Source organism: Manacus candei, unplaced genomic scaffold (genome assembly GCF_025592945.1).
Source record: "Manacus candei isolate 608988 ecotype Guabito, Panama unplaced genomic scaffold, ASM2559294v1 h1tg000033l, whole genome shotgun sequence".
Taxonomy (NCBI): Eukaryota; Metazoa; Chordata; class Aves; order Passeriformes; family Pipridae; genus Manacus; species Manacus candei.
Genome location: NW_026138081.1, coordinates 2,149,252 through 2,262,956, shown reverse-complemented (window position 1 = coordinate 2,262,956; position 113,705 = coordinate 2,149,252). Strand labels below are relative to the sequence as shown.

Below are 113,705 nucleotides of genomic sequence, written 5' to 3'. Positions count from 1 at the left end.
ATAGATGCATGTACTTTTACTTATGTATGTATTCCTCTGGCCCACACAGTAAAAAAAATCCATAGAGAACAGTATGGGGTTGTGAAACTGAATAAAATCTCTTTTAGAATCCTGTTATTAACTATGCCAGTATGGGACCTTTCCTTGCCTTCCTTTGCCTTGCCTTTGCCTTTGCCTTTGCCTTGCCTCGCCTTGCCTTTGCCTTCCCAAGCCTTCCCAAACCTTCCCTTCCCAAACCTTCCCTTCCCAAACCTTACCTTCCCTTCCCAAACCTTCCCTTCCCAAACCTTCCCAAACCTTCCAAAACCTTCCCTTCCCTAACCTTCCCAAACCTTCCCTTCCCTTTTCCTTCCTTTTCCCTTCCCTTTCCCTTTTCCCTTTCCCTTTTCCCTTTCCCTTTTCCCTTTCCCTTTTCCCTTTCCCCTTTCCTTTTTCTTTCTTCTTCCTCAAAAGTTTTTTGAGTTCTGGGAACTTTTGGAGGATGGAAAACAATGCTGTTGGCATGGCATCTTTGCTTTGGCCATCAGTTTCTAGAAGTACCTTTCTCAGGAGGTACACTGCAGTTGAATTCCCTGAGCCAAGATTGCCCCAGGGACTCCTGGAAGGGAGACTGCAAAATAGTGTCAATTGCCATAGATTTTCAAGAGGGAAAGAGATCATAGCCGTATTTCCAGATTAAGGTAAAAGCTAGCACACAAAATAGCAATTTTGTACAGTTGTCTGTGTCCTTCATTTAGGTTCCACAGATTTCAGAAATGCTGCAGTCATATATATGAGCATCATTCTGTGCCTGTGTTCTGGTATTTATTGCTTGTATGATTGTTTAATAGGAACAGAATCGCTTATATATTCTTACTCTTCTATTGTACTGTGACTACCAAAGTGTTGACTGCAAAAACTGTTGAAAGAGTGATCCATCATCAGAGTCTGGACAGACAGATTTTCCAGTGTTGTCCTGACAGGAACATTCTTATTTTGCTAGAGGTAAGGTGAGTTTAGCTGTCATGCCATCTGCATTCTCAACCATTCCTAATCATAAACAAATACTTGTAGCATAGGGCCAAATGACGGGGCCAAATTCAATCGTCATTGATAACTATTGTCTTCACTACAATTAAAAGTTAATTGGGGCACAGATAAAGATATCAGGTGGGATGTTTTTGTGATAGCCATTAAACTGTTATATATTTGGTAAGCTCAAAGATCTGAAGAGTTTGAGTCTGTGATTCACGTATTATATTGATACTGACAGACAGCATCCTTATAGGTTAAGCTCAAGTGACTTTAGAAAGAGGAGCTGTAATATCTCCTCACTGGTTGATAGTGTTTCTTTGGTTTTTTTTCTAACTTCCACCAGATGATTTCGTCAGTCTCTGAATTATGCATTTGAATACTTTAAATGGTACATTTTCTCCCTGACTTCTCCCAGAGAGATCAAACTTGTAGTTCAGTACTTTTACCTTTTCATTTTACATGCTGTAAATATATTCCAGTGTAATTGAACGAATGGTCATCCTGAGTAACTATTCACAAACCATATTATAGAAACTGCAGAAACGGAGTAGTGATCAAAGACCATAGCACTGTTTCCTACAGCTTGGAGCATCAATAGTCAGCAAATAACATATATATTGTATAATGCCTGATACTTACTTCTTAGTTGTAAAGTAGTTTTAGGGATGTATTGCCATTAGCAGCTAATCACTATAAACTGGATAAAAGCCATGTTCTCCTTCTTATAATTCTTTTTTTCTATCTACTGGAATTATTTTTTGTGGTGTGGGTATCTTCTAGGTTTTATGAGGGAGGATACCATTTTGTAATGAATCAAAACAGAACAAGCTCTGAGTTCGATTCCAGACTTCTTTCTTATCTGCAGGAAGATGAACAAATAAAATTGATTTCATTCCACATAAAAATAATACTTTTTTCTCATTTCTTTTTATTCAGTTGTACTACTACAGCCCATTGTGTTTAGAAGGGCTGTAAAGAAACAAGAAGGTCTATGTGTGAATCTCATTGCTTCAAGATTCCCTGTAATATTCAAATTCAGCCAACTGGCAGGAATTTGCTTCTCACCATTTTTACTCAGCAATTCATCTAATTTCCCTCTGTTTCTTTTAATAAAAGCAAAGTCACATGGCTCCTAAACATCCAAGAAAAAAAATCAACTATTGGATGAGGTCAGTTAAATTCCAAACCAAAATAAAGACTTGAATGCTTTACTGCGCAGGAGTTAAACCTTCATAATTCACCTAGGTTGAACACAACTCCATCTAATGGAGTTAGACAATCAATACAGTGTTTTCCTGCATTTCTGTAGCTTACCATTTTACATCAAGAAAACCCATCTCTCTGAGTTGGGGACAGAACTTATTTAGTAACATAATCAACTTCTGCTTGATTCAAGCCCAGATGTGTTATGTGGGAGATGTATCTGAGTGTTTAAGCATTAAGTTTCACACATACTTTCCATCACTTATGCAGGGGCCAAGTAAAGAGACTCAGAAACATACCTAGAATGAAAATGTTGGTAAAAAGTACCACTGCAACAATATAAAGCTCACTATATCTTCCTCGTGGGTTTTCTTTTGGGGAAGTCCATCCTCATGTAACTTCCTATTGAAGTCTTTGATTGGGTTTGTTTGAGGTTTTTTAATAAAAAGATGATACTATATTAGACAAGCCAGCTTGATCTTGGACAAGTTTCTGTGGAGGCCTGAGTGCTATGCTAGTCAAGCAAAATAATCTGTGTGCATGCTTGTCAGGCATGTAGCCTGAACAACACACTTTCATTTCCATATAGCTCAGAAAAGGGAAATACTTGAGAGGGAAATTTCACAGATTTTTAGGTGTCAAGTTCAGAAAAGCTGTGTCAAATTAAATGCATTCTTGTCACGTTGCACTGGTTTTGAAATGCCAGTGATAACTGATGCAAAGGAAAACTCATGCTCCATGTCAGATGGGACTGGATAAGGACTTTTGACAGTTGATAAAAGCACTGTTTCTTGTAGGTGCTTTCTGCAAAGCTGTGAATGCCCAGCTGATGACTGACATGCTGCTCAGGAATAATGGAATTATTTTTATATTTTTTGAAAACATAGTTGTATTATAGCGACACTGTATTTTTGGGGGGTATATCTGCCTCAAGAAGAAAAGCTGTGCTCAGCTATTCTTCTCTGTACTAAAAGCTTCGCCATATTCAGAAGTTATAGGAAGCAAAAATTGAGAAATATTTTTTTGTGGTGAATCAGACTTGACCACTAGACAGTGTTTTTAGTAAGATTATAGTATGATTTTCAACCTTCATTTAGTGATTTTAATTTTTTCTTCCATTTCAGTCATTTTTATTTGAATAGTTGCACTTTTGAACATTATTTTTTTTGGTACTCTTTCCTCTCTTCTCTCCATATGACTCAAAATCATCAAAATAAAGCCCTCTTTGGCTGGTTAACTTCTCTTTGAAGATGTAGCAAAATGGTAAATTCTCTCACAATGCTATTAATGTTCTCTGTGTACCGAGCAAGTTTCAGAGACATAATAGTATTTAAGACTTTCATGTCCATATGGTATTTGCTTTGGTAAATTCATAGCTTTACTTGAATGTTCGCACATACACTCAACAGTTATATATTTGCTGCCCTTTGAATTGAAAAATTGCATTTTTCATCCTACAATATATAAAGCAGAACTAATGGAATATTAGTATGGTTTAGGGTTTTTTGCTTTTCAGGAATTAAACTCATTTGGGTAGTTCTTGACTAAATATGTTATAAATGTCTTAAAAGAATAAGCTCAATAGATTCAGGTACTTTTTTCCCCCTTCACATTGTAACTGTGTGTGTGTGTTTACGTCTGTATGTGTTTCTACTATGTATGTGAAAGTTTAATTTTCTCAAAAACCAAGATGTGCATATGATTAATTTTGTAAAAGTTACTGTTGTGGAATGGAGTATTTATTTTTAAACTAAATTCTTAAGGAGACATTGACTGTAAATAAAAGACTATATTTTCCTCCTCAGTACTTTTGATCATTGTATCAGTTGTCTTTTTTGTATGCGAAATACATTGTTGAGATACTGTAGGTTTCTCTGTTTGAAAAATTTTGTCTAAATAACTTTTTATTTCCACTGTTTTACTGATACGTGTAATATGCCAGGTTCAGTGTGCTTGTTAAAAAGACACACAATATTTCACAGATCTGCAAGGAATTCAAATACCTGGCTTACTGATGTCAATGTCTTGAAGGTGTTTTTTGGTGGGTGCATCTGAAATGATTTGCACAGCTATGAAGATGTAGATTTCCTTTAGTTCTCATCCCTCTTTTTGCAACTTGTCACATTTCCAGATGCATAATATGGAAAAACTTTTCAGTAACTTGGAGCATGCTGCCCACAAAATTATAATAAAATGGCATCTCAGAGGTATGTGTTATCTGTGTGTCCAGACATTTGGGCTCTATTTTCTAAGGGGGGGAAAAAGATCTATAAATTGAATTATAATTTTATATGTATTTTACCATTACTTATATATTGATAGTGTAAGAAACCTTAATGTCATGAGTGTATTTTTTTCCTGTTTTCCTATAGTCAGAATAGAAAACAATTACAATTTAAGTATAAAATTGTGTTGTGATTTCATCTAGCAGCTGACCATTTTGGGGAGTACAGAAACTGGAAGCATCTTCACCAGGATGCTCAACAACGCTCCGAAGATAGCTGGCTATATTTTAACCAGTTTTGAGGGGGATTTTAGCATCACACATCACAAATTTAAAACTGAAAGACTGTGATTTGGTTTTAGATGTTTCTGAGAACATTATTAGTGTGTTTGCTTGAAAAATCATTATCCTTAGCCAAGAGAAGCTGGAGTGATCATGTCAACAGAGAGTAAGAGCAAATGCATACTATGAAGGACCTTGAATATCATAACTACTCAGGTTAAAAGAGGGAGAAACCCAACAAATCTACAGAAGCATGATCAAGCCAATGGATTTTGGTTTGAAAGGCTGCATTTCTCCTCACAGAAGAGACTAATGCATTGAGGCTGGAGAAAACAAGAACCTGAGCAAGATTTCAGCTACGTAAATTAATTGGAGATATATTGTCACATAGAAATAATCACCAAGATGTAAACATTAACCAAATATGAAGTGTTTGCAATCAATTTTCTGTAGAAGGGAGGGAGACACAGATATTGGGACCAGCCTGGTCTAATGGAAGGTGTCTGCACCCATGGCAGGGGGGTTGGAATGAGATGGTCTTCACAGGGTCCCTTCCAACCCAAACCATTCTAAGATTCCATAAAGACATACTACATGCTTAAGTACCACAATGCTGAGCATGTTAGAAATATCTAGATAGACACTGAACAGCTACACAAGGATGTAATTAGTTACATCATCCTAATTAAAAATACTTGAGCAAATCAATCCAACTTGCAGACATTTGCTCTCTGTTCCTCATATTTACTGTCTAGTTTCTTGATACTCTGACACAAAAAAATGGTGTGCTTCTGAAAAGATGGACATTATAAACTTTTTTCTTGGAATTCTATTGATATGCCAAGACATCAGATGACAGATTGTTTATCCACATTAACAATTGATTTACTGTTCATTAAGAACCTAAATTTGACCCTTCTGTCCAAAAGGAGTGCTGGACTCCTGTAGTTCATGAACTGTCCTTATGCTTCTTGGAATGCAACACACAGGATCTAGCCAAAGAGCAGTATTTGCTATAGTGCTGTGCCTCTGTTATTCTGAGAGAGAAATGCCACATGCAGGGAAGCAAGTACAACAGATAAAATTATTTTACTTTCTAGAATAAGGCTACATGATAACATCATGTTGAAAAGAAATCCAAAATTGAGAGACCAATTCTGAAGGTGAAAAATAAATCCTACTCTTCTGAACATACAAAACACTCATCAGACACAAAGCCTGTTTTCTGTAACGTGGAATTCTTTATTATTTCTTAATGTATTTCAGCTCTGGGGTTATTGAAAAGTGTTATTTCATAAATACAGAGCGAATTTACGATATACTGATTTTAAATACTATAATACAACTGTCTGCTTCTAATTAATAGGCATATTAGATCTATACAATTAAATAATTTCAGAGATGCACTGGTTCATTTCTGTAAATATCACAACTATTTATTCAGGGGTTAAAGCTGGAGATAAAAGCAGACAGTTGTTAAGTTACTTTATTTATAAATATGCAGATACATATGTATGCATACATATATTTTTAAAAATATGTGTGCCTACATCTGTAATACAAGCTATGCTATTGATATGGCAAAAGAAATTGATCCATTCATAGATCTGTTATCTATTTCAGTAATATATATAATGAAATTTTCATATATTCATTAGTTCAGGAAATGATAGTTCGTGCAAAATCAGTAGTAAAAGCTGGAATACTGTACTTACTGAAATAATTTAAAAGCAAATGAGCATTTGAGACGCATTTGTCAGAAAACTTTATTCAAAGCAGACTGGGGATTTCTATGTGTAACCTCTTTCATGAGACAAATCCCAAGGTCCTTTACAAAATAATGAAATTAGCAATACAAATATTGATAAATACACTAGGTCAAACAAAGCAGTCTTGAAAGGGCTACTACCGTGAGTCAATAAACCAAGGGATTCCAGTGCAAAAAAAATAGAAGCCCCTAAGACAGCCTAACTGGGAGATCTGCCTTTCAAGGCACGCTGGGTTCTTGGGAGGGATGAAAAAAAAAAGTGCAGAACAGTTTGTACGTCCTGTCCTGTTTTTGTTTTCTACATAATTGTTACGTTTCATTGTGTCTAGTTGCTCTGGGTTTCTTGCATCTTACAAGCAATCTTTGATGCATTCATGAATATGCCAGATCTTTTCTGTAGGATGGTGGATGAACAGATATATGGGCTTCAGAAGTTCCTAGTTTGCATATAGGTCATCTACTGTATGGACTGGGGCTGGAAGAAATACTGTTCTTATATATGTTCTTATATTTCCCAGACACTTCGGAAAAGTTAAGGGTTTTCAAGTTTGGTCTTATAGTACTGTTTTATCTACCCTTGACAAGAGAAGCTAAAGCTCCACAGATCACAGCTGAAGACAGGCTCAAAAGAAATGAGTGGTGATTTAACTTTTACAACTTATTCTTTCTGAGTGAAACTTGTTTAGGCATGCTGAGCCTTCATGAAAACCCTCTGCAGCTTTGTAAAAAGAATGTGAGGGGTGAGTGAGGAATAATATTTTCAGTCACAGTGTGTTATAAGACTTCTAAGACTTCTTTCGTTTTTTTTCCTTTTGCATTGTTTCCTCTTTGTAAATTTTTCTGTCTTCCTCTTTCTCCTCCCTGTTTAAGAAACCATTGCTAGCTTCATGTGCATTTATCCAGCTCCAGCATTTGTTCATTGCTAATAATGAAATTTATTCCAACTGCAAATTCCAGGACTGCAATGATTAAGCTATTTGAAATAGCTCCAGTAATTGATCCCTAAATTTCTCAGCCAAATTGTTGGACATACTTGTAAGTATTTGTATTAATATTTACAAGTTTTCATTTCAGATTCAATTAGTCACAGAGTCAGGCCCAAAAACCTACCATACCATTTATAACTAATCAAGATAGTGTCAATAAACACTTTGATTCAATTGAGAATTCTCCAATTATGTAATTAGCTGAGCAGTAATATTTGAAATTAACTTGTTATGAAAAGCTTAACCCACAAATGGCCATATAAAATGAGCTGCAAGGGACCATGCATGTGAGTTAAGAGGAAAATTTTAAATTTTGATGTCTATGTTTTTTATCTTTTGCTTCTCTTATTAACCTCAAAAATGGAAACATGATGATGTTTTGAAGCTTTCTTTGCTAATCTCGCAGCGTCTATAGCAGTATTTTGGGCTGTTGACTGGCTGTGAATATGACAGAAGTGTGTTATGCCCTTTTTTTTTTCACTTTGAGCATCTTTGATTTCTATTAAAGTGTTGATGAAGGCTGACAATGCTAGTTTTATATGTGATAATGCTGGTTTTATATATGATTCAGAGTAGCCATAACAATCCTGTCTTTCAGAGGTGCAATGGTACAGGGCAAATGTTCTCAGGAGGCTATGCGTTCATGATAGGGTTTTAATTACAGATCGCATTGCTACCGTTAGGTTCTGAATTTCAGTGATATTAAAGATTTGAAAGATTTTTAATGACCTCAGAATTTTAAAGGAAAGCACAATGTGAGATGGATTCTCTGATTACAGGAATTGTTTTCTATAGGATGAATAAGAGACAAGGCTGGGGCAGGGGGAGGAGAAGGTGTTCCACCATTTAAATTTTGCCCTCTCTTCCAAATTTGAAATCATCATCAGAAACTCTCATATAATGATTTTTCCTACCATACCCCTTGAATGATACATTCCAACACTCCAAAATGGTGATGCAGATCCAAGATGGTTTTCTGCTTCATGCACACACTATTGAAATTGTCATCTTAATTGCTTACATACAGTAGTATCTTTTTGGAAGTTTTCACAATATCACAAGAATACTTCTTTCTACTCATTACTCTCTAGTGGCACTGACACAGAAAGCAAGTTGTGGGACCCAACACTATGTCCCAGCAAAAAGAACACCTTGAGATTTTAAAAGAAGTTTCCCATCTCTTCTGGTCTTAAGTGTCTTCTAAAATATCAAACCAAATTGACCTGCAAGCCTATTGTGAAACTAATATATTAAGAAAAAACGTGAAGGGAATACAGTTTCCAGAAGCTGAGAAAAGAGTTTAGATTCTTAAAAAGAGAGCAACTTACATATGAATCTAAAGATCCTATTCGCAGTCAGGCAGATAATCAGGATATTTTCCAAAAGCAAGAGTCTATGTAAACTTGCATCACACTGATGCTAGTGTGTCCTTTCCTTAAAGCAGCATTGAACAGCTAAGAAGTATTCACCTTACTTTAGCAGATTTTTTTAGAGAACAGAGGCAAAGTATATTAATTTTAAGTAGTGTGAGCACAAGAAACCTGATGCCAAACTGCCCTTTTTGCTCCTGGGATTTTGTAGAGCTAATTCCCAAGGCATCTTTCTGAAAATGTATCCTTTGGACTGAAAAAACAAAAAGGGAAAACCCACCCTCTTGGACCCTAGTATTTTAGTTCCCTGTATGAGTCTTCTGGTTTGATTTAGGAATGTGCTGCTTGGTTCCCATGTGCATTGTTGTTGTAGTATTTACTTTGGAAGGAAAAGTGAGCATACGGTTCACGCCTTAACCTTGTCAAGCATTCCCCTTACCAGCTTGAACTGACACCATACAAATTCTGAAAGGAAAGGCCACAGCCAAAATTAATCATAAACATTATCCATAAAATATTACTCTTGACCCTACCAAGGGGCAGACCTCTAGGAATAACATCCTGCTCCTTAAGAAAATAACATCCCTCTCCAACCGAGAGGTGCAGACGGTCTCATCTATGCATGACGGACATGCTGACCTGTGCCTCAGGGTGTAACATCCGATTCCAACTCAGAGGGAATGTGCACTCCAGGTCTTACATTGTGAAAGTCAAACACAGCCCTAGGTATAAGCTTTGGCAGCTTGCATCCTCTGCATAAAACTAGTCCTGTCTGAGGTTGCGCTGTAAGGTTAGGGTTTTGTGCAAAGCCAAACAGACTAAGGCTGAAGCTGGAACATTTAGAGCTGCCACCCCAGCTTCCAGGCTATTTTGACCTGAATGAATACTGTAGATATAGTTCACATCATTGTACCAACAATGAGTCCTGAGGAAAGGCTGCAGTCTTTAGCTGCTATGTAGCATTTCACTTGAATGGACTCTATGATTAGTTTATTCTTAGAGGCACAATCCACAGACTGGAGATCCTATTTCCATAGCTATCAGGCAGTATGTTGTTCAGCAGTAAATTGAATTAATTAAACCTTTGAAATCTGAAAAATCCAGAACTGAAACTAATCAGTATTGCTCAATACTAGTTTCATTTGGAAAAGAAATAATAAATCAAAGAAAAACGTACTTACTGCAAATCACTGATGAAACATAGGAGTTTAAATCAAGCAAGACCTGCAACATCAAATGAAGCATTCCTTAAGCATCACAAAAAAATCTTGCATGTAGCAATAAACCAGATTGCTTCCCAGGAGACGTTGGTTGTACTGGCATTGATAGTGAGACATTTCACCAGCAAGCTGTTGACCGTGTGTCAAGGGTGCCCTGCAGACATATCTCTGATATTGCATGCCTCTCTGAATCCATTCTCTTGCAAGCAAGATGCAAGTAGCACCAAACCTCACTTTGCAGGGGTTCCCCTGAGCATAAACTCTCTCCTCAGTGTCACCTCACCAAGTAATTTTGGTCTTCCTTTCCCCAATGTACCAGCCCCAGATGGAAGCTAAGCTGCTGTTGGGACTGACAGGTTAAGTGGAAGAGAACCGGGGAAAGAATAGGACATCATCCTCAGTGTTGGTGTGCTTAGCAATGATGTGGTATAATTGTTACAGAAGATTGAAAGATTTCCCTGGTAACTGTTTTTCCCTGTGGGAGAAAGCAGAGTTTGTTTCACCCATCGACTGATGCTAATTAAAGGATAAACTTCCAGCTTTTGAAATTAAATTATTACTTGTAAAAAAGTTCATGAGGTTAAAACTTCTCTGGGATTTCTATGTCATGCTGATGTACAGCTATGCCCCCCTGTAAGTGAATGTAACAGATTTGATAATGATAGTAGAGATTACTGCAGTGTCATCTGCTGGATAAATGCCTTGAAGTAAGTGAATATTTTTACAAGAATTGATCTGTGCTGGATTTCTACTGATGTAGTCTATTTATATCTAACAAATATAAACTGTACTCTACCCAGATGGCTTACTTCTGACAATGCAATACAAACTGACTACACTTCTTTCACACTAATGCCAATACATCTCTCCTGTTATTAATAAGCTATTTATATACATTCTGACAGCAGACTAGACCTCATCTTTGAGATCAGTACTTGATGCTCATATTTCTTTCCCCTTGCCCTCTATTTCTTTCCACCATCCATCACACTGACTGTTACTTCCTATCCTCTCCTGTGAAATAGACACTACCTTCTTTTTTCACCAACAGTAAAACAGATCAAGGGGGTTCCGTGTGTTGGTAAAGATAAATGTTGAGGCTAAAATCTTTCCTTGTATGGCTTCCATTAAATTTCATTGGGTAGCATTTGTACACTTTTCAACTATGATGCACAAAAGCTAGTGTTGCAAAAGATTTTCAGTCCCAAAACATCACACCTTTTTAGGAAACCAGTGCCTTTTTAGGAAATCACTGCTTCTGCAATGATTTGAAATCAAATCAAATTTGGAATTATGCAAACAGTATTCCAATGTAATAGTGATAAACAAAGATGTTTTTACTCTGGAGATATAGCAAAGATAAGGAAGAAAAGATGTGAAGATGCATTTGAACAATTCTCATGGGAAGAGTCTTTTGCTTTACCCAGCTTCTCTCTTGAGGTGAAGTGATTGCAAGTCTTCTCACTTATCATGCTTATGTGATAGAAAGAGAATATTTACTTCTATGCATGTGTGCATAATATTTTGTCCCTGGTAATAAACTAAAATATTTGGCTCTGAAGGAAGGAATTTTTCTTTTGGTTTGCAAAGGAGTTTGTTGAAAGAACTAAACTTGGTGGTACAGGAGTAAGGAGGCTGCCAACTTCTGATAGTCCATCAATGCTGACTGTTTAAGAAGACCTGTCAGAGTAGCTCTTCTCTCAGTTGGCTGAGTGATGGGAGTTTCATCACCAGATAAAATTCAGAGTTTCCTTCAGAGGAAAACTGACTCTGACTTTTTGAACTTTCAGACTACTGGGCTGAGCAGAATAAAAGCAATTGTTCAGACATCATGTTGGATCTAAGGGACAGATGGCTCCGAACTGTGCCAGAGAATCATGATAAGACATTCAGGGTGTACACCAGGATTTTTTTATTTGTTTCTTTTTAATCATTGTTCTTGCTCTACTGTTTGTTCTGTCTCACTTGCTTTTCATCATTTCTCAGTAATAGTGAATATACAAGATACTCTGCTAGAAACCTGACACCACTTAAAAAACAGCTGTAAGATGAGTTCAGTACACATTCACAGAGCAATGGCCTCCTTGAATGTGAAGATGCAAACTGAAGGCAAGTTGAACACCTCTTGGATGTTATGATTTCTCAGAGGCTTTTACTAGTGTCTTCAGCAGCAGCTCTCCTTTTAAAAAGCATATTCTGTACAATAGAATCCTAAAAGCAACTCAATGGTGAAATTAGAGATCCACACAGATTATACTCCCAGTGCAAAGGAATGGATTAGCTTAGCTTTCAACTCCTGCTGCTTAATGTTGATTTAATATATTGTCTTGACTTTTAATAAGGTTATTGAAAGATAAAAGCATAAGGAGCTGTGGCACAGATGCGACAGTCAGAACATCATATGCAAAATAAAAAGAGACATTATAATAAAATGAAAATTGAATGTTGCTTGTATAAAATCTGGCTTTGTTTTGATGCATAAAACAGCAAACACTGTTCCATACTGAGGTTTTCAAGAATGTCTTAAGTATACAGTGCTTCTGATGCCACCCGAGTTGCCTATATATAGATCTGTCTTGTGTAAAGAATTTAAAAAGCATTAGAATGAAGAAATCAAAGAGACAATAAATTTTAAACCAATCTTATTGTCTGCAGCCTAAAGTGTTATTAAGATCAAAGTGGAGCAAACATCTGGCATTTGCCTTTCTGCAAAAATTAGATCAAATTACCTACCATAGGATTTAGATCCATTCAATAAGTCCGTTCCATTGTACACATAGTTTTCTTTCTCCTTTTTATTTGCTAAATCTAATTTAACACCCGAATTCTAGCTGCTTCATTCATTTGAAGTTGAAACAAATTAACAACAAAAATAGAAATCATGTTCCTCTTGAACATCTGTTTCCGAAGGAACATTCAAGGTCCTTCAGGTCTTAAAGAAAGAAGTTCAGCAAGACTTTATCTTTGCCATTAAGTGTAATTCTCTAGAAATAAACTTTACCAAGTACACACAACTCTGTCTCCATCCTTGAAAAATAAATTCTTCTTGACTACTATTGTAACTAGTGTCATTGTTGGCTTTATTCCATATTAATCACTCTTAAAGTGTGTAGTTAAGAAGCTTGGCTCAGTGGCCAATACTTTTATGTATAATCTTATCCAATATACATTTTTCAGACTTTTAAATATATCTAATGTGAACCTAGGGTTTTGATACCTTTGTTTAAAGAGATAAATACATTTATGTTACATCTATTTAGCACAATTTTTTAATTGTCTCTATATAAGTATACATTAATACAGAGCTAAGATTGAGAATATGTCTTTTTTCTTAAATACAGAAAATACAAAAGTTGAATTTAAAGAAAAACAATATTAAGGTCTGCAAATTCGTCATTATATGAATCAAACAATCTCAACAGTGCTCAGTAGTGATGCCCTGCAATAACTATAAAATTATGATTAATGAATTGGGGTGTTCTGTCCCAGATGAGCTGTAACCGACACATTAATTTTTCCAATTGCTTTATTGCTGGAAACTTTATGGATATTACTAGGCAGAAGGATAAGATATAGCTCTCAAATATTCTAGAGAGAGATATTTTTTAACCATTTTTCTTTTGCTCTCTTGTAATATGAATTAGAATATGACTTTTTCCACGAGGCATTCTTTAAAAAAGAAATGCAAACATAGGAATTCAAATTTTCTTTGCAGAACATTAATTGTGAGTCAGTGTAATTTCTCTATTTGATCCATCCCCAAGCTATGTGATTTACTTTTGTATCACAGCAAGAAGTTATTACTTATCACAACCTAGAAGTTTGGGGGGTTTTAATGTGATCTCAAACAAGCATATTTTATGTCAGTATAGAATTTAATCCTTGTATCTTTCTCTTTGATCATTCAAAAAAAACCAATTATAAATTTTATTTTCAAGACTCTTAGAAAATATTAAGAAAGGGAGCAAGTGACAGTTAAAATTTCTGTACTCCTCCATCCAGACCCACGAAAGCTAGAGAAGGAATTCAGGTAGCCAGAAGTCACACATTGTCAAAGAGCACCTTAGAGTCATCAGCTACATTTTCAGGCAGGCAGTGAAGACAGGCTTCAGATGTTTTTCTGAAGCTACATTACAAGGTAGTATCAAAAATCTGCGCTGGGATGCCTTGTGATATCTGTGCATTGCTGTGAAGTTCTGGTTTTGGTCTCAGCTGATTAAAAAAATAAAACAAGGTGTCTGAATCTTATTATGATTAATATTTTTGATACCTTAAGGCCAAGAGCTGATGGGTATTAAAAATATCTTAATTGTTTTGCCTAAATCCAAATACACATTAATTTTTCACTCCATGAAATTTTAAATGATGCAACTATCACCTTCAGAAGTATTCAGAACTTTAGTTAGTGCAACCATCCAAGCAAGCAGCATGACTCAGAAAAAATATTGGGCCTTCTTCTGCCGATATTGACTGTTGTATCTCAGTAATTAATGAAGTAATTTCTAAGGCAGGTTTGAGTTATTTGGAGTGAATAGGATCTAAGTGTTTTAAAATGCAAAGGAAGAGTGTGCAAAGGCATAATTTTGTTAAGCAAACAGGACTTCTCAGTCTTCTGCCACTGACTTGGTTGTTCTCCTTCAGGAAACCTTTTGAAACTAAAAACTCTGTTTACTCCTGTACGCTGGAAAAGGAACATCAGTCCCCAAGGGTGCAATTCTAATTGCTCTCATTTTTTTATTTTTTTCCTCTACTCAGAAGAAGGTAAATTACAAGGTGAAGTTACCACGTTGTTTTTGCAAATGCAATGTCCCTCTTCCCAGCCAGGCACCACTGCTGACAGGCAGCTGGAGCAGAGCCACGATGCCATCTGTCCCACTGACCCATCCAGGCCACACTATACCTACTGTGTGCATCTGCTGCTCAGATGTGCACACGTGCTTAGCAAATCTAACATTCTCCTGATGCCTCAGTCCTACAACGCATGTGTGAATCAACTGCATGGCACACACAGAAATCTAGCCTATCTCACTGGGGAGAGAGAGAAGAATAGTCATTTCTATCTGCATCCCTAGAAGCAGATTAAGGTGTGTGAATTCTCTCTCTGTTATCTTCTTTGGATCAGCGTAATTATCTGTAAAGCCCATGGGACTTCACAGTGGAAGTATCATTAATTCAAAGCTGGTATGTAGGACAAATATGAAATTTAATGAATGTCTGAGCTTGTTAGCGTGTAAATAATAAGACCATGGTACTACAGAGTACTACAAAGGTAAGGCCACAAGGTTTTTCTCTGTTTAAAATATTCAGATAAAGATATATATGCACATCTTTTCAAGGAAACATTCTACTCAGCTGTGCCTATATCTCAACCAGAAAAAGTCAATCACCTTCTAAAAATAATGAGTATTAGCTAATGTTATTATCTTTTCAGTAAGTTTTAGAAGCACAAAAATACTAGAAGAGAAGGAAGACTAAACTAAAAAACCTTTAGAAGTCCCCAGACAAGCAGTACTACTGGACTGTTCAGCTCCTTTGTTGTGTCAGGGAAGAACACACTGGATCTTACCAGCACCCAGCTTTTCAGAGCTGGAAATGGGGCATCTGACCTTTTTTCTCTAGTTGTTGCTTTTTGTGTCACAGGAAAACACTGCATGTTGTTCCCCCATATAACTGTGTATCTGACTATGTCACTCATTTTTTTGAACTAAAAGGTGTAAGTCTGAAAATTACTAGGCCTGTATCACTGCTCAGAGGTTCACATGAAATCAGAGGAGGTTCTCAGCCTGGTTCAACAGGATGGCAGTCCCTAGCAAAGCAGCTGGCATCACAAGGGCAGCCAATGCCACCGCTACTGGAGATGGCAGCACTGCATCGAGCTCTGCCCTGCCCCAACCCAGTCCATCACAGGTCTGGCAAGGTGGCAGGCTGGAGAGTTAAAATTTATATCACTACTGCCTGTTTCCCACCGGTGATATAGAAAGTTTGAAGAAACCTGTTCTCTCTAGTTGCAGTCCTTCCTCAACCCTGGCCTTGTGCCAATGCTGCCAGCAGGGGCAAATCTTCCTGTTCTCTTTTATAATTGTTTTTCATCTCCTCTGTCCCTATTTGCAACTTGTAACGTGCTGTATTGTAAAGGTGTTCCTTACTCTTTTTCCTAAAGGTAGGACTAAACTGCTAGCTAGACATAAAACTGAGATGTGGTGTAAGGCAGGCATGCCGACTCCAACTTACACTCCAACAATTCAAGACTGATTTATATTTTGAACTGTCACTATATGGTTTACAAGGGGGAAAGTGTGAGTTAAGATTGAGATTTTCCTTCTATAAACTGTGGAAGGGTGAGGGGGAAGTGACAGATCTCATTTAAAAACCTCATTGAAGTAGCCATATTGAATGATGGTGCCATTGCTTGTCTCTGTGTCTCGCTGTCATAATGTAAACCCCTTTATAATTAGAAGAAACCACAGAAGTCAGAGTAAAGTACAACAGATCCAGAAAGAGCTGGAAACTTAAGGAAGAAAGAAAAAAAACAAAACAACAATAGACACGGGCTAGAGAAGATATTTTATTTATTTGTTACTAGTAGTTAAAATGACGTACAAAATGCTGGGAAAAAAACCCTCCAATTCTATTCAGTTACAAAATAATTAAAACTTCATTTAAACCAAGTTTTGCTTTGTGAGACTGAGCATGAAAATACTCCAGCCTTAGGTTATATAGTCCATTGTTTTTAGAATAAAGCAGACATTTAAATACATATTGTGGTTGATATTAAATATCTAGTATAATTGTAAGTTAGCAGAACTTTCTTACTCTCAGGCAATAACTAACAATTCATAAAAGTTCTTTGTATAAAATTTACATGGGGGAGGGAAGGATCTGCCTCAAGGGGAGTTCTGTCATGATCTATGCACAGGCGGTTTTGGAGCATAAGGATTTTGAATACTTTTATCAATTTTCCTTCAGAATGCTAGCCTAATCTTAAATAAAGGAGACAATAATGTTTGAAGCTTTGCTTAACAGCTAAGAGTATAGGGACATAGCCGTCCCTGTCAAAGACAATGGGAATTCTGCTGTCAAATTTACATGAAGAAAAAATTCATTCTTAAGGTGTTCCCATTTCTTGGACAGAAACCTAAGCTACTCCAAAACTTTCAGCCATGACTGAGGTTGGCCCTTTCCTCTGAAAAAAAATAAAAATCAAACAAGTAATTTAAAGGAAAACAATCCCTGCCTATTATCAGTGAAAGAGAATTTGTATTAATAATAACATTAAATATCTGTATCTTTCTGTTTAACTATTCACATTCCACACAGTGGAAATCTACCTCCTATAATTCCAGATTTTAAAATTGGATTCTAAAATCCATGAAGAAATGTGTCAAACCTGCTGAGTGAGAGTACACCGAATGAAATGCATTTTTATAATATCAATCAGTGAGTTGCAATCTCTTCATCTTACAAACGCAGCCTACACAGCAGTGGATTTTAAAGTAAAAATAGATTAATTCTAGAGATGCAGGATATCACCAATAAATGCCTGATGCACTGTATAACAGGTGGGACAACTAATATAATGAGTCCAAACAGGATGAATCTGTGACTTGTGACTCATTGTATATTTTTCCCTTTGGACATGTTACTAAGGGTGGAATTGTCTTCCTCAGCATTCAATGGCAAGAAATGGTGTCAAAATAATCACCTTGTGGCTGAGAGAGAGGCATCTGATGTGAGAGAGAACAGTTATGCAGATAGTGGATACTGGAAAATGTTGCTACTGGGTGGGGAAACCTAGTTCTGAACTATCAATGACTCTTCATACAGTAAGTGAGGACCTAACTCCCATTTCACTCATATCAGTGAGGTCAGGGTTGCTTTCAGGCCCGGTGCTGACTCTCACACAGGAACACTCCTTTACTTCGGCACCCACTGGACAGGATCAGCTGCCGAGGCCCTGCAGGCACAGGCACAGGGACAGGCACAGCACAGGCAGGGAGGTTGCAGCACCCTGTAAGCTCTTCAGCACCTGGCCTGAAAGTGCCCTTGCAAAGGCAGCACCCAGGACAGCAGGAGCAGTCTGCACACCATGTGATGTGAGATGCTGCCAGGGAGACAACTGCCAGGCTTCCCATTAAGCACATGGGAAAGCAAGGGCTACATGCATGGAAGGGCTGCCTTTCTGGTCCAATGGCCCAGAACACACCCCGCTAAACCAACTTCTTTTGCAGGGCCTTCTGTGCTCTTACAAAACCCCCTGATCAAGTTTAAGCTTCTAATCCTGAAGGAAAGAAAAGGCAGGATAACCTCACAGGTGAGAGTCATCGAGCTGTCGGAAGCAGTGCATCCCCTTCTATGTTTTCTTTCCCCCAAATGAGAGGGTCAGTTAGCCCTCAATTTTCAGGAAATTTTCTGTACTTACTCCAAATCCAGTTTAAATGCAAGTCTGTGGCAAAAGATATAAAAAGAAAATTATTGCTGGCAAAGTTCTGCATCTCTGTTTCAACAAACTGCATGCCTGTGGCAAAGCTAAAATAACAATAACAATGCAATGTTTACTAGTCATGAATGTCGTGTCTTTTGTCTCTTGTGTGGTTATTGCATTTGAAGTCACATGATGCTTGTTTTAATTTTTGCTTTGCTCTTTATGTACTAAATTACTGCCATTCTGTACTTGATCTGGGTTAGCAAGATTTTTGTGCTGTGGTTATGTGTTTTTTATGTCTGTGTGTGAAAAAGAGAAGGAGTTTGGATACACACACTGAAGTATGCATACTCATTGCATGTATGTATAGATATCACTGACTAAAAGATACTGCATATACATATATATGTAGATATGAAGAATAACTGATATCAGAAATACAAGACATCAAATGAATCTAGTAGCATAAGAGTGGGGTTTGATTGGTTTAGAGAACTATTAGAATTCAGAAGTATATTTATAGCCTTGTATATAGTTTCTTTTTAATTTATGTAATATATGACTAGGTATATAAATTAAAGCAAAACATAAACAGAAGACAATATCTCTTCCTCTGTGTCTTCCTATTTGTGTATCTTTCCTTTTTCTACTCCCTTTTGTACTCTCCCTGACTACTTGCTTTGGCCTTTTTCTTTCTAAGCTGATGTAGCTCTGTTTTCCATCCACCTATAGTGACTTTTCAACACTACCACATCCCCCCATTGTTCCCCAGACATGGCTTTTGGATTACAGCTATTTTTCTGAAGAAGCATGTTACAAACTCTTGACATGGCTGCTATTTTCAGTGATGGCTTTGCTACACTTTAAACTGCATTTTGTCTATTTTGTATATAAGAATAGATTCATGCTTTCAAACGTATTGTCCTCTCACTTTGATGTTTCATGTAATACAGTAAAAGCAAATAGCACAAAAGGTGAACATTCACAAAACCCACAGCTCCACTTTCCCAGCAAGCCACAAAAATGTGGATATACGCTAGGAACCCTAATTCATGATTGTGAGTAAATAGCATTTTTTCAATATTTCATACCCCTGTTAATTTTTTTTTTTTTTTAGTGAACATTGAGATATTTGCTTATACATATCCATTTTCTCCCTTACACACACACACATGCATGCCCTTTCCTTACATCAATTTTTTCTTTCTCTTTGGAGGGTTTTTGCTGGTTTTAGGTAATTCACTAGGTCCCTTTCAGTTTTGTCCAGCCTTGAAGGTATGCTAGTTCATGCCACTCACTCTCACGCTGGCAATGATTGAGTACAGTTAGAGTGCAATTGCAACTTTTGTCTCAGTTTAGTCCAGGTCAATAGATATACACCGGCATTCCTTGACTCGGGTGATTCTTTTCTTCTTTCTTGGGGGCTGAAGCTCAGGGCAATTGAGTGTAACAGTCATGGTGGTGAATTTCTTGGGCTTACAGAAGGAACAAGACTGGAAGGAGCCTTCTTCTTTACGGACATGCCTGGGGATGTAGAAGGAATTGCACTGGCCATAGCAGAACCTGTTGATAATGGTACGACTGTTGCAGCCTTCCTCGTGGATAGTTTGTTTGAGGGGTTGAGTTTTACACCAATCCCGCTTTAAGTATTTGCGCTCAGTGATGTGCAAAGCCTCCTGACTGGATTCCAGCACCTCTTCAGCAGGCATTGAGGTGCCTTTTCCTCGTTCTCGATGCCTGGAACCTGACTGCTGTTGTGTCTGCATTTGCTCTGAATCATTGGGCTGATCTTTGTCAGGAGGAGGGATAGCACCTTGAGATCCACGATTCCTCTTTCTCCCTTCCACTGCTGGAAGCAGAAATCCCATCAAAAGAAACAAGGCACCGATGGCATACAGTGTGCGGACCATCCTGTATGAAGGAAGTTGAGGAAATAAAGCACAGTTGTGGATTTCATATATCAACAGAAGCCAGATATGCAGTAAATTTTCAGTTCCATAAAAGAACTGTGTGTACACACACACTTATAAAAAGATAAGCATTCAGACTCAACCAGCTGGACAGATGTTTCCAAATTACCAAGTGATAAAAGCTTTCAAATAGTGATTAAAAGTCAGAGGCTAAAGTAAGTCCAAACATAATTTTATTTTGTGTACCCTCCATCTTTTTCCAGATCTTTTCCCCATGTATATTACCCTAGTTCTCTTTCCCTTCTTATAGCTCACTGACATTAGGAAGATTGCTCCTGACTTATAATGGTGGAAGAATAAATTTTACATTACACAAGGATTTATTATTATGACACAGCTATCTACTATATCAGAGGACTAAAGTTTTTGACTCAGCAGACCTAGTCTAGCTATGTGTTCCTTAGTTGGACTTGCTTTGTACAGCTTCTTGCATAGTATACATCCAGTATATAATGTGTATGCTGTATCCACATGTTGCCTGAATTACACCATCCCAAGGTCTGTCACTCTGCACCTCTAAAGGGGACCGATGCACCTGCGTGTAATAATGCTTAAGCTGAGATATGCAATAAGTGAGGTAACTAAAATGAAAGAATATTTAGGTATAGTTTAAAACAGATGCATCAATAATTTCAAACTACACCTTCTCGCACATTACCCTGAATCCTTGACAGAAGTAATACAGATGCAATCCAAGTGTTAAGAATTTTTAAGACCTCTGAGTTTTATTCATTATATGCAGGATGATATTGAAAGGACATAGGATGACAGAGTTTCATATATGAGCTTAAATATCATAGAGTTTGTGCACACAATAAAAAGACCACTTCAAGAAGTGCTGTTAAGTGGAGATGATCAGATCCTTCAAAGCTGCATGCCTGCTCCAACCTAATTAATAGCATAGCAACAACCTTTTTTACCTCCCTTATTCCACTTTTGTCCTCTTCCCAAAGCTCTGAGTTCTTTAGGCTGTTCAGTCAGCTCAAGACAGCAGTCAGCCCAGCAGAAACTCATCAGCTGTTACACTTCCCCCTTCAAAATGTATTGTGGTCTCTGAGTTTTTCTGAAAGCCAGGGATATGGTAGCAAGACAGACAGATGAAGGAATCTCTGAGGGACCCTCCCCATGGGAGCTTGGAAAAAGCCACTAGAAAAGAGCAACTACTTACAAAAACACCCCAACCTGTAAAACTCTAAAACTGTGAAGGAGTACAGGCATTAAAAAGGCGAAGAACTGTGGAAAAAACCCTGAGGGAGTCAGTGTCTTCTACCTGCTTGGAATGCTGCAGTTGTATCCCTTATTAGACTCATTTTATCTGTATGGAAAAAATTAGTTTTTGAGCTGAAGAATCCTGCTTGTGTTACTACCCAGGAAACATACAAAACCAAGGGCACTGTCCTGGACGGCTTTATCCGCTCTGCCTGAGACCACACAACTAGGCAGGAAAGCAGCCAAATGCCAGTGCTGTGAGGGCCACCTAGAGACTCAGCAGAGGCTCAGGGTCAGTACCATTTGCTATAAAAGATAACCGCTAATTTCTCATTTACTAGATCTTTCCAGTCGCATGGAGAAAATAAATGTTATGCTGTTCGAAAAGCATTTCTCATCAAATGGATTGGGAAAGGAATTTCTGAAGTGGAAATGTATCATAGGGGTGTTCCATTATACTCAGGGAGTTGCTTTTAAGTCTTTGTCTACAGATTTTTAGAGCTCCTAGAGCTCACAATATGTATCATAAATATATGCATTCATTTTATTCATTTATATTTATGTACCAGCATGTCCTATGCTTGTCAGAAGCTTCAGGCTTCAAGCAAGGGGTGTAAGAATGACACTATTGCTGACTCCAACAGACAATTTGGAAGGGTTGCTTTTAATATCTAAATGAAATATGATATGGAACACACAATTTTAATAACCAGACTTCACAAATGTCTGCCCAGACTTCACATTTGCTGCTTTTTCCTCATTTCTATTACAGCCTGAATGTTATTTAAACATGTTTCATTTTAATTTTGCTTTAAAAATATTTTTTAAAAAGGCTTATAAACCAGTGCTTATTTTCTCAGGAGACTAGAATGATTTCTTTCAAAACTATTCCTACTTCTCTGGTGACTGTATACCCATGCTCTATTATACGGTATTATAATATGTACTTATTTGCTCAACATGGTGCCAGAGCCATAAAAGAAAAAAAGAAAGTAATTGCATGCAAATGAAAATAAATTGCTAGTTAATAAGCAGTGCCAGAAAACTTCAGGTGTTTGTTTAGTGTCCCACAACTTAGTTGAGGTTTCATGAGCATGCATATTCCTGGACTACTTTTACTTTTAAAACTGATGAGGTGCACGATGCTTCACCTTTTTTTCCCCCATAGATGTGCAATTGATGGCACAAGTAAGGTCTAGTCATATGAAAATGAAGTGTACTTTGGGATGGGAATTTGGGGAGAATTTCATGATAATATTTACAACTGAAAGGTCTGTATCCCAGATTCATGCATCTTTATTAACCACGTGCTTAACCCTAAGGAAACACAAGCATGTGTTTCAATGTAATCCTAAACTGGGGGGGGTGAAAGTAATTTTTCACTGATTTGATTTCCAGCCTGAAAGGAAGCTACATTACATTCTCATAAAAGAAGTTGTGATTCAAATGAAAATTAGCCACTCAGCAGAAACATTTGTTATGGTCACTTCCAAAAAACACTTCTAAAAGTAAAATTAATCCAGTCATTTAGGGATAAATACAGGTTAAATACAGAAGAGGCTGTGTGAACTTCAAGATCCCCACAGCAGTTCAAGCTTTTCTAATAATAAGCTATTAAACATTTATTAAAAGCTTAAAGGATAGGGTTTTAAATGCAAAATACAAAGGAACATGAGGTGGTATGCCTCAGGAAGGAAAGCAGTCAAAATGCAATGCAAGCACCCTACATCACCTTTGGTCCCAGGGCAATGCATTCGCTTATGAGAGAAGATGACACCTTTGCTTACATTAGGAAGTGAAGTGGTTCATCTATCTATGAGTTAGAAGTTGTGAATGTTTCTTAAACAAGGTCTTTTTATTACTGAAAAAAAAAAAGGAGCACAGAAGAGGACAGTAGAAGTAACTAAAATCAACGTCACCATACACGAAGTTTTACTGAAGAGAAATCTCTCTGAAGTAAATGTTTTTTCTCCTCACTACTGTCATAATTCTGCAGAAATAATAGCCCTAGAGCTTGGGTAGAAGCTGTGAGAATCAGGCTGTAAAAGCTTATATTCCAAATTTCTGCAAAATTTTTATTACTTGACACTGTACTGGATGTTACACTGGCATAACCAGAAATCCTTTTGACAATTCATTTGAGAATCCTTTGAACAAACAGATGACCACAACCAACATAGTCAATTCCCACTTATTTCATTCAGTTCCAGAGAGATACAATAGAATTAATATTTTTTTTAATAGTATCTCAATACTCAAAAAATCTATTCTTTCCATATTTCACTGCTGAGTTCCACTTTTCATCATCTGTAAAGTCTTAATCACAAAGCCAAAAGAAATTTTATTTTTGACTTCAAATAGGAGCAGAATTGTGCCCTAACATTGATATCACTTCATATGGGGATTATCTAGAGCTGAGATCTCATCATCTAAAACAGATTAAGAAATTTGTGGATCAGTATTAGCAACCATTGATAGGGAAATGTATATGCTTTCAAGTTTATTATTTCATACAAATAAGATGTAATTTTTAATTTATACATTTTCTGCTGCAAATTAAGGACCTCCACATGTCAGTTCATAGACAGAATTTCCCTGTGAGTTCCCAGACAGAGTCAGAAAGTTACTACTGAAATTTTTAGCACAAAGCAACTTGTTTAAAACAACTAGATGGAAACCTGGTTCTGTTGAAATATACAGCAAAATTCTCACAGACCTCAGCAGGCCTATAATTTCATCTGTGAACCATATTTACTAGGATAATATCATGATGAGCCATGGGCTCCTGTGCTTCACAGAAAACATGAAAGATAATCTGATGAAGACCTAAAAGAAAAATGTATTTGGCGGGTTTCAAATACTAGCCAAAGAAAGAGGAAAAACACAGTCCCTCTGACTATTTAGAAAATTGAAGTGGTTTATGTCCCAAAGGATCAGAATAATTTTATGGCTCACTTATTGCATATGAATTACAGAAATAGTCTTATGTAATGTTTTTATAGTTCATAGATCTGTATTTTTAAATATAAAAAAAGGCATGGTAACTGCAGTTCCCAGAGAACTGCAATTTTTTTTTCTGAGATCAAGACAGTTTGGTAGAATTTGGATACATTTACATTTCAGATAATTTCTTCTTGAGGGTCATAGAGATGGCCCTTTTTGAGACATGTAATGAGTATAGGCAGCAATTTAAAAACAAAGAAACCAAAATAAACAAAAAAAAAAACCTTGAAACTTTGAGAATTCCCCCTTTAAGTGAGCATTTTTCTGCAGGACGTCCTACAAGACTCCAGGGAAGCTGAAGATCATGGTGGGCATGGCTGGCACCAAACCCGAATTAGCCTTGCCTGAAGACGTCCACGCAGCCCGACAGCTCCATTTCCCAGCACAAAACTCCCTTCCGACAGATTTGCTCACGGAGCCCTAAAACAACCGGAATAGCCTTGCTCCCGTGCACAGCCACGCGTGCTGAAAAGGAGAGAGTATTCAGCAGAGGTTACGCACTTCTGGGTGGCATTGGCAACAGAAAAAGAAAATGCTTTAGGACAGCTTGGCATTGGATGCTAAATAGAAGCAGAGAGCTACGGGCATCAGTGCTCCTTATAATTCATATACAGCCTCACCGCACGCTGCTTGGTTACTGTGGGGCCTGTCGGGGCAGCGAGAGTGGGGCAGGAGCGGAGCGCTTCTCCAGCTCCCGGCTCACCGGGCTGGGCTCAGGGGCAGCTGGGGTTGGGGGCCAACTGGCGCTGCACCCGAAAGTCGCCGCTCACAAAACAGATGACCAAACCCTGTGTCCTGTCAGCAGCAGGGAGAGCCAAACGCACACTGGTGTTTCAGAACCTCCGTCTATGGAAAAGGAAGTTTTCCCAACGCTGGAATCTCAGCCCTGATGACCGAAACGGGCTTCGCTTGCGATCCTGTCACCGAAAGGAGCCACAAGCGGGACACTAGGAGCGAGGCCGTAGCTGATGGCCGGAGAGGGACGCTGCGGCTCAGAACAGCGGGCCGGGGGCCGCACACCTTCCCGGGACGCGGGGACAGCACACCCTCCCAGCCCACTGCCGCCGCGGCGCTCCCCGCGTCGGACAGAACGGCCCCGGCCGGGGCAGGACAGCCCCGCCGCACCGCCCAAGCCGACGAGGTAAGACGTAGCTGTGGCTGAGCACAGCCTGGCTGCGGCGCCGGGACTGTCGGCGGCCTTCAGAGGGGAGAGGCCGCAGGCTTGCTTGGCTTGGCTTGTCCGGGAGCGGCTCGGCCCGATACCCCGCGGGTGCGGGTGCTCCTCACGGCGGCTGGGAACACCGCCCCGCTCGTTCCCCGGGCCGCCGTCTAGGTTTACCTCACGGAGGACGAACTCCCTAAGGTGACTGCTGACCCCCCGGGGGCGGTCGCAGTGGAAAGGACAGGGCAAGTAAGAAGCCTCCTCCGGGAGGGAAAAGCCCTGCTCCAAGTCGCGCCACTAGCCCGGGGCCGAGAGGGGAGCGGCACGTCCGCGTCGGCGGGGCCGGCTGCGGTCACTCTGGCCTGGCTGAGAGGCCTGTCAGGGCAGGGAAGGGGAGCGGTGGTCGACAGATACATAGAACCGTCGGGCGATAAAAAGCCCTTGGCTCCGACTCAGGTGGGAGGGCAGGGCGAGGAGGCAGCGGGAGGCGCCGAGCGCAGCGGTGAGCCGCGTCCCGTCCCGCCCGACGGCGCCCGAGGCCGCGCGATGACGAACGCGCGGCGCTGCCCACGGTCACTGCCGGTGCAGACCCTTCCCTTCAAGGCCCCCGATCCCGCTGACACACACCGAGTCTCCCGGACGGTACGGTCCCCTGCACCCGGGAGCTCCTGGGGCACCAGGGGGACTCTTCTCCGAGGAGCAGAGGTTTGCAAAGGCGGGTCAGGGGCTGAGCGACCTCGTAGTGGGCCGCTCGACGGGACGAGACGGGGCTGGCACCTGGGGATCTGCCCCCGCCCCACTCCGTACAGAGGCCGGGCCGGGATTTTTCCGTGTCTCGGGTGGGCGCCGAATCCAATTTGTCGGGAGTGATGCTGTAGGCGGAGATGAGAGGCAGAGCTAACGGGGCTTTTGCAGTCCCTGTGCTTGTCAGGGGAAAGAGATGTAACAGCACCCTAACCCCCAGCACTGCAGCAGAAGGGTCGGGCCGCCTCACTCTCGCTGACGGGAGGGACGGGTGTCACCCCCTGCAAAACTGAGTCGCCCTGGAGTTTTGCTAGAAACCAGTGAACGACTCCTCCCCTTCCCTCTCCCTGAAGGTAGGATAAAGAACTTAAAATTTTGCCTCCTACAGAGACTGACCGACCTCCACAGCTGCCGGACCCATCTGCGCCCCCGCTGTGCGCGCAGCGCGCCCCGTCCCGTCCCGGCTCACCTGCGCGGCGGCGGCTCCTCGGCGGGACCCGGCTCGTCGGCGGCGGCTCCTCGGCGGGGCTTTGGGTTCTGCGGGGCTCTGCCCGGCGGGTCACTCGGTGGAGAGGGTGGCGTGGGAGCCCGGAGCTGCCCGGGAGTCCATAGAGAGAGAGAGTCTCGAATCCTGACTACAAATTGCAGCAGCGCCGAGCTGTCTCCCATTTAAATGTCTGCCAGCTGAGATCTGCTCTCCAAGCCCCTCCAGATCATTGGACAAGCGCCTCCAAAGCCCGTGTTATCCGCCCCTTTTAACACTTCCATAAACTTCCACCAGGGAAAGCTTTCAGTCATCCAGATAAACACTCTACTACTTTCCTCTCATAAGAGAATCGGTGCTAAAGGTCACTACCCCAAGGAATTGTTCCTGGAATGCACAGAAAATTCACATTTTCCATCCCCATTAAAGTATGACATTTAAGAAGAGTTAAATCCTACTCCGCCCCGCCTCCACTGCCCTTCCGTGCACGCTGCTCTGGCCGCAGGCTGGGCTGCCGGGGCGCTGCGCTGCCCATGAGCCGGACGAGTGAGGCCGCCGCGGGGAGCCGCTGACCAGCCTACCTTTGCAGTCCTCCTTCTTACAAGTTGGATTTGCTGAGGTTCTGCAATATGCCGGGAGTAACGCAGCTTTGGCAAAAAAAAACAAACAACAACACAACAAACACAAACAACAAACCACCACAAACCCTGCGGTTATGTCTGCGTGCAGAGGGTATTCAACCGTGGCTCCCATCCGCAGACCCGCGCTCATAGCTCTGTATGACAGAGGGTTGGTTGTTTGGCTGTTTTGACTTTTTTTCTTCCTTTTTTTTTTTTTTTTTTTTTTTTTTTTTTTGTCCCGCAAGAGGCGGGACACCTCGAGTGTCCCGTCACTGCGTCTCTTGGACAGCTACGGGATCCTCAGGCATCCCGCGGGGGGCAGGGACGGCGGAGGAGCGCCGCGTCCTGCCGAGGCTGAGCGCGGAGGTGGCCGGAGCCGCCCGATCGTCGGGGCGGCCGTGGGGGCAGCGCGGAGGCCTAAGGCAGGGCGGCGGCGATGCCCGAGCCAGCCCCACGGAGTCCCAGGTGTCCCTCGAAATTAGGCAAAAAACAGCGGGAGCTTAGCGTTTTACGGACCGAACCCTTCGCAGCCGTAACCCTGCGGCTGCCCGAAGCATATCCCGAATCTGAAGCCAGCGTGGGGCTAGGGGCATCGAAGGACAGAGCCTTGGAGAGGGGAGGAACTCCACTGCTCCGCAGTGAAACCTGCACTTCCTGCGGTGCCAGCCGGCTAACCCGTCCTCCAGGCGCTCCAGCACCGGCACTCGTCTACTGCGGACTTTTTACCACGGAGAGATGCAATGCAGCTGATGGTCACTACGGACAGGAGCAGCCTCTGAAACAGGGACTGACTTTTGGGCTTCCTAATTAAACGGAGATGTTTGTCAGCTGCTGCTTCAAGCTGTGGGCATCACCCAGGTGAAAGCAAAGCTGAGAGAAGCTCTGCAAGGGACTTCGGCGCTGCAGGTGGTGCTGCAACGGTCTGTGCTTTCCTTACTGTCAGGCACAAGTTACTGCCCGTGAACCAAACCAGCCCTGCTCCTCAGTCACCCAACGGTCAGCATCCACCTTGAGCCACAGAGAGGCCCGGATCTCACCTGACAAAGAGATAGTTTTATTGTGCCTGGTTTTGCAGAGGGGGAAGACAAATTAAAATGAAAGAATCTGCTTTATTAGGGATGCCAGGGCAAGTTTTCCACAGTAGTTTTCATAGGACTTAGCAATAGCTTGTTCTTTGCTAAGGCCAAAGCATGGTTCCCCGTAGTACTAGTTTCGTAGATGAGTGCTTAGCAACAGCTTGTTAAAAAAGAATCACTTCAGTCACCGAGCAAGTGGACGTAGTGCAGTGGTAGGTGGCAGCATCAGAGAGAAAATGATCTGATGTGCAGGAGCCATTGAAAGTCAAACACATTTATTGGGGGAAGGATTACTTGCAAAGAACTACAGCAAATGGTACCTAGATGGATAGAAGGAGAGGCCCAGGGAATTTTTAGGATTTTTTGTTATTTTACTCATAGAAGTGCTATAAAATTAATACATGTTTTTAATTAATTGGGGTACTTTCTTTGTGAATTCAAAGAAAAAGTCACAGTTCCCTCCTCTCTGTATGTTGACAGACTATATGTTCCTTTTTTCTTTCTCTTCTCTTAAGTAGTTGTACTGAAAGGGAAGGGTCTATTCACCTCTCATCTGCTCTTTCTCACTCTGATTACCAGCCCTGGAGACAGGCTGGGGAGCTGCTCTGTGCTGCACCTTCCCCAGGGCCATGGTCTGACCACTTGACTGGTGCTGGAGGAAGTGTTTTCTGCAGTTGCCCTGAGCTCCTTGTGGTGCCTGATGATGGTCCTGGCTCTGCATGTGCTTCCAGGCAGGCAACCTGCCTCTCTGCTGTATTTTTCTGGGATGTCATTTACATGCCACTCTGGTATTGACTTTCCTAGATGATACTTCTGGGCATCTATTGCAGAGCAGGTATGTCCACTTAATGCCTTACTGTCATCTAGCCAGAGCTGGTGATCTGGAGTAGATGTCACTCTGAATTAAAGCAAACTAAGAAACACTAAGAAGCAGCTCCTGGTGTAAAGTTGTGACCCCTCCTCAAGAACCATCTCATCTTTCTCTCAGTTTAATCCACACAGTGTTTCAAGTAAACACGAGCTGCTTGGATCCAGCAAGACAAGTGTTCAAATTTCTTTGACAGTTGGAAAGTAGAATTATTCCTGCAAGCACTTCTCTGCTCATTCACAAAAATAAACCATTTGGGTACCAACAAGGTAAACAATTGCAGCTGCAGCTGCTTTCTTGGATTGAATGAAGGTATAAATAAATAAATAAATAAATAAATAGACTTGTCAAAAAAGAAGAAACATTTGTGTCTATTTTTATTTTTTTGTGATTGAGGGAGGCAGGGAAAAGACATCATTTTCTTCATTGTTCTTTCTTTAACATCAGGTATCCAGATAATTTCCAGCTTGGAAGATTGTATTCTTTATTTCTGCTGAAGTCTTTAAAAAAACATTCCCTGTGGTTACTCCGAAAGTTCAGCTGTGCTGGTCAGATCCCAACCAAAGACTGGTTAAAAAAGGACCAGGGCTTAAAGGGAAATACTTCTTCCTTATTCACACTTGAAATTCTTTTGAAGCTCACCAGTGCTGCTAATTGGAGCTGCAATACTGATGAAGAAATGTTGTGTAATTATTTAGTATTAAAGAGGCCTATGGGAATCTGCATGTTTTTGTGAGAAAGATTTAGATGAAGAGCTTCCATGTCATGGAGTAGTAGCAGTGTGTACTGTACTGTGAACCTGACTGATTTCAACCACCCGCTTGCTATTGTTTTATTGGGCTTTTTTTTTAATTTCCTCTCCCATTTCTTGCTGGTATTCACTGTGTGAGTTGTTCTTTGTTTTAGTGGAACAGTAAGAATTGTGTAAGCTTAAAAGAAGTGCTGTACTTAATTCTTGCAGAGAAAAATATTGTTGGGCTGAGCTCCTGTCTGCTACTGCTAACTTCGAGTGCTACTCAATATATCCTCACTGCCAGGACAGCTGGCACATCATTAAAAGCCTTTGCCGAGAAGTCAAAGACTCACAGGGGCCAGATCCTCTTCTTTAGTAAATTGAAATAGTTTATAATGACTTCAGGGAGATGTAACTGCTCTGTGACAGCTGAGAGCTGGCCCTAATATACCTAGAAAGCCAATATCTCTCACTTCTAGATGTGTCCTCCAGGTCAGAAATAAGGCAAGCTGTCCGATAGAGACAGGGCACATCTGAACTGCCTTACTTGTTATTTTGAACTGTACTGCTAAAGAGAAAAAGGACCTTGGTATTCAGGGCTATGAATCTGGCACTAATTTACAGAGAAAAACCTAAGGGTGTACATAATACTCAACCATTGATGAAAAAATCTCTAATGTTTTAAGTGCTTTTTCTATGGCAGTCACTTGAGATGTTTCCTTTCTATTGGTAACATTCAAGAAGAGTATTGCCAAGCCACTCTATTCATGCACTTTAAAGGAGAAAATATGAATGTATGCACCTACATACCAACCTACCAGCATGCCTCAGTTTCTTTTTAATACAGAGATAGTGATGTTTTGCTGTGCTTTTTGCCCTTTAAAATTCCAGTGGTGCCTGTGAAAAACATGTGAAAATAAAGGAATGAAATGTTAAGGAAGAATTTATCTCACCAACACAACAGTAACTTTTCTGATTGAGCTAGTAACAAGGCTAGAAGCAAACACTGACTTCCACTACAGTCTGCTGCTTGCCACCTGCCATCCTCGGGGTGTTTGAAGCTGTCCAATGGAGGTGTGAGGCTATAAAGTTTGTTATCTGATGTGACAAAAGATGTGTGCAGAGATGTCTGGTTTCAGAAACAAATTTTGTGGTACATTTTCTTTCTCAGAGATGAAGGATATCTTTACATTGTGGGATATTGTTGAGCTTCTGGTGGTGTACACTGCTATCCTCCTGACTTGATGGGAAAGAGGAGCAGCGTCTCAGAAGTTATTCATGACTTGGGGTATAAGCAAGATAATACGTAGTGTGTGTTGGATGGGCCATGCATGGAATTCTTGCCCAGGTGTTTGAGCTTCTTTGCTATCCAGGGGAAGAAGACTACATACTTTGTCATACAAAAGAATTGATACTCGAAGAATCCAGTTCCCTGTGGCTCATTTAAGTAGCACTGAACTTCATATCAAGCCACATGAGATAGTACCAGAAAAAAAGACTGAGGCTAGTCTGAATTGAGTTACATTTCTCATAAAATCTACTAGAGAATCAAGCTTGAGATTGTGCTTAACTTTGGCAAAATTCTGTTTAATTAAGGATTTTTAATCTTATTTTTGTTTTAGAATTAATGTCTGAGTGATGGAGGCTCCACCATACAGGCTGACAAGAAAGATTTTGATAATATTGTACTTACTGAAAAAAACAATATTTTAGATTTATATTGACAGAACATCAACATTGTAATGTATAGATTTCCATAAACTGAATGAGAGAAAATTAAGTATGGAAAAATGCTTATTTTAGGGCTGGGGGGTTTTTTTGAGAATGAAATATTTTCATTTTTTTATTTTCAAAATATTGCTTGCTCTAGAAGTAATTTGCAAATCTTCAGGAATAAGATACTGGACATCAAAAGGTTAAATGAGTTAGAGAGAAAAGCTTGATGTCTGGGATTCTGCTCTGAAAAGTATGATATCCTGGTATGCTTGAAAAGCTTTCTTGTTTAGCATATAATGCGTGTAGAGTCAGGTTGTAGGCTTGTAGTCATCTCCACACCTAGGAGACATGGTCACCCACCAGCATTCCACTCTGCTGTGTGCTGCAGACATAGAACAAAAATTATGTTTTGTGGCCTCAAAATACCTACTGACATAATCGAATCCATATGTGACTATTTTTTCAGAAGTGATTTACAAAAGCTTATTTTATTAGGATGAAGTTTGACTGCTGGATAAATATAAACTTTCATGCCAAATGAAGAAATATCATTTGTCAAGCTAACCTTTTTATAACTCTTCTCACAATTTTTTTTTTTGGTGCATCTTATGTATTTGATGACTATAAAAGAATTTACCAAGAAAATGAAAGCCATAAAATACCCATGAAAAATTCCTCTACCCTCATACCTTTGTTTTTCTTTTTCTTCTCTCTCCTGAAGCTGTAGGAGGTGTTTGCTGACACTTTGCTTTCATGGCACCTCTGGAGCAAAATGATACAAGTGACTTAGCTAAGCAAACTGAGGTTGTATGAACATAAGAAGCCTGTACAGTCTGAAGTTATAACTGGGAATTATGAAAAGAGGCATCTAAAGAGCTCAATGTATTATTTACATAAATATTTCCCTCCAAGGATATGACAACTATGAAATACAGTTTCCAGTTTTGCTGCAAAAGTAAAAGACTACCTTCTCACACCTTACTGCATCCCAACATCTTAGACAAATTACACTTTCTGACATACTTAGATGTCTTGTACACAGTTCTGGCAAGGTAGGCCCTTTTACTCCTTTCTTGCTGTGATGGAAGGCAGTTTGTTGCTGTGTGACCACCTGTACCTCGGAGTGTTACCTGTGGGGGCTTCTGTGCAACACCTACAGGGCATACAATGACAGTCTAGCAGGTAAGGTAAATAGCAGGTACTCAAGAGGTCGAGGCTTTTCTCCTGACTGTGCCACTTATGTCTGTAGTGAAACAAAAAAAGAGTTAGAGAGGCAAGAGAGCTATTTTATTATGTAAGAAGATTTGCAAGGCTTTTATTTTTGTTTCGTTGAGGGTTGGGGGTTTTTTGGGGGTTGTTTTGTTTTTTGTTTTTTTGTTTTTTTTTAATATCCCATTGTCCTCCTTTCAAAATGGAAATCTTATCTGTTCTTTTCGCTTTTCCTGGCAATATCCATGTAAAACAGAATACCAGATAAAAAAGTAGCTTTGCAGGAATGAAAGAGCTGAAGCCCTTTTTTTTGTCTGAGACAACAACTTCCTTAGACTGTGTAGAATTTTATACTTGAAATGCACTGTCACCAAAAATGACTGCTGTGTTACAGGAAGGAAGGAACTCTGTTAAACAGTTGTACTGCTTCAGCATCAGTTACTTCACTTCTCAGAATAAATACTAATGCAGGTGGGAAGAAAACAAAGTCTTCTCACTGACATTTTTTATTTAGATGGTCTCTACAGCAAAAAGAAGAGGTATAAGAGGCACAAGTGCATTCTCCCTTCATCCTTTACCTTGTTTCACTCCTGCTGATTTTCTCTTGACTCCATTTTCCCACCTATAAAACTGCTGTAAGGAACAGAGTTTTCAATGGAGACAGAATAATTTTGGCCTAAATCCTTAAAGCTAATTGGGTACCTAACTTTCCATGAAATAAGCAATTTATAAGAGAAATTGAGAGTTCCACTTAATCTGGGAAGATGAAACATACTTTTTTTTAACTTTCATCTCTTTTCTGTCTACATGCTTAAATGCATCCATTTTGAAATTTCTAAATGCTTTTAATAAGGAAGAAGGCCTTTTAACTTCTGTAATTCTCCCCAATTAAAAAAAAAAGGATATTTCCAGTGAATAAGCCAAGTTTTCACTGTTCTGGACAAAAAAAAAATCTAAAGGCAGACAAAGAAGTGTTTAACCAGTTGTCATTACCTAAAAAGAACTGCTGGTTGTCTTATATACCATTTTAACTATATACATAAGTGCAAACAGATAGTTAAGTGCCTTGGTAAGAAAGGTGGATTTGTGCACATACTTCATTTTTCTGCTAAACTTAGATTTGGACCCGAATCCTGCAGGGACTTTGTTTGGCCAGATGCTTGACTTTGTTTTCAGTGGGACTATTCAGAGTGTATAAAGCACACACAACAATCCAAGAGACTGGAGTCAGGCGAGCCTTTCTAAAAGACCTAAAAATAATTTATATATACTTCTTTCCCCTGTTAAAGGACTTTCTAGTTGACGTGCATATTAGAATGCTAAACTTTACGAACTCAAGAATTAAAAATACAATAATAATAAAATACAAAAATAGTCTACTTTTTATCTGTATTGTTACCAAAAATTTACTCTTTTAAAAATTGCCAAAAAAAAATCACTTCTGGGAAACCATACAGGCAAGCCTGGGGCCAAACCTCTTTTCTTGATGCTTCCAACAACTACTCTGTTTTACTTCTTCTGTTTCCTTGTCAAAAGTATCCTGTTTAGCCTATTTGGCTAAGGACAGTTAGATATTATTCATTGATCTTTCCCTTTCTTTCATTATCTTGAATTCTAATTAGGATTTTTCAAGTCCTTTTACTTTACTCTCCAAACAAGCTACAACAGATGTCAGTCTTCCCTTTCTGTAGAGATGTTCAGAGCTGTCATCTTAAATTCTGGGACTAACCACACTGCCCAGCAATTCTGCGCTAGCTGCTTTCATTGGCAGTTTGATTAAATGATTTCCCCCCCCCCAAAGAACATACGATTCAAAGTGCCTGGGAAAGTGTTAAGTCACTTGATGTTAGGAGGGATTCTGTAAATAGGACTGCGAGCAGTCCTTTAGGTGTTTGTAATTAATCAGGCACCAAACACTTGGAGCTTTTGGATGCACTTGTAAAAAGTCTAAAAATGTAAACAGTTTTCCTTCCCCTCCCCAGGAAGTCTTAATGCACTAAAGACGTAAGTGAAGAAGTTAAATTGCAAGTGATCAAATCAATTACACTCCAGATCAGACTGTGGCAAGGCTGTTTGGTTCTCAACCAGATGGAACTAGACTCCTTGTGAAGGAGGTATTATTATTTCTTACCAGGGTTTCAAAATGAGCATATGAATTCATACTAAAAAAAATAATTTTTTCTTTTGAAAAATATACTAGAACACTTAAGAGGAAAGAGTCTTTGGAAGCTGGCATCACCAAAAGTTATCAGACACATTTTTAGAAAAAAAAAAGAAAAAAATCATCGTAGCCATTTCTTGTTCTTCTGATCTGACCAAAGAGAAAATAGAAATGAACGGGATATTCTCTTGCACTGCAAGGCAAAGAAGGAACCCTCCTTTTTAATATAGTAAATTCTTGGATTCAGAATTTATGAGTTCTTTTGACTATGCCTTTACTTTAGGCTGAAGGTTTTACATTGAGAAAGCTATTATGAAGTAAAAGCATAGAAGAAACAAAATGCAGTGGGTTTTATCTTGATGTAATTAGTTGAAATTAATCCAGCTGAGGGCACAGGCTATCTGGAGGCAAAAAGCATTTTTTTATCCAGTGGAGATAGGACAATTTGTTTCAAAAGCCTCTGTGCATTAGAGGGGAGTGTCTACTGCAGTCAGGTCTAACAAAACCTTCTTCCCAAGTAGAAAAAAAGCCACCATGGTGAAATGTGATTTCTTTGTTTCTAATTTGGAGAAGTACTTTTATGTTTTAGTCTTTCTAGTCAAATTGTTTGTTTGATTTGGGGTCCAGATCCCTCTTAGCTTTGACTGTACTGCCACCAGCTTCTGGAAAAGCTTTGGAACCCCCTTCAGTATTTGGCCCTGTGTGTTTTAATAGGGCAAATTCCACTTGAAAGCACATTGAACAGATTTATTTGTGATGGAGTGGAGAAAAAGATTATATCTTAGCTTTGGTGCTGAAAATACTTACAATAAGACACGACTTGCTATAAGGAGCTGTGTTAGCAACGCTAACAGGATCCCTTAGGCTCACTGGAGCTCTTTGTCAGCAAATCCCATATATGACAATGATAGCAAGATCAAATTTGTCACTGGAACGCTAATAGTGAGTAAGGAAGTGGGGTTTTTAAGTGCTTCCTTTTCAATGGATGCAAAATGATCTATAAGATATTTTTAAAGTTACTAGAATAAAGAATGCACAGTCAAGCAAATTAACTCTTGCTAGTTTCCAAGTCTTGCTAAATGTAACATTCTTCCAATAATTTGGATAGCAACTAAATACATCTAACTTTCCTGGAAAAAACAATACATTAAAAGTGAGTGAAAGAAAGCTGGTGTTGTTTAAGGAATCAGAAAAGAAATGGTTGTTGTGTCTATCTATTCATTGGAGGTGTGCAAACCTGCACCTCCAGAGGTGCAGCCTCTTAGCCCTGAGTCTGGAGCCTATTTGTATGAGAGGGCTCTGTACCTTCCCTGCTGAGGCTGTTCAACAATTCAGGAAACAATTAAGACAGGGAGCCAAAATTAGCCATCTACTGGAAAGGATAGGGGTGCGTGGTTGGCTTGTTTTTGCCATGCTCTCAGACTACTTTTGTGTTTTCATCAAGTGTCTGCCCAGCTACCAAAACACTCTTTGAGGAGTAGCTAGAGCCCAGGTGTTACTCTGTCCTTCCTTGTGTTCAGCCTGCCGTCTGAACCACTAGATGACAAATTTGTGTTTATTCTTGATCTCCCTCTCTGGTGTCATTAGAGCTTTGATTCTTATGCCATAACCCTTACAGGCACCGTTTTTTTTAATTAAATTGTCTATGTCTGCTGCAGTATTTTGTTCAATGCCTGCTCCTATAGACATGTGTGAGGTGACTCATTGCCAGGCTGGTTCCCCAGGGAATATAGGGCAGGAATTGCCAAGTTTGTGGGTTCAGGCTGGGTTTAGGACTGAGAGAGATGTAGAGCTATGCAGGTTCACCAAGTTTCAAACAGTCCTAGGCATGCACAGAAGTTCAGGCCCCTGAGGTACATGATTACAAGAAAACATAGTGTATATAGCCTATAGCTATAGGAAAGGGAGTCACAGTTTGAGGAGCATGTGCTTGGACTTTGATATTTGCATTGGACACAAGTCCAGCTGTGGGTACTCTGGCCTTTAGTGGAGTCAGCCCTCAACCTCTTTGCAACTGTTCACCCATCTTTTAATTGGAAATAATTCCCAGTTTTGTAAACCTCCAGATCAAGAACCTCCAGATACACAACTAAATAGACACAAAGTGTTTTTTAACAAGCAACTGGTATTTTATGGGAGGTCTATGAAGGTCTTATCTTGAAGTTTGTGGATAATTCTTGTTCTTTTAAAGGCTTATAGGTTGCTGTTGAGAACGTAAAAACACAGCAGAAAATGGCCAATATGGTTAGAAATCAGAAAATAACCTCAACTACTAAAGCAGAAAATAATTAACGTATTTTAAACCAAAAGAAATGTGTAACATTCTGGCACCTACTGCTTGCATGCTGAAAGACTTTGCATTCGTCAAAGTCCCTGAAAACAAATATTCCAAGACACCATAGCTTCAGACCAGTAACCACCAGAAAGGCTGAAGCAAAGCTGGAGACACTGTGGGAGTAGCAAGAGAAAGCTATAAGGAATCAGAAGCAGGACATACTTTTCTGCTTTTTTAACTGTGCACATGTACATTACCCACACATGCACAGACTCCTGTGGCAGCTGAGTAGTAGAGTTGTTTGGGAATTTAACCAATAGCCAGAGTCTGTGCACAAACTATGACAGCCATGCTTATCATAACACTGACTTTTACTTACTTAAATCAGTTATGACTATTTTTTAATTTGATCATTTGAGCATTAAAAACAGGTTTCTTACTTCAACTGTAATAATGCAACTTTCAAGCCCATAAATCTTACAGCCATTGCACCACCTGTTGGAATCAAAGTTTTGCAATTGAGTTAGTGACTGTTTGCAATGTTGTTCAAAGAAAGGGAAAAAACTAACCAGTGGTGAAGTACGAGTGTTTCTCTGGATGGCCTGACGTGTTCTTTCATAAGTCTGTTTTGTCCATTTAGAAATACAAAATGTCACAGTGTGGTATTTTATTTCCCAGTGTAGAAAGGTGTTCTCTACTGTGTTGAGGAATCAGGACCATATTTCCCCATATGAAATCCCACTTGAATTTCAGCCACTTTTAGAGGACTTTGGGGCATTAGAATGCATATATTGCACTGAAGAACTGCTAGGATTTTGGGGGGTTTTTTTCATTTTACAGAATAAAGAACTAATTAAAAGAGGCTAAGATTCAATTCAGCATTGAAGTCGTATGCACCTTCTGTGATCTAACAAATATGTCCAGACCTAAAAACACTTACCATCTCTAATGGAGATCTTTGGTGGCTCTAAATAAATGACGCTGGTTAGGGAATGAGGGAGAGTTTAAGACTAGTAGCACATTATTTTTCTCTGTGCTTTCTTTCTCCTTTGCCTCACTCAGTTTACAGTGAAATTTAGCCACTGACTCCCACCACTGTTTTTCTTGGAGAGAAGAGTAGGATGAAGAAACATAGTGATTAAATGTAAAAGACCATACATTGCATTAGGAGCTGCATTCCATGTGTTTTGGTAACAGGAACCACAGGAAAGAATAAAAAGAAGTGATTAGAGCTACCTAAAGTCTGAAGCCATTCTCAATTCCTACCATCTCTACCTCTGCTGCACATAAAAATACAGACCTTGATAGTCAAACAGGATTTTTTTTAAGCTCTTTTAGTTCCAACTGGTAACACTACTGCCATGACACTCTTATTTAACATTTGTTATGCTCCCATGTGTTGAACACATGGCTAGAGGCTCTTCCAACCATCAGAATTCATGTAATCGCAGCAAAGCAGTTGGCATCCTAAATAAAGCGAACATAAGAACTGAAAGTACATGCTTCCTTCTCATGGCAAATTAGGATGATGAACTGGAGTTCAGTGCCACTCTTCACCTAACAGCTAAAGGCTCGAGTGGGGTAGATGTGGACCATGAGTGTACTTGGAAAATGGTTCATTTGAGCATTTCGCTCTCTTGTATATGAAAATCTTGGCTTAGGACCCAATCCTGTGCTAGTCAGCTACATTTGTGATTCATGAGGCCCTTCATGATGGCAATTCCACTTCCTTCACCTACATTTCCTTATAGTTTTTATGTAGTCTGCATGTAAGCCACTCACTGTCAGTGGCTGAACCCTTCAAGAGAACTTGTCTTTGCTCATGCTTGGAATCTGTCATTGACTCTAGGCACCACAAACAGGCAGACCTTTTAAGGGACACAATAATTCTTAATTTAAAAAGAAGACTTCTTATTTGAGATAATTCCTGAATATGATTATTTTTTAACTGTATTGAAGGTAATTGCATGTCTTCAAACAAAACTAAATTTTTAAGTGTATGCATATGTATCCATGTGGCAATGGAGTCAATATGTTCTTTTTGGTTTTTATTGTTGATGTCTTTCATTTAGGGCATATTAGATTGCCCTCTTATTTGTATCAAGTATGGCAGAAATATAGTTCAATCTAATTGTCAATTCCATTAGCCTGAAACCTTGGATTTAGGTGTCTCAAAATGGGAGATAATGTCCTCTCTTTCCCTGATGGCCCTGACAGTTCCTGACTTGGATGGAGAGGTACCTTAAATCTTACCTCTAGCACACTTAGCTAATAAAATAGTGAACATATTCATTTCCCCGGTGGATTATGTGAAATTGTACTTTCCTTAGACATTTCCAATTTTTATGGGGTTGTGGTATCATCTGAATCCTCCTACCTTCCCCTTCTCCTTCCATAAGTCTGTGTGACTTTGACTGAAAAGTTATCTTTGAACTCTTTGTCCTACAGATCCAGACATTGCTGATTTGTGTATATATAAAAAAGAAGCAATTGCATAAAACTTCTATCACATTGTAAGTGTAAACAGCATTACAAATAAGGTTAGAGTTGGTTTAGTGAGCTTACCAGCAAACAGGCCAGAAGATTTGTTTTGGGTTGATGTTATTACTGGCTTTTTCCAACAAATGTAAATGTTCAAAAATTAGTTGAAAATGAAAACGACGTTTTTCAACACTTCCACAAAGCTACTGGTTAGAGAGCTGGTTTGAGGGCATGGACTCAAGTCTCCTCTTCATCATCAAAAAAATACCTGTCTTCATCCTCAGCTATTGACATTTTGAAACAAAGGGGCTTGAGTGATACTTTTTCCACAACAAAGCCAAAAACTTAATTGACTTAGTAGTCATCTTTCTGCCTGTGCCTTTCTTCAGTTTAACGGATGAAGAACTTTTCATCATATTTTCATAAAATAAGCTTCAGATCAGCTTTACTTGCAACCCTGTGACTCTTGGGACTCTGACATCAGATTCCTGGAACTATTTCCAAGTTTCTTTGGATTGCTCATGAGTTGCTGAATAGATCAGCAACACAATTTTGTTAGGTGAATGCAAATGTGCCAATATATAGAAGCATATCACTATTTCCCCTCCTTAGTAATTCACTAAGCATTTTTATATTACTTTCTTCTGTGGGTTAACATATTTATATTCTTCACTACTGAGTTTATTATCAGACTATATTATCTTTTAAAAAGTGCATGTTAGTGTGTGTGCGTGTGTGTGTGTGTGTGTGTGTGTGCGCATACACACATTGCACTCCCAGAGTAAATTTTGTGTCACAAATCAAATACTATAATATGATCAGTTACATGGTGCTTTTTTTAAAGCCAGGGTAATAAATATTTCTTTACTAGACAAAATCAATGTTGCATGGCAATACACTTTATTTTGTATGGATTCTTTCAAGGACATTGTGTCTCAAATACGTCAGAGGTAATTAACACAGTTGCGAGTTTTAAAATACTCTAAAAAGGTTTTAATTTAATGAAAATTCTAAACAACAGTATCAACAGACATGCTTCTTAATTCACATGCATCATAAATGTAAAAGGGCAATGACACCTGCAAGAGCTGTGCAGCTATTCAGATTCTTTTATCTATTGGTTTGGTGAAGTGAGCTCTTAGTGAGGGGGATAGTTGGTATTTTTACTCAGTGACTCTGAAAGATGATTCTAATAAAAATTCCATACACGTTAGGACTCTTGTTGGAGAAGCAGAAGGGACAAGGTTTTTTTTTTTTCTTGTTTTTTCTTTTTTTTTTTTAAATCAACATGGGACTACCAATCCCAGTACAGTAAGACAGCTCTAGTATGAAACTGAAATTAGAATAATGAATCTCATTATCACGGTGTAAGAGCTATATTTTATTAAAATTTCACAATAGTGCTATTGAGTCTTCTTGGTGAAACACTCAAGCTGCCCGATGGACTCAGCAGACAGCTGCTCACCACCATGCATTTGACTTCTTCCAGCACACAATTCCTCTAAGACACATCGTTTTGTGTAGTCTAAAGGTTTTTGCATTTTTTTTTGTTTGCATTTAAAGACAAAAATCACCTCTGAATTGTGATATTTTTCCTTTGCCTGTGCTGTGCAGACCTATCATACACAGGAGGACAGCTCCTCTGGCCCCACCCAGGTCACAGGCAGAATCCAAAGACTCCTGTTCTGGCCAGTTTGCTGTTCTGGATTATCACATCATCCCCAGAAAGGGTGTAGTGGCCTAAAGTACTTCAAGAAATTAGATGTGAGATCACTGATACTATTAAGCAAACAATGTTTCTTTGCCCCTCTGTTTTTAAGCCCCCTATTTACCATAAATACCTCCTTTTACTATGTACTGGTCCTTACTAAGAGCTTAAAAAATGGAATTAATTGCCATTATGGTTCCTTCACTTTTGTGATTAAAATGGATTTTATTGGAGCTAATAAGGACAGATATATATATATAGTTATATATACAGCTATATATATATAGTTATATATTTTTATATATATACAGCATATATATACTTTTTGCTGATTTTGGAGACAACCTTTGCAAGTTTGCAACTCTCAAAACCTGGGTGAAGACTAAGCAGGAGTGCAGATAAAAACAGTAGGCTTAAGGAGCAGAGATTTCAAGTTCTGTCACATGAATTGCTCCCATCGTATTCCAGCCAGTAGGAGGCAGCTCTGTGATTCATAGAAATTCCTCAATTTTGTGTCATGTGCGAGTATAAACCCCACTGCATTACATACTATTTAGTCTTCCAGATTTTTTAAAAAAATGATCTATGATGAAAGACATGATAGTTCATCCTAAAATATCACACAGTTTTACAATCTACCCATAGATGACATGAGAGGGCCAACTCTCTACATACATAATTTATTACCAAGTGGTGGGACAAAAAAAGCAAATGCTATTGACAGTCATATATGTGCCATCCTGTTAACTTTAATCTTGTGTAGCTAGGAACTTTAGTTCCTTATCTGTTTGTTTTCTAAGGTGTCATCATTATTTTACTGTGTTTTTCTGTAGGATGGGAAAGGAAACTACTTCTTTTTCCACAGATTTCAAGTTCAAAGCTGTAAATTAAGGTTCTTTTCCGTAATTCCAATGCTTCGTGCACATGGCTTTAAATATTCAGATGTATTCTAAAAATAAAAAATTTTAGGTAATTTTATATTCTCCTCTTTCAGAAAGGGAGAACTCTGGAATACAAAGTTCTTCAACCTCCTAGGGGCAAAAGGGCAATTTAAGCTTCCTGGAACAACTTTAAGAGCAATGATAGCTACCAGTGTTATTAGAGTAGCATAATTTTTCAGAAGATCAACTGTAATGACCTTCATAGCCTGGATTTAGATGCAGAGGTTGTTGATACAACCTTATTAACACAGACAAATGTCTCCATCTTCATTTATAATATCCCCTGGAAGCATAATTTAAGAACACTATAATGCACAAATGCTGCTGTTACTCAGACAAAGAACTGTGGGGGAGATTCAACATAACAGTTTCATTGATAAAGAAGAAAGATGTGCAAGTGTTCAGGAAAGTTAAGGAATGATTAAAACTAACAGAAAAATATTCCAGTGAATAGAGTCAAAAAACAGTTCTTTAATTTTTAAATTTGCACAGAAATAACAGAGACAAATGAGCCTCTGAAATATTTTGGAAACGTCACTTTGCAAACCTTGTAGATTGCTTAAATGTTTATTAAAATGACCAAAAGCCAAAATTCTCTGGTAAAATAAATACTTTGTCTTTGCTAAGTAACAATATTTGCGAACAAAACATAAAACTGAAATTTTCATGTGTCAAACATAGTAACATTTAAGATTAAATGCTGGAGTCAGATTGGGCATTTTTTCATCTTTCTATTTACAAGCTGCTCATTAGGACCATTTACCTCACGTTAGCTATTAAAATGACTAACATTTTTAAAGTTTGCTCCATGACTAAAATAAAAACAACAGAAATGTCCTTTTACCGTAACTTAACAAAAAGCAGAACCATATTTTTCTTATCTAGAACATACTGTTATAAATACAGCTGTTTTTCATCTACAGTCGTATAAATAATAAGCATGCTGCCATTCACAAGGATTTTCATAGATGATTATATATAAGCAATATTACAGTCTAGCAGGGGATGGCATGAGTTTTTATCTTTCATTTTTACTGTACTTATTCAGGACCTTTGTCTTCATCCGAAAACTGTGGAACAGACTTCTTTGCTACAACATTATCCAGTCGCTGTCCTTGCAGATAGGGGTTCACACTCTGAAAAAGTTTAAAATTATTTAAACTTATTAGAAACAGGGAAACACATAAAAGGTAACTAGGATTAGTAAATGTATTTATGCATTTCTTATCTGTCAAACACTTGCAGATTGGAAAAAAAATTGCTTCCAGAGATTAAATCTAAAAGTCAATCACTGTTTTGTTTCTACAATTTTTTTTTTGTGAAAGAATTTAATTCAATCCACTGAAAGGAATATAAGTGGAGGAGGACTTGCAAGAATACAGGACAATCTGAATTAAACACTGCCTTTTTGCTCCATTCCCCCTTTCCCCAGCTCAGCAGAGAAACCACAGCAGACCTACCTCCCTGATTCTTGAGGCAGGACAGAACTTGCTAGAGAAGTACAGGTAAGCTTTAGATTAAATTACTAGACGCTGATGGACATTATGCTGAGAGACAAGTTAGAGACCACCAAATCATTTTGACCACAGTCTCTTCTTCAGCCCATGTCCTCTCCAGGAAACCCCTCCTTGCTTCCTCTCTTGATGCTGAGATAAAATAACTGCTGGCACAGAAGCAGAGCCAAGCAAGGTTTTGGCATACAAAATGGCTCTCATACCACTGCCAGAACAAGGGAATGCTGGAAAGAAGATCCCTAGAGAGGGTTTAACTTCACTTTGCACTATGCAAGCAGCACAATGTGAGGCTGAAGATGAACAGATCCTGTCTCAAAACTGTTTGGAGATTGCAGATGAAGTAACATAGAAAGCCTATGCTCAAATTTTATCTATATCAATGTAATAAAATGTATTTACTCTATTTACAAATAGCAAGCAGTTTAGTGGCACTTCAGTATTAAATATCATTTACACCTGCTTTCTGGCATGTTACAGTGTCTGTATAAACAAAATTCAAGTATGTACTTTCTCGTTCACAGATATAGACAAAATTTCTAGTGTGCAGGTTTTTGATGCCATAAAAATTGTTTGCTTAAGTGGAGGAATGCAAATTTTCCAGTATCTCCTGATTCTTGTCAGGCTGACTATGTTACAGAAATTACTTTTCTTGAGATATTTCTGTGGTTCTTTCACCAAAAATGAGGAATCAAAAAAAAAAAAAGCATTCAAAATGGGCACGAAATATTTATTTTCAAATATCCCAAGTATTTCTTGAATCCCTGGAAAAGACTTGGGGTTTGTCTGCCTTCAAGTTTAACCCCTTGGGTTTCTCCAGATTTGTGGATGCTATCATTAATACTTAATCATAGCACAGAGCAGCCCTTTTGCCTACTTCCACTGGTTTTTGAGTGTTTTGCCTGCTGCAAGTAAAAACATAAAAATATTAAGAATCAGAAATGAATGTGGAAAAACCCTTGAAAATAAACTAACTCTAATTTAATGCTTTAAATTGTTAGAAATAAGACATATGTAAATGATTTGTTTGTGTTTGTTTAAAGAAGTTCTGTTTAATGTTAATTTAGTGAAATTCAACTGTTGCATAAACTTCTAGGAATTATTTTAGATTCTTAGGAAGATTAATTGGTCTTCTTTTTGGAATGGTACTTGCTTGCTACTTTTTGAAATAAAGTAGAAGGGAATGAAACTACATAAAAATGTAAATCCTTCTTAACAGACAAAAGAAATCAAAATATAATGTAAAATATTTTGGCTGATTTGTTAAAAAATGTTTAATCCTATGCAGCTGTGCAGAATTCAAAGCAATGCAAGTTCCCAAGCACCTTTGTGCACAGCTCCGAGCCCACAGCAACGTGACTCAGTGATTGCAGAAGAGCTCCTGACACTTCGGGATATTCTATTATTTTCTGGACAGGACTATGCTCATGCATAGAAATGCAAAAAAAGGGAGGATGGCTAATTAAAATTAGATGTCATGTAGCCTTCCTTGTCTGGCACTACAAGTGCTACAAAAAAAATTACACAGTAGCACATGGTAAATACACACCTTTGCTGTATGTACTGATTATGTATATATGTGCTTGCATGTGTGTTTATAAATATATGAATATGCAACATATACTTAGAATTTGTGGTATTCCAGACCTCAGTAGTGCCTCTGTGACTGTTACACATTGTATAGGTACAACAGAGTTACTACCTACACCGTTCCATAAGACTTGTTTTAAGCTAAAATTGGGACAATCAGACCCAAAAGACCAATTTGTTGCAAGATTCGGAAACTCTATGTCTGTGCAGAAGGGCCTGGAAGAGTAACAGGGAGCACAGAAGGCAGCAGTGGAATCCAGTGGACGTTTCGCTTTCTGGAGACATACACTCTGCTGGTGACATCTCTAGGTTACCCTTCTGCTGATGAAGTGAAAATTCTGAATTGTTCATTAAAGCATTAGTAATCATTACAGTATTACTCTAAGACACCTTAAATTCTAATGAATTTACCATTAGGTGACATGCCTGTGCTAGGAGAATAAATCTGCTGCAAAGCAAGACACTGAAGCTTCATCTTCAAAATTCTGGGCGACCCCTGGCCATGCAGCTGTCATGTCTCCAGCAATTGCTTCTTTTGTATTCAATTACACCAGTCATTTCACAGACAGAAAGTCTTTTTCTTTTTTTCATTTTTTTCCTCTCATGTATATATTGCATGAATTCCACTTTAACATGTTGTTCTAGCTATTAATAAACATTCCACGAAACTTAAAAATTAAAATCAGATGCCTACCCTTTTTCCTTTTCCACTAACAAACTCAAAAATCAAATGTAAGCAGGAGGCAGATACTAAGTTCAGGTCAGATCATTACTCATGGTTGCACAGTGTTGATTGCCAGTGATGTGTGAACTGGTAAGAAATCAACTTATCTTCTCCCTTTCTAGAGAAGACTAGAAGTTTGAGAGTTAAATAAATAAATAATCTTCACTTATGCTTGTTATTTTAAATTAAATTTACTTCATTTGCAGTATAAACTGTGCTGTCATATTTTGAAAAGCTACTTTCTGGCAGAGAGCTAGACTTTTTAGAAAAACAGTATGCCAGCAGTAAAGCTAAAGACTCTGACTCTGCCTGAAAATGATTTTTTTTTAATAAAAGAAAGGCTGACGCTACCAAAAAAGAGACGGTAGTGAGGCAGACTGTGCAGAGGTTCTCTGTGATACATGGATTGCCTTCCTTGTTCCAGGAGCAGAACAATGAGAGCCCAGTCATCTTTGTCTTTCAAGCAAGTGGGACATAGAGATAGGAGTTTCATCCAAGATAAACTCTGCTAAAGAACTACCTCTAGTGTCATTTACACCCAAAGAACATATGCACATGCATGGACAGTGGTAATTAAATTTACTAATATTTTTAGGAGGGAACTTTTAAATTCTCTTTTAGACACATTTAAATAATTTTAAATGGTTTTATTCAGATAGGATCAATTTTAAAACACAGGTAATATGAAGTTTTATAATTAATGTTCTGCCTTGAAGTGCATCTTCTGAAAGTAGCAGGTTATTTAGAGAAATAAATCTTGTAGCCAGTGTACAGTTCTGAAGCTGGCTATAGTAGTTTATCACAGAGATTCCCTGACTTTACACATTATCTAAGGTATAATACAAATGCATTAGCTTAACTCTTCATTTTAACAATATGATTTTAATTCTCTCTAGATTACACAAGGCTAAAAAGTATTCCAATAGTTACCCTCTTTCTTCTTTTTGGACCACGACTGATCTTTTCAAAGAGTAAATTCTTGCTCTGGAAGGGAAAAAAAAGAAACCAGCCATCAAATTCATTACACTCTTCTTTTAAAATACTATTTTTGATGTTAAATATTAGCAAGTTTAGAAGGGTGTGCAGTTTTATGGGAAAGATAAAGCACAAATAAATATTTGGATATTCCTGCTAACATGTGAAGTTCTTCAGGAGCAGTCACAGCCTTATTAACAATTTAAAAGCCAGTAACAGTAATTTTCCACTATGTTGCACTATATTATCACCGTGTTAAGGCAATAAGTGATTTAAGTACATGCTGGTATAATGATATGGTCTGAATGTTCCCCATCACATGATACATGGTATAAATACACGTAGACTTTTTTTTAAAAAAAAAGGCAGAAGGTAAAAGATAAAAAAAAGTAGGAGGGAGAGAAAGCACGATTCCTGCCTCTGGTATATCTTTTTATGCATTTGAGGTGACAGAAGAACAGGAGCAAAAAAATATTTGCTTTATGAGGGATTTTCTAATGTCTTTTAAAAACAGCAATAGGCGTCATTCCTACTGTTTTGTTGTCTTTGCTTATTCCCTTCCAGATATCAACACTCCCCAGTGCAAAGCTCTGTTGAAAGGAGTTCAGCGCCAACTCTTCCTTTGTTTAAGTAGTGCCCTCAATAAAGTTTCTAAAACCCATTTGGTCTATAACGTTTTTAATGGCAAACCTTTTAAAAACTGCCAGAAACATCTTGGCAGAAAAGAAAGTTATGATGATGAGAAAAGAAAAAAGAAAAAAACCCAACACAAAAATCCCCTCTGACCATAGTTTACATAAGTGCATCCACATATTGTTGTATTTCTTACAAGTAGTGAATTCTAATAAAGTCTAGAATAACACACACATGTTCACCACATTTTGTTTCAATTGTACATTATGAAGAAAACCAAAACCAAACCCTAACCTGAACATGGAAGAAGAGAAGAATTACATGTATAAAAGCAGAAGACTGTATAAACAAGGCCATTAATTCTGCTATAAACAACTGACCTAACATTGATTATATAAATAGAAAGTGTAATTCTAACGCAAAACAAATTCACCAAACACTTCTACCCTCTCTGCAGCCTTGATATGAGAAAAAACAAACATTTTCGAGTGTTACAATGAAATCTGCCAAAATTGTCTGTTTTGTACTTCTCATGTTCATTAAACCCCAAATTCACAAGGCCTCTCTCTTGCCCAACCTCAGTTATTTTGTCTGAGCTGTGCCAAAAGGGAACAGAGATGAAGTTGGCCAAGACGGACATTCTTGGCTAGTAATTTATGCAAATTCTCTTCAGGAAAACTTAAATTTAACATTTTAAGGAAACTCACATTTGTATGAATTATTCTCTTCAGGAAACAAAACACCACCAAAGCCTCTCTTTGTAAACTCTTTGACCTTATACTTTTCATGAGAGGAAAAATGGTGTCTCTGAAATAAAAAGAATTAACTACTGGACCTAACATTTCTGTCACTCAGAAAAATTCCTCACAATTGAACCATGAATATCATATTTTGTTTAGTCTGCTTGGGAATCTTTTAAGACCATAACTACAGCATTATGCAGAGTACAAAGCAAATAAGGTTATGGAGCATGAGCTAAGAACATACTTGTATGGTAATAGCAATCCTGAAAATATGTTCCACTGCGTAATGGTCTGATCTCATCAGTCGCCAAAATTTGCCTCTGCAGTGCCCATCCTTCACCAAGAGGTTGTTAGGAATGAAGGCACAGAGTTTGTCCAGTTAAAGATATAGCTCATCTGGAGACATGCTGCACATGATTTGCTACTTTCCTATCACTCTTGAAGGTTCCTTTGCACCCTCCTGGCTACTTGGATTAGGATGCTACAGGCTCGGATTTGGGTGGGAAAAAAATCAGAAGTTAAAATATTTACAACCAACTAACTAATGCCAGAGAGATTCACTCTTTGAAGTATTTCAGACTGCACTGAATCTTCAAGTCAGTATTAATCAACAATTCTGTAACGTGCATCTGCACAACTATTGAGAAAAACTGAAAAGCATTAGCAAGGTTGCACCCTTTCAGGAGGGCTTTTTTTTTTTTTTGAGTGAAGTTCCAGTGTTGCCAGGAATATCAAGCATGACAATTTCTATTACATCAGGCATACTACACTGAATTATACAATCTGTACTGTCTAAAATTGAAGAGGGGGACCAGACCTGTCATAACATATCCTAATAATCACCATTATCATCCAGATATTTAGCAATATCAGTTGGTAAAGACAGATAACTTAGGGTTGCTCACTACAACTGTAGTTGGATTAAAATAAATTCTGAGTGACTAGTTCAGGTTTCTATTAAAATTAGGAAGCCACACACAGTAACTTCTTAACAAGGATTTCACCTTTGTAGAATATTTTAAGCCCTGCTTCCCATTTGCCGTTCTTTGTATTGCCTTGGATCCCTCCACTGTGACTGATAAGCAAAACCGACATTATTTCTATCCTTAGAGTGAAATGTCATCCATTGCTTCAGTACAAAGGAGTGTTGCTGAAGAACATAGTTGCTTTTAATTTTCTGTTTGTATTGATACTGGTGTCAGAAAACACAGCTAACTTCCCTTCTCTTTTCAACCCCTACATGTGGTACTGGTTAACACCTTGGCTTTCAATAAATAACAACTTACATATAAGTGGTTTTTAGATTTGTACTGTAAATTGTATATTGTAAATGGTCTTTGTGAAAGTCTTTCTGGATGCCAACAACACGTCTTCAAACCATCTGAAGAGATAAGCTGCAAAAAAGGCAGACTCAAATGGAAAATATCTGTGTCCTGCAAGGAAAAGTCTGAACCGAGGGGAAAAAAACCCTGAAATCTTAGAAACTATACTTGTACACTAGGGTAGCAACCTCCAAAAGTCCCTCATCTTACTATTCCCACTGTCGCCTCTACGTTTTCCACATATGAGGAGAAAAAAAAAAGAGTTTAGGGGCTGGGGATGAGAGTATAAGCTGTGCATCTCACTCTATAAACAGAATCTGTTCCAGAGACTTCCCACAGGTCAGCATATTAACATATGGAGAGTTGTTCCAGAGACAAAAAAATTCTCCCTCTTTCTTCCCACTCCTAACCCAGTGCACATTTATCATGATTTACATATTTATATTTTATATGTATTAGCAGTATTTACACATCATATTTAGCATCTACATGGAACCATACACTTTGCTGCATGAGACACCTTCTAGATTTGCTTGACTCTTATAAAGTGTGTCTGTTATTCACAAGGTACTGCAGAGGTCTCGTACTTTGCAAGCATGACAGTCTATCATGAAAACAAACCAACCAACCTGCTTCTGTCCCATTAAGACAAGCAGGTTTTTTTTCCTGACCTGCTAATGTAAGTTGGGTTTTACTGTTGTTATGGTAAGGAATGCAGGTTGGGTCCTGGAAAGGACAAGTCACTGGGAACTGTAACAGTGCCTAAACTGCACTGTGGAAGGAAAAGGCAGGAGAGAAGCTCTCCCAAGAGCACACGGCAGCCCACATGGGTCCAAGAGACACGCTTGCCCTGAAAGCTTCAGATGGTGGTGACAGCCTTGCACCTACAGGGTGTGTGCCAGTAGGAGCTGTTGGAAACACAGTCTGTAAGTAGACAGCCATCACAGACCTAGTGGTGTTTAGTCCTAGGCTCTTCGACACGAGAAACAGGAACAAGCTGTTGGTGGGCAGAGGGAATTTTGGTGGTTGGGGGCAGTGGGAGGATTGGATGCACACAGTTACCGCCTGGGCAGCCCACAGCCAGCTGTGCTGGTCATTTACAACCTAATGCAGATGACAGTGAGTGACCTAAAAGATCTGATCTCTCTCTTTTATCAAGTCTCAAACAAATAATTTTTAGAGTGTTTCTCTGATTTTTCCAGAGAGTTAAAAATAACAAAACCAGTCATAAAAAGATACCACTGTATTTATATTTTTAACATGCAATAATATACAATGAGGAGGTAATGAGGCAATTCTCCTGGATCTCGGCAGAACATTTGCTCATGCACATGACCAGCTGTTTCATCTCTAATTAGAAAGATCTGGAGTTTGCTAAGCTGCAGTTAGATGTGATTACTATTTAGTACCTAAGAGTCTGCTTTAATCCATGCATGAGCAGCTTTTTCCCCCTGAATAAGTAGTGATGGATGGAGATATGAAAAAAGTCCAGGATTCACTAATGATTAACTACCATTTATTACGTATATATGTTGCTAATGACAACACGCTTGACTCTGAAATAGTACTAGATGCCAAAGATTTACAGAAGTGCTTTTATAGTCTTCAAAATGGTATTATGAAAGTAAAGTACTTATGAATAATAAGAAAATTAACAACCTTATCTGGCAGAAATAAGAAAGTTCACCATCTGGTGTTTTTTAGATGAAAACCTTTGATGATAATTACTGACACAAGTCTCCAAAATTTGGATTTTTGGCATGATTCTCTCCAGAAATTTAGCACTCACATAAGTAATTAAGACTATAAATCTTACACTGGCTTGATTATGAATGATGAATCATTGTCTCACAATTACAGCAGGAGAAGAGGCTGCCAAACATGTCCATTTATCGATATATACTTACAAAGCACTGGTTTAGGGCAATCTTAAGTAAAGTGTTATAGCAATGTAAAATGAGATTTCATTATTTGCTCTAGAAGCATAAATTATGATCATTGTTATTGTTTTCCTGGCGCCTGAAGATGGATTTGGGATTGGACATTTTAACTGATGTAATCTAAGATTAAGCAGCTGAGCTTTCTTTGGAGCCTTTAGCCTGCAGAAATAGTCTAGCTGCAGTTATTATAGTCTTTGCATGCTTAGAACAAGATTTTTGCCCTTAGTGTATCTCACTGTATTTATTACATGGGACATGTCAAATAGATTTTCAATATAGTGCACAACCTGAGCAGAGGAAGAATCAGCATCAAGTACTCAAAAATCCTTAAGGCAGAGAGCATTCCTTAGAGCAAGCTGTCTGGTCCTGGATTTTTTAAGGTGTTTAGGGATTGCTGCACTCCATCTTTTTTTGTTTTTCTTGCTATTTTTTATCTAAGTAGCTGAACAATGAATAGCCACTGAACTTGGATATTCTTTTGGATTAGGGTCCTGTTATGTTTTGAAATCTTGTCCTAAGATCTGCACTAATTTTGGTTACTTATTCACTGTAGTTTGAAATGTGGTTTGTTGCATTTATCAAGTACATACATAGCTGTCATGCTTTGGGACAGGTAATAAAACAAGGATTTCTACTTTCTATTTTTCTGGGGTGCGTATCAATCGCAAGCACTATTTCTGTATTTTTCAGGGCAAGTTTATCTTTTTTGAGTGGTTTCCCTTAGGGTGATAATTTTTCCAGCAATAAAGACAATATTTTCCTATTTTCCTATTTTCATAGTATCACAGACAGCAGACAATACCCAGTTTCACATGCAAAAAAATAAGCAGGAAGCATGTACTCACCCACTTGCCCACGTTGGGGTAGTCATGCTCTGGATCAAAAAGGTGTTGGTGCAGCTGGTATTCCCTGCTGAACTCTGCTGTGTCAGGGGTGTTTTCTAGACACCCATCATCAACTGCAAAAGTATGTTAGAAAGCACTGAGTACTTAGCAGCTTTGAAACACACAATATGTGCCACATTAGTCATCAAATTTCTTAAATGCAATCATGCAGTTAAAAAAAAATAAAGAACGGGATGACTAGAAAATACCAGTTTTCTTTTCTTTTGAAATGAATTTGTCAGGATGTATTTAATTTAAAAAACCCCAAAACCTTGCAACTTAATGAAACTTCAAAACTAAACAAAATTTATTTTCCAAGCTCTCCTCCTCCTTTTTGTTTTTCTTTTCATTATTGCACGGATTTTATGTAGAACTGTATCCTGTTCCTATTCAGAAGGGATCTTTTTTTCTTTTTTAAATCCTCACAGGTAGTTTTAGAAATGGTTTAGGCAATACTTTTGAAGCTTATGCTAAAACATTGCTCTGAACAAAGACTGAATTTCCTTCACTGAGCAGCTCTTCATGGAGCTCCATTTCTGGTTTGCTACTTTGTTCAAATTGGCTGAAAATCATTTATGCATCATAAGATCTCCTAAAAATGCAATGTGGTAGAAGTTTTATGATGAAGACATTTCTGCAGATTGGTAACTAGTCTGATTGGTCTAGAAACCTCCTTTAACCACAATGGATGGTTCTGTAGAGAGTGTCACGTCAAGATAATACCCATTTAAAAATCAACTTACAGTCTTTTTACCAAAACAAGTCATCTTTAGATTAAACAAAGTTTCAGCAACTTGAAGCCAGAGTATTTTTTAGATAGAGTCTGCTCCTGGAGCTCCCTCTGCTTTGCCATCATGGGGAACTTGCAGTCCAAGTTCCTCTCAGACACACCGAAGAAGATCCTTCCAGCCAGGGCTGGGCATCCAAGCAGCTACATCTGCCAGAACACAGGCACTCTGGAGCACACACATGTGGACTTTCCCTTTTGTCCTTGTGTGTCATCACGTGAAAAGATTTACAGATGGATTATTTTTTTCTCTTAGATGTGAGAAACAATAAAGGCTTGACTTAAACTTGAGTTGATGTAATGACTTGAGGAGGTTATTCTGGGTTCAACAGATCCTGCTTTCCCTATTTGCTCCTTAGGATGGGGAAAAAATTAAGTTGCCAACAGAAAATAGGGGAAAACTATATATATTGGCTAAGTAACTCAGATATCACTAAAGCACTTAAAAATTATTTCAGTCCCGGCAGGGACAAGGTTATCTCAAGGGAGAAACAGGTGACAAGAGAAGTGTGGTCAATCTTCTCAGAGTATGTGTGTCTTTTGCTAGAAAACACAAAGGGCAGCTGGGCATATGTGTGCCCTCTGTGACTGCTAATCTAAAAGTCTTCAAGCTCAAGTGCTCCAGGCTTATGTATTCCTGCTGTGGAATGTGCATATGTAGACAGTGACTGGAAAAATTGTTTCCATTAAGCAAATCCACAGACCTGATTGAGGAAGGCCTCTGGTAATTTGTATGCATAATACAGTCAGCACTTGAATTTCCATTTAAGGCTCTGAAAAACATTTTACTCTAATCCTAGTAGATACTATCTTCACTCATGGCATACCTATGACAGAGCCATTTATCTGAGCAGGCAGCATTTCCCTAAGAATTCCCCCTGTGTTCAGATCTGACTGTATTAGCTTAGCTAACAACTATTATTTCGCCTAAGAAAGAAAAATTGGAGGGATTTTCAAAGGCATTTCCCTGAATGCCATGTTTTTAATTTATTTATCTAATCACTAACAGAAGTCTAACGGGCAAGCACAGAAGATAGAAAGTCTGTGTGTGTGCTTGTGTGTGTGAGAAAACCTAAACCCATCATTTGCAACCTGTCAAACAGCTATACTGAAAAAATTAGAAGAGGAGGTATTATTTCAGAAGAGATGTAGGCATCATCACCAAATGGGCTGTAATAGAAAACAGTAAGGAAGGGCTATTTGAAATTTTGTCAAATTTTTGAATGAAATGTAAAAATACTTCACAAAACTTTTCATGACAAATATTATTTTTTGATGAATTCTAAGCTAGTTAGAACATTTTTAAACAAGAATACAAACAACTGTTCTGCATTTTCCAAATAACATAAAAGAAGACTAAACAGAAAGCATTTTTAAAGGATATCTTAGCTCACAAATAAAAAACGAGAGAAAAATAGAGTACTCATTCCCAGTTTGAGCTCCCAAGGCAGCCAATGAGTGTTTTACTACTACTTTCAGTACTGGAAGTCATTCCTTGGCTCAAATAACAGGAAAAAGATCAATTCTCTTAGAGTATGTCTATATTACGCACATGCAGTGCTGCTTTAGTGATCCTTCAGCACTAGCCACCTGCAGGGCTCGGTACATGTGCAACTGTGAGCTGAGGGACACACTGGGTGTCTGGGGCACCTCTCTGGCACTCAGAGGCTGCACTGCTCCTCTGCCAGACTGAGCCTGCATGCAACATCTTGGGGTACATCCACATAGTTCTCCATTTCTTGGCAGACAGGCACCCTCAGTGAGCTATAAAGACACGTGGATTGGAGCCAAGGTATCTTAAATATTGACTCATGGTCTGGGTTGGAGATCAGGGCAGACAGTTTCATTCCTCTTGGCACAATGAAAGTCTCTAAAATAATGGACTGTACAGAAAGATAACTTTTTTCAGGGGCCAGCCTGAAAATGAAGTCCCTTGGGAACAAGATGCTATCATCAATCTCACTATCTTCTACTCTGAGGTCAATATAATTATTTTTTCACGTGACCTTCTCCAGCAGTCATATAGCAATACAGAAGGTGCACATATAAAAAAAAAAAAAAAAAAAAAAAAAAGCTCATCTAAAAACACAAAAACACCCAGTTGAAAGACTGGAAGATGTAGAGTGAAGACAGAGGTACAAAGGCTACAGCCAAATTACCTGTTTTTCCAATAGGACAGGGATTTGGAGGGTCAGGATAGCCTTGATCTTCACTGAAATCCTTTGGTACATTATCACCTGTCAGCTCAGCCACAATGTTTGGGATATTGCCATAAGGACCCAAGTGCTGGAGACCCTCATGTGCACCACCTAGCAAAGACAATTTATACACACTGTCGTTTTACAAGATTAAAAGTGTAAGTACTTTAGCTGTTTCCAGTAATCCAGACTTCTATTTAAAATATATGTATCTCTCTCTTATATGTAATTGTTTTAGAGACAGATCCAAGTTTAGATTTTAAGTATCTCTTTTAGAAATGTAACCATGTGACCTAAATCCAGTAACTTAGATAATGAAAAATGAAACTAGGAAACAAAATCAGCCACATATTATTATTCTTAGGGTTGTTTTTTTCCTTAACAATGAAAGTTTTAGGCAAAAAAAATGCAAAGAAAAACAAACAGGAGACAATAATGAAACTTGATACATCTGGTGTACAATCATCTTCAGTCACTGATACTGTTCACTGTAGAAACTAATAACAGAAGATATGCCAAGACAGCATCAGCAAGAAGACAAAGTTAATGACACTGTAGAAAAAAATAACACTATCTGCACAGCCTAGAAATACATTAATAAATTAAGTCCCAAGGGGACTTAGGGTGTTAAGGTCCTTGGGGACCCAGAGTATTTTAGCAAATTTGGTTGTATAAACCTCGAAAAATTATTTTTAATTCAAATTCAAATCAACTCTTAAATGTAAACTTCCATTTCCTGCAGTAATGGTGAAAAGTGATGAAGAGTCCCTGTTGTTGATGGGAATTCTTGTGCATGTACACAGTAGTCAATTTAGTACAAAACATCACATTCAGCGACTTCTACACCTTTACTAGATGCAGGCTTTTATATTTGCCCCGTGGGACTGAGATCACCATCACTGCAGGGTTACAGCAGCACTGTGCAGCAGGTTTTATAACTCAGTGGCAGAGAACACAATGATGGGCCCACTGGTCTTGGGTAAATGCACACAGAAGTGGTTTGCTATGGCCTTCTTCCACACATCTCAGCTGAGTGCCTTGCCTTTGACAAGTAGGGTCTTTCACCAAAGATTTGGGAAACAAGCTCAGGCCACTCTCTCTATATGCCTCTCCACAAATATTTATCTGCCCCAGATCTTTTCTGCACGCTTTGTTGACCAAATGTATCCACAGGCTAAACCCCAGCTGCCTGTGGAGTTTTCTAAATGCAGTTATACACTGTTCTTTTGAATTTCAGACAAATAAAAAGTTAGTTTCAAGCATGTTCTTTTTCCCTGACATAAGACAGCCACCACACACACTCCAGCAACTGAGATGGTTGTGTGACAGCAGCACAATATTTTTTTAAAACCCTATATAAAGAGGGCTAACAACATACAGTCAACATATAAATTCCACTAACAATGAATGAGACGAGAAGGAATTTGACCAATTGGAAAATATGAGTTAAAGAGTGAATGCAGACATAAATGTTTGGGTAAATAGCATAAACACCATATTATCACCAAATAGTCGTATTTTCAATTCATATATTTTTCATAGATCCAGAAGACAGGAATAAAGCCTCTGAACATGAAAGCTGCTCCAAAGGAATCATTCAAGTACTCCTGTCCCAAATTACAAATAAACATGACCAGCCTAAATCATCTTTTATACAGCTAAACATTGTAAGCTAACATAATCACTTGCAAAAATTGCAAACATAAGGCAGTCAAATACAAAACACGAATTTTGTATTCATTTTTCCATTTAAAAGTGGTAGTTGAGCCAAATTGTCTATATTTGGTAAATAATCAGTTGGACGTTTGGTACCAGAAACAAGTTAGTCTATAAGTCTATATATTTCTATTTTATTTTCACAACCGTCTAAAATCTAATCAATGTGCTAATTTTCCCCCCTAAGTACAAGTCTCTTACTCCGTAATGCAGTGTTGCAGAAAAGTTTTACAGATATGTAACAAACATAAAAGTACCCCTATAGAAAATTTACGTCTCTGTTATATGGGACTTTCATTTGGAGCTAACCATGAGACACAGCACTAAAAGCAGAATAGCATTATACACACTATGGACTTTTTTATACATTTACAATCCATAGTCCACACAAAGATGATGCTTGGAACACAATAATGTTATGGTGATAAGGTTAAAAAGTGTATAACGTACATGCAACCTAATTTAATTTAATATAATGTCTAATGTATAGCATAACATTTCTCTTTTGTACTGATTTCCTTCACATAAAGATTGATTACATATATGTACTTAAAAGCATCAGTTTATGATTCTGCTGTAAACTACAGACCCGCATAATCAATACGTGTTTGAACATCCTGTATACAATGTGGTCCACTATGGGACAATCCATCAGATAGAAGCCTATCTATGCTTGTATGTGGTGCAGACCTCTTGGCACCAAAGCTCCATCCATAAAGAAAACAGAGGTACTCAGCAGGCTCCAGTGTGCTATATATACATGTAAGTTTAAACCGACTGCCAAGAATTCCCTTGAGTGAGTACAAACCAATCTTTTTATATTAATAAGAAGAATTGTTTCCTTTAGGTATAAATGTCCAGGATCATTTCAGGGTTTTTCCCTTCCTTTCTTTCCAGAAGAGCTGGAGACAACAGCACCTGCTCTGGTGCCATAATTTAGCACACTTGAGTGATTTAATAGCATCAGCAAAACTCATTCCTTATAATCTTTGATAAATAGTGCACTCAGCAAAGACTACAATAATAAAAATGAAATGCTATGGATATACCAAATAGGGGTATTATGTACAGTAACTCTCAAGCTGCGTTAGTTTTGGTATTATAACAGTACCGATTTGAAGAAACTTATTAGGATTAAATACACTGCAGCTACCATGTCAAAATATTGTGATACAAACATATACAGTCAGCTACAAAAATAGCACAAGATGGGTCTCTTGAACCTTCAGGGAGAGTCTGAAAGAAAAAGACAAGACAACTAAATATTGAGGAACTTTTCATAATTTCCTATCCAAAGAAACCATGAGAGACACCATTGTTAAATTATTCAAACCTAGACTAGCAAAAATCCAGAATAGTACAGACAAACACTCTTGTATTGAGAAAGGATGGGCTAGATATTTTTCCCATCTCTCCTTACTCCTCATATGAACAGGCTTTTCTGTGCCACATTCTACCAGAGAAAATCCCTCCAAAATAATCAGCTTCCTTTCACATGCAGGATTTCTGTGTGAGTATGTAGGTATTTTGCATTCCTACAGGATAAATTAGAAGTTTAGGTCTCTTGGGATGAGATCAGTATTGTCTTAAGTAAGCTTTGAATTCCACTTAAAATATATGCATACATGTTATCAGCTGGCACTGGTCTGGAACTGTTGCTGGGTGGAAAATAAAACTGGAACAATGTCTCACCTTTCTTATAATTCTGGAAAAGTATTTAATTACCTCATCAACTGCTGGTACCATCTCAATTGGAGATACTTGGAATGATTAAAAATTTAAACTGCATACATTTCAGCCCATTTCTTTGCAGGGGCAATACTGTCTGTATGAGTCTCCCACCCATACAAACAACTTAACCACTCAATTCTTGGAGGGAAAAAGAAAAAAAATAAAAGGAAAAGAAACACAACAAGCAACTAGTTTCTTGCAAGTATTGAATATTCCCCTGACCGAACACATCCGATGGAAATGCTGTTAGTCTGCTGAAGTTCTAGCTACTGGCACCGGTCTGTTGGTAGCATAAAGCTCAGCTGAAACAAATCTGCTATTGGGAGTAATCCTCCACGTCAAATTCAAACAGGCAATGCTGTCCCCCAGAAGAGTCAGTTCAAGAAAGTCAATGAGAATGGATTTTCAAAAGTGTAAAATGATTGCAGAACATTTAAAGAGAAATAATGGGACGAATTTCCCTTTCAGTCTGATTGAAACCATTTCCCATGTAACAGTGAAGATAGGGTTACCCCACTTAAAAATTCAGAAAAGAGGTAATTTGGTCAATCTTAACAAGGAGATACAAAATAGAAAGGATCACGAGTATCTGTTGTGAATAAATGAATCCAAGATCCCAAATTAAAGCCCCTTACTTTAGAGAGTCATACTAGATGCCTTAGTCTTAGTGTCCAAGCCCCTCCCAGGTGCACAGAGGAGTATTCTCCCTGAGAAAAACTGTACCTCTTATGATCTTGACCTAACTCCAAGCAAATATGAGCTGCAAGAGAAGCCTGGTATACATTATCCTATTTGCCTCAGATTTCTGAGGGAGCAAATAGATTATTAATCAGAGATGCAATACCATCTTCGCTACTTTGCAAAATCTTTTGTTAATCTGGACTATTTGTTCTATGTACTGAGATTGATTAAGCACAGGAAATGAGAAGTACTGAAAAAAAATATAAATTAACACATTGTGACTATTCCACAGAAGCTGCTAAATAAGAGAATAGGGAAGGAGAAAAAGCATAGGAGAACAAAGAATGGAAAAATACAGACCTAGCCAACTTCCTTAACCATTCAAGAGCATGCCTCAGGAAACCCAAAAACACTACAGCTATACATGCTCAGGCATCCCAGATTCCAGAGTCAGCTTGTCTTCTTCTTAATGACACCAAGTTTCTTGAAACTATAAAGACTAATTTTCTTTTTCTCTGCAGAGGGACAAATTCCTTTCAATGTGTTTTCTAAAGCCTTAAGCACACACCCCATACAACTACTGATCTTGCTTTCAGTGAACAATTCAATTTTATCCCATATTTTAATTACAAACAGTACAAATATTTAAGATATGAAAGGCTTTTACTGTGAAATGGTTAGGACCAAAGTAATGCCCATGCCCCTCACAATAAATTTATAACAGTAGCTTATATGTCATTATTCAAATTGTATACACAATAAAAAAAATCCAGCAGCTCACTTGCTGACAAAGTGAAAAAAGCAATCTCTTAAGCCTGCCTTGGTTGAACAGTCCTCTAATGGACTATATTTACTTGCCCTTCAGTCTCAGCAGAAGCTTTCACACTTCACTGTGTGGACAAGCTTACCCTTTTTACAAACAGTGCAACATGCAGCACACAGCCACGGGCCCCTCTGCTGCTCTGACTTCCAGCCACCCCGCATCAACAGAGTGAGGGAAAGCACATCCAGCAAACAGCACACTCCTGTCATTGCCACAGCACAACCTCACTAATGACCACGTGTGCAGTGCATGGCTCAGGGAAACAGGGCAACTACTGGAAAACAGTGACCTCCTTTATCCCACGAGGGATGGGACAGTATTTCAATTCTATAAATGTAAATGTGCCAATGAAAGGTTGGAACACTTTATTCACTGGCACTGACACCAGCTGCATGAGAAGTCCAAATGCTCCATCGATGTCAACACACTTATGAAAAAATCCTCCTTTCACTCCTGTAGTGTGAACCATGGATGCACCAGAATCATCCAGAACAGGACCATGTTTTCTCTCTACTGCTCCACTGAACTTCAGAAATTTTCCTATTCATTGCCCCATTCATACTCATTCAATTCTCTCTTCCACTCAAGGTGCAGAATCCGGCACTTCCCCTTGTTGAACTTCACATGGTTGGGGATTGCCCAGTCCTCTAATTTGTTGAGGTATCCCCTGCCTTCGAGGGAGTCAACAGCTCCTCCCAGTTTTGAGTCATCTGCAAACTTGCTTAGTATCCCTTCCTGTCCCGTGTCCGAATCATTTATGAAGATGTTGAAGATGAAGATGTTGAAGGTAAGATGGAGCCCTGCAGAACCCCAGTAGTGACAGGTCACCAGTCTGATGTCACCCCATTCATTATTAGCCTTTGTGTTCGACCCATGAACCAATTGCTCACCTACCACATGATGTGTTTATCCAGCTGTGGGCTGGACATTTTGTCCAGAAGGATCCAGTATTGAAAGCTTTACCAAAATCCAAAAAGATTACATCAGTAAAATTTCAAGGTCAATTGGGAGTTGATTATTCTCACAGTCATGGTCCTCCAGCTCAGGGCACTGAGATCCCCTTGGTCTGTCATCCATGTTGAAGACAGAGGCAAAGAAAGTATTAAATTCCTCTGCCTTGTCTCTGTCCCCATTTCTGAGGTGACCATCCTCATCCTGTAAGGGGCTGATGATACTTCTACATTGCCTATTGTCACTAATGTATTTGAAAAAAACTCTTTTTATTGTCCCCCACATTTCTGGCAGCTTCAACTCCAGCTGAACTTTGACCACACTAATTTTCTCCCTACAGTGGCAAGCAGCATCTCTGAATTCTTCCCATGTCACTTGACCTTGCTTCCACTGGGCATACACCCTTCTTTTTTTGCCTTATTTCCAAGAGAAGATTCCTGCTCAGGCAGGCCAGCCTTCTGCCTAGCCTGCTTGTCTTCTGACATTTGGAATTGTCTGCTCTTGTGCCCTTAGGTGGTAATGTTTAAAAAGTGACCAGCACTGATGGACTCCAGCACCTGTAAAAACACTTTCCAGGGTACTTTACTTACAAATTCCCTGAGCAGCCTGAAGTCTCTTCTCTCTTCATGTCCAGAGTTGAGGTTTTGCTGGCACTTTTCCTCCTCTCAACAGAGATTTTAAACTCAATCCCTCTGTGGTCACTGTGGCCAAAACAGCCACCAGTCTCCACTTTGCTCACGAGATCCACCCTGTTGACAAGCAGCAGATCAAGGAGGGCATTTTTTTGAGTCAGTTCCCTCAGGATCTGTTCCATAAAGCTGCCATTAGAAATCTTCTGGTCCAGGTTGTACCAGCTGTGTGGTGCTCACAGTCAATTTCTGGCAAGTTGAAGTCTCCAGGAGGACAAGGGCAGTTGACTAGGGAGTGTCCCTTAGTTCCTCAAAGAATAATTTGTTGGCATCATCGTCCTGGCTGGGAAGTCTATAGCAGACTCCCACAATGCCATCCACACTATTTGTTTGACTTGATTCTTACCCAGAAGCTCTCGACTGTGCCATTGCCAACTGTGAGCTCCATGCATTCTATCCCTTCTATAACATACAGTGCCATCCCTCCACCTTTTCTGCCCTGCCTATCCCTACTGAAGAGCCTGTAACTGTCCAACAGGGCACTCCAGTCAAAGGTCTCATCAACCCATCAGGTTTCACTCATGCCAATGATATCAAACCTCTGGGACTGGGCCAAAGCTTCAAGCTCCTCTTATTTGTTCCTCATGCTGTGTCATTAGTTAGAAACATTTTAGCTATGTGAAAGACAAGTAGGGGAAAAAAAATCATTAAAAACAAAAGATCATCATAATTTGGCTGATCTTCACTGATAGATTTTTTAAATTCTTTGGGACTATAACTGATTGGTAGATGAAATTTTACAGTTTTGTATTAAATTTCTATATACTATCTGCCAACTCAAAAAAACATAATTACTATAAAGGATAAGACAATACAGAAGCTGTCATATTCCCTCTTCTTGTCAAGTTTCTTATTCTCTTATTGGATTTTTTTTCCCTCTAGTAACACGTACAAAAAAAGTAATTGTATGGGCTACAAATCCCATTCTAATTGATTAATTACCTTAAGGTACTGGAGATTCTACTTAATTCTGAATCCCTACAGACTTGCCCTCTTTCTTTCCTGAAAGAGTCCCATCTCAAACAGCTTTCTCCTTTGATGGCATCTTTTAAAGTTGACTTCATGAACAGTAGCAGTAATCTGTACCACGTAACATTGGTTAGTATGAGGTTTTAGGAGTTGGAGCCTCTTTATCTTCTTGGTTCCTCAGAAGAGACATGTGACACCTGCAGACTCTTCCGCAGTCACCAGATGATGATGTTTCAAGAAAAAGTTTCAAAGCCTCAAATCTAAATAGGTCCCTTAGTCAGATCCACAGGCAAATAATGGAGATTTAGTGAGAAACAGGGATTAGTACACTTTTCCTCTTGTGTTCCCCACTGACTGACTTCTCTGATGAAAACAGTAGTTTTGAGAATTTTCCCTACATCTCCCCAGCCACACTGAGAACACAGGAATAGTGCCTGCACCCCTCCTGCAGGGCATAGAGGAAGGGCAGTTGCCAAAATTGAGAAGTGTCAGAGTCCACAGTGGTAACACTTACTGCCTTCACTGGATCCTGCTCTTGCTCCTCAAGAGGGAAGGTTGTGAAAAACATTGAGGTAACATGGTATGACCTCCACATAGCAACACAGACATCAACTTGGCTTTCTTATTTATTCACTGCTTGCCATGTCTTATAAATTCATATGGAATCAAGGATAATATGGGCCAAATTTTCAAAGACTTTTCTTTAATAAAAGTAAAGTCATATCATCTCATTATCTTCCTGTTTGTGGAGTTAGAGGTATAAACATTTTATGTGCAATTTCTTTATAGACCTGTGCCATATCACTCACTCAGATAAAGAAAATCCACAATAAGCGCCACTGATGTCATCTAGCACTGTCATCTGTCACTGTCATTTGCTTTTAAATTCAGAAATTAGAATTCTAAAGTACCTCTCTTTCAACATGCACCACCACTGCCTGATACTCAAATTCTGGTTATGTTTAATAATACAATTTGCAGAATAAAATACAAAGAAAATACAAATCTAGATATCTACCATATTAATATATAAAAAATTAGCTTTACCACTTTCATTTTATGTTACAAACTTGAGACGTCCATGTTAAATTTTGAAACAATATTTCTTGGGCTATTTGAGTAATTTGGAAAAAAAACCCACCAAAAAACCAAAAACAACAAACAAAACCTGAAAGCAGAGACTAATAGAGTGATGCTGGGGTTTGATTTTGTTTGTTAAATGCCAGGCCCATAACACAGTGCTTGATTAAAGTCACGTGTGCAAAAGCAGTCCCAATGTGAATACAACTTTATGTCTTAACTGCAGCAAGACTTTCTCTATCGAACAGGTATAACAACCCCAATCCCAAATGATTGTGTGGTCTCTCTGCACTAACAAAGCAGCCCTGAATCAGCAGGGCAGGCTGTGGGAGGTCTGCCCAGCTCAGCCGCACGGCCGGCCCCAGGACTCCACTGCTATCCCTGGAGGCTGGCATGGAGGATGTAAACTAGAGCAAAGAGGACACAGACGTCACACTGCCATGTTTGCTGACCCCCAGTATCGTACAATAACCTTTGACTTCTAGTCACCTGAGGAAGTCCAAATATATTCGGGTGTAAGAATAGGACACATTAGCCCAAAAGTGAATGAGTGCAAAGCGCATTTCTGCACTGGTTTTACCGAGTGCATTCATCAGCAAAAGTTTTTGCAACTTTCTAATACAAATATTTTACTGTCCTTGTAGGAAGCAAGTAGTAGTCTAACAGGTATGATACAGGACAGACAGTAAAGTTATACAGCACTTAAGTTTTCTTATTAGTAAAATGTAAACAAAACATATTATTAACATGCATGAGTAATCTGCATAATTTTGCAGACAGTAGGTTTCATGCAAAGTGCTATTTGTACAGAGTCTGTGCTGACAAGTCATTAACTACCAGTTGTTAGTAGAAATATTTGCAAAATGTTCCAGACTCTCTTATCATCTCAATCAGGGAAACAGTACCAACATTTTTCTGAAGCAATAAACAGGTATTTATTTCCTTTCAAAATAATCAAACCAACCCCAGTCTTTTCTCAGTAGCTACAAGCAGTCTCAACAGGAGAGTCAAAAGCCTCCCTAAGAGGCATCATATTTTTCATATTTTCTTATGCCTACAAACGGTCAGGATTTAGGAGACCTCATTTAATGTTGTCACTGAGGTTGAAAACATTATGCCTCTTCTGGAGATGGAAAACTTCAGACTCTAGGCTGTCACATCAGCACCTTTACCAACAATCATTTCATTTGAAGTGCTTTTAAGAAATAAAAACAAAACAACCAAATCAAACACAAACATGCAAAAGGCTTTCTGGGGTACTGAATTTACGGTAGACAATGATATTTGCAAAATGAAAATAGGACTTCACATTTCCCATTACGAATTTAAAGTGTTATAAACTGCCCGAGTTGAACTAGTGGTGCCCCCGTGTGTTTGAGATTTTTACTGTTCTGCTATGCATGGTATAGTAGTCCTGAAATTTGCATTATATATGTAATCCCTTCCACTCCTCAGGAAAAAAAACCAAACAAATAAATAAACAATCCCAAATCCCTTTAAATATTGGCACAAACATGTAAGCATGCAAGGAAAGAAAAAAAAGTAGTCTCTTACTTCGTAAAATTCCTGCCAAGCAGAAAAATTAACTTCTATGTTTTTGAATGTTGAATGCATTTCTTTATTTTATTCTATTGTTCTCTTTTAACACAGATACAGCTGTCTTCTTATCTGTAGAAAGCTTGAATACTGCCCAGTAGGGCTTGTATAGTATTTTAGTGACAAAGATAAACAGTAACTACTAAAACACAGCTACTCATTAAAAATTCTTATTTTGCCTTTCCATGTTTTCCCCTCTTTTTATAGACACTGCTAAGTGACTCCAACATAGCTTTCTGAAAAGATGAATCAACAAGGAGAGGGAATATTATTAGAGAAATTAGAGTAGTTAATATGAGTTTATTAGTTTTAAGAATCAGGGGGTGTACAGAAAGAAACTCAAGTGGCCAGCAAAAGCAGCTGATCCTAAGATACCACCTTCAGGTATTTAAAACATTTTCACTCATCCTGTAGGATATGTCTGGCTTCTGCCATGCTAACATGCTATGCACCATCTGCTGGCTATGGTACACAAGCACAGGGAATCAGACAGCAAATTCCCATTTCTGTGATATATTTGTCCTATTCCACTTAATTAACAGAGGAGAGCTCACACTGCCTCTGCATCTCTCTGAACCTCACAGTACTTTCTTGGTAGATTAAACTTTTTATCAGGCATTTTCTAGACTTTACTCCTATTTTAGCAGGCTGACCTGAAGTAACAGGCAAACTGACAACTGAAAAGAGAAGGAGAAGATAAAAACCCCATGTATTTATAGATTTTAACAATTAATTTCAATTTCAATTAAGAAACTGTAATTTTTTTTTCTATCAATCAAGAAAACTGTCTGGTCACTTCAGAAAGAGAACACATGCTACTAAATGTATTTTCTGAAAAGTGTCCAATTTTTAGTTGTCCTTGGTATAGAATAAGTTTGTGACTTCACTTTCTACAGCCAATACAGTCCTAAATTTTTTTTTTTTTTTGGTGTGGGGGGGGTGAGGCTAAGGATGGAGATGACCATGTATAGTTCCTTGCAATACATCTACCCTCCGGTTTCTAGCATTTTAAAGTCAAAATACGATGATTAACACCAGAAAATTGTAGAGAGCTGAGATGGAAAATGAGTATAATTAGGAAATCTGCTTGTGAACTAACAGCAATGGTATTTTTGTGGCATATAAAACTTCAGTTGGAAAAGGTTATTATAATAATCACTCAGATTTGCAAACATTTCACTATAATCAGGCTGTTAGTATAAAATTGTCTGTATTATGGCAGCCTAAATTTGTTTTCAAATTCCAAAGCCACAGAAATTAATTTTTTCCTGACAGTATGTTGCTTGCAAGTGTACACCTACAATGGGTGAAATCTTGGTGTTTTGAAAATCAGTGGCACTTCTGAAATCATGGCCTGGCTAAAGCTGATGGCACTCACAGCTATCACCACTGCTGCACGTCTACGCTGCTGGGGCTGTTTCTGACAAAAGCATTTTGTTAAGTAAAACAATTTTCTGTAGGAACATAATTTATTAAGTTCTGATTGATAAAGGATTTTTTTTTAATGCTGAGTTGTAATACCTAGTAATACCTAGTCAAAATGAGAAACAAATGTACCCCAGAACAGTCAGTGCACTAATGATGAAGATGCTGTCATGGGATGAACTTGGTTTTAAACTGTTTAAAGTGTCATTGGTCACTGAAACCTACAGTCTGAAAAACATCTGGAAGTCAACACTCTTGGCAGTTCAGAATTTCTCATAAATAATAAACATTTCATACCCAATCCTACTCTCCACTACTTTCAGGCAAAAATTCGCAATGAAGACATTGCCTCAGGAGAGTAGTTAGTGAATTACCACTTTGCCATGATGGTATTTAGAATGAAAAACTTGTTTTGCTGCGACACATTCTAATAATTGTCAAACCTCTTTCTTCCCTTCTACCTTAGTTTTCCTTTCTATTATCTCATAGATTTTTTTAAGCACTCGCACACAGAATTATTAGCCAGTGATAACAGCGTGACTATGTTGTGGAAACCCCATAGATGAATCCTACAGAATTTGAAATCTTGTACTGGTGCCATTTAAAAACACATGTATTTATTTTTTCTATAACTCAACTATAAATTGATTTCTTACATGGACAGCACTGGGAATATCAGTCACAAAGTTCCCTCTCAATCCTCCTTATTACTCCTGTCAGCCAACACCTGTGCTAAGAGCACAGGACTTTTGCTTAAACATTACAACCCATGACACTGTTCCTCGTGCTGCTCAGTTCGACTCCTTGTGCATTGACCAAGAAGTACCTGAGACACAAGCAAGCTGTAAGAATGTACCACCATCAAAAACATTCATCCAGAAAGTCCCGCAGAACTGTTTAACAGAGTAGATTGGTGCTTTCTCCTCTGAGAGAATTCTGTTTCTGCATGATGTGACTGAATATCACAAAATATGAGTGTGAGATCCATCTGTGTCCCCTTTCCTCCCCCCTCAAACAAACAAACAAGCAAAACACCATTCAGAAAAGTCACTATGTTTTTACTGTACTGAGCATTACACTTAATTTATCCATCATAGGTCATTAACTCATAGGAGTCCTCATTCAAATGCCTCCTATGCTCATTCCTCACCAGAGAATGAGGTCCTTGCCTGAATCCAGCTCTATTCTCTTTTGATCAGAAAATGTTGGCTGACTGGAGCCACTGGGAGGTCAGGAATGTCAATCCCCTGTCAAGAATTGAGTAGTGGGCAGGCTGTGGGAAAAACAGTAAAAACTACAGTTTTTGAGGCAGACACCATACATGAAAGCATTACGTATCTCTCACAGAACTAGACTGTTTTGAATAGATGTCTTACCATGCCATTTTAGCAGTTCTGTTTCCAAAGTAGATACCTAATAGAAAGTCAAACCCATCACGCAGGTTTCTCTCCAGATTAAGCAGAAATAAATATTCAAAGAGGATGAAACAGAGCCTTGTGAACTGATTAGTAATTGGTATATTCAATTGTGAAGTCTTTCACAACGTAATAGTTAAAATCACCCATATAGAATGAAATGCAAGTTTTGATGGATTAACTATCCTGTAACTCATGGTCTATACTTAAACTCATGGTGAAAATTTACTGAATTATAGTACTTTTTAAAAAAAGCAGTATGAGAAAACACTGTGCGGAACGATGAAAGACCATTTGAAACTGCAACCAACAGTAGGCTGATGTTTCTAATCAGATACTTTAAGAGATATCTATCTATAAATAGACACATATCATCACAAGAAACCAAAGAAAGAGCAAGTGATTACTACCTGAAAAACTTACTGCAGAACATTCCATGAAAAGCAGCATTTGTTACAAAGGTCTGATTTGCTTGTCTATTTCTACACTGACTGACAGCAGTCATCTCACAAGACCATTTTTCTTTTGCAGAAATATCTCAATAGGATGCTAAATACCCATGGTACGCTTGAGGAAAAAAAGAGACATCCTCGTGATCAAGAGGAGAGTGTTAAATATGATAAATTAACTGGATTTATCACCTTTCACTTTGTTATATACACAGGGGTTTTTTTATATCAAAAAACCAACCAAACGAGAGAAAACGAGAGAAAACAAGAAAAAAAAAGTAGGTAAAACAAAAAAAAAAATGTCAACCTGCTGTTTGTGGAAGACTGTATGGATGACAAAAACTAGCATTATTTGAGTCTCGCAAGCACTAGAAAATTTTCAATATTAAGAGATTCCTATTTTGGTTTTGCTAATATTGTAATTAGAAAGTAATGGTAAACAGCTGAGATTAAGTACTTGCCAGAGATTCAGATTTGCTTATATTTTTTAAGGATTTTTTTTTAAAGTCTAGGGGAAAGGGGAAGACAGAGAGTAAAATTACTCTACCAGTCTGTCCTAATTTCTCCATTTATGAACATTCATAAAAGAGGAGAAAAGAGCACAGATCAAATTATACTCTTTAAGTCTAGTCTCTGTCATTTAAGTTTGCAGAAAAACATATGTCCATCAAAGTTTCTTTAGAAAATTTATAAAGTTAGGTCTGCAATTATCTGGTAGAAATGCCTATTCAGTTTTTATCCTCTCCTTAGCCTCCATTAGAGCAATTGTATCTGTTTGGATAGGATAGTCTGTAGATCAGAATGACGATAAAATAAAGAACATAGACTTATGGAATGTGGAGACTTGCTACACTGTGTCAAAGTGGTTTAATTCCGAGAGAAGGATTGAGAGCTTCTGCTCTGTTTTGATGTTGTTCGAACATAAACAATAATATTTGGAGTTGCATACCTGCAAGCTTTTGCTGTCATGCCAAAATAAAAGCTAGTTTGTACAGTTAAAATAGCAACATGTTGTAACACTATCACAATACTCTAACATTTAAGCCAGATATTTCAGATGATTTACATAGCTATAAAAGACTTATTCCAAGGAAAACTTAGTGTGAGATCAGAGGTATTGGCCAAAACAAATGAAGCTGAGCCCAGAGCATTCATCACAGCAATACAGTGCTGAGGTGCTACTTACAGATGCAGGGAGAGGAGCACCCATATCCTTCCCACCTGCATCTCGAGCCCTGGCTTCCCCCTGCGTGCTCCAGAATGGATCCTGCAGAATCCTACAGGGTTCTGCAGCATGAAGGAAAAATCCCAATGTAAGGTTTATCCCTTTATCTTGCATGCCACTGCAAACACTTGATCTCTTTTGGTCTGCAAATATTTATAAAGATCCAAGAGATCTGGACTCTATAGGTCACATTTGTTTATTATAGAACATATATTTATGCACAATATTCAGGCAGAATTTAGTAAAGCTGTAGTTTTGAGGTACTAGAGATCAGACACTGCTAAGGTAATGTAACTTTTTCTGCAAAGCCTGTACATTAAAAAACCCCACTACTTCTGCCAAAATCATTACATTAATGAAGGTAGAAGATGAATGATGATATTAAAACAAAGATCAAGCAACAACATGGTGAAGAAGTCCATGATTTTAAACTCAGGATATTCTTTCTGCATCTATAAACAAAATATTAATTATTACCGAAGCGTACTAATAAATTCATCACAAGTCAAAGTAGAAATCAGCTACCTTCAATGTTCTGTGGACCAACAAGATTCATAGCCTGGTGTGCTGGATATTCTACACGGGGTCTGGCAATGCCCAACTGCTCCATAACCCCATGGAGGAGCCTTTGTATATCTGCTTCAGTAACCCTGTCAGGCATTCTAGGGCTGTGGCTAAACGCTGAAGCCAATCCAAATGCCAGCAGAAATATCATGTTGCAAAACAAGGTAGTTATCATAGTGGTAGCCACTTTTATCCTGTGAAAAAGAAAATAATTTGATTATAAATTATAGTGGGAAAAAAAGTCCTGTACACATGGTGGAAATAACATCTGATATTACCACCGGACATAACAGTTTACTACCACAGCTTCTAGGGGCAGCTGAAAGTCTAGCCAGGTGGAAACTGGGAGGGGGGGGGGGAACAGGGTGGGTTCGTTCTTCCCTTTTAAAAGAAATATTAAGTAGCAAACGGCAGAAATCAGTTTTCTGATTTGTATTTGCCCATAACATTCATTAACAGTCACTGCAAACAAAATTAATCCACTTTTTCATTTAATGAGAATACGTCATCCACTACACCCCTCCCCTTTCCCCCTCCCCCCCATGCTTATTATGCTATTTTATAAAGCTCTGGACTAAGAACTGTTCAGGCAGGAACTGTATTTTCCAAGCTCTACTCTTGCATTGACTGCAAAATGAATAATGAGAGACCTCTGAACAACCTAGATATGGGTTTTTTGCAGCTGAAAACAAAAGGCTTCCTACTTCATATGCATCATCTTTCCCACCTGAAGCAAATTGGTTTGTTTCCTTGAATCCCTTTCACTAATGGCTGCTCAGTATAGTTTAATTGGGAAAAAAAACCCCAAAGCCAACAACAAAAAGAAAAACAACAACCAAGCACCACTTACCACCTCTTTGAAAGGCCGAATTTTAATTACAACGCTTGTTTTCTCAAAGCTCCTTTTCCCCTCACATCAGAAAATAATTAAAATGCATCACTTCCAATCCCTTAGATAAACAAAAACCCCTCCACTCCCCCTGGTGCCCTCCCGTGTGTCCTTAACACACGTACAGCTGTCCGATTTCTCCGCTCCAGACAGTTAAAGATGCTCCAATACTCCAGCCGCTCGACGCAAGGCACCTGGAAACGTCTTTGAGGCAAAAATGGCTGAAAACCCCAATGCTGGGAATATTCCCAGCTACGCCTGTGCGCGGCTCCCCCACCGCACCGCACGCCCCTCGCAACCCTCCCGCTTCAGCAGCCTCTGCAGCCTCTGTATCGAGGAAAAAAGCCCGCTTTCTACAGGACATTCCCTTTAACCCGCAGAGGAGCAGGGCTGCCACTCCGCTGCCCGCACCACCGCGCCCTTCTCTGCCGCCCCCCCGGAAAGCTTGGCCGTGACCCGGCCCCAGGGCAGCTCTGCGGCACACGGACCCCCCGGGCCGGGCCGGGCCCCGCCGCACCGCGGAGCGCCCCGCTCACCTCCCGCTCACCTCCCGCTCCCAGCGCGGCTCTGCGGGTGCGGCGGCTCCGCGGCCGCGCATCCTCCGTGCGCACACACGGGGACGGGGCCTCTCCCCCGCGCCGGGAGCTGCCCCAGGTACGTGCAGGGACCGTGCCCTCGTGGCGTGGGCTCGTCCCGTTAAGAAGATGACACAAAGCTCGGGGAGATATTAAAGATCTCCCTTTTCAGCTAAACACAATAGTCTAAAAATAAAACTGAAGGGTTGTGATGGATTAACAGTTACAGAAATAAGCTATAACATATTCCTGGGACTGTATCCGTCTTCTCACTGTGATTTCTCTTCCCAGAATAATATGATTTACTTATGGAATGATAGCATTTACCTAACTACAGGTTTACAAGGTATCAACATGGGAGCTGTCTCCAAGGATTTATAGGTGAAGGTCCCCAGATTAAGCAGATCTATACACATAGCAAAGGTTAGCAAGAAGAAAACTTAAAAGAATGAAGTGCACCACGTAATAGCACTTGTCAAAATGGTAACTTCTAAAGGCTAATTTACGTATCACATCTTCACTGCTACTGATGGGAATGTGTCACATTCCATTTTAGGATAGCTAGCTAAAGAGAAGCTCTGAGATTATACTACATAAACCCCAAGAGAACCATGGCCTACACTTTCAAATGTAGACTATTCTCTCTTTTTGCTGTTCTATAGTACATTATACAAGCAAGATTAAGCAGTAGGGACTTCTACTTGGCATCTAGTGTTTCTTTCTGCAAAACATAATCAACTTTATAGAAATGGATATATATCCCTGCAAAACCTGTAAAAACAGCCTAAACTTTGACAATTTTTTTATGGCATTTAAGGCTTTCTTTGTCAAGGCCCTACCAAATTCTCCCTTTCTGACATCTAAGTCCAGTGGTTCAAGATTGGCTTGCATCGATCATCAAAAGTAGCTTACTGCTCCATCTGGGACACATTGTCAAAGCTTCACTAGCATTCAAAATATTTGGTACATACTAACAGGAAAAAAAAAATCTCAAGACTTACTCTTTCAAACAAAAATTGATATGACAGCTCACTATTACAGGAGTCAGATCTCATTTTCTTCCTGACATTGCCTTCATTTCCTTCTGCCCTATTTTCAGCTCCTACATCCTTGCCTCCGCTATGAAAGCTGGCAGTTGTTTTGCTGATCCTTATTTACCTCAGTGAGAAGATACAAAATGTGGTGCTCTGGTGCCTGCATTTAATCAAGTGAAGGATCTACCAGCACCAGTTAAAGGCAGAGGGTAAGAGCATGTTGCCAAGAGAAGGAGCTTCCTCTTTGGATGGTGGTGAACTGTTACATCAACTCCTTTATTTCATGAAACTGAAGCTTCCCATATTTAACCACAACACCAAACAATCCTGTTAAGATATTCTAAAGGCTGTTTCCATAGTCCTAGATCTTAACAGTAATGTAGCAAACAGAGTGAGAGAGGAGGTTTCCACCAGATCAACCAGCTGGACAGATTCAGCTTGCAAGTTGGCAGACACATAGGGAAGGAGGCAGGGAACAGAAAGAACTACTCCTTTTATTAACATACTGCTTAAGAAGGTCAGAAGACTACTGCTGATAAACTGTGTTGCACCATGCCTTTTGTTAGTTGTGAGAATCACCAAACTGTATCTAAGATGAACAAAAAAGACAGCCAGAACAGATTTGCTTCTGACTTCAGTTTTCTCAGCCTTACTAATTTTGGTGCCTACAGTGTGCATATAACAACATGATCTAACTTTCTAAGTCATTAGAGAAGAACAAGTTCAGAAAAGGGAAAAAACCAATGGTTTTATTAAAACCAAAATATTCAGTGCTTCAGCTCTAACATTTTGCCAATAAACCATTCGCATTTATAAAAAGCTAATGAATAGTTTCAAGTGTTTACTCTTAAATAATTTTACAACTGATGACAGACATAAACAGTTTTCATTCTAAAAAATATAAACATTTGCTGTACGAATCAACTTTTAACACACTATGGCTTCTTACATTCATCTCTTGAAACACTTTCAGCATCTAAAACCAGCTTCTGCACCATCTAGTTAACACTATTCTGTTGCTCTAAAAATAAGTTAAAACTCCCCTCTCATATTAAAATAAAACATTTTACTGCTCACAACTGAAAATACTTGGTACCTATTGCAGAGCACATCACTGGATGAAGTTTTTAAGTTTTTTTTGCTTTTTGAATAAACTTCACATTTGTTTTCCATGTGTTCTAATAATTCTCCAGTGTGTGTGCACGCACGTATTTTGACATTTACCTACTCAACAAGGAAAATATGCTCCCAATTTACTCCAGTAGAAATAAAAAACATTGTCTCAGAAGAAGTAGGCTCATATAAGATCCAGCTTCGTAGTATCGAGTAGTGCTACAACACACTTAAAACTAAAAAGTAAATAGCTTTAACTACCACTACTCAGCATCAAGATATTTTCTTTCCGATGTCTGTTAGTTTTGTTTTAAATATTTGAGAAGTTTGGTTTTTTTTAAACTTGGTACTTAATCTAAATACTGCAAAAACTGTTTTGGGAGATGCAGCATGTTTTTAGAAGCTTAAATAATCAAATTTGAGATCTAACACAAACATTTGTAGAAACAGGTTATTTTTGTTTTAGAAGTTAAATTCATTTAGTTGAACTGACTAGCATTTACAGAAGTTTCAGTAAATGAAGAAAACCTCAACACAAATCAAATTAATATTTGTACATCTCCACGACTCACGCAGTTAAAATAAATCAAAAATTACAAATAATTAGAGTTAAAAAAAAATCATAAAAATTTAGATCTTTCTAAAGGTTAACCAAGTTACAATGAACCCGTTTAGACATGATATTTGATCTTATAAGTCTACTGGCTTTGCGGTTGGTAGCAACTTCACTTTAGATATTGGATTCTTTGGAGAACCTCTATAACGAACTCTTTCTTTTCCTGGAGCACTTCTTGCAATTGTAGATTTTTCTGGGGCAGCACCTTGAATATTTATATTTGCATTAACTTTCAAACTGGATTTAACCGTTTCATGATTAGTTACATCTTCTAGAACAGATTTTGATGGATGAACAGTCACTTTTTGATCATGGATTCCAGCAGGTCTGACAGAAACATCAGGCTTCTCTGATGGATTTGATGGCCTGCAAAGTGATTTAGATGTTAAGTCCAGCTGCTTATGAGATACAGAAATCTGGTCACACATACTTTCACTCCTGCACGGCAAAACCATGGAATTCTTTGAGGGCTTTTCTGTGCAGGAGAATAGTGCAGAATCACAGCTCAAAGATTTAACAAGTGGTGAACAAACACTGCTTGATTTAAGTGGCTGAGAGCTTACAGATCGTCTGTTAGCCTCCAACAAGGAATTCATTCTTCTTACAGACTGTCTAACTGGAGTACGTTGAAATTTCAGAGGTGGTTTAGTTTCACTTGCAGAACTTGGATCATTTAATGAAAGCTTGTTGAACCACTGTATGTGGTCAGAAACCTTTCCACTATCAGAAACAGTTGATGTTTTAGTTAAAATTTTAGCAGAATTTTCAGCTTTCAAGTATTTGTTGCCTACTTCATTTTGCAATTTAGGCAACTGTAAAGTAGGAAGCTGTCCTGCTGAAGAAAGTTTAGCAGTACCTTCTTCTAAATTACAGCATTTTACCACACAGTTTTCAGCTGTTTGTGAGTGTATTAATTCTATTTCCTCTTTCCTTCCAAAGAAATCTAATTTGTTTAAGTCATCTTTTGTTGAACTGTTCTGAACAGTTAACTTGTCTCCCCTGTCCAGTACTTGAGGCACAGGAAATTCTGTTGCTTTTTTTGTATCTAGTTTTGGGACCTGAAGTTCAATCTCAAGAGATGTTTTAAAGTTTCTTTTCTCCAAAACTTTAATTTCAGGGGGTTTTGATTGCTGTTTATCAGCAGCAGAAGATTGATTAAGTTGGTGCAACAGCTCTCTGGATTTTACATTTGCTAGATTTTCAGAAACTTCTTCAGTTAGCAATTCTTTCCCTGGAGCGAGCCCCGTGGGACAGAGAGTTTCATTTAATGTTTCACCTGCCACAGTCATGAGAGAAAACTTATCACCTATCAAATTGTGATGAATACTTCCAGATGCAGAGAAGGCTTGCTTAACTTTCAGTAACGTTTCTGCAGTTGAGTTACTTTCCTCTTCAGAAAGCACAAGTTCCAAGTTGCTGTCTTGTTTGCTTACAGTTGTGGATTTGAATTCATCTGGAACAAGTGGTGGCTTTCCAGATAACGAAACAGATTCTGAAGAGCCAACTCTCATTTCAGGGTGTCCTGGCAGAATCTGCTCACTCTTGCTGATCACCTGAGAATCCATAACAGCAGGACTATTCCATGACATTCGGTGAACTACCTTATTGTCACATTTTGGAGTTACCAAGTTTTCTTCTGACTTGCTTGCATTCCTTGAACCTTAAAATAAATATCAATGTTTAAGAAGAGTATCTTGTGATTTTAACAATAATTATAGGCAAAATTCTTACTAAAAAACTAATTGTCCAAGCAGCATTGAATTTAAAGACACCATTGCTCCTTTAAATTTCAGAAATGTGAAAAAAGGTTGCAATATTAAGAACTGGAATCATGCATCTCAACTAACAAAACAGAACAACTAAAATGCACTACAAACACAGCAAGCCTATCCTAAACCAATTCTTTTTCCCCAGAAGCCACTAACACTAAAGTAACTTTAGCTAGAAGCACACTTCTAATCCAATTGCTTTTATACTTTTATCCATAAAGTTACTTTTGCTTTACAAAAACAAAAGTAAGAGTTTTCCCCATCTAATATACTCAGTAAGATAATTACCTTTCTTAGGGAATTTTTCATTCGCATATGGGCTGAAGAGTCCATCCCTTTTTCCACATTCCATTCTGTTTTCCAAACCTTGCTGACTTGCAAGACGCCTTCCAATATTTTCAGATCTATTGCCAACTGTACATCCTGATACAATATTCTTGAACAAACACAAAGTGTTAGTTGCATTTATACAAACTTGTAATCTCATTTACAGATTAACCTCCAGGAAAAGGCTATGCAAATCAGCCACAGCAGCATTTTCTTGGCCATATTTTATCTTCCCTTGATTCTCTGTAGGCCTAGGTAGGGAACAGCCTACCTGCAGTAAGGCAGACCTAATCACACTCTGAACAGAGTGATTCTGTGCACAGGCTTTGCAAGGTCAGAAGTTCAGGAGCTGTGAGATCTACTGATCACAAGTGTGGTGGGGTTGATCCCAGCTGGCAGGCAAGGTCCCATTCAGCCACATGCTTGCTTTCCCCATTCCCCAACAGAATGAGGGGGAGAATTGGAAAGGTGAAAAAGGAAAGACAAAGACACATCACAGACAAAAGCAAACAAACAAAAAAATCCAAACCCACACCATACAAAGGCCATCATTTACAACAAGTAGATCAATTCTCAACAAGCCCCTGAGAAGTGGCTACTTTTCAAAAACTATCCCCATCCCAGTTTTACTAGTGAGCTTGACATTACATGGCACAGAATCACTCCTTGGTCAATTCAGGTCAGCTGCCCTTCCCTCAGCCTCTTGTTCCATCCCAGCTAAACACAGTACAAGCTGATCAGTTACTGCAATGAAAATAAACCTCAGGCTTCTTGTACTTGACAGCTAGCAGGTCCAGTTAATGCTGTGATCCCCTCCATTACAAAATAAGTCCTTCTTGCTACTGAAAATCAGTGCCCAAAACTTTGGATTAAAATCTGCACACTAACAAGAAGACTGGGTTAGAAGCAGAATACTTACCATTTCTCTACTGCTTTTCCCCAAACCAAATTTCAAGCGCAATGACCTACGAACCATTTCTTTTCGGCTTATCTTTGGAGAAAAACAACCTGTCTTTCCTGATTCAGCCCTGGGAGGAGAGAGGGGAAGAAGTGACACATAAAAAAACTCTTCAGGAGGGCAGTGAAAACATCCTGACATTTATGGTTATTTCCTTTAGTTTTACTTACCTTATTGCCTTCTTGCCAACCTTTTTTTACTAGGCACAGGGAGCTACTATACCAGTTCTTATTTTGTTTTGAGCTCCATTTTGCCACATTGGAAGATCTCGTCATTTTAAGATTACTACACAAGTTGCTACCAAAAAAGGTAATTTTAGAGACAGATTGAGACTTTACATATTATTAGTCAAGAGGTGTAGACCCATCTTTCCAATTTATCTTTATGTTCTGAGAGTTAAGGCACATTACCTGTATAATTTTTTGCTTGCAAGTCTTTTACTTCTTCTGTTCCCTGTACTAGACAGATGATTTTCACCCATGGTTGAAGGAGACAGTGAGGTTTGTGATGACTCAAGAGACACACAGGGACTTGCTTCAAAGTGAACTACAGGAACAAAATTATATTTATATGAATTTAAAATAGTCACATTTTTTCAGGTACAGACTTAACAGTTAACACAATGAAGAATGGGTTTTTAAACAGCATAAGATTGGTTTTCTTATTTTGTGGAGCGCTGGCTTGAAATTACTCTGACTTCCACTTTAATATTAAATGAAGCTGTTCCTTGTAGCATCCATAAAAGTGGCTGGAATGCAATTATATGCTACTGATATCACTACCTCAAGTAAGTTTCCACACTGCTATCATCAAATCAGTTCCTCAAATTAAGAGCTTAGTAAGAAAAATTAGATTCAGTCTCAATATTATTTGCAGTATTTGTTTTTTTTTACGTACCTAGCCAGAACGGTTAAAGAAACAATAAAGAAAAGAGTTGCTGTTCTACTACTGAACTTTTTTTATGAAACACATGCATTATACTATCTTTACAAAATGTCATGATTTTGATTTGCTTATGCACAAAACCAAGAATTTCAGAGAACATGAAATGATTTCATAAATAAAAGCAGGAAGTTTAAGATCACTCATTTGGGGGGAATAATCTTCAGGCAAAACAAACAGCCAATCTAGAAATTTTTTTCAGGCTAACTTCAGTTGGCAGGACATTAAGGAACCAAACAAAAAAAAAAACCACCAGGATCTGCAGAAGAGCCTGACAGCTGAAAGCGCTCTAGTAGAATAAAGTGGTACTAAAGCACTACCAAACAAAAGTAAAAATGATTCTTTAGAGTTTTGAGATTATTTAGCATCTAGAGAAAACAAGAAGTGATTGGATACATGAAAGAACCTTTATAATAGCAACAATCATATTTCACATAGAGCTAAAATCAGCTATTTAAGCATTTAGGAGACAGAAGGCAAAAACTTTCAAGAGGTTGGAAGCATAGGCATGGATTTGTGTTCTAAAACAGAAACAGGAGTATAACCTCAATGATACAGAGGGAGGGAAAAAGTAAAAGGACATCAGGACTGCAAGTCAGAGATTAATAGAAAACTTGTGCTTTTGCTCAATCCTTGTGACATGACACTACTAATGTACATAAACATACACTATGCAATGAGATGGGGAAGTTGTGCAAGGAACACTAAAGTAATGAGCATCAGTGACTGTTTAACAAAAACAGAAGACTCTACACTTAAATTAAAAAGCCACAAACAACGATTCCAAGCAAAGAGGAAAAAGTGAAGGCACTGTACCTGATGCTGGTGTTGAGTTGCTGTTAAAAATGCTAGTTGGTAAGAACTCAAAGGCAAAACTATGCTTAAAAGACCGTCTCTTCTTGCTGGACAAGCCCTGAGAGCAATCAGTTGGAAGTTTACGCTTGGTACTTGGAGTAAGAACCACTGGAGTCACTGACGAAAGGACTGAAATGAAGAAAATCAAATTTGTAATAGTAGCTTAAAAGTTTCAGGGTTTACTAAAATAAATAGTTGTTCTGGGTTTTTTAACTCTGAAAGAGAATTGTTATAAAAGCTTAACCAAAGTGCACGCATTTTAACAGGCAAAGCAATCAGTATGGCTTAGGGTTCAGTTTTTTATTTTGTTGGGTTTTTGCAAGTTTAGAGTATCAGAAAGGAAAATGCAAACCCACACATTAATTAACAATATAGGTATTAGGAGGAAGTAAAAGTATAGTCATATTCCATAAGTTTAGGAGACAGAGTAAGTGTGAAAGAATTTCAGTCCTGGCAAATTCATTCCCAAGATGATAAAATGCTGCACTACTGCACTGAAGCCTTAGTGTGCATTAGCTAAAAAGCACAAGTTTGGTTGTGTAATCCCAGAAGTAAACCACACAGCCCACTGCTGCAGTGATTGTAGCTGCTCCAAGAATTACAGTAAATGCAGTATCCTCTATAAATATGTATCTATATTCACAGTTTTAAACAATTTAAATTTAATCACTTATCTTCAACTAAGTTCTAATTCTTCAGATAAAAAAAAAATTGTGGAATATAGTTAACAAATATAGAAGATACTGCATGGGCTTTATTTAGTACAAATACACCAATACCTACCGCTTTTGTCTTGTTGAGGTGTAGTGGAGGGTGTTCTGTTAGATTTAAATTTATTCAATGCTCCACTAACAATATCTGAAATGCAAGACACACCAAGCAATCAAATTTAAATGTGAAGTTTGTCTTGCTCTATTTTCAACTCAAGTTTAACCTGTATTCTTTTCAGGAAGAAATAAAAGAAATCAGTTTAAATGGTTGTTTCGTGTACCAAAACCTATAGTGCTATTGCAACCTACAGTTGTATTTCCATGTGCTCACAGGAAAGCTTAGCAAACTACAGGCTGTGGTACTTTTATGGTATCTGGTGGATATCCCGTAGTTTTTAAAAGCTCATCTTTGGAAACATAAAATGTAGTAATGCTGTGTTTTACTACATCTGAAAAAGGAGTAGAATCTACCTACTATTGGAACGTGTTCCACAGAACTACCAAATTTTAACTGATTCTCCTCAAAATGTTAACATTTGTGTTTATCACTTTGTAACTCCGGGATGGTCTCCCTTCTTCAGTGGAAAAGCATATTACACAACAAAAAATGCCTTGGTTAAACATAAACAATCATACAGCCTTAATTTCAATTGCTGTCAGGTTTAACACTCCAGTTAAACGAGCTAAATACATGCCTATATTTTTATAGCAATACATACAAGATGAGTGTTATAGTGGATTTGAATCAAGTCAAGCATATGTATTCCACAGTATTTCCTCTCAGAGTGCAGAAGAGAGGATATACCATTTGATTGTCCACATTTGGCAAAAAAAACCCCACCCAACTCTATTGAAAATTGAAAAAAACCAAAACCAAACCAAACCAAACAAAAAAAAACCCCCAAACTAAAAAAACACACCAAACCCCCAGATCCATGATACCAGAGCACACAGTATCCAATAATATCAAAGTTACACTTCAAAAGACAAATTAGCTACTCTAATTAAAAACAGACCTGCCATTTGTATCCTTACTTCCTCAAGACTTGATTTATCAAGGTATGTGTTAAAGCATCATTTCAAAACCAGCAAAAAACCCCCAAACCTAACCAAAACAGAACAAACAACTCAACTTTTACTGTTTTGCAACAGGATCTGTAGCTGACTCAACAAAAAGTTGGAATATTAATTTGGGTTCACAAATTCATACAAACCAAAATATATTTTTTGGTAGACAACAGACACATTAGAATAAACTCAGAGTAAATATAAAATAAAGTAATGTGATTACTGAAGTCTTATATAGACTTTGCAAGTCAAGCCCAACAAGTTTCACAGACATCTATTCTGCTTTTGGACAAAGCAAGCATTTAGGATCAGGATACCTGAAGTTTCAATTCTCTTTTTGGTTTTGAAACTTTCACACAACATACCTACCCCCAACACTTCGGTGCCTCCTCCTCTGACATTCACTGGGAGATTCATTTTCACTGTCTTCCTGGCCCCACAGTGAGGGAGTAGATTGACAGACATCAACACCCAACATTGCAGGAATCTTTTCCAAGATAAATTCTGGTACTTGTCCTGGATTAGTTAAGAAATATTTTTTTAAATTATTCTTAAAAGATGAAAAGAAAAGCTGCATACAAGTTGGTGCAATGAGACATTTTGCTAAAAATTTATCAACTTACCAATTTCTGCTGCATGGTCAATAAGTGTTTCCACAACAGCAGCTTGCAAGCGAATTTTTTTTTCCATATTAGCTGACATCTTTTCATTTTCATTTGAGTGCAAGAGGTTGGGAGCAAAAATCACTGCCAGATTACTGCTATCCATTCTGTTTTCATTGGATCTTAAAAAGAAAAGGTTTTTTATACAAGTTATCAGGATATCAGCAGTGAAAAGACCAAATAAGACAAATGCAGTTAAAAAAATAAAAATGGACTAATTTACTCAAGTGCTTACATAACAAGACAAGATTAATGTGTAGATTTATGCATACCAGGCCAGGTAATTGCACAACTAGGTCACTGAAATCAAAGAGGATAGAAGTTATAGAACCCCTTCAGTTTTGGGGAATGCAAAGTATCAACCAGATTATGGTAATTTTGCTTTCCAAAGAAGAATGAGAAATACAGCTTGAACAAAGTCAAGTTTCCAGCTTGGAGATTTATGAAATAAAAGACTATGACTGAATTCTAACGAATGTCTGCAGATAATAAAGTTCAAACCACTCACAGAAAGTTACAGCACTTGCCTGGAAAGAGAAGTTGTTAAAGGAATTAGGCCTGTTTACAACCACTCTCTTCACACTCACCTTAATGACACAGTTCTCAGAAAGTTGAAAAAGTATCTCAGAGTTTCAATTATTCTGTCGGCCATCAAACACGACAGCAGCACAGTTGCAGTTTTCTTCTCATTTCCGAGCTGCTGAGCTTTGACAAGGCCTTCCTGCAGGTGAGGAGGAAGGATGGGTTCTGGCAGCTCTCTGAAGAACTGTTTGAGAAGCCCTGCAACATCACATGGCAGTGCAGCTGACAGGCAGTTCTCACCCTGATCCAGTTTACTCTGAAATTTTTCATAAGAAACATGATTTAAAGTCTTCAACAGATCATCAGATTTTAAGTTTAGGTATTAATCCTCTAGCCCAAGTCAGAAAAGACAATCACATCTTCCCCACAGTTAGTTTCAGCCTTGTCATGTGTTACCCAACTACAGTACCTACAGTGAGACACAGGCAATGTTGTCAGACCACATGTGTAATTTACATGTTTCCCACGTACACACCCTCTAGGAGAACACTGCTAAACAAATATTCTCACAGCATCCAGTGTGCACAACTGTTAATTAGCTTGTTCAGTCACAAGGCCAAAATATTTTAAAAATAAAGGGAAGCCTGTCAGTTTTTGGACAAGATCTCCTCTCATTTCTAAAGCACGTAATGTTACCAGTCTACTTCCAATATTAAAACTTGAATATGACTGAAAAGAGTCCAAATATTAAAACATGCAGATGATCAAGTGAAATGCAGCTTATTAAGAAAAACAAGAGCAGCTTTACAGAATACCTTTAAAGCCTTTAAACGAACAAGAGATCCAGACTTTCTGAAGAGTCCCTCAGTATGAACATGTTCTTCCAAATATTCACAAATATCAACCAGAAAGCTGAGAATAGAACAGTAGCATAATTCAATTCTCAGAATAAAGCTTGTTTTTTCCAGATAAACTATTTCATAGTTTTGTTATAAACTTAATATATAGAATAATTTCCACCAGTGACAAGAAGTATAAAGAAATACAACTGAATGAGAGCTGTGGCTCTGAATTCCCCATCTAACTTCTGCATCCCTCCTTCCCCAGTTGAAACTATTCTTATATCCACCATAAGCTTTAGCAGACCTGGAAGAAATATTGCATTCCTTCTTCTGACAAGGGTTCAATACTACAAAGAGAGCAAAGTAGGAGTAAAGTCTAAATATACATTGTTAATTTACCTTGGAATATAACCATATTCTGGCACAAGTGATCGGGGCAGCGCATAAAAAGATATCCCAAAGATTTTACCCTAGAATACAAAATTCAATTAATATTACTCAAAAGTTGATATAATTATCAACTGCATATTACAAAAAAAGCACACATTCCACAAGCACAAATATAAAGGTAGTTAAGACAAAACACAGAGTCTTTCAGATAAGACAGTATTGTCTGGAAAAGCACTGTCATCTAGATATCAAAGACTATGCTGATTCTAGTTACAGGTAACACCCTAGATGATTGTGGAAGAGCACAAAGGTTTTCTGGAGTATGTTTTACACTTTTAATTTTACAAGAAGTCAGTTTTCTCATAGGGCTCCCAAATCAGTAAGGATATTAACCAGATTGTTTTGTAATCTCACCTTAGCTTTTCAAATTAACAAAAGCCTATTTTTCTTAAAATCAACATAAGACAATCACAATTATTTTTTTTAAAGTAATTTTTTTTTTCATCTCAGACACTGTTTCAGGGAGGATTAAACTCAAGAGAATAATCTAGAAAAATATTCTGAACTCTCATATTTAGCATTTTAGCCAGACATTAAAGTATCTGTTACATATTAGAAAATTAGCAATCTCTTCAGTCATTACTACTGATGTTCACCTCCAGCGTTTTTTAAATGCGGGTTTATTTCTGGGGTTGCTACACAGCTGTGTCAGTTATAAAAGCCCACATTTCAACTTGCACTTTTATTTCCTTACCTCACCTCTTTTTCATTTCTATTTACAAAACGTGCAAGCCAGTCCCTCTCCCAACCAAAAGAGGATTGGGATCATGCCCAACTTGTTATCAGAGATGGATGCAACCTCTTGGTCATTTATACTTGAAACTTGAAGTGCTGACCATGTTAGAAAAATAGTTAATCAGTAACTAGCCCATTAGGCCACTTCGGGCCTATCTGTCCTACAGAAAACAAACATAACATAAGGAAAGAGAAGCAACACACCTGCCATTGTGTTCCAGGTTGCTACCAAAACTAGAAAAAAGAAAATTATCTCCAAGAGATAAATTTTTTTTTCCTGTATTTACACTATAGCATAATAGAGAATTCCAGTGGTTTGTAATTCAACATTTACAATTCCTAACTGATTTGCTCACTTCTCTAGGTTTTGTGTGAAGTATCTGAAGTTGTGACTTAAATTTGTAGTTGACAAACAATAAAGTTAATAAAATTATGTCTGTTCCCTCACAATAGAAATAAAATGCCCCCAGCAAAACAAATGCTATTCTGTAGCTTTTCCTGCCTTACTCAGTAGTTATTTAAATATACATTTTCTTCCTTGCATACAATTTAAGTATTACAGACAGCAACATAGACATATTTTATTAAGACATGCATGTGTTACTCACAGTTCATATTACCTTCCCTTCAAATGAAAAAAAAAAGAAGAGTCTAGAACTGTAGGCTTGATATTGACAAGGGGGAGAAAACTAATTCTAAATTAACTCTTGCTTTGTCCCTTTCCAAACAACCCAACTCCAGCATGAGTTTTCACAACTTCTTTGGCCTATGTTGACCAAGGATTACTGCAGCATTGTGTAATACCTTCTCAGCCTAACAGAAAGCTCAGTCTGAGGATGTTCAGTTCTATGCCATATCACTGGCACAGGGATTTTGTTTAGGACTTGACAGTGGTCCACACTTCATAAATTAAGAGTCTACCTGAAGATCAGAGCTCTGAAATGGACTTCAGTGCTGCCACTCATATGATACTTTAGTTTTAAATAGGAGTCCTGAGACAGAAAACACACTTTTTTCCCTTCAACAAATTCAAAATAGGTATTTAAGATAATGGGACAGATTTCATTCCTCGGACCACCGGCAAATCAAGGCCAGAGGTGTCGGCACCAAAATACCTATAGTTATGTCTTATACTAGGAAACCATGCAAATAATGCTCTTTAAACAAAAAAATCTTGCACAGATCAGAGGCAAGCGTGGGTGTTTCAGAGATCCTCAAGTATACGAACAAAAGAGGAACACATCCCCTCCACCATCTGGCCAGCCTGGCAACACGCAAGTCCTGAACTGCTGGGGGCGAGGGCACCAGCATCACTGAGCCATTACCTTCCTGGATCACAACACGGCTGTCTGGCGACTGTCGGGAGCAATTGCTCCCTGGGGAAAAGGGTAAAAAGCGATTTTCCCCATTGCAAACGAAAGAGGCCTCCCCGCGGCGGGAAGTAATGCCCGAGAGCCACAGCATTACGGGAACGGAACTGGTGCCAGAACCGCGCCCGCGGCCTCACCGGGGACACGGCAAGCCCCAGGCCCGCGTGAGCTTTGGCTCTGCCCGGCCCCTCTGCGCACCACCACCCTGCTCACCTCCGCCGCCGTCGCCGCTGCTCCCGGCTCCTTGGCCGCCGCCAGGCAGCTCCCGCTCTTCACTTTGATCCCGTACGAGACCCGGAGCTCCTCCAGCACGGCCAGCCGCACCAGCCGCCGCCTCTGCTCCGCCATCCCGGCGCCCCCCGCCCTCTCTCCCCCCTGTCCCGTCCCGTCCCCCCTCAGACCCCGCACAGCCCCATCACCGCCCGCTCGAACCGCGCGCGGCCCCGCCCGCGCCTCCCATTGGACCGTTTGCGTTCGAAATCAGGACCCGCCCGCCCAACGGCCCACCAGGGCTGCCCCGCCGCGCCTGCCACCCGCGCCGCCTCTTAGTCTCCCCCAGCCCAAGGCCCCCGCGCGCCGCTTTCGGGCGATCGTACTGGCTACCTAAAGGCCAGGGGGAGCGGAACAGCGGGACCGGATGCATCCCGCGTCCCTTGTTCCGCGTCCCCTGTCCCGCATCTCGCGTCCGCCATCCCGCATCCTTCATTCCCCATCCCGCATCCTTCATTCCCCAGCCCCACCACGTGCCCGCCGCTCGCTCCCAGAGGTGTCGGGCCAATGGTGCCGAGTTCGGGGATGGTTCAGTTGGTTGGTTACTTGGAAATAAGAGTGTCTCCCTGCGAATGTTTCAATTAAAAACAACACACCAAAGTTTTGTGAGTAAGCTGGATTCTTCCACCGAACCTGACTGCAGCGGTGTTGTGTATTGGCATATGAAGAAGGTCGAGATTCTTCCCATGTGTTTCAGTCAGAGACACCGCTTTGCCCTGCATCAGCCTGGGGGTCTGTGCAGGTCCCTCTGAAGGGACTCATCATTTTCGGTTGACAAAACTACACTCCTAATTTAAGCGGCAGTTAAACCATTAGTGCCAGGTTTGTTTGGAGTTTCTAAATTTGGGGTTCCTTGCCTGTTCCGTACAATGATCTCGTACACCTATTCCGGAAGGGTCATTTCGGGGTTTGCACTATGTTGTTATAGAAAGAGCTGCTGCTTCTTTTTTTTTTATTATTTTTTTTTTTTAAGAGGGTAACTCTTCCAAGTGCCAATAATACTCCAATTAATCAAGTGCAGTCTTTCTGTGTAGAGTCAGAAAAAAGCGCTGTACTGAAAATAAGCTTTCCAGCTTTTCCCTTATGCATGTTTTGTTACTGAGTCTTACTTCACTGAGACACAGACATTACCACAAAGTTTAGACATAAAAAGCTTGTTACAGTGCTCTGAACACTTATGGACACAAAAACTAGAGAATAAAAAGAGAATAGCTAGAATTTTTCCCAAAGTCATCAAAATATAAACAGCAAAAAAACCCCAAACCTAAAAAGACCTAGCAGCAAGAATAAATAAGAGATTAGATATGAATTTTCTCAAGTAAGCCTCCAGGATTTTGATTATGAATGTCACAATCAAGTCACTGAGCAAAAGTAATATTCCTCTAAATGTAGCTTTAATGCAAAAAACGTAAGTATCTACTTAAGTATTTACTTACAGTAGGTATTACCATCTGTCCTGGCATTGAAGTGACATGAAAATATGAAATTTCAAAACCTGAAATATCACTGATGAGAAAAAAATAAAAATGAAGGAATAAAGTAGATAGGTACCATAGAATTTAATTTAAATAATCTCTATTCTACTTAGTTTTTTGTAGTAATGATGAATTAATTACACAAGAGGGAGCTGTGATCTGATAAAAATATCAAAAGTTTTCAAGTCAAGTATTTTCTGTTCAATATTCATGTAAGAAAAAAACACATTATAATAGTATGTGCTGCATTTTTTTACCAAGAAAAAGTGATGGAGATAATCTTTTTATATCTTGCAGAGGATAGTTAAAGTGACAGTATTAGCTATTAATTTTGTTAAAAACATTTGTCAAATATTTTAATATCTTTAGGTGACTAATATATTTCTGTTTCATTTGCGAATAGAGACTAGAGGAGGAAAAATTACTTTGAAAATAAGAACTATAATTTTGGAACCAGTTGTAGCATCCCAACTCAAATCTATTACACTAGTTTGAAATTGAGTTAGAAAAAATAAACAGCTATTTTTCTTCTTCCCCCCTGCACTCCCCTCGCCCTAGATTGTCTCAGAACTGATATGCCAAGCTTCTGGCATTTTAAATAGTTCTAATTTTAAGCATCTCTGGGTGAAATCCTGCCCTGAGTGAAGTAAATTACGTAACTCTCTTTTGTCATCAGGAGGGCCAGGCTTACACTTCTTTTTACTTGTAATACACAAATGTATTTGTACACATACAGACACAGACACTCTTTGCATTATTCATATATAGGTATATGTTTACATTTTGGAACTAAAAAGACCAAAACATGAGCACCTACATGCCATTTAGCGTGGCATTTTGTGAATTGTGGAAGCTACACCAGAAATGAGGCCTTTGAAAGAGAAGTCAAATGTTTACTAATAGTCTCATTTCGATAACCACTCAGAAGAGTTAGTGGTCAAACCAACCAGAAAATCAGCCAGATAAGCAAAACCAAGCTACTCCAACAAGCTGGGAAACATGAGGAGTACGAAAACCAGACCTTAATCTGAAGTACCCCTCCCTGAACAAACTCAGAACTTGGTGGGAAGGAGTTCAAGTATCCCTTGTTCTGGCAGTACAATGGCTTGTTTTGCCTTACTTCTTCAAACAAACAAGCTGAGGGAAGAAATATCATAAGGAGAGATTATGAAAAATAAAAATCATGAGAGGAGAAAGTCAGACCATACCATTCAGAAGAAACTGTGAAAAGTAGCTGCACAAGGCATGTTTACGCATTGATGTCCTCAGAGTTTGACTACTAGCAGTTTATTCAGAACACCCTTACTCATTCTTGTTTCTTCCTGGCTTTCTCTCTTAATGAGGAATTATTTATTCCAACTCCCTGCTGTCATCTTTCCATGTTGTTCAGCCTGCACTTCTGTTAGTTATGTTCCTTTTCTATCTTCCACTTTCCCTGCTGCTTTGTCTTGTCTTCAGTAAAGAATTTGGCCCGTGACTGAAAGTGCTGAGAGGGGATCAGACATATGCAATGTTGTCCCTACTTGCAACTGTTCTGAATTATGTCAGAGGCAAAACAATCTGGATATTCTGAATACCATCAACATTTAAGGTTGACTATATCCCTTACTTCTGTGACTAGCATGATGAAAACTATTTACAGATCAAGAAAACTGTAAGGAAGAGGATTTAAATTGTATTTGAAGTAAGGAAATAAGGTTAGAGAGAGAGTCCTCTAAACTGACATTCAAGATGAGTTTCCTCTGAACCATGGTTTGAGGATAGAATAATCCTATTTAACCCAAGTTTCACTTGGGTTATGAATTAGTCTCAGCTTACCTGTTTCAGGATGGTAAGTTTCAGGTTTTTGAAGAGACTGTTGCAGAAAACTAGATATGATGATCTTAAAACCTTAGTATCAATTGTATAAATTTTTAGCTCTGTACCTGAGCTTGCTCCATATACAGATTTCACAGGAACAGATTATCAAAGCTAGCTCATTCGGTTTAAATATTCCATGCTAAGAATCATCAGTATTATGTCTGAAATATTCTAAAACTTTTTGGATTTTGTGAAAAGCAGTAATTGAATTTACTTTTTATATGTACTAGTGCTGTAGTCAAATAAGTTTTTCTAATGAAATTTTGGAACATTTATCAAATGACAGCAGTATACAGCATACCTGTCCTCACAGGGTGGATAATCTTTTACCCTCATTCATTTTTCTTAGAGTGCTCCATTTCTCAGAGAAGATACTCATAGCAGTCTTTTGTTTCTATTCAGAATAACAATTCTGTGTTTAGGTTTTTGCTTCCAAGAAACACAAAGTAAAAGCAGTTTTAAATCCTGGTTTGATAGATTTATTTAATAATAGCCTAAAATAAATTCCAGCTTCTGTTTCGGATTTGTTGTTGTTTTGGTTTAGTGTGTGTTGATGCGGGCGGGGTGTGGAGGGGGACTAGCTTTTATAGCCAGTATTTTTATTTTAGACTTGAAAAAGTGTCTAAGTGCTTAAAGGCTTATCTGGTTGCTTTTTCCCTACCTATACCAGTTGGTCTTACGAGACCTATTATCTACAAACATAGTCTAGGGATATAGGTAGGATAATGACAGTTGCCCTGCCACTAGTGTACAGAAATGCTTTGTGTGTTTGTATCTTGCAGAGATATAAGCTTGTTTGGAAATCTGGGTATTAGCTACTGCTGCATCTCTTTGTGCATCAGCAAAGATTGCAGATCTCCCCAGCATGGTCTCAAGGTATCTACTGCAAGTCTGCTTGTTCTCTAAACACAGGGACAACAATAGCTTATTCAGTCTCAAGCGAGGTCTTCAGGGCAGAGCAAAATAGTAATTCATAGAATCATAGAAAGGCCTGGGTTGGATGGAATCTTAAAAATCATCTAGTTTCAACCCCTTCACCATGGTTAGGGATGCCAGTGACTGGATCAGATTGCTCAGAGCCTGTAAGATCCCAGGTTCGAGCTATGAGCTCATCAAAGGGTTTCACTTTAAAAATACAGAAAGCTCCAAAAATCCGCTCACCAGATCTGTTAAAAGAGCCTTCAGGTCTTTCATACCTTGAGAGAGCTCATGGGAGAAGGTGCTGCACATGTTTCTCAAGAGGTCAAATAACACACTTTTATTGGGAAACTTTAGAAGAAAAGGAACTTGGCAAAAGTTTAAAGGGCAACATTCAACCAAAATAAAGCATTTCACAAAGCATTGTCTTAACACCTGCTAGCCCATACAGCTTAGCAAAATCCAACCATCCAGCTTTTAGTTACCCAAATATCAAGAAAGGAGATTAGGAGAAGAAGGAGAAGTAAAGAAAGAGAGAGAAAAAGAGACAATTACAGCTATTACCCCAGATCCAGTGTAGATCCAGCAACCAGGAGTCCAGGAGATGGCAGGATCACGATCACACAATGGCTGCATGGTGCTGGTTTTATCCGCTCTGGCCCTCTGGGGCAATCTGCCCCTACCCTGCGGCAGGACTTCTGGTGTGCCAGCCAATCTGACACACACATTTAAGCTGGTCTGGGCCAATAATTAATATAGTAATCCAGAGTCTCACAGTGCCACACATTGAACCTGGCCTTGAACACTTCCAGTGATGGGGCATTCACAACATTTCTGGGCACCCTGTTCCAGTGCCTCTCCACCCTCAGAATAAAGAATTTCTTCCTAACATTTAATCTAAATCTCTCCTCTTTTAGTTTAAAACAGTTCCTATCACTATTTGTCCATGTAAAAAGTTGTTCTCCCTCTTTTTTATAAGCCCCCTTTAGGTACTGGAAGGCTGCAATAAGGTCTCCCTGGAGCCTTCTCTTCTCCAGGCTGAACAACCCCAGCTCTTTCAGCCTGTCTTTGCAGGAGAGGTGCTGCAGCCCCATGATCATTTCTGTGGCCCTATAAATGGCCAAACTCCTTAAATATGGATTACAATATATTGTATTGTATATATTACTGTGCAGTTCCTTAGTGCTGCACAGATAATAGTCATTGTGCTGTTTTAAGTAATCACTCTAAAAGGGCACTCTGAGGATAGGATTCATCTCAACAACTGGTTCTCAGAGGGAACCTCTAGTCTTCAGAGGGAACAATTGCTGAACTGGACATACTATTTCTGGAGAATTTTTAGGGCTTTTTAAGAGAATGCTGGTTTTGCTTTCAGAAGAAAAAAAAAGAAATAAAAGAGAAGAAGGATGCAGTACCATAGATTTAATGTTGCTATCAGACAAAACCCCTCCAAATCATAATAGTTTCCTCTAACCAAGTCTGAATCAAGGGTCTATAGTGGCACTCAGAAGAAAAAACATCTCTTCCTCTTGCTTCTCACCCTCCATTTTCTTTTTAAATTGCACTTAATACAAGCTCTTTTTTCAGTACATCCCTTTCATAATCTTCCTGCTAGATAAAGGTGAAATTGATTTTTTTTTCCATTAACTGTCTCCTCTTGATATCTTGTGAATCCTAAAACTTCAGGATAAAACCCAGGTAATAGGAATTTTAGTTTATTTTAGTTTCCTTTTCTCAAATCTGTGTAAGTAGAGACCGCGTTTTTTAAACGATTATAGGCTGCTTCTGGTAAGATACTTGAATTTTGAAATAATGAATATTTAATTCATTGAAGGGTTGGAAATTTTATATCTAAGGCAAAATACAGGTTTTAAAAATCCCTCTGTGTCAGGAATTCAGTTTATTTGGGTAACTGCTTAGAGTATAATTGTGTGACACTGATTTGAGCTGTAAGGGAAGTAGCTGTCAGCCCCCATGGGGTTATAAATGAGAAGGAATTGCTGAACTATTTTGTCAGTATTTGCTGTGTGGACAAATGATTTCCCATCCACTATCAGTAAATAGTGACGAGTTCTGTATTTTTCTGCTTTTGCATAAGTATTTCAAGTGCCTTATGTCTATTATATGTGTATATTATATGTGTACCATATTTCAAGAGATGTATCTTCTCAGTTTCCACTTCAGTTGGAAAGATATGGATGCATCACCTAGTTAACTTTGAGAAATGAACCAATGGCCATATGGTTTTGGGTGGGTTGACCATGGCCAGATGCCAGGTGCCCACCAATGGTGCTTTATCACCCTCTTCCTCAGCTGGATGGGGGCAAAAAAATACAACAAAAGGCTCATGGGGTGAGATAAGGACAGGGAGAGATCACTCAGCAATTACTGTCATGGGCAAAAAAGGCTCAACTCAGGAAAATTAATTTAATTTATTACCAAACAAATTGGAATAGGGTAATGAGAATTAAAACCAAATCTTAAAAACACCTGCCCCCCACCTTTCTCTTCTTTCCAGGCTCAGCTTCACTCCTGTTTTTCTCTCTGTCCTCCTGCCGCATGGTACAGGGGAATGGGGATTGCAGTCAGTTCCTCACACATTGTCTCTGCTGCTCCTTCCTCCTTAGTGGGGACTCCTCACATTCTTCACCTGCTCCAGTGTGCAGTCTCCCCCCTGGGAGAGGAGCCCTCCACAAACTTCTCTAATGCAAGTCCATCCCACAGGCTGCGGTTCTTCATGAGTGTGGTAGTTTAGTCTAGGCCTTCCTTGGTGACCAGTTTGTAACCAAGGTATTACCTGGTATTCCCTACGATTTTTACGTAAGCCGGGGTATAAGAAGAAAGGAGGAGAGGCTTTCGCCCCTTCTTTCCTTCCAGCGGTTTGGAGGTTCGGGTTTCCCTGCTGTTGAGTCTGTCGTGTTGGGGAGCGAGGCCTGGTAAGGCCTTGTGGACCTTGGGAGACGGAGGTTGCCGGTGAGCATTCCAGCGCGACTTTCTGTTGTCCCAAGGAGAGTAGTAAGATATTCTTTTGCTAATTCTTTTAGTTGCTAGATCTTGGGCTATTGATCGTGTATATTTTATTTTGTGTTCCTTTTTCCCTTCCCCCTTCCCTTTCTCTTTTCCTTTTGAAATTGTACATATATTTCAATTGTATATAAATGTAATATTAGTGTAAATATATTTATATATATTCCTTTAGCTGCCTCTCTCTCGTTTCGGTTCTCTTGTGTTTTTTTTTCTCTTCTCCCTTGGTTTTGGGGGGGGGGGGAAGTTCTTGTGGTGAGGTTTGGAGACTTGGCAGGGAGCCAGCTTCAAACCACATCAGTGAGCTACTCTAGTGTGGGTCTGTTTCATAGGGGGCAGTCCTTCAGGAACAACTTGCTCCAGTGTGGGTCCCCTGTGGGGTCATAGGTCCTGCCAGCAAACCTATTCCAGCATGGACTCCTCTCTCTATGGGGCCAGAGGTCCTGCTGGGAGCCTGCTCCAGTGTGGGCTTCCACCTCCTTCAGGCATCCATCTGCTCTGGTGTGGGGTCCTGCATAGGCTGCAGGTGGATCTCTGCTCCACCATGGAGAACACCAACAGATGCACAGCCTGCCTCACCATGGTCTTTACCATGAGCTGCAGGGTAATCTCTGCTCTAGTGCCTTGAGCACCTTCTCCTCCTCCTTCTTCACTGACCTTGGTGTCTGAGAGCTGTTTCCTTTCATGTATCCAGCTGCTGCTCTGCAGCATTTTTTTCCTCATCCTAAATATGTTATCCAACTACAACTGTTGTCAGTGGGCTCAGCCAAAGGCAGGTTTATCCTGGAGCCGGCTGGCATTGGCTCTGTCAGATATGGAGGAAGTTTCTAGCAGCTTCTCCCAGAAACCATCACTGTAGCCACTCTGCTGCCAAAATCTTGCCATGCAAACCCAATAGAGGTTTCTTCTCTGAAGAGATACAGTTTTGATCCACTGAAGCAACCATGCTGAGAATGCACTACTAAGACAATGCATTCATTCTGAAGACCTATGGTTCTAGAGTTTAAGGGTTAATAAAACTTCCTTGGGAGAAAATAAAAGCTTCAGACTGGTATAATTCTGCAAATGGAAAGGAAATTAAAATTCATCTTATATTACTCCACATTTATGGAGTACTGGAGATCAGAAGCGCTTCAAAAACTACATATAGGACTCAGCTCACCTGCTGAAATCCTCCATCAGTTGCAAATACAAAGGCATTGACTTGAGCATACCCCAAGGCAAAAAGGTAGATGGGAAACTGAACATCATGTCTTGTGTCACAGAACTTGTCACAAATATTCCAGAAGGATAAGATGCCTTATTTATTTATTTATTTTTGGCAACACATAAGTTTTCACAGATTATCATAGTCTAAAGCCAGAAATAAATTGATTGTCTATTAGATTGTCTAGTGTGACCTCTTGTATATCACAATCCAGCAATTTATGTACTCAGGGTAACAACTGATGGTTAGGTATTTTTTTTTAATGGTAAAATTATGTATGTTTTACTCTCTTGGGCACAAAAAAGTGAAAATTGCATTCCTTGGCAAATTCTGTTACTGCTATGAAATTTTATAAAAGATGGTATAAACCTCTCCTCCAGCTGATAATAAAGTAAGAATCTGAAACTCCATTTTATAGTCTACCCAGTCCTATAAACTTATTTTGAGGAAACCTGTCAGATCATTTCTAAAGCAAGGTTTAGAATGAGGAACTAATTTCTAGATTCCAGGCAACATTTGGTATGAGGTAAAATAGAAGGGAAAAAAATGCCACCTCTTCTGGCATATCTTTTGTGCAGGTTCATATTCTAGATGCCTCAAGATAATAAAAATCAAAGAGCAGGAAGTTTAGATAATTCTAGTCCTGGGTGAAAGCTGTAGCAGGATACTCTGCCCTTGAATGTGGTTAAACAACTCAAACAATGCCCTATTTTGCAGGCCATCAGTGGTGGGCTGAGAGGGGGGCATCATGTGCCATTTTTAATGTTAAATTATGCTAAAACCAGTCTGACACATTAACCCCAAATTAACATCTTGATACTGGGGCAAAGATTTGTCAGATAAGCTGCTAAGATGACCCACAGACATATGACTGGCAGGGAATCACTTCATCCTATAAAAGTCCAATTCCACGTTCATATGGTAGATTTCATCTAACATACTCTTCTTGGAGTGTGTGGAGTTTTCTCCCTTGAAGTGAGGACACTTCTCAAGGATACTCCTGGAGGTTAAGAGAAAGAGATTTGCCCATGAGCATTGCTATGGGTGAGTTACATAAAATCTCCACTTAATATTTATTTCCGTCTTTTTCGCTAGCTTTAATGCAATTGCTTTAATATAGTTGCTTTGGTATACTGCACTATACTGTATTGCACTATACACTACTAGGAGTTATAGCTTTTGTATTGTGTAGTAAATAATTCCAATTACAATCCTTTGTCTAATCATTTGTCATAATAAATAATTTGTTCTATATAAATATATCCAGTTTGCCATCTATAATCCTGCAGGAAAAAGTTGTACTTAAACTTTTGACAAAGTCTGGGTCTAAGACTGGATCCAGCTGCACCCAGGCTCTTCTCTAAGAGGGAGTTTAGAGAGCAAGGGGGTCCTTTTTGCACTTTGTGACTCAACGGGAGGGCTTCTCTATTAAACTTTGTCTAAAGCCCCCACTCTTGCCCGTGTCAAAGTGCAGTGCGGATTTTAAAGTTGCTATTTTGGACTTGTGTCTCAGTGGGATCTCAGGTGGAATGCAGCTGTCCCAGTCTTCTATGAAGCACCCAATGCTTCAGTCAGATAACCATAGCATGTTTCAGCTGTTCTGAAACATTTAGAAGTTTAACTCCAGACCCAAATCTTAGTGTTTTCTTTCCTGACTTTTGATCTCTCCCCTTCAATTGGTGTGGGAAGGAGAGATCTTAAAGCAAGCAGTGTATGGGAAATTAAAATGAGAACAATAGTCTGCCCAAATTATGCAACAAGGATCATTATGCTATAAAATTGCTCTTCAAATGCGGCTGTCATTGAAAGGTATTAAGATTTCAACAGTTATTTTCTTGATGAGGACTTAATTTCTTGCATAAAAAGGTTTTTAAGCTTAAAGTGATGCCTACACCATTAGTGTCCTTTAGTTTTTTGAATGTTTGAAGGGTGCTGAAGGATTTAAATGTTGCAGAAGTATAGTTCATCACTACAGATCAGTTGTCTCAAACTACTCTCACAATTGCCTTATAATTTTAACAGATTACAATGTAATGTATCACTAGGTAAAATGATCACTGGATCATTTTGTAATGGAATGTGTATAGTTTTAAGAACTCAGCGCAGGCTTGAGGGTTGTGCTGCTGTACCTAGGGCTAGAGTTGGGGTTGGGCAAAAACAAGCAGTAACTAAATTTCAGTTGCCAATTCAAAGGAGAACTTTACTGGAATAGAGTAAACAACAGAAACCACAGATTCCCTTTTTAACTCCATTCTCTGTTTAAGAGAAACAGAGCAAAGGGACTTTCTTGTGTGCAGTGAGGCAGAAATAAGCATTTTAAATATACCAACAGTGAGAGTATTTGAAGAAATAAAATCTGTAGATAATATTGTTGTTCCATTTAATAAACTGTATAGTGAGGAACATGTCACTGGAGGGCTCTGCTGTGCATATCAAAGTGCACACTTCGACCTATGAACAGTAACCTGATGTGTAGTTTTGAGCCAACTTACTTTGAAAAGCACAGACAGGCTTTTCTTCCTTAGTTTTCCCACTAATCATCAGTTACACAATTGGTAAGTTTGGGGTTGTTATGATACCCCAGTGCTTGGGACAGGAAATCTGGCCCCTTTTTCTAACTCTTTCTTTCTCCTGCTCTGTGAGCCTCTTAAATCTCCATCTCTATCTACTCTATCTACTGAATGTTTAAAGAACAGTAGATGATTATTTTGTTGGTTTTTTTAATATATTTACCTAATTCTTTTTCTATTCTCTTCATGTTTGGAGTTGTTTTAATCTAGTTTCTTTATACCAATTGTCTTTTTTTCTTTCCTCTATTAGAAAAGATAATTGAATATGAACAAGAATGTTCACTTTCCTTTTGTTTTTCCACATTTATATTACAAATGTGCCTTCTGGACTTAGCATTTGAGCCTCCCTATGCTAGATGCTATGTAAATCCAGTAAGAAGCAGGATCTATTAAGAAAAACTTGGCATCCAAATAAACAAGGTATTATTAGGTAGAACAGGCACAGATCAATGATATGGCTTGTCTAAGAAGGTTAATGGCTAAGCTAAATATAGAATCCAGATCTCATGAAATTTAGTCCCACTAACCACACACTGACCTACACAACCTCTTTTTTCATAAAGTATCAGTAATTCTGAGTAGAAAAAGTGGTAGTGTGTGACATAGACATACATTTCTCCTATATGGCCTGATCCTGTTACCTTTGTAATACCTACAGAGACTTCTAATGGCTGTTGAGTCCAGCTCATATTGGAGAGCAAATCAGCAAAGGGAGCAGTCCTTCAAATAAGCTTACACAAACAGTTCAACCAATGCACCAAGTACATTTTCACAAGTCAGGACTGGTTAGTAAATATGGAGAAAACCCAAACAGATCTTGATTTAGACAATAGCAACTGTTTCAAGAGACCACAATATAACTTCTTTATCATCTATGTTTGTATCTGAATTAGTTTACTGACAAACTTTTAGAGAAAACCAGACACAAACATGCAGTATTTTAGGGGTCAGTAGCATGATCACATTTATAGATCATACTTTCATTATAGTTACTTTGACAAAAAGCACTGTCATAAGGGATTTATGTTATTGTAGATTAGAAACAGTCTTGTTACCTACAAAGCCACAATCCTGAAACCTCTTACACATATACACCTATTATTTAAGGGTGGATCTTAATCCATTTTACAGACTCGGCATGTTGTGAGTACAGAGAAGGTCAGGTCATCTTTCTGTGTATAACTATGGGAACTGGATCTCTGCAGTGTAGGTATGTCTGGTGTGGTCATTTGTGACCCAGGCTTGGGACACAGGTTTTGTTACTCAAGGGCAGCACCACATGCCTATGGCCTGCAGTCTCCCTCGCTGACACACATGCTTGTGGCACACCTCACTGTGTGAGCCTGCAGGCTTTTGAAACTGTCTGCACTTCCCACTGAGTGTTCAGTGGTTACCCTTTTCTTTTTTACATCTCATCATATATTCTTCTAGCTTTATTACCTAACTATTAAATAATGTATGTTTTAACTGTTATCTCACTCTTTACCTTAGATAAATATAATATTAACATAGCCAGCAATCCCCAAAAAATAAACTTGAAATTTCATGTATGAAAACTGTCTTTTACAATATTAGAATTGTCTGCTTATCTATTATTTTCAATTATTCAGAAAACTGAAAAAGAGTAAATTAATTGAGGATGAGAAGCAAGCAACTGAGAAGAAAAAAATAAAAGTTTTGTAAGACAGCTAATGAAAGATGCAAATAAGAACCTACTGCTGTATGCTTTTTTTTTCCCCATTTTTTGTGATCTCTGGAATTTTGCAATGTTTTTATTGTGATATTTCCAAATATATCAAATTTTCAAATTGCCATGCTGGACTTTTTCCATATCTTTACTCTACTAGGCAAATGAGTTCTAATTATGTATATATAGCTATTTTCATATATGTTATTTTAAAATCTATTTTATTTTTAGCTACTCACTTTTCCTCCTAAAAATACACATAAGATCAGGACTCATCTAGGAAATACAGAAATTCTTTTTATTTTTGTCTCATGACTAACGATCAGTTTAGATTCTTACTGCACTGAAAAAAATTACCTGCCTTCCACTTGAAGGCATTCATGCTGGTGTCAGGATGTGTCAAGAACTTTTGCTGTGCCACCTCCAGTGAAAGGCTGTCAAGGTGAAAACACTATGTGTCATCCTAGCTTCCCACGCTACATCCAATTTTAATTTACTTTTAAGTTGCCACAGGATGTCGTGAGTCCTGTATTCTATCAAGTAAATGTTTATAATCCGTATTTCCTTCAAAAATAAATAATAAATAATAAATAATTTTTAAAAGGAACACAACAAAATAATGGAATACTGCACTTTTCAGATGGTGGTATTTGTTTTTGGCAGAAAAGTGAAAATGAAACATTTCCAATAGAAACAGACTATTAATTGCACATGCTCTTGGAAGGAATTTTGCCAGGAATGGAAGACTGGCATCCACCAGCACCAGTGTCACAGATGTAGCACTGCTCTTCCCCTTTTCAAATTAGATAGTTTTCCTTTCACAGGTCAGATACTTATTTAAATAACCTACATCATGTAATCCTCAAACAAGCAAAACTTCCCCCGTTCATGTTTTAGACGTGTTGTGGTTTAACCCCAGCTGGCAACAAAATACCACGCAGCCACTCACCCACTTCCCCTTCTCCCCCTCTGATGGGATGGGGAAGAGAATCAGGAAAGAAAAGAAAATAGAACTCATGGGTTGAGATAAGAACAGTTTAATAATTGAAACAAAGGAAAAAAAAACAATAATGATGATAAAAATAATAATAATAATAATAACAACAGAGATAAAAATGAGAGGGAGAGAGGAAGATAAAACACAAGAAAGACAAGTGCTTCACAGTACAATTGCTTACCAAATGTTAACCAGTGCCCAGCCTGTCCCTGAGCCACGATTGACCTCCCTTCCAGATAATTTCCCCCAGCTTATGCACTGGGCATAACTTTTTATGGAATGGAATATCCCTTTGGTCAGTTCAGTCAGCTGCCCCAGCTATACTCCCTCCCAGCTTTTGTGCACCTCCTCACCTGCACAGGATGAGACGCTGAAAAGTCACAGAATCACAGAATATCCTGAGTTGGAAGGGACCACAAGGATCATCAAGTCCAACTCCTGGCCCTGCACAGGACCATTCCCAAGAGACACATCATGTGCCCAAGAGTATCATCCAAACGCTTCTTGAACTGTCAGCCTTGGTGCTGTGACCTGGGGAGCCTATTCCAGCACCTAAACACCCTCTGGGTGAAGAACCTTTTTCTAATACCCAACCTAAACCTCCCCTGACACAAATTCAGGCCATTCCCTCAGGTCCTGTCACTGGTCACCACAGATAAGAGATCAGTGACTGCCACTCTGCTTCTCCCAAGGGAGTTGTAGACTGCAATGAGGTCTCCCCTCAATCTCCTCTTCTTCAGGCTGAACAGACCAAGTGACCTCAGCTGCTCCTCATTTGACTTCCCTCAAGGCCCTTCACCATCCTCATTGCCCTCCTTTGGACACTCTCTAAGAGCTTAATATCTTTCTTATATTGCAGTGACCAAAACTGCACACAATATTCAAGGTGAGGCTGCAAAAATGCAGAGCAGAGCTGAAGTCCTTGACTTAGGGTAAGTACAACTTAGCAACATTATTCTCATATTGAATCCAAAACACAGCACTGCACCAACTATTGAGAATAAAATGAGCTCTATCCCAGCTAAAACCAGGACAAGACGAAACAAAATTATTAGCATATTATTGCATAAGCATATGTTTTTTTCTATTTGGTTTCGATCTTTCATAAATATACAAACTCTCAAGACAGCTAAATGCAGAATTTTAAAAAAAAACAACTACAATGGAATGTGAAGAAATTATCATTTTAGTAATTACGTGCACTTATTATAGCTTTATGAGAAATTTTCATGTAGTGACAGGCATACTTAACTCTATCCATCAACTCTGCACAGAAGTATCCGTTTAAAAACCTACAAAGATCAGACAATTCCTACCTCGGTTATGATAGCTGGAGAAAAGCCACCACCCCTGAAGCTGATTTCCTGTTTGAGAAACCATGAGCTAATTACAGAGCAAAAGGTTCCTTTTGAGAGGTCCTCCACTTTCAGTAGAGTGTTACAGTGAATCTAAAGCAGAGAAACTTGTAAATGTTTTGTATGTTCTTTGTCAAAGACAGTCTGATGCATGCTGTTAAGACTGCTGAATGAGATGATATAGCATGAAGCAAAACGTGAAGCATCCTTTACTGTCAAAAGGTTCAGTTCCAGCTGCTCCAAAGAGTATGCATTTCGGCAAAGAGTAGGCATCTGGTTTTTTTTTTCCAGTCAACTCTCATCTTTACCAAGTCACTTTTCACCAGCTGCTTTTGTTAAAAAATAAAATCCTTCCCATTCTTTTCAAGGGAGTTACCGAGATTCAAACCCATGATGCCAGGATAATGTCTGTTACATGACTCACAATGAAAAGGACAATATGAAGAAAGCAACAGGTTACTTGTGGTCCTTAGCAGATTGGTTTTTTGTGTTTTGGTTTGGTTTTGTGGGTTTTTTTACTTAAAATATATTAATTGATATTGACTTTTTATTCGTTTCCCAGTGATGATGGCTCCTAGTTTTCTACTTATTTTTCCAAGCTAAAGTTTCAGTGTATTTAATTTCCAAATTAAACTCAATTTTTTTCTGATAATTAAAATTATTATGATTAATTAATGAAAATACTTTAAACTTTAAAACCTTAAAAATACATTGTCAGAAGATGACCTTATTATGTTAGGTTCTAAAAGTATTTAGGCAGTAGTGTGTTCAATGCTGCTAGGCCTCTGTGACATATGATAGAATGCCTTTAAACCTAGACCTTCTAACTGTCCACAAAAAAGGTCTCTTAATCGAATCCCCAGGAATTTTGCATAATGCCAGGGCCAGAAGACAGTCATGGCTCAGCCAAGCTGCCCCTGTCTCCTCCCCACTATATTTGAAACCTGCCTGTGTATGAAGGACTCGAGCACAGGAAGCCAAGCAAAATTATCTCCAGGGCTTGCTGGTCCTGGCTTTCCATCCATCCGCACTTCACTTGGTGCACCTCTGAAATACAGACCCGTGCTGGAGGAACATGACTGCTGCATGGGGCAGGAGTGGCTCTATCAGCATTACATGGCCAGCCGAGGGACAGAGTACAAAGACAAGGTGCACAGGAGAGAAGAAAAAGTGTTACATGGCTTCAGGTGGTGAAAAGGATCTCTGACAGTTACCACAGAATCATATGATCACAGGATGGGTAAGGATTGGAAGGGATCACTGGAGGTCATCTAGTCCAACCTCCCTGCTCAAACAGGGTCCCTTAGAGCGTGTTACTGAGGATTGTGTCCAGGTGGGTTTTGAATATCTCCAGTGAGAGAGACTCCACAACTCTCTGGGCAACCTGTTCCAGTGCTCAGTCACCTGCACAGTAAAGTTCTTCCTCATATTCAGGTGGAACTTCCTGTGCCTCTTGTAAGAGTAATGGGGTGAATAACCTCACTGGCTTTAGGACGGCACCTTATTACACTTACAAAAGAGATTTCATGTTTGCCTGTAAAAGGCAAAAATACTCAAAAAGTAATTTCTAATCCAATGTTTTCTAATTCTGCTTCTTCGTTTGGGTGGGGGCAGGGTAGAGAAGGGTTTATGTGGAAAAGTGAATCATTAGTGTCATGTCAGATTTTAAAAGGAGAAACAAGACAATGTGTATATATTCCCAATAAACATAAATATGGAGGAGAGCAGAAAGAGAATGTAGGAGACTAGGTTCAATTGTAAATAAATGCAATAGAGTAAAAATGATGCAGTGGTATTTAATATTTCATGACTGTGAAGTGCATACTTATAATTTCTTGGTTTTGCAGAAAGAAGTTTTAATAGTACTGACCAATAATTTCTTGGTTTTGCAGAAAGGAGTTTTAATAGTACTGACCAATTTACATGCAGCTACATTAAGTATCTATATAGGTGAGCAGGTGTCCTAAGTTGTACGTATTAATGGGGAAATATGGGAATCTTCCATAAGGTGATTCAGAACACCTAAAATTGGGCAGCACTTTGACTTCTGACACAGATGGTCTGAATAGCCCCATAGAATTGCCTTCTGTCATTGACTGTAGAACACTAACTTAGCCTTCCAAATTGGAGGCCTAAAATTGAGAGTGGAAATAATTGTTTCCTTTTTCTAAAAAAAATCTGTAAAGACATGAATGAGGAAAGTCCCTTCCCTGAGGATCTTATGATGAGAAGGCAGAGCATTTCAAACACTTTCCATAACTTCAGGGGAAGTTAGTAATTTCCAGTGTCGCTCCAATTACTCTTTATCAAATCAATTAAACCTATACAGTATTATAATAAACAATATATTTTCGTGCAAGTATCTTTGCATCAGCATCATTACATGTGTATTTGTGATGGAATGAAGATGCAGGTTTTTTATATTTTTGAGGTGGAGATGTAATTGTATATACTCTTACAATTAACAGTTTTGTATGTGGTCATATAATACAAATAAAGCATCTAATGGATGTTACTGTTGCAGGGCTCTAGTTTATTAGTATTCTTTCCTCCTTCTTAAATAAAAAAAAGTTTTAAGCCCTTTTTCCTATTAAAAACAGCTTGCAATTTAAATAGCTGCTTGTCTCTATTTTTAGCTAACTACCACTGAAAAAGTAAAATGAAGATGGTTTTCTTTGTTTTGCTATGTATTACTTTATGAAAAATCAGATCTATGAAGACCTATCACATATACTTTAGTCAAGTGGATCCTTTCATTATGCTGTAATTCATACAACAACAGAAGAGAAACACAAGTTAAAATTACATGAGGTAAAACCACAGAGATAACAGTAAAAGGCAGGAAAGTGAGATACCTGATTTTATTTCTAACTTGTTTTTCAAATTATCTAGATACTAACTCAGTTTATTTCCTAAAAAAACAATCGATTTCCTTACATACAGGTGCTCATGCTGAACTTGCCTATGTGCCTCTTCAGTAGCATTTTATGACAAGGTTCTTGATAGATATTATAAAATATCAAAAAACTGACAGGAAAAAAAATTCACTTATCATCAGGAATGTAAATCACATCTGTGTCTAGTTGTGTTATCTCATGCACAGGTGGTGTTTCTCTGCATAGAAATTTATTTTTCTGCTTCTTTCTTGTTCCCTAATGGAAATGAGCCCATAGGTTCAGAGCTCAGGAAGGAATGGAATTTCCACCCTGTGGCATTTCTCTGAAACCACCCTCTGTTTGTGAATCTCTCCTTCTTTGCTGGTAATGGAATCCCACACAGAGCCAGTCTATACTAATGATTTTAGTTGCTCCCAGCACCACTTATGACTAAGCGCAAAACCTTCTCTTTTACCAACCCCACCCCCCTCTGAACCACAAGTCTAACAAGATAACCAAGCCTTTTTCTTCTCAAGTCTTCTTCACAGTGGAGCTAATTATACACAAAGACATGAACACTTCCTTTGAGAGGAAGCCTAAAGTCACCATATCCCTCTATGTGCTCAAAACTGTTGCACAAGTATATGTATCTAAGCCAGTTGTGAGTTCCTCCCAGTATGTTTACAAATATCTTTTTTTCTGATTTTTTTCCTAATTGATTTTCCTTGTCATTTCCCAAAAAGTACTCTTCAGATGTTTAGGCTGTTTGGTTTCATCTATGACTTTGTGTGTGAGAATCATGCAGTGAGTGATGGGCATTCTGATTGCATTGACTGTCTGATAGACTCCTCCATCACTGGAAATGCTGTGCAAATCCTTTATGTGTCATGTTCTTAAGGGATGCAAAGCTGCCCATAAACTTCCTGAGAAATCCATAGGACTGGTCTTGGATATAGCAGCTCATTATCCTTCTGGATATTTCAAAAGGAAACCTAAGAATATCAGTGCAGGTTTCCTTCACTAATCTTCACTTTCAAAACTAGAATTAAAAAGGGAAGATAACCTCAGCACATTCTGCCTATTTCTCTTCAGTAATGTTTCATAAAACACACCAGAATCACCCTGATGATGCCACATTATTGTATGACAGAGCATGTGTTGCAGAACGAGCATATACATATGCACCCCAGGGTGACTAGCCAGGTCTTCATACTCTTTTACGTAACACACATTGAGATAGCTAATGCAGGCTACAACAACAAACACTACAGTGCTTTTTTTTTTTGTTGTCAGGTGTTACATGCCATACAAATAGAAAGGTAGAGTCTATTTGTTAAAGAAATGTAAATTTTCTATGATACTTTTCTTATGGTATAAGTATTTACCTTACATGAAGCCTTGTCTGCACTTTAAGCTGGAATGTGAAGAAATCAGTTTTCATCCCATGGATTTACGATTTGAAATATGGATGATGTTCCTTTACTCAGAAGCCTAGATTGAGAATGGGACTTCAGCTACTACTCATTTAGAATTAATGTTTCAATATCTGATTTTATGTATACGTTTTCCCCATTTTCAAACCAGAAACAAGTGCTTTTTACAGCACAAACTTAGGCTATAAATGAGTTAAAGACTTCTAGATGTCACAATGTTGTAGCATATAGCATTTACATTCAAGTTAGGCTAGTTTAGTTAATTCATGTGAAATCTGGCTGTCACATGTGCCTTTTTCAGACTCAATATAAGACCAAACAAGCTGGTGAGCAGAATTTAAATAAACAAAATACAGCAAAGCTGGCAACATAGATTCATCTTTCAGCAGTCATTCTCAGTTTCCATAATTAAAGTAACTTGAAAGACTATCATTTAACTTACCACTCACTGATCAACACTAAGTAAAACAAAAACATAGGTACTTGCCTTACATGATACCTATAAGAAGCATATTCAAAAAGAAAGAAATTTTTTTTTTAGTATAATTAATTCATCTGCTAAAATGGCCGATTTTTACCTTCTCTTTGAAAGGAATGGTATCAAAACCAGAATGACTCTCTTGGTTAAAGCATATGGCAGGTGAGCTGGGTAAAGTAATGTAACATGAAGTTCATGAACATACGTATTCTGGCTTAAATCTAAGATTTCAATAAACATCTGAGAAAAAACTCTTCTCAAATGCACCTGTGCAATCTGCAGCACCTTAGAGTGTGAGAAAAGTTCAGGTCTGACTGTTCAGGAATTCTGACTAAACTGAAACTACTTGCACATGATTGAGAAAGAAAGTTAAAGAAGAAACTGCTATCTGGTGATGAGGTTAATGATCTCTTTTTTTTCAGATTTTATGAAATTGCTACCTGTTAGGCACAAAGATTTCTCAGAAACCACCTTTAAAAGGACGTGTCATATTATGCTTTTTAGAAGCACTTATGCATGCACTGTCAAAATCAAAGCAGAGCAAGGGCAGGCAGAGTAAAACCACAGCTTAAAACCAATATTCCTGCCTTTTTTTTTTTTTAATAGGACTGTAGGTGCAATGCTTATAGGGTAAGTATTTGGTAAGCATTATAATCCTTATGATTTTCCGTAATAAGAAATTATTTTTCTTGTTTCTAACTAGCTCACTACAACTATTTAGGCTGAAATTCTTCAGGCCACTGCTTGCTACTAGCTGGATATTTCTGTAAATTTCAGCTACTATGATGGAACCCACTCTTGACAGTAAAATCAAGTAAAAATACACCATATTGTCTGCATTAAATTACCTTCTAGACTTCTGTAGACTGAAAAGATTAAATAGTAGAATCAACCTATAATGAATCTTTTCAGGCTTTGTTAAATTCACCAAGATGATGGTGTGGATTTGCCTGCCCTGATTAAAACTTGTTTCATATGATAATTTTGTAATGACTACAGCCACTTTTACCAAATAACAATTCACAGTTAAACACCTTTGTCTACCCAAGCAATGGTCACACATTTAGTGTCCAACACAGACATATCCAGAAGTCATTGCTCTACGGAGGGGTGGCTTAAGGAGAAAGTTGATTATTCCTGGACTCATGTGGTGGTACATGTCCTCTTTCTAGGTTAAGCCAGAGCAACAGTTTGTGAGTCACTCTGTGAACTGCAGAACTCAAATAATTTACATTAGAAAGGAAGAAAACATACACAAACAAGGCATATTATTCTCTGACTTCGCTCACAATGCAGTCCCACAGTCAGCTATGAGGTAGGGGATGTGGACTGCAGCACTGGAGTAATGGATGTCCAGACACGGCAAAGACAAGTGTCTTAGACTGGCATTACCACTGAAGCCCTGTAGAGTGGAACTGGAGCCTGTGGGGGCTGTCCTCTAAACAGACACTCAGGTGGATAATAACAGTGACTGATCAGAGCAGCTATCAAATTATACTAATTCAATCTTGTTGTCTTATGCAAATCCTTTGCATAAGATGTATCTCAGCACAGTTTCTGTTTCAACTCTTAACAGTCACCTTGAGATAAAACATTGCTTGCAAAAACATCTCTACTTGATAGGGACAAATCAGGCGGAAAGAAATATGGTGCTTTGCTACAGCTTAAACTAGTCTTACAGAACATAATCGAGGATTTTATATTAAATTGCCTCTTCCATACAGTTCTGCAATCTAAGTATCAGTCAAGACACAGAAAAAAATAAGGCACCTGTAACCTGAATTGCAGTAGAACTGAGTTTCCTCTGCAGAAGTTATTGATAAGTATGATTTTAATATAAATTTCTAAATATTTGGAAAACCAAATTATAGATATCTTAGATGGGACACCCAACATTATTTGCTTTAACTGTTTTGTGTTTTATTCTTAGTACTTTGGCTTTCCTTATACACAATATAAACGGTTTTTCTTTCAATCTTTACTAAAATTGATTAAGTAATAACAACAGAAATTGTAAAATGGAAGACAATTTCTGTATTCAGTGCAGACTGCAATAAACTGTAAATAATTCACGGAGCAGTATACTGTGGAAAATAGAAAACTATTCATAGGACCATAAAACCATTAGACCTAAATTATGCTACGGGTCTCTAAATCTAATTTCCTGCAATTGCAGCCAACCACACAATTTAATCCTTTTCCTAAATGTTCCAAATTGATTTTAAAGATTATTGAATTGCTTGCCCGTAATAGGAGAAGCCATAACCTATTCATCTCTAGATTTTACTGACCATTTTGCCAGGAACTTCTAATGTTCAATCTGAATTTATTCACGGGAAGTTTCTATCTGTTCTTGTGGTAACGTTTTGTTTTAGAATGAAATGTCATATATTCAGCTAAATGACGAAGATTTTATGACACATTGGATTAGAGCAGAGAAATAAACATTTGTTTCACTCTGAAATCATCTTTCTTGAGCTTGGATGCCAAGAACTGTTGTAGGTGAGATAGCTCCTGCTCATCAAATAACAAAACTGCTTCCCAACACTACTGTAGCCAGTATCATCTAGAGAACTTGCCTCTTCTACAGGCATATCACGCTGGTGACTCATAAATCAATGTGTGATCAACCACTGGGTCCCCTCCGCAGCTGTTTCCAGTAAGCTCACAAATTAACAGAAACTCTCAGTATCAGTCCCAAAAAATACTTGTACTTGATAGTATTAAATGTTATCCCTTGTATGTGATTCCAGTTCTTACAGTCATGCAGGTCTTCCAAGACATTTCATCCTTCTTCTGTGTCAATGATAGACATATGTTTTGAAATGGGCAAACTCAACTATCACACTCTCACATCTCCATACTAAGCTTTTTAATGAAATGACAAAACAAGTACTGTTTGGAGGCTGACCCTTTAAGAGCTCCAGTAATAATACTTGCTTAACAGCACTTCTCCTTTCAGTGCCACTTTCATCCCTTGCAATATAGTGCTTTCAATAATCAGTGAGCTTTGATTATCTTGTACACTGACTGCTCAGTCATTAGGCAGGAGTCCTGCAGAACTAATATGTTCTTATTTGGGTAAAGATTCTCTATTGATGCATGTTTATCTACAGATCAAAGTAAAAATTTACATAAATCTAGGGACTTTTTTAAATAATAAAAAATATCTTTTTCTACTATACTAATTCTAGTTGAATCTGATACATAACGCTAAGAGGTATGACTAAACTATCTTTTTTACTATTATTAGGGCAAAAGATTTTGTTTCATATATGATGAAATATTTTTTGATGTTTCATTTTGAAAAAATCATGCCTTGTTTCATTACTCAACTAAATTAAAAACAATTGAAAAGATCAAATGTTTCCAATGTGCCACGGAATAAATGAATAAAATCGCAATGAAGTATTTTTGTGAATCCAAACTAAGAAAAATATAATTTGACTAGAAGAAAAAAAGTATTTGGATTGACATAAAATGAATGTACTTTCTGATCACTTTGATTTTGCAACAGAACTGAAAAAGATAATTTATTTAACCCAGCTCTAGTTTTATAGAAAACATGAATTCTTGTCTTCTCATATGCTAATCCCATGAATTTGCAGATTTAGTATTCTTTTACCACAGGATTTTCAGGACACAATTTAAAATTAAATAGCAGTGTGGCAGAGATAGCTCTGGTCTCAAAGCTCAGATTGTGTCATGAGCATAAATCCTGGAGAAGGTTAGACTAATGCACAGCACTAGCAAATCACCTCAGTCTCTGCCAGAAAGCATTTAATGCAGGGACAAACTCCAAGCCATGTACATAAACAAGCCTGTAGTTCTAAGATGAAGACATAGAAGCACATATTAAAACCCATATGCACATTTAAGGTAATTTTTTTTACTGGTCCTCAGAAAAATATAGGTGAAGCTTGAAAGAAAGATAAAAACCCATTTATAGACAAGGAACAATGTTGACAGAGTGGGCCAGAGGGGAAAAAAAGAAGTCAAGGAAAATCACCCAGGAAACTATTGTATCATATGCATATGGCAGAAATAAAAATTGTTCAGTGACATGGGGAAAAAAAGTCATATGCATCAGTTAGAGATCGTGTGCAATACAACTCAATATTTATGTAAAGGCATAAAATGTCATGTTGTTTAAATAAATAACCGCTGGCGAAACATTTATTGAATAAATAAACCCTACAGATTTGATCATTATATACTTAAAGAATCTTTTTCTAACAGATACTTTATATGTCAGAGTGATCACATGTACCCTAGCAACTGGGATGTTATTGAAATTCTACATACAGGTGCATGAGTCACTTTTAGAGATGAAGTCTAATAATGAATATTTGATAAATGCCAGCATCAGTAAGGTATGAGCTAGATTTTATAAATGTGCAAAGCTTGGTAAATTTCTTTTGCTCATAAATGTGCTGATAAGAAAGGATAAATAGCTGTGCTTTTTTTCAAAACAATGCTAAGTAATGTTTTCTGTGTTGTCAGGTTATTTGCCATATTTATCATCTGAAGATTTTTACACAGCAACTTCACTTAGTTGTAAGAATTTGTTCAAAAAACATATATCTCTCTTATCCTGCCCAAGACCTGAAAAAGAGTCTTCTCTGCTTTATCTACAGCTGTGTGGGTACAAGTGTCATGTGGGTACAAGTGACAGAAAACATCTATGCAGGGTATTTTATATGCCTACCCTGACAGCAGTTCCCTGACACTTCAGCTCTTCAGTATACAGAAGCATTACCTATTTTTTAAGAACAGATTGTTCTGTAGTTACTGCACAAAATTTGCACAGTGTGCTGCTTCAAAGATCACACGACACTTGAAAAGAAAAAAAAAATGGAAACAGAATTAAGCCCCAAAGTGAATTTTTTTCCTCTGAGGGGATCTGAAAAGGTCCTGTTTCATGAAAGTACTGTTGCATTTATTACAAGGTGGACTGCAGCTACTTGGGATTCTTTCCTAAGCAGCAATCCAAGTATAAAATAGCCTATTATAAAGTCTACAACAACTCATGATGAAAATGCCAGATTTGAGGTTGAAAGGAAATAGCACTGATGCATTCTAGAATGACAGTTCTCACATTCCTAGCACACACAACATATTTGTTTCCTATTATTCCAGCCCTTATTCCTCAGCTTAACTATACTCACTGATACTGTGTTTCATGTTCATTTGCATGCAACATCAGTTAATGCCAGCTTAAAGGGATTTTTTAGTACTTGGCTGTTAACTGATGTTGTGTATGCTAGTTGTATCTTGTTGTCAAAGTTGTTTTCCTTAAAATTCCTTTTATGAATCAGGAACAAATTCTGATTAGTTATCATTTTTTAGAGGTTTTTGAACATTGGAAATTCCTAGAATAGCGCATGACAGAAAAATTGGCTTTTGTAAACACACTCTACAAAAGAAAGAGACCTAAAAGTAATTGGAGGAAGGAGGTAACTTTGTCAATATAAACATTTTACTGGTTTAACATAAACTGAGAATGATGGACATCTAATCCAAACTAAGCTAAAATTTCACTGACTGTTTTTCATAACTTGCATGGGCTTTGTGGGATCACTGTTGAATTAATCCAAAGCAGAGCACACATTTCTCATGCAAAATGAGACTATCAGTTATGGTTAAACCAGATGGCTTTTTAACAGTTCAGAACCCTTGTTAATAGATTCTAAACTTAAGGCACAAATTCATTATTTTAGTCTGTGCTGGAAGAAAAAGTATATCAGAGAAGCAATGTGAATGAAAACCTGTCACTTTTTCTGATATAACTGGATGTAGGGTGTGGTGTGCCCTTACTACCTTATCACAGAACCCAGCCCTTTACCTTTTTTCAGTAAGGTACTGAGTAAGCTAGACTTATATAGCTTTTTAACTCACTTAAAATGTTCTACTTCAGGTATCAGCACTTACACCACCAGCTACAACAAAACTACACAGAATTTCTCAATATATTTTTATTCTCAATTTAGAAACACAAAAAATAGTAAGACCACAATTCCTTCTTAGGATCCTTTCATTTTCTAAATAGCTAAATAAATGAGTGCTTAAGAGAAGAATCCCTAAGAAGTGTGCTTAAAAGAAACTAATAATTTAGATTAATTCTTCATAAGGAGTAGCTTATTTGATTTTTTTTCTTTCAAATGATCCAAGAAAAACTGTACCAGCTTAAACTTGTCCACACAGTTGGTAAATCCCCTCTAACCTTCAGGAAGATTTCAAAAAATTAGCTGCGAACAGCTCTGTTTTCTGGTGTGTTGCTGACTGAAGTACTCAGATGCTGTTTCTGTTCTGGTTAATTATACAATAATGAACAAAAGGAATGTTGCACTATGAATTGATTAAAGTTTAGAGTCTTTCATAGGCACCAGCATGCCAAGTACTGTAAAGACATGGACAAAGTGCTTGTTCCTCTTTGACCACACTGTGTCTAAACAGGCAAAAGGGGAAATAAGAGATGAGAATTTGAGCGAAATTACACAACTGACTAATAGCAAACAAAGGATTTCCTGCATTAAACCCGATAAGCAGTGGACCAGGCTGCTTTTTACATGTAGGACTTACACGGGAAACTCCATTTTTTCGATTGCTAGAATGTGGATATTATATCCGACTAGGAGACAGAGTTTT

At 38.4% G+C, this 113,705-nt stretch overlaps 2 protein-coding genes across 6 annotated transcripts; both read right to left on the bottom strand.

Annotated features, from left to right (window-relative positions):
• Window positions 1-19,709: 19,709 nt before the first annotated feature.
• Window positions 19,710-27,272, bottom strand: GREM1 (gremlin 1, DAN family BMP antagonist). 2 transcript variants are annotated; one of them, XM_051791834.1, is made up of 2 exons: window positions 27,047-27,272; window positions 19,710-20,400 (listed from the first exon to the last, which is right to left on the bottom strand). In XM_051791834.1, the coding sequence occupies exons 1-2, from the start codon at window positions 27,244-27,246 to the stop codon at window positions 19,845-19,847; spliced, it is 756 nt and encodes a 251-aa protein (XP_051647794.1). In that variant the 5' UTR covers window positions 27,247-27,272; the 3' UTR covers window positions 19,710-19,844. The 2 variants fall into 2 exon arrangements, with proteins under 2 accessions (XP_051647794.1, XP_051647795.1); XM_051791835.1 differs by lacking the exon at window positions 27,047-27,272 and adding an exon at window positions 24,896-25,192.
• A 13,805-nt stretch (window positions 27,273-41,077) lies between these two features.
• LOC127472891 (neuroendocrine protein 7B2-like) lies at window positions 41,078-87,320 on the bottom strand. 4 transcript variants are annotated; one of them, XM_051791777.1, is made up of 13 exons: window positions 87,109-87,320; window positions 85,742-85,762; window positions 84,752-84,822; window positions 84,326-84,422; window positions 83,576-83,826; window positions 82,950-83,110; window positions 82,696-82,842; window positions 81,332-81,406; window positions 80,510-80,677; window positions 79,162-79,297; window positions 78,713-78,821; window positions 77,755-77,902; window positions 74,695-77,357 (listed from the first exon to the last, which is right to left on the bottom strand). In XM_051791777.1, the coding sequence occupies exons 1-13, from the start codon at window positions 87,253-87,255 to the stop codon at window positions 75,772-75,774; spliced, it is 3,117 nt and encodes a 1,038-aa protein (XP_051647737.1). In that variant the 5' UTR covers window positions 87,256-87,320; the 3' UTR covers window positions 74,695-75,771. The 4 variants fall into 4 exon arrangements, with proteins under 4 accessions (XP_051647740.1, XP_051647737.1, XP_051647738.1 ...); XM_051791778.1 differs by lacking the exon at window positions 85,742-85,762 and having other exon boundaries at window positions 87,121-87,320; XM_051791779.1 differs by lacking the exon at window positions 81,332-81,406 and having other exon boundaries at window positions 87,109-87,318.
• Between the last annotated feature and the right edge of the window lie 26,385 nt (window positions 87,321-113,705).

Coding starts and splice junctions, on each gene's coding strand:
- GREM1 (XM_051791834.1), bottom strand. CDS start 27,246: ATGGGAGACAGCTCGGCGCTGCTGCAATTTGTAGTCAGGATTCGAGAC. Junction 20,401..27,046: donor GAGGAGCCGCCGCCGCGCAG/GTGAGCCGGGAC, acceptor TCCTTCATACAG/GATGGTCCGCACACTGTATG.
- LOC127472891 (XM_051791777.1), bottom strand. CDS start 87,255: ATGGCGGAGCAGAGGCGGCGGCTGGTGCGGCTGGCCGTGCTGGAGGAG. Junction 80,678..81,331: donor ACCTCAACAAGACAAAAGCG/GTAGGTATTGGT, acceptor TCTTCATTTCAG/TCCTTTCGTCAGTGACTCCA. Junction 79,298..80,509: donor CAACTCAACACCAGCATCAG/GTACAGTGCCTT, acceptor TTGTTCCTGTAG/TTCACTTTGAAGCAAGTCCC.